This window comes from Borostomias antarcticus (genome assembly GCF_949987555.1).
Source record: "Borostomias antarcticus genome assembly, chromosome: 25".
NCBI lineage: Eukaryota > Metazoa > Chordata > Actinopteri > Stomiiformes > Stomiidae > Borostomias > Borostomias antarcticus.
The window spans coordinates 12963312-13107490 of NC_140258.1; the positions used below are offsets into that span (position 1 = coordinate 12963312).

At 44.6% G+C, this 144179-nt stretch overlaps 3 protein-coding genes across 3 annotated transcripts; 1 reads left to right on the forward strand and 2 right to left on the reverse strand.

Annotated features, from left to right (window-relative positions):
• Positions 1-17639: 17639 nt before the first annotated feature.
• phf3 (PHD finger protein 3) lies at positions 17640-38074 on the reverse strand. Its single transcript, XM_084458921.1, has 17 exons — positions 37948-38074; positions 36596-36666; positions 34267-34529; positions 33932-34048; positions 32395-33766; positions 31474-31771; positions 26933-26987; positions 26725-26845; positions 26297-26453; positions 25636-25752; positions 25268-25402; positions 24904-25051; positions 24514-24703; positions 24235-24382; positions 23963-24052; positions 20118-20313; positions 17640-19894 (listed from the first exon to the last, which is right to left on the reverse strand). The coding sequence occupies exons 3-17, from the start codon at positions 34502-34504 to the stop codon at positions 18132-18134; spliced, it is 5145 nt and encodes a 1714-aa protein (XP_084315047.1). The 5' UTR covers positions 34505-34529; positions 36596-36666; positions 37948-38074; the 3' UTR covers positions 17640-18131.
• A 3343-nt stretch (positions 38075-41417) lies between these two features.
• LOC311326087 (isoaspartyl peptidase/L-asparaginase) lies at positions 41418-53283 on the reverse strand (the record flags this gene model as incomplete). Its single annotated transcript, XM_084458927.1, has 6 exons — positions 41418-41626; positions 43846-43956; positions 44235-44353; positions 48052-48215; positions 51993-52135; positions 53097-53283. The coding sequence occupies 6 exons, from the start codon at positions 53281-53283 to the stop codon at positions 41418-41420; spliced, it is 933 nt and encodes a 310-aa protein (XP_084315053.1).
• A 3771-nt stretch (positions 53284-57054) lies between these two features.
• On the forward strand, positions 57055-106585 carry khdrbs2 (KH domain containing, RNA binding, signal transduction associated 2; the record flags this gene model as incomplete). The annotated part of the gene is made up of 9 exons (XM_084458931.1): positions 57055-57145; positions 66668-66795; positions 81018-81134; positions 85948-86094; positions 91163-91293; positions 93455-93647; positions 102432-102517; positions 103017-103075; positions 106491-106585. The coding sequence occupies 9 exons, from the start codon at positions 57055-57057 to the stop codon at positions 106583-106585; spliced, it is 1047 nt and encodes a 348-aa protein (XP_084315057.1).
• Positions 106586-144179: the final 37594 nt, after the last annotated feature.

Here is a 144179-nt window from a genome sequence, read left to right on the forward strand (position 1 = left end):
GTGTTATTGCGCCTGCTAATGTGCAGTGAGAAGATATTGCCTTAATGGTAATGATGATAACAATAATGAATATTGTCATAAATCGTTGTAGCCAGCAAACCATGCATTTATTGCTGCAACGCTTGTTATTGTAAAATGCCATTTTACTTTAAATGAAGGTGAACAAGTCTCTTTCAATTTGGTGCCTGGAGCCAATCTTCTCAGTTTGATTCTGTTTAGCATACTGTGATTAATCTCTATACTGTACGTGCACAAAAATACATTGAAAAATAGGTTCTGTCGCAATGAGAGGCATATATTTGATGAAGCTATTTGTGACTGTTCAGTGTGAATGTTTCAATGAATGTTTCAGTGTGAATGATACAGTATAGTAGGCTATATGACAGTGAAGTGGGGGTTAGAGAATGATCTACTATCTGTGAGTGAGTGTTGTCTGTGACTGCTGTGTGACTACCATGTCGTGACTGCTGTGTGTGACTACCATGTGTGTGACTGCTGTGTGTGACTACCATGTCGTGACTGCTGTGTGTGACTACCATGTCTGTGACTGCTGTGTGTGACTACCATGTCGTGACTGCTGTGTGTGACTACCATGTCTGTGACTGCTGTGTGTGACTACCATGTCTGTGACTGCTGTGTGTGACTACCATGTGTGTGACTGCTGTGTGTGACTACCATGTGTGTGACTGCTGTGTGTGACTACCATGTCTGTGACTGCTGTGTGTGACTACCATGTCCTGACTGCTGTGTGTGACTACCATGTCTGTGACTGCTGTGTGTGACTACCATGTCGTGACTGCTGTGTGTGACTGCCATGTCTGTGACTGCTGTGTGTGACTACCATGTCTGTGACTGCTGTGTGTGACTACCATGTCGTGACTGCTGTGTGTGACTACCATGTTGTGACTGCTGTGTGTGACTACCATGTCCGTGACTGCTGTGTGTGACTACCATGCCGTGACTGCTGTGTGTGACTACCATGTCTGTGACTGCTGTGTGTGACTACCATGTCTGTGACTGCTGTGTGTGACTACCATGTCTGTGACTGCTGTGTGTGACTACCATGTCTGTGACTGCTGTGTGTGACTACCATGTTGTGTCTGCTGTCTGTGACTACCATTTCGTGACTGCTGTGTGTGACTATCATGTCGTGGCCTGTAGTCCCAGCTTAGTTGGTATCTGAACCAGTTGTTATCTATAAAAAACAAACGTGACGTGAGAATGTGCGCACACGTAGCCTACGGCAGCGCTGACCCATGCGTACACACGTTTCTGGAGAAATGTCAAACTGCGACTCCCTTGGCAGGTGGATGAAACGCGAGAAACACATTGAAATTCATTCCAACCTTGTGTAAAATCAGCATTACCTGTCCGGCGTTGTAGAGCTCCCATAATAAGAGGAGATTGTGTAGAATGGGTTCATGTCAGCAATCCTGATGCAGAAGCTCGCAGACAGACGGCTTATTCTTTTGAGAGGTTTGACTGCGTGTGAATGAATATAAGGGTGTGTGAATGAATATAAGGGTGTGTGAATGAATATAAGGGTGTGTGAATGAATATAAGGGTGTGTGAATGTTTTTACGAATATGACAACTGTCACTATGTTGTCACTGTGTGGATTTTGCTAACGTCACCATCAATAAATCAATGTAGTTGTAGATCTACTATTTTGAACCTGCTCACAGAAGATAATGGGCAAACTTACAGGTACGTAGGATAATCAAACAAACCACTGGGTTTAATTAGGAATCCAAAACCCAAAGCCACCAACACACGGAACCAAATGATCTAGCCTACATTCTACCCAATACTTTGTCAGTTGTGACATTCTCAGAAATGAGGTAAACAGTTGGACAAATTGGGTTTAAACTGATGCCGCTTTCAACACCTCAGTCTCACACCTGCCACCGTTTCATAATATAATATTCTAATGACAGTGGCGCTGTTGGGGATTGAACCTATTTGAACTTATGATTTTCACTTCACGAGACCAACGCCTTTCAATTCGGCTACCACGCCAGTCTTCCTTCAACCTCTGCCACAAGGACTTTTATTTAACCTCTGCCACAAGGACTTTTATTTAACCTCTGCCACAAGGACTTTTATTTCACAATAGGAATCAGCGTCATTGTCGTAAGGCAGTCATAATTTATGATGGGATGAATGAGGGCTCACTGACCATTTATCGGCAATTATGTGTGTGTAGAGGATAGGATACGAGGCTGATCAGCGTGGGCACATTTCCAGGTGGACATAAAGGGGAAATTGTGTGCAGGTGTGCAGGTGTGGGTTATATAAATAAAATAAATCAGTTAATTTTTTGTGCGCACGCCATTTTCAACTTTTGTGCTCACGCACACTTTTAGTATGGATTCTGCGCAATGTTTTCTGAAGGAGGCCCCTGGTGTGCTGGCCCTGCTCTGGGACCTTTCTGCTGCCGATGTAATAAGAACTCCTGACTTCTAATCAGATCTGTGTGACCTTCTTGCCGTCCTAATCATGATGTCTGGGAGGAAACACAGCGATCATGTACTTCTCTGCCAGTTATCAACACTCCCGCCCTCTCCTGTTGATAGGTGCATTAGGGAGCCAATGAACATAACATAAACATGTTCTGCTCTACTTCCTTTAAGCTGTCAATCAAATAAACTGGACATAGCCGGTCCGACACAGAAGCCAACTAAACGCCTGCTTAGCCGCCACACAGAGCCCAAAACTGGGGTCTCCAAAACTGTAGGCTAAACCAGCTCCCTGTGTGGGGCGTTAGAGACGCGGGGTTTGGACTCGGGGGCGCGGGGGGCCATTTTGACTTCGGCTCAGGAATGAAAAATTCCTTCCATTCATTGCCAATGCAGGGGGGCTTTGGCCCCCCATAGCTCGGCCCACAGGGTCTTCGTTCGGGGCCCGTGGGGGAACTCATGGAGGGGGCCCTGCCATGCGTTTTCCTCTCGGATCCTATAACGGCTTGGGCAGGCTCTGAAACTGGAATAAGTCTGTTCGTGTTTTGATTAACTTCATTAGAGTTGACACCTCGGGCTTTCAGAACTGCCTTAATGTTCACAACTATAGATCTCTCTCATTGTCAGACTGCCAAGTAAATCCTATTTATCTTCTGGTAGTTTTATTTTCAAACAAAATGATAAACAGCAAAGTTTGAACTCCCATTCATTGATGTTGAAATGGTCATTAAACCATGACTAGTCTGTGGAGAACGCACCTCATAAACAAAGATGCTCCATTAATCTGGCTTTCAGGAAACTGGCACAGATTACACTGTTTGATAGGGAATAATGCACTTATCTGTCAGAGGCATCCAGTATATTTTGTGAATGATACAGAATCCTGTCATTATTATGCTGAACTATCTGTAACCCTCGGACACAAATCTCACTTTATTTCATTTTCGCCCCGCCGCCATCCATCTCACCGCTAAACACCAAAGATGTCCTCATCATCCTCCTGATCCATCTGCCTTCCCCTCTCTCTCTCTCTTCCCCTCTCTCTCTTCCCCTCTCTCTCTCTCTTCCCCTCTCTCTCTCTCTTCCTCTCTCTCTCTTCCCCTCTCTCTCTCTCTTCCTCTCTCTCTTCCTCTCTCTCTCTCTTCCTCTCTCTCTCTCCCTCTCTCTCTCTCTTCCTCTCTCTCTCTCTTCCCCTCTCTCTCTCTCTTCCTCTCTCTCTCTTCCCCTCTCTCTCTCTCTTCCCCTCTCTATCCCCTCTATCCCCTCTCTCTCTCTCTCTTCCCCTCTCTCTTCCCCTCTCTCTCTCTCTTCCTCTCTCTCTCTTCCCCTCTCTCTCTTTTCCTCTCTCTCTCTCTCTTCCCCTCTCTCTTCCCCTCTCTCTCTCTTCCCCTCTCTCTCTCTTCCCCTCTCTCTCTTCCTCTCTCTATCTCTCTCTCTCTCTATCTCTCTCTCTCCTCCCTCTGTCCTCAGCCTACTGTATCTGCAGTTCCCCTAGAGTTGCTTATGTCTGCCAGGTGGAGGCATCATGACATGAATATTCATGAATGAGTGTATCCCCCGCATCCTGTTAATCCCAGAGACTAATGCAGCAGAGACGGGGTCTGGGTGAGGGGGAGGGGTCTGGGTGAGGGTGACGGGGTCTGGTGAGGGTGACGGGTCTGGGTGAGGGTGACGGGGTCTGGGTGACGGGGTCTGGGTGAGGGTGAAATGAAATATTTCCCTCCCTCCGACAGAGAGTTTTATTAGGCTGTGTTTGTCTGATTTGTGTCTTCCCAGGGTGCATTTTTGATCTGCGGTTCCGGAGCAGGAGGGATGGGAGGTTCCGAGCGTTGGGCCGTCCGGCGTTTGGGCGCAGCGTGGGTCAGTGTGGCGTCACGCCCTGCTCCCTGATTCGCTGCCAGAATGGCGGGACATGCGTGGACTCCGGCTCGTCCGTCTAGTACGTACAGAGATCACCACTCCTAGGTTGGCCTGCACCAACACAGATTAACTCTTAAACTAGGTTTAAACAAGGTTTGTCTTTTAATCCTGTTGCACCAACTTTACACCTAGTTTAAACTCTGTTTACAATTAATCCTGGTTAAATCTAACCCTTTGGCAATCTCAGTTTAATTTCCATTTAAATCTAGATTACTGTAAATTCAAGTGTGTTACACCAGTAATTCTAAACCTGGTCTAAACCTGGATATTTAAACCACCCTGGAGCAGGTTTAGCTCAGTGGTATTGACCATGGCTAGCCTTGAACGTGTTCTGTATATTTGTTGTTCAACATATCAACTGTCCAGTTGTCAAAATTATTTGCCAATAAACTGGCTGTTATGCTAGCCGGCTGTATTTTTCCCAAATAAATGTGACAGTATTATGGTCAGAAACTGAGACAGGAGTGACGGTCTCAGATAGCTTGGCGTTATTGTAGGTTAATTACAGTAGCTACCTACAGTAGTTTACAGAGCTCGAGGTAAAGATGTTGTGATAGGCTGTTGAGATATTCTCCCCAAATTAATTTGACAGTTTATTACGCTAGTGTTTCATTAAGCATCCACAAACATGTGAGTGAAAATAAACGTTCAGAAGTATTATTTAACCTGCTCCAACAGTTAATTATGCTGTTTAGACTATTTCTCAAGACTGTGGACAATGGGCATGGCAGTATTAGAAGAATGGATGATCCATTTAACATGCTTTTAATCTCCAGATTTAATCTCCAGATTTACATACTTTTAATCTCCAGATTTAATCACCAGATTAAAAGCATGTTAAATGGAGCTACCGTGTGCGGATCATCCATTCTTCTTATAGTGTACTTGTTTTTGATGCTGAACTCAACTGATGATAACTGTTATTATACTGATTGAGGCTGATTGATTGATTGATTGATATTATACTGATATGTATTCTTTATTAGGCAACATGCAGCACCAAATCATTTGAGGAGCGACTGCTGAGTTTAGACTCGAGGTTGATGTGCCCTCCTCAGAATGGCGGGGGGGGGGGGGGGGGGCATCTGTCTGACACCAAGGAAGCAGGAGAGGTATCGATGCTGTGTGTCAGACAGGGGCTTAGTCACCTTCCCTGCTCCTCCAGCTGGGGTGATCAATGTTATCACCCACCAAGGAGGGCGACTGCAGATGAAACACGGCGCTCGACATGTCGTCAGATTGACGGGTTCATGTATGGATGTTCAACACATGACTCCCTAGATGGATGATCGTCAGACTGCTGTAAACATGCCTCCACTACTATGCATAATAATAATGTCAATGAGTGTGTGTATGAATGATGAATACATTAATGAACGGATGGATAAATGAATGGATGAGTATAAATGAATGAATGTGTTTAAATGAATAAATGAGTTTGTCTTGCAGGGTTATTTCAGGCTGTAGAGATACTGATGCTGCAGCCACCCATCACTGGTGATGATCTATTGTTGAACCACATTCACTGTGTCCATCCCTCCTCTCTCTCTCTCTCTCTAGCTGCCAGTGCCTATTTGGATGGAAGGGAGCACTCTGCACTGAGACTGTGTCTGTGTGCGACGCTGAACACAGTCCCCCTCCCCTGTGTGCCCATGGTTCCACCTGCATCCCCCTGCCCAGCGGGTATACATGTCAGTGCCCCCTGGGGGCGGCCGGCTTGTACTGCCAGCAAGGTCAGAACCACCAGCCCTGTGTCGATCGAGGCTATTATTTTGTGTTTATTATTGAAGTAGGCTAAGGGATAACATATGGCCAGCCGGTGATTATCGAAAAATAAGAGCCTGTGCGTTCAGAACGCCGAGGCGAAGCCGACAGAGTCCCAGCAACGTGATGCCGTTTTCCAAAAGCCAACCGTTATGTTTAGAATGTTCGGCAACTTTCAAACAACCTCCAACTGTCACCCGTAGACATATAATGTGTTGCCCTTGGCAGCACTGATGATGGCTCCGAGATGGTAATTCGCCTTATTCACCTCAGCTGCAGTATTGGTCAGTCTGATGTAATTGGTGGTGCGGATGCGGAAGTGCCCATTGACTTCAATGTTAAAAGTTTACTGTAAAAACACCACTTCAAGAACCGAAATAGTCAAAATAACAGGCTGAATACACTATTGGGGTTACAAACTCATCATTACCAGATTGTTTTTCACTGCCGTTGTTTTCGCGTTTGGAAATACATGGAGGTGAATGAGCCATAGTTAGCCGTCAGCTGCACTCCCATGTTAAATTTAAGATGTAAGATTGAATCGCTCCATAGAGCAGCGTGGCAGGATCAGTCTGCCTGACCAGTGTGTCATGAAGAGGGTGAGAGACGGTGTCCATGATGGCCTCAGTTTGGCCAGGATTCTTCTCTCTGCCAGTCAGTCACTCACGGTAGTCCAGGCAGACCCCCAGGACAGAGCTCGCCCTCCTGGTCAGCTTGGCATGTCACTCACGCTGGTAGAATATGTTGAGCATTGTCCTACACACATCAAAGGAGCTAAGTAGGGAGGAGTTTGGTCCATGTCAGACCTGTTTAAGAACACGCTGGCCCAGGCTTGCCTGCTTGTTCTGTTTGGACTAACCAGCCATCACTTTCATGCCTTGCCAGAGCTCCTTCACAGTATTCTGCTGCAGTTTGTCCCCTAACCTCTTCTTGTATTTGTTCTTTCCCTCCTTAAGCCTCCCTTTACTTTCCCTTTGAACACTCATTCCCTCCGTGTCCTCATCCTGAAAGGCTCTCCTTTTCTTGTTCAGTAGGAGAGAGAACAAAAGCACCAAAGGGTTTAGGAGTATAACTGCCACATTAGTCATAGAAGGGTGTTTGTACCTTAAGAGAGGCTGCTTGTGTCCCCAAATTCAAATCTCAACTGATACTCTAAACATCCCATCATTCACTTCAATGGGAAGGCACGGCCTGCTTCTGACAGCTCTATCTCAAAAAGTATAAATGTTACAGCTTAGACATTGACACTGTAGGAATCCTGGGAACAAGCTGAACATGACACATAACACTTTATGTTATGATGTTTTAATATGTCTGTGTAGCTTAAAAACTGTAAGTGTGGCAACAAGCTAGAAAATGGGTATGAATTCAACGTTAGCAACTCAAACGCTAGAGTGGAGCGCCATTCATTTGAATGGGGGGCATGGTTGTCAAGCAGATGGTACAAATGCTTCAAAAACCATAAATCACACAGTTAATATGAATCAGCACAAAACTGTAAGAGTGATGGTAGTTTACAAAATGTGTGAATGTTTTCAAATCACCAACTGCCACCAGTGTTAATTTTGACAGCAAATTATGATTTTGTTTTAGTCATAGTCTTTTCACTAAAATGGCATTTAGTTTTAGTCATATTTTAGTCATCTGACTTGTTTTAGTTTTAGTCTAGTTTTAGTTGACTAAATATCATTACGATTTTAGTCGACAAAATCTACCATAGATATGCTATGGACATGTGTCGCATACTTAGAAGCAGCTGCACAGCTTAAAAAAGTAATCATCCATAACGAGGAACAGCGAAAGAGGGATAATAATAGATGTGTGGACTGTGGTGTGGAAGAAAATGTTGAACACTTTCTGTTTCACAGTTTAAGGGAGAAAGGCGGAGACTACGAGATGAAATCAGAGGCAGGATGAGATTGGATTCTAAGGGGATTATTGAGCACTGAGGTTGAGGGGTAGGACTCAGCAGGAAGGCACTTTTCACATCCTTGGGTGACAAGGGGCTCTTAAAAAGGATTGTGCCAGCGTCGTGCCAGCATTGTGCCAGCGTCGTGCCAGCATTGTGCCAACATTGCGCCAGCATCAGGCCAGCATTAATTAGTCCGTTACTAGGCCGAGCAGTGAACAATTTAATTATGTCCACCTGAAAAAAAATGTAAGGGGTATGTATGGCTTTTTTATTTTCAGACCAAATTTATTTTTATCTACAATGTTTATGAACATTCACATGTATGTAGTACAAGCAATTCTGATCATAGATCTGCCACCCAGGGGTCTCTAGTCCATTCCTAGGCCGAGCAGTGAACAATTTTATTATTTCCACCTGAAAAAAAACATTAGGGGTATGTATGGCTTTTTTTTTTTTCAGACAAAATGTATTTTATCTACAATCTTCATGAACATTCACAGGTATATAGGCCAAGCAATTCTGATCATAGATCTGCCACCCAGGTGTGTCTAGTCCATTCCTAGGCCGAGCAGTGAACAATTTTATTATGTCCACCTGAAAAAAAACATAAGGTGTATGTATGGCTCTTTTTTTTTCAGACCAAATTTATTTTTATCTACAATCTTCATGAACCTTCACAGGTATGTAGGCCAAGCAATTCTGATCATAGATCTGCCACCTAGGTGTGTCTAGTCCATTACTAGGCCGAGCAGTGAACAATTTAATTATGTCCACCTGAAAAAAAACATAAGGGGAGTATGGCTTTTTTTTTTTCAGACCAAATTTATTTTTATCTACAATCTTCATGAACATTCACAGGTATGTAGTACAAGCAATTCTGATCATAGATCTGCCACCCAGGTGTGGCTAGTCCATTACTAGGCCGAGCAGTGAACAATTTAATTATGTCCACCTGAAAAAAAACGTAAGGGGTACGTATGGCTTTTTTATTATCAGACCAAATTTTTTTTTATCTACAATCTTCATGAACATTCACAGGTATGTAGTACAAGCAATTCTGATCATAGATCTGCCACCCAGGTGTGTCTAGTCCATTACTAGGCCGAGCAGTGAACAATTTAATTATGTCCACCTGAAAAAAACGTAAGGGGTATGTATGGCTTTTTTTTTTTCAGACCAAATTTATTTTTATCTACAATCTTTATGAACATTCACAGGTATGTAGTACAAGCAATTCTGATCATAGATCTGCCACCCAGGTGTGTCTAGTCCAATACTAGGCCGAACAGTGACAAATTTAATCATTTCCACCTGAAAAAAAACATAAGGGGTATGTATGGCTTTTTTTTTTTCAGACCAAATTTATTTTTATCTACAATCTTCATGAACATTCACAGGTATGTAGTACAAGCAATTCTGATCATAGATCTGGCACCCAGGTGTGTCTAGTCCATTACTAGACCGAGCAGTGAACAATTTAATTATGTCCACCTGAAAAAAAACGTAAGGGGTATGTATGGCTTTTTTTTTTTCAGACCAAAATTATTTTTATCTACAATCTTCATGAACATTCACAGGTATGTAGTACAAGCAATTCTGATCATAGATCTGCCACCCAGGTGTGTCTAGTCCATTACTAGGCCGAGCAGTGAACAATTTAATTATGTCCACCTGAAAAAAAACGTAAGGGGTATGTATGGCTTTTTTATTTTCATACCAAATTTATTTTTATCTACAATCTTCATGAACATTCACAGGTATGTAGTCCAAGCAATTCTGATCATAGATCTTCCACCCAGGTTTGTCTAGTCCATTACTAGGCCGAGCAGTGAACAATTTAATTATGTCCACCTGAAAAAAAACGTAAGGGGAGTATGGCTTTTTTATTATCAGACCAAATTTTTTTTTATCTACAATCTTCATGAACATTCACAGGTATGTAGTACAAGCAATTCTGATCATAGATCTGCCACCCAGGTGTGTCTAGTCCATTACTAGGCCGAGCAGTGAACAATTTAATTATGTCCACCTGAAAAAAAACGTAAGGGGTATGTATGGCTTTTTTTTTTTCAGACCAAATTTATTTTTATCTACAATCTTTATGAACATTCACAGGTATGTAGTACAAGCAATTCTGATCATAGATCTGCCACCCAGGTGTGTCTAGTCCAATACTAGGCCGAACAGTGACAAATTTAATCATTTCCACCTGAAAAAAAACATAAGGGGTATGTATGGCATTTTTTTTTTCAGACCAAAATTATTTTTATCTACAATCTTCATGAACATTCACAGGTATGTAGTACAAGCAATTCTGATCATAGATCTGCCACCCAGGTGTGTCTAGTCCATTACTAGGCCGAGCAGTGGACAATTTAATTATGTCCACCTGAAAAAAAACGTAAGGGATACGTATGGCTTTTTTATTTTCAGACCAAATTTATTTTTATCTACAATCTTCATGAACATTCACAGGTATGTAGTACAAGCAATTCTGATCATAGATCTGCCACCCAGGTGTGTCTAGTCCATTACTAGGCCGAGCAGTGAACAATTGAATTATGTCCACCTGAAAAAAAACGTAAGGGGTATGTATGGCTTTTTTATTATCAGACCAAATTTATTTTTATCTACAATCTTTATGAACATTCACAGGTATGTAGTACAAGCAATTCTGATCATAGATCTGCCACCAAGGTGTGTCTAGTCCATTACTAGGCCGAGCAGTGAACAATTTAATTATGTCCACCTGAAAAAAAACGTAAGGGGTATGTATGGCTTTTTTTTTTTCAGACCAAAATTATTTTTATCTACAATCTTCATGAACATTCACAGGTATGTAGTACAAGCAATTCTGATCATAGATCTGCCACCCAGGTGTGTCTAGTCCATTACTAGGCCGAGCAGTGAACAATTTAATTATGTCCACCTGAAAAAAAACGTAAGGGGTATGTATGGCTTTTTTTTTTTCAGACCAAATTTATTTTTATCTACAATCTTTATGAACATTCACAGGTATGTAGTACAAGCAATTCTGATCATAGATCTGCCACCCAGGTGTGTCTAGTCCATTACTAGGCCGAGCAGTGGACAATTTAATTATGTCCACCTGAAAAAAAACGTAAGGGATACGTATGGCTTTTTTATTTTCAGACCAAATTTATTTTTATCTACAATCTTTATGAACATTCACAGGTATGTAGTACAAGCAATTCTGATCATATATCTGCCACCCAGGTGTGTCTAGTCCATTACTAGGACGAGCAGTGAACAATTTAATTATGTCCACCTGAAAAAAAACGTAAGGGGTATGTATGGCTTTTTTTTTTCAGACCAAAATTATTTTTATGTACAATCTTCATGAACATTCACAGGTATGTAGTACAAGCAATTCTGATCATAGATCTGCCACCCAGGTGTGTCTAGTCCATTACTAGGCCGAGCAGTGAACAATTTAATTATGTCCACCTGAAAAAAAACGTAAGGGGTATGTATGGCTTTTTTATTATCAGACCAAATTTATTTTTATCTACAATCTTTATGAACATTCACAGGTATGTAGTACAAGCAATTCTGATCATAGATCTGCCACCAAGGTGTGTCTAGTCCATTACTAGGCCGAGCAGTGAACAATTTAATTATGTCCTCCTGAAAAAAAACGTAAGGGGTATGTATGGCTTTTTTTTTTTCAGACCAAATTTATTTTTATCTACAATCTTTATGAACATTCACAGGTATGTAGTACAAGCAATTCTGATCATAGATCTGCCACCCAGATGTGTCTAGTCCATTACTAGGCCGAGCAGTGAACAATTTAATTATGTCCACCTGAAAAAAAACGTAAGGGGTATGTATGGCTTTTTTATTATCAGACCAAATGTATTTTTATCTACAATCTTCATGAACATTCACAGGTATGTAGTACAAGCAATTCTGATCATAGATCTGCCACCCAGGTGTGTCTAGTCCATTACTAGGCCGAGCAGTGAACAATTTAATTATGTCGACCTGAAAAAAAACGTAAGGGGTATGTATGGCTTTTTTATTTTCAGACCAAATTTATTTTTATCTACAATCTTCATGAACATTCACAGGTATGTAGTACAAGCAATTCTGATCATAGATCTGCCACCCAGGTGTGTCTAGTCCATTACTAGGCCGAGCAGTGAACAATTTAATTATGTCCACCTGAAAAAAAACGTAAGGGGTATGTATGGCTTTTTTATTATCAGACCAAATGTATTTTTATCTACAATCTTCATGAACATTCACAGGTATGTAGTACAAGCAATTCTGATCATAGATCTGCCACCCAGGTGTGTCTAGTCCATTACTAGGCCGAGCAGTGAACAATTTAATTATGTCCACCTGAAAAAAACCGTAAGGGGTATGTATGGCTTTTTTATTATCAGACCAAATTTATTTTTATCTACAATCTTCATGAACATTCACAGGTATGTAGTACAAGCAATTCTGATCATAGATCTGCCACCCAGGTGTGTCTAGTCCATTACTAGGTCGAGCAGTGAACAATTTAATTATGTCCACCTGAAAAAAAACGTAAGGGGTATGTATGGCTTTTTTATTATCAGACCAAATTTATTTTTATCTACAATCTTCATGAACATTCACAGGTATGTAGTACAAGCAATTCTGATCATAGATCTGCCACCCAGGTGTGTCTAGTCCATTACTAGGCCGAGCAGTGAACAATTTAATTATGTCCACCTGAAAAAAAATGTAAGGGGTATGTATGGCTTTTTTATTTTCAGACCAAATTTATTTTTATCTACAATCTTTATGAACATTCACAGGTATGTAGTACAAGCAATTCTGATCATAGATCTGCCACCAAGGTGTGTCTAGTCCATTACTAGGCCGAGCAGTGAACAATTTAATTATGTCCACCTGAAAAAAAATGTAAGGGGTATGTATGGCTTTTTTATTTTCAGACCAAATTTATTTTTATCTACAATCTTTATGAACATTCACAGGTATGTAGTACAAGCAATTCTGATCATATATCTGCCACCCAGGTGTGTCTAGTCCATTACTAGGCCGAGCAGTGAACAATTAAATTATGTCGACCTGAAAAAAAACGTAAGGGGTATGTATGGCATTTTTATTTTCAGACCAAATTTATTTTTATCTACAATCTTTATGAACATTCACAGGTATGTAGTACAAGCAATTCTGATCATAGATCTGCCACCCAGGTGTGTCTAGTCCATTACTAGGCCGAGCAGTGAACAATTTAATTATGTCCACCTGAAAAAAAACGTAAGGGGTATGTATGGCTTTTTTATTTTCAGACCAAATTTATTTTTATCTACAATCTTTATTAACATTCACAGGTATGTAGTACAAGCAATTCTGATCATAGATCTGCCACCCAGGTGTGTCTAGTCCATTACTAGGCCGAGCAGTGAACAATTTAATTATGTCCACCTGAAAAAAAACGTAAGGGGTATGTATGGCTTTTTTATTTTCAGACATAATTTATTTTTATCTACAATCTTTATGAACATTCACAGGTATGTAGTACAAGCAATTCTGATCATATATCTGCCACCCAGGTGTGTCTAGTCCATTACTAGGACGAGCAGTGAACAATTTAATTATGTCCACCTGAAAAAAAACGTAAGGGGTATGTATGGCTTTTTTTTTTCAGACCAAAATTATTTTTATGTACAATCTTCATGAACATTCACAGGTATGTAGTACAAGCAATTCTGATCATAGATCTGCCACCCAGGTGTGTCTAGTCCATTACTAGGCCGAGCAGTGAACAATTTAATTATGTCCACCTGAAAAAAAACGTAAGGGGTATGTATGGCTTTTTTATTATCAGACCAAATTTATTTTTATCTACAATCTTTATTAACATTCACAGGTATGTAGTACAAGCAATTCTGATCATAGATCTGCCACCAAGGTGTGTCTAGTCCATTACTAGGCCGAGCAGTGAACAATTTAATTATGTCCACCTGAAAAAAAACGTAAGGGGTATGTATGGCTTTTTTTTTTTCAGACCAAAATTATTTTTATCTACAATCTTTATGAACATTCACAGGTATGTAGTACAAGCAATTCTGATCATATATCTGCCACCCAGGTGTGTCTAGTCCATTACTAGGACGAGCAGTGAACAATTTAATTATGTCCACCTGAAAAAAAACGTAAGGGGTATGTATGGCTTTTTTTTTTCAGACCAAAATTATTTTTATGTACAATCTTCATGAACATTCACAGGTATGTAGTACAAGCAATTCTGATCATAGATCTGCCACCCAGGTGTGTCTAGTCCATTACTAGGCCGAGCAGTGAACAATTTAATTATGTCCACCTGAAAAAAAACGTAAGGGGTATGTATGGCTTTTTTATTATCAGACCAAATTTACTGCCACTAGCAGTTAAGAGTGCTAGAGAACATTCTCTGTTTATATGAATTGCAGCTTTGACTAACCTCTTTCTCATTGTCCATGTTTCAGCGGTGGCCATCAGTGACCCCTACTTTAGCGGCAACCAGTCCTCCTGGATGTCCTTCCCTCCTGTCAGAATCAGGCACAGGACCGACCTGCAGCTGCAGTTCCAGACTCTGTCACCAGAGGGCATCCTCTTCTACACGGCACAGCACCTCAGTGCCAGAGCTGGTAGGACTTCAGGCGACTGTATGACATAGTCTAAAGGCAATTTGCACATCCCAAAGCGAGTAATTTATCTTTTGACCTTTTGTGGTGTATTATCAGGTGATTTCAGTTTGACATTTGCAGCACAACCAAGTCATCCATTAACAATGAGTATAGCTTACTACAACAGAACTGCAACCTTTAGCAACAGAAAAAGAAACATACAAAATTAAAACGGCAGACTAATTTCCATTCATTACTTCCCTTCCCCCGGCCTGCGTCGCCCTCCTCTCCTCCCTCCCCAGGAGACTTCCTGTGTGTGTGTCTGACATCAGGCTTCCTTCAGCTGCGCTACAACCTGGGAGATGGCACCAGGGTCCTACAGTCCGCCCGCCGCGCCGACACCAGTGGCTACACCTGGCACGCCGTGCATGCGGGCAGAGATGGCCACCGGGGCTTCCTGGTTCTGGACGGCGTGGAGGTGAGACGGAACGCCACCGAGGACGGGACGATGACCACGTTGGACGTGGCTACGGAGATGTTTATCGGGGGCGTGTCCACTCTGAGCGCGGTAGCCAACGAGGCGGTGGAGAACGAGCCGGCGGGGTTCACTGGTGGGATCCGGGAGGCGGTTGTTAACGGGGTGGAGCTAGAGCTGACGGAGACGGGGGCGCTGGGCGGAGCCAATGTGGGGGACTGGGACGGTACAGCTTGTGGGTACAAGGTGTGTCAGAACGGAGGTCGCTGCAGTCCTATTGGCTCAAACTCCTTCCTGTGTACCTGCCCCCCTCCCTGGACAGGCCCCGTGTGTAACCAGACGGTCAACTGCGTCAATCACCTCTGCCAGCCCGGCTCTCTGTGCGCCCCCGGGGTCGTGCCCGCCTCCTACTACTGCATCTGCCCCCTGGGCAGGCGGGGCAGGTACTGCGGGGATGAGGCCTACGTTACCAGCAGCCTGAAGTTTATAGGGAACTCCTACTTGAAACACAGAGACGCTAAGTTCGGTACGCGGAACCTGAGGTACACAGAGCTGTCGTTCAACTTTTCCGCGGGCGCCACGGACGGTTTGATCATGTGGATGGGGAGGGCGGAACACGAGGACGACGACTACCTCGCCGTCGGGCTCCACGAGGGACACCTCAAATACGCAGTGAACCTCGGGGAGAGACTGGCCCTCCCCTTCACATTCAGAAACGTCTCGTTGTGCTGCGACAACTGGCACCACGTCGCCATCTCCCTCAATAGCACCGTGACTCAGGTGTTCCTGGACCAGGACAGAGTCCTCCACGAGGACGTGGATCCCTTTGAACGCTACGTCGCTATGAATTATGGGGGAGTGTTTTACTTTGGAGGGTTTGAGTTACACCGAAATATATCCACAGTGACCTCTGGACTTTTTAACAACAGATTTGTAGGAATCGTCAAAGATGTGCACTTGTATCAGGACCCTAGGCATCTACAATTTCTCCAAAACAGTGAAGGGTTTAATGTTTACAAAGGCAATGAGTAGTTGGGCATGGTTGTCAAGTAGGCCTGATGGTGTTAGTAAAAGTGAGATATGTTTGCAGCTACAGACATAGAAACGGCACATCCAGAACAGGACTGAAACAGAGGCGTATAGAGACATGCTAGATTGCTTAATCTGAGGCATTTTCTTCAACAAAAATATTCAGACATGTTTTAGGTTCCACAGAGATCTGGATTAACTAGTTGAAAATGAGCATAATATGGAACCTTTAAAGGGGCATATCTTCAACATGATGTAAATAATGATCTTGTTAAAGGAAAATGCTCGTTTTTGACAACCTGGACCTTATTTACGACATATTATAAGAAGTTTGACTCACCGAGATCACTTTGGTGTAGTTCGGAGGCCTGTAGAAGAAATTTAAAATCCAGCGCGAGCCAGTATATCCATGTAATAACGTCGGACGGGGCAACGGGAATGCAGTTTCTCAAAATCCATTTTCGGCCGCTAAACGGTTGTTTTCATCAATCAGATTGGATGAATCTACAGTTGAGATTCCTCAACGCCAGCCATTGTTGTTTTGGTTTTCAAACACGGGGTCTTTAGCCTCTGTAATATGATCTTTACATGCCTCTCCCCCACTTGCTCCAGCACGCAGACTGGCTATTCTCCCTCACATTGTTGGTGCCGAGAATATTGTCGTCGTCATTCGTCAGCAACAATCTGATCGTAGTGCAGAGAATGTGAGGGGGAATAGCCAGTCTGCGCGCTGGCCTGTGCGCATGCGTGCTGGAGCAAGTGGGGGAGAGGCGTGTAAAGATCATATTACAGAGGCTAAAGACCCCGTGTTTGAAAACCAAAACAACAATGGCTGGCGTTGAGGAATCTCAACTGTAGATTCATCCAATCTGATTGATGAAAACAACCGTTTAGCGGCCGAAAATGGATTTTGAGAAACTGCATTCCCGTTGCCCCGTCCGACGTTATTACATGGATATACTGGCTCGCGCTGGATTTTAAATTTCTTCTACAGGCCTCCGAACTACACCAAAGTGATCTCGGTGTCAAACTTATAATATGTCGTAAATAAGGTCCAGGTTGTCAATAATATGTCGTAAATAAGGTCCAGGTTGTCAAAAACAAGCATTTTCCTTTAAGAAAATATAGCGGTTTCTGCAACCACAAAAGTGTCATGTGCATGCAAATCAGTTTTTGAGCATACAAAAACCACTATACACATCCCACACAAAATGTTTCCATCATATATGCATGGTGAATGGATTCCCCTTAAAAATATACATTTAACCCACTGAAGAACATTTAACCCACTGAAGAACATTTTCTCATCAACAATAAAAAGAACTTTATTAGGAACTGTACATACACTGTGCAGAAGGCACACTTGATCTCTAATGTACATGACAAGCCAAAATGTACAGACCACGGCTGCTGATAAAAATGAACAGCTTAAAAAAATCAGAGCAGGTCGAAATAAAGAAATGAATTACAACGAAAGAAGCTGCTTTCATGGCAAATGGGTTGTTTTTTTTCCTACTCCGGGGTTACGTCATAGCCGTGATTGAGAAGAACTCGATCCCATCCAGGAACATCCATGTCTGTGTTGTTTCATGCATTTGAACAGCATGTGCGCGGCCTCAGAGCATTATGTTGAGCTGTGGGTCACTAGGTGACATAATAAACCATATACATAATATACAACAAAAGGAAGATTTTTTTGTGTGTGATTCAATTGTTTTTAAAAGAAATAATATTTTGAATGTGTTAATTATCCCAACTGAAATGTTTCTACTGTACTGTATTGTAAATATGACTGTGGGGAAAAAAGGAACATTTATGAGATGGCACAAAAACAGTTGTAGACCAGGGCGTATAAAAATCAGGAGTCGCTGTCATTTAAAAACCCTTTCAATCCGTCAAACCTGTCCAATCATGAATTAAAGTCTTTCAAAATCCTCCAATCAGGAGTGGCCGTCTTTGGAACTCCTCCTCCTCTCTTTGTCGTGGTCAGAGTCCCTCCTGTGTCGGTGTCTGTCCTTGTGCCGACCGCTGTGGTCGTCGCTATGGTGCCTGTCTTTCCTCCGGTCTCCATGGCGATCCTCTTTGGAGTGTCCATGGTGCCTGCTCCTGTCTCTGTGCTTGTCCTCGTGGCTCCTGTCCTGCTTCTTCTCGTGGTCGTGGTGTCGGCTCTTCTTCCCGTGGGGAGATGACTCGCTGTGGGTCCGGCGTCGGCTGTACTGGTCCCTGTCCTCTGCCTGCTGGGTCTGGGGCTGCCGGTCCCAGGGGTCCGTGTACAGCATGCTCTCCGGTCCCAGATCCTCCTTGGGAGCGGCCTGGGGAGGTGGAGGGTCAGAAGGGTCGGGGTAGCCCAGTCCAGGAGGCACGTTGAGGGCCGCTGGGCCGAGTGGCACCCACGGCGCGGTGTGGTTCAGCGTCTGAGGGTCTGGGTGGGGGAATATGGGCGGGGGGCCGCCGGGGTAAACATAGTTACCAGGTACCTGGGGGGGCAGGTGTGGTGGGTAGGGGTGATAGGGGGGCATCGCCGCCGGAGGGTAGGGGTACTCGGGGACTCTGCTGTGGATAGGCGTGTAGGCGGGGGTCTGAGGACCATGGTTGTTGGGAGGGTATGTGCCTGGACAGCCCGGCGCGCTGGGCTGGGGCAGGCTGGGGTCTGGTCCTCCACCGTACTGCAGGTTGGTGCTGCTTTCCTCCAGGGGTATGTAGTCAGCCTGGAGGAGGTGCAGGGCCCCGTGCTGGGCTGCTGGGGCTTTGTAACTCCTGGTGTTCAGCACCGGGACCGGCTGGGGGGCCAACGGAGCCGGGTGACCGGCAGAGTTAACCACAGTCTTTGGCCTCTTCTCTTCCGTCGTGCTGGGGTAGGCCGTGCATTTCTTCAAGATGCCACTGGGAGGGGGCTTAGGGAGGGTGGAGATGCCGTCTTCAGTAGTCCCACCGGATGGGGTGGTACATTTCTCCTCCTTGGGTTTTCCGTTTTCGGAGGACGCCTCTCCTCTGTCTGGAGCAGCAGAGTTGCCGGTCACCTTTCCATCTGCGGGAGGCAGGCCGGCCAGGAAGGCTTCGGTAGAGACGTCCGGAGGCTTGTCTTTCAGAGAGACGGACGTCACAGCGTGGTTCACCACAACGTCTTTAGAGTTGTTAGTGAGGGACTTCTCTGCGGGGTCGGGCACCGGTTCTGCTTTGACCGGTTTGGGCTCTCTCTTCTTAATGACGAAGCGGTCGAGCCTAAACGGGACAGAGGGGCTCTTCGTGGGGGTGGTGGGGTAGTTCCCCAATCCTGGGATGACTACATCTGTGCTGTCGCTGCCCGGTACAGGTTTACCCCACATGTCCGGCAGGGGCGGCAGCTCCCCTCCCCAGCTCCGCAGCACCCCCGGGAGGAAGCGTAGTGGTTTAAAAGACTCCTGGAGGTTCCCCTCCTCCGACTCCGACAACTTCTCAGGCGAGTCAATGTTAGACTCCGTGACGTCCTCCGGCTCTTTGTGTTTCTCTGTTGCTTCTTTAGTGCGGTGCGAGACGGTGAGGGAGGTGAGGTAGCTGGTCTCCTCGTCCTTGGTAGCGTTGACCTCTGTGTTGGGGACGGGCAGGGGCTTGCTCTCTGGGATGAACCTGGCCGTCTCGTTGATGTCCACCGGGAGGAAGTCTCTCTTGGGCCTCTGGCGGATGATCAGGCCCATGAGGAGGTTGGGACGGTTGGCCTCCAAGCCTAGGGAAACACACAAAATGGCCGAACATTTGCAATGCTATGAAATCAATACACGAACGAATCACATTTAAGTACATTTCGCCAGACACAGTCTAATCCTAGTCCAAGCATGAACATAACCTTTACAGATATTCTCAGAGATCTTAGTCCTATATGCTATTGCTATCTCTGTGCTAGCAATCCAACTTCAGAAGAAACCGTGTGTGTGTGTCAGCCCTGTTACCTGGGCCGTCGAACGGCACCAGTTGGTGGGGGACTTTCTCAGCGGCTCCCAGGGGGATGAGGTACATGTCTTTGACCCGTTTCAGGTTGTTGGCCACCACCCCGAAGCGCTTCCTGCTGCTGAAGTAGGCGTACAGCAGCGTGTAGGAGATCTCATCCTCCTCCGTCTCCGGGGAGAAGCGAATCAAACACACCTCCTGGAAAAGATGACGGATATGAAGAGATGGTCTCACGCACGGTCACATCACGTGCAGACAAGATCAATTCCGCTGATTTAATATTCCTGCTTACTAATCGGATGCAATTCACACCACATGAAGGATAGCATGAATGCATGTTGGGCACATCTCCTAGAAAAGTTCATATAGAATAAGGTAAACATCCAAATTGTCTGTAGTGCAAAGAATACAATAACACAAAATACAGCATACTCGTGTCACTGCTCTTTTTCTGTCAGCACAGAATAGCAGAAAAGTTTCGGCCAGATTGCTTCGAACCTCTGGAAGGAACTTGGAGCTCCAAGACTGAAATAGAAACCTAAGTCTAATGTTCTTCCTCTAATAGCTAGTGCTAATTGCTAAGTTGTCAGTGTCGTGACACAGCTTTGTTATTCAATGCTATTGTGGGAGTTAGTTTTGCCCTGTTGAGTGGGCTGAGGGAGTGGCCTACTCTCCTGGTGGACGATTAGCAATCAGCAGTAACAGGCCTTAAGCAATGACAGCTGGCTGGCGACAGCTCCCTCTGGCGTGCGACCAAAGGCACCGGGCGACTTGGTCAAGGAAGACGGTCAGGACGGTAGGATGTGTGGGGTCTGCATCCTCCCTAGACCCTGTTCCCTCGACTCTCCTTCAGTCTGTTGCAGCTTAAAGTCCAGGTTAACCCAGTTCAATTTTTTGTTATGAGCTTCACACACCACAGGAAAACATGTCATTAACCACCCAGCCAAATCTGAGTGATTAAAAATGTCGCTAAGTATATAAAATAAGGCTTCAAAATCGGTTAAAAATCAGCAGCATTCTCTGGTCTGAGACTGTGGGGGCGTGTCTGCTGAAGGCACCGAAGCCACACCCAATTGCGTGTAGAGGGGGTGTGGAGGGAAGAACCTGTCAAATAGTACCGTTCTCTGGTCTGCATAGTCACACTGGCACGCCGTCTCTTTTGTGGTAGGAAGGCACAGCTTTGTGAAAACAGAGAGGAGTTGAAATTACACTTGTCTAATGAGTCAAACGCACAGATGCTTCCTCCTAACCTACCTCCTGACAAACAACACAGGTAAAACTGTAGCTACTCTATACCAACGCGCCAGTGTTACTGCCCTTAGATGCAAAATACAAAAACAGGCAACGAGGAATGTATGAGTCTGTCCCTATTTTCTCCCTGCCACCTCCGGACCCATTCCTATCCCTCCCAGGCGATCCTGTCGTCCCTTGGGATCAATGGAAAAAGTTGTTTAAAATGTACCTTTTAGTCACTGGCTTGAACAGCGCTGATAGCGCGAAGAAGCGTACACTACCGGAGTTGATAATCGGGACAGACTCATCCACTCTCGTTGGCAATGTTATGTGTGAGAATAATTATTCTCACACATAACATTGCCAACGAGAGTGGATGAGTCTGTCCCGACGAGCACTCGGCTTCAACTTTCCCTCTCATATCCAACAGAACTGGAATGTTCAGCCAGTAGCCGCCGAGCACCGCTTCACTGGGAGAGGGTGCGTCATTCTCCAGCTGCAGCTGGTCTACCTGGTCTACCTAACCATCCCCCTCGCTCCCGCCTCCCGGTCTCCCGCTGGACAAATATACTGTAACCATTACCGGTGAACCCATACGCACATCAGGTGCCACAAATATGGCAGGCAGTTTCAGTATAGTTAACGCTTATAGTCATAATATATCATCCGTAACGTTATTTGGTGGGTGGTCGCCTGGTCGGTGCTGCTAGCTGTTAGCTAGACTAAGGTTATATACACACTCCCATCTGCAACAAGCTACATAGCTAATGTTAGCTATAATTCCTCCTAAGATTACATAATTCATCATAGCTGACATTACCACATACATGTCAAGACATATTTTGTATATTAACGTAGCAGTGTATTTTCCTATTGCTTACGTTACCTAGCTAACGTTATAACGTTAATTAGCTATAAGCACACAAGGCAGCGGTGTCGGCACCAAAGGTTGATGCGACAGGAGGAGAATGGAGGCCGGGGAGGGAGATGGTTGACAGGAGGAGAATGAAGGCCGGGGAGGGAGATGGTTGGCTCCGCCGAATTCACCAGGACCAGTCGTGAGTCCGTGAAACCCAAAAGCCTCATATTATAAATGCAGAAGCTTTCGGGAGTGAAATGTTTGCTGCAGAGGCGGGCGCTAGCGGTGACAGACTCTGTAACACCATGGCTCTTCAAAAATGCTAACCATTTGCTTCTCATTTCAGCTTTACTCGGGAGTGAAAGAAGGAGACCTTATCATCCCATTCCTGCTGGCATCCAGGAAGGATGCATTTTCGTTTAGATTTATGCATAGGCATTGCTAACTAAGAAAAACTAGCTAATTCTAGACTGTTGGATAAAACTAGCTAATTCTAGACTCAAGATTGAGCAGGAGAACCGAAGATTCAAATCCGTTCTAGCTTTATATAGTGTTAGGGCGGGGATATGCTAAGAACACCGCTCTACGTCATCCGGTACCGTTTTAAGCCCACCCAGAAAATCCAGAAATCAAAACTGGTCAAAAACACAAAACTGGTCTAACTTCACAATTCAGTACTACACATGGTTCATCCCATTTTTACATGTTATCAGCAATGCATCACTAACACATAGAATGTGTTTTCAAGCAAATCTCGGATTTTGGTTAACTGGGACTTTAACTCCTTCCCTTCCTAATCCACCACATCAATGCATCTCTTGTATCAGGATGCTTTCCCTCCGCTTTCAAGACTGCCAGAGTCACCCCCCTCCTGAAGAAACCCTCTCTCGACCCCTCTGATGTCAAAAACTACAGACCGGTTTCCTTTCTATCCTAAACACTTGAATGTGCCATCTTTAACCAACTGTCTTCATACCTCCCAGATCAGACTACTGCAACTCCCTTCTCGCTGGGACGCCGGCATCAGCCATTAAACCTCTGGAACTTGCCCAGAAAGCCGCTGCTCACCTGGTATTCAACCACCCCAAGTTCTCCCACACAACTTCCCTCCTCCGTTCTCTACACTGGCTCCCTGTAGCAGCTCGCATCCAGTTTCAAACTCTGGCGCCAACCTACAGGGCAATGAAAGGAACAGCCCCCTCCTACCTCCAGGCCATGGTCAAACCCTACACCCCCTCCCGACCGCTACGCTCTGCTACCTCGGGACGACCAGTTGCCCGGTCGATCGACACGGTCACGGCTCTTCTCTGTCCTGGCCCCGCAGTGGTGGAATGAACTGCCCACTGATGTCAGGACAGCAGAGTCGCTGCCCATCTTTCGTCGCAGGCTCAAAACTCATCTCTTCAAGAAGTACTACAACAATCCTCCCGCCTAAGCACTTATTATATTACATTATATTGCACTGTACTTTAGATTGCCATTCTTGCACTTTGCCTTCAGCACTAAATTATGCTCTTAGTCACTTGTTTTAGAAAGAAGATGCACTTGTGAGTTCTGGCAAGTAGTTGTACATTGGCTCTTCCTACGTTAAATGCAATTATTGTTAGTCGCTTTGGATAAAAGCGTCTGCTAAATGACTTATGTAATGTAAAAGCACATCAAATTAAACCCCACAGGTCATGGAGAGGTTATCCAAATTGAGGTGATTAAGTCTTAAAATGTTAGTAAATGACAATTTAAAGTTCAAACTCAGACCTTAGTGCCGGTGGCGCGGATCTTTTCCAGATAGTCCCAGACGGTCTGGGGGCTGATCCTGCCCCCCACCTGGATGCTGTCCGGCAGGTCCTGGTAGGAGACGACCTCATGAGTACACTTGTGACATATACAGTTTCCCCATACACATCCTATTTTCTACAATGTAACCTTTACACCTCAGGTGATTTGGTCGAAATTACTTTTATATTCCGACAAAATAAGATAGCCTGAGCAATTACTTCATTCCAGCTGTTCTGTTGAGTTGTGTTTACCTCAGTCAGGCTGTCCAGGACCCCAGAGACGGGGTAGACCTTGGTGACCATCTTGGCCACGGCGGCCATGTTGAGGAAGCCTCTCCACAGGGGCCTCAGACCGGCCAGGAAGGCTGCCTCATCGTCCCTGCCACTGATGTAGTCAGACCTAGGGGATCACACAGACAGACAGCTATAGAAGTGCTGTGTGTACATCCGTATGAGTGAGCCTGTAAGTGTGTGCGCTTGAGTGACAGTGTGTGTGTGTGTGAGAGAGGACTGTTTTGAGTGTAAACACACCTGGCCTTGTAGTTGGAGAAGACTTTAGAGTTGAGGAGGCTCTCCTCTAAGACGCTGATGGGGTCGTCCTCCTGGGCAGAGGAGGAAGCTGCGCTCTTCGTCTCCACGTCGGTCGACTGCCTCTTCACCACCGTCGTGGCAACCTTCACCGCCTTGGTGGACGCCTCCTCTACAGGCTGGGCCATTCGACCTTAGAGAAGAAAAACGATTGGTTAAATAAAAGTTTTATCTTTAACTATGGAGCTGCTGCCTCCGCTACCCGACCCCGGATAAGCGGATGAAGATGGATGGATGGATGGATATGTAAAGATATAATAATAAAATAAAGTAAATAAAATATGCAGTTTCTGAAATAGCTACTTGTTGGTGTTTCAAGATGTTCTGTCGTACCTGTGCAGATCTTGCAGTGCAGGTCAAACAGGTGGGACTTGTGAAGGCTGGTGGTGTCCTTGGTGATCTTGGAGGCGTTGCCCCCCTCAATGATCAGCTGCAGGGGCAGCTCCGCTGGGTCCTCCGGCACCTTGGGATCCGACTCCGGCTGGAAATACACAGACAAACAAACAAATGCACACAAAATCAATAAATATAGATTATAAATGTCAAACTAGAACAATAAGTTTACTTTTTCTTTTGTATATAAAACCCCAGAAGGTGAAGAGCGCATATAAAACAACACGGAGGAAGAAGAAGATGGGTATAGATCTGTGAATTCATTCCAGATGTGTAGCATTGGTAGAGCAAGCTGTGGGCTTACCTCGTCGTCCTCTTCATCTTCCTCGGGGGCTTTTGCAGGCTCTTGGCTCTCAATCTCTATTTCTCCTTTGTGAGTGATCTTGGTGATGGGTCTCCTCTCTACCTCTCTCTGCTCCTTCTCTATCATCTCAATAGTCTGCAAACACGCACGCACACACACACACACACACACACAGCTATTACCTTTTATCACAGTCAGTGGTCTTTAAAGTGTAACTATATCAGGTCTACAAACTGATAGTCATGTTCCACAGTTGGTTCTGATAGTCATGTTCCACAGTTGGTTCTGATAGTCATGTACCACAGTTGGTTCTGATAGTCATGTACCACAGTTGGTTCTGATAGTCATGTTCCACAGTTGGTTCTTACATGTCGGTTCTCTCTCTGTCTCCAGGCAGCCAGTTCCTTGGAGGCCAGTTCCTCGGGACTCATCCGGATTAAATGTTCCGGGGAGATCTCCCCTTTGAGAACCCGCTTAAATAACACCTGCAAAACAACATATGACATCAGACAACAGGAGACACTCCATGATATATTCTTAAGTCAGACTCCCAGTCATTGTCCAAGTCATGTTTAATGTAATTCCCCCAAATCAGACTCCATACTACAAAGCTCAACTGACTGCATCAAATATCAGCAGAGATGACAGAGCAGTTAGTTCGACTGAGCAATATCAGTTTGCAATCAATCAATCAAAGCTTTATTTGTATAGCGCATTTCATACCCAGAGGCAACACAATGCGCTTTACAGAGAACAAGGGAGGAGGGCATACGACCCACTCTCTACATATTCCAGAGGGAAGCAAAAAAACAGTAATCACCCGGGGGCCAGATAAGTGAGCTGTAAAGATTCTTCCCTGACCCCTCTCAACAAGGCGATCGAGCAAGCTCCAGGAGTATGTTTGTCTACCGGCTAAGAACATTTATAAAGCAATACATTACAATAAATTACATTTCAGAGTAAGAGAGGCTAAAAAAGCATCATAGGAGAGACATGGCAAATACTGGTGTGTGTTTGTTTTGTACTTACATTGTTCTTGGTATCTTTGAGGTTAAACGTGAGGCTCCGGTACTTGCTCTTGTATTTGCTGTCCGTGTCCTTATAGAAGTGGAACAGCTCTCGCTCCGTCTTCTTGGCCAACTCAGCTGCCTTTTCTGCCGCCACCACAAAGTCAGCCTCCTTCAACCTGAACACATTTTACATCGTCATTTAGCAGACGCTCTCACCCAGAGCAAGTTACAGGAGCAAGGAGGGTTGAGTGCCTTGCTCATTTTATCTCTGCCTTCAGTTGTCTTTACATACCATTAATATACTGGTGCAGTGGAGTACATGTATAATTTCTGCTTGGAGTCGGGAATTCCCGTTTTTGGAGTCTTCACAACTCATCTTTATACAAGGTCGTGGACGTGTGGTGGTGGTGGTACGACAGTTAAACACAGATCATACAGAATGTTTACCGCTTCAGTAGGATCTCCTTCAGGGAATCTCGTACGCTCCGCCTGATCTCATCCACGGACGGAGGTTTCTTGGAAGACGCGGGGGAGACCTTACTCTTGCTCTCCTGCTTCACTTGTAGTCCTGGAAAATCGGAACAACTTTGGTTATTCCCCATTCACGTCACAGGGAACAGATGGAATTCTTTGGAGTAGTAGAGGGCTGAACTACCTGTTCTCTGTGCTGACTCTTTGACTTCCGTTGACTGTCTTCGGTCCACAGAGTCCTATGGGAGAGGGAAACATGCAATCCATCAGCCATTTCTAATCAGTCAAATCAGATGACAACTGCAATTATCAAAGTTGTAGCCATCAAATGAATATAAGCCTATTTTGGCATGAATTAACATAGTCCATAGTGTAGGGGAATGTATAGTCGAGATAAGAGTGCCTGTGTGCGTGATGGTGATGACTCAAGACAATTATTCTGCCAGTGAATGAGTGCTGTGTAAACCCTGGCGATCCAACACCCGTGTGCAAGGTGCTGTGGAACAGATGAGATTTAAAGACGTTAACGAACCCTTGGGTGGTAGGAACACTGGCCATGATAAATATCAGAGGCCAAATTAGCTGAGGACGACAAAATCTGCATGATAAACAATGTTCAGCTAAAACAAAAAAGTTGCACAAAAACGTGCAAACATCTTCTTGATTCTCATATTTTGATGTCAATGTTGTTTTATTTATAGCACCATTCATACAAATCAATGTAGTGCTTTACATAAAAAGAGATGGTGTTACATATGTGTGTTGTTCTGTTTTGTTAGGCCTACCTGTTTGGTTTTGTTGTGTGGTTGTTTTGTCTCCCTCTACTGTTCTCATCTCCAAACTCTCAGGGCGCGCGCCTGGTTCATGTCATCAGTTCTCACCTGCTTTCAATTAACGACTTCAATCAACCTGGTCCCTCCCTTCCTATAAATAGTCCTCAGTTCTCTCTGACCTGCCTGAGCTGTGGCAGGGCTCTGGTTGGTAGAGCTTGGTTTGGTTTGTTTGGTTGTTTATTGGTTTAATGTGAAGTTTCTCTTGTGTTACTCTTTTGTTTGTAGTTATGTTAATTGGTTAAACAGCTTTTAGTTATTGTCTGTGATTTAACCTTTGTATGTTTTGTGCACACAGGGGCAGATGACTAGTTGAGATACCCTGGGTCTACATCTTCACACACACGTAGGATTACCTGCTGTCTAACACCCCAGTTTAGAGTGCGCACCACCCACTGTACTTTGAGGTGCCCAGCACCTGTAAAGGGGGGGTGGGGTTTTATTTCGGATTATGCTTTTGTTTGGTGCCACTGTTAGTCCTCTCTGTTCCCTGTGTTGCTATTAAATTCATCATTGCCTATTTTGGTTGTCCTGGGTTTTGTGTGACTGCACCCTCATCTGTCCAACCCATTGTTTTATGTTGCGCTCTGCTTCCTCGGGCCACCAGGGGGCATAACATAAATGGGGGCTCGTCCGGGATCTTTGATCCTTTAATGCAACGGGTTGGTGGATGTTGGTGTGCAGTGTGCACGTCGTGTAGGCTGTTAGGTTAGCAGTGTTGTGGTTTGGGTGTCGTGTGAACACGTTTGACATTGCTTTTGAGCTTGAGGAGTTTCTCAGTGATCCTTCTGTGGAGCGGGTTGTTTTATGTTGCGCTCTGCTTCCTCGGGCCACCAGGGGGCGTAACAGATGGATAAAAACATGAATCATTTAAATCTGTTCTCACTGTGTTTACAAGAAATAATAAAAGTAAAATAATTAAAAATTTAAAGAAAGTAGAATAGAATAAAAACAGAATACAAATTAAAACACTTAAAGATATTAAAACAAGTAAAGCTACGTGGTAAAAGCAATATTAAAATGTATATTTTAAGAGCTTGCTCTGGCAGGGTGTTTGAAAGGCTGGGGGCATAAGAACTGAAGGCTGCCTCCCCATGCCTCTTAGTCCTGGCTCTAGGACCTCCCCATGCCTCTTAGTCCTGACTCTAGGACCTCCCCATGCCTCTTAGTCCTGGCTCTAGGACCTCCCCGTGCCTCTTAGTCCTGACTCTAGGACCTCCCCAGGCCTCTTAGTCCTGACTCTAGGACCTCCCCAGGCCTCTTAGTCCTGACTCTAGGACCTCCCCATGCCTCTTAGTCCTGGCTCTAGGACCTCCCCATGACTCTTAGTCCTGGCTCTAGGACCTCCCCATGCCTCTTAGTCCTGGCTCTAGGACCTCCCCATGCCTCTTAGTCCTGGCTCTAGGACCTCCCCGTGCCTCTTAGTCCTGACTCTAGGACCTCCCCATGCCTCTTAGTCCTGGCTCTAGGACCTCCCCATGCCTCTTAGTCCTGGCTCTAGGACCTCCCCAGGCCTCTTAGTCCTGACTCTAGGACCTCCCCATGCCTCTTAGTCCTGACTCTAGGACCTCCCCATGCCTCTTAGTCCTGACTCTAGGACCTCCCCATTCCTCTTAGTCCTGGCTCTAGGACCTCCCCACGCCTCTTAGTCCTGGCTCTAGGACCTCCCCATGTCTCTTAGTCCTGGCTCTAGGACCTCCCCATGCCTCTTAGTCCTGACTCTAGGACCTCCCCAGGCCTCTTAGTCCTGACTCTAGGACCTCCCCATGCCTCTTAGTCCTGACTCTAGGACCTCCCCAGGCCTCTTAGTCCTGGCTCTAGGACCTCCCCAGGCCTCTTAGTCCTGGCTCTAGGACCTCCCCAGGCCTCTTAGTCCTGGCTCTAGGACCTCCCCATGCCTCTTAGTCCTGACTCTAGGACCTCCCCATGCCTCTTAGTCCTGCTCTAGGACCTCCCCATGCCTCTTAGTCCTGACTCTAGGACCTCCCCAGGCCTCTAAGTCCTGGCTCTAGGACCTCCCCATGCCTCTTAGTCCTGGCTCTAGGACCTCCCCATGCCTCTTAGTCCTGGCTCTAGAACCTCCCCAGGCCTCTAAGTCCTGGCTCTAGGACCTCCCCATGCCTCTTAGTCCTGGCTCTAGGACCTCCCCATGCCTCTTAGTCCTGGCTCTAGGACCTCCCCATGCCTCTTAGTCCTGGCTCTAGGACCTCCCCATGCCTCTTAGTCCTGACTCTAGGACCTCCCCAGGCCTTAGTCCTGACTCTAGGACCTCCCCATGCCTCTTAGTCCTGGCTCTAGGACCTCCCCAGGCCTCTTAGTCCTGACTCTAGGACCTCCCCATGCCTCTTAGTCCTGGCTCTAGGACCTCCCCAGGCCTCTTAGTCCTGGCTCTAGGACCTCCCCATGCCTCTTAGTCCTGGCTCTAGGACCTCCCCATGCCTCTTAGTCCTGGCTCTAGGACCTCCCCAGGCCTCTTAGTCCTGGCTCTAGGACCTCCCCATGCCTCTTAGTCCTGGCTCTAGGACCTCCCCAGGCCTCTTAGTCCTGGCTCTAGGACCTCCCCAGGCCTCTTAGTCCTGACTCTAGGACCTCCCCATGCCTCTTAGTCCTGGCTCTAGGACCTCCCCATGCCTCTTAGTCCTGGCTCTAGGACCTCCCCATGCCTCTTAGTCCTGGCTCTAGGAACCATTAAAAGCTCTTAGTTCTGGCTCTAGGAACCATTAAAAGCTCCGTGCCAGAGGACCTGAGGGACCTACTAGGTATATCTTTTAAAAACATGTGATATGTATATAGGTGCTTGATTAGGTATGGATTTATAGACTAATAAAAGAATCTTAAAATGTATTCTAAAACTGACAGGTAGCCAGTGAAGTGATTTTAAAACCCTCCTTCTGGTCTTTGAGAACACGTGCTGCTGTATTTTGAATCACTTGAGTTGACAAATCTCTTTTCTTTTCTTTTTTTGATGATGGTATTCAGTGCGTTGGGAATTAATGTCTCACAAAAAGCACATCTGGCACATTATCTTAAAGGAACTCACCAACTTTTGGGGAAATTAGCTTATTTGCCATCTTCCAGAGTCAGACAAGATACACACGCTTCTCTTCTCTGCAGTAGTCAGCATTGAGACTCGCGCCGTTAGCCTAGCTTAGCTGCAATCACTGGAAGTGGCACAACTCCTAGTTTTATTAATAGTGCCCAGCAAGATGCTGATGACTTAAGGCCGAAACACTTCAATTTGCCTAAATAAAACTTGAAAATTATACTGTCTATTCCATGAGTGCCGGTTCTGTGCTTCTTCACACCAGTTATCCCAACGCCCTCAAAAGTGGCTAAAAACACTTTACAACAACTCCAAAACTAAACCATATTTACGTGTTGTGACTTGTGTATTTACCACATGTAGAAATAACAATGTTAAACGAGACATTTTTGAAGCGGATACATACTTGGAACCATATTATTCTTGCCGAATCACCACTGCCTGGGTGGAGTGATTGCACGCAGCACCACAAAAGCCCCATTGCAACTTCCATCAACAAGGCAGCAGTGGTTCGGCACAAAGAAAATAGTTCCAAGTAAGTCGAAAATTACAATGTCTCATTTAACACTGTTATTGTTAGTTCTGCTGGGGGAGGGCAACTAGACAAAGACAAAGGGACCACCTGAACAATACAAAAAAGGTGCTAGCACCTATATCATATTAAATAATAGTAGTGACCAGGTAGAGAGAGGGCCGTCAGAGGTTTCTGTGAATGTTTTTGCTGTGTGTGTATGATCAATTCTTGCGAAGACATAAGTGAAAATATAATCAGCTCATGGGTGATCCCGCAGACCTCAGAGGTTAGAAGATCTGCGCAGTGGCAGTGGAAGTGACACACTACTGGAGTCTTACCTTTCTGACTGGCCTAACTCCCCCTGAGGTCAGTGGGTGTGGGGAGCCAGGTTTCTGCTTGGGAGCCTGCTTGTTATTGGGGGTTTCTGGCTGAGCTACAGCCTCAGTCTTGGTCTGGCCTTCTGGCTTGGCTTCTCCCTGCGCCGCCGGCTCCTCCACCTTGGTGGTCTCCTCAGCGCAGCACTTCAGGCAAACGTACATCTGATCCTCCTTCTCCATCTCCTGCACCTTCTGCAGGTCCAGGCCCACACAGTCGCCATGGAACCAGTCGTCACAGCGACCGCAGCCCACCATGAACCTGAACAAAGACAAAGGGATTAGAGCTAATGATCACCATGTAGGTACTGAGAGAATAGCAGCAGATTAAAACTAGCACCTGCTAGCATCCTCGTTCAGCTAAAACTATAAACATTGCCCTGCATGGGTAAAAAGTAAAAAATCCTTGCCTCATATTGAGCTACTACAACTCTAGAAACAGTGTTGGATGCAGAGCATAGGGATGTAATAGAACACCAGGGCCAGTATTCACAAAACATTTTATATTATCGCTAGGATTACTCCTACCTAAATTGCACTTTAAGTTCCTAGCTAAGAGTTCCCTCTTAAAACCTATTCACAAAGCTGCTATGGCCAACTTTTACTAAAGTAATAGGGGTATTCCCAAGCTAAGAGTAAGGGCAGGGTTGATGTCGTTGCAATGGATGACGCTGTGTCTCATGAATGATCTTACTCAGTATGCCCACAGCGATTGGCTGATAGGGGACGAAGGGAAAATAGATCGGATCGGGACAGCCTCGGCCGATACTCAAAATTAAATGACTTGATCGAATCGGGGCCAAAAAAAACTAATCGTGACATCCTTAAGTTACACCTCTATAAACACTGCTCTGCGATGTAAAATGGAGAAGGAATAACACTCACGTGTTGTTGTGATGCTTCTTGCATAACCCACAGCTCTTGCTCCCGTCCCAGACTGTCTCAGTGTGGGCCTGTGACTCTTCAGTTGCTTCAGTTGCTTCCTTTGCTGTCGGAGTTACGGGAGCTACCGGAGCTGCGGGAGCATTGTCCGGGACGAAGAGCTGGGGCTCCTCCACGGAGATGCTCCTGGAATTCCTGCTCTTCTGCCTCTGGATGATTGTCTTCTTCACTTTAGACTTCTCCTGACTCTCGTCTTCAGAGGACGTTGTCTTCTTCTGGGCGGGACTGGGCTGACTCGGTTGGCTGGGTTTCCCTGGCGAGGGGTGGTGTGGCTTGGATCCGGTATGAGAGTGAGGTTTGGGAACCCCTGGGTTACCGACAGGACCGCGGTCAGAAGACAATGTTCTCTTAAGCAGAGGACGGGATGGATCCAGCGGTTTTGTCTTTAGCGTAACAGGTCGCCCGTCTTGCATCCTCTGTATTTTGCTGGCTGGGTGAGACGAGAGGTTTTCTACTCGTCTCTTCAAGGACACAAGGCCTTGTTTTTGCTTCATGGCTTTGATGGCCTGGATGTCACCCCTCAGGAGGTTTTTCGTGGGGATGTGTTGGGGTCCTTTGAGTCCCTTCACCATACCACTCGGTCGGCCAGACAAGAGCTTATTCTTGACTGAAGACAGTCCCCGTTTGAGGTGTATCTGCTTTTTGGCTGGTACCCTTTGCTCTTTATCTCCTGTGTTGTTATTGACAGCAACGTTGTTGTTGCGCACCATCTGCGGTTTCTTGTTGCAACCTTTTGTCATGCTGGCTGGACCGGGTTTCCGGACATCACTTTGGTCATTGAGTTTAGTCTCTGCCAGACACGGGGTGCCTAGAAGTGCGCCATTGGCTGCCTGTACGTCATTAGGATTCACGTAAGGGCCCAAGCTGAGCGGTAGGTCATCCGCACAGCTGTTCGCCAACGCCTGAACAGCGTCTAAACCACCCAGTGTCTCAGCCGTGGCGTTCTGCGAGTTGACAGCCACATCCTGTAACATGGTGTACTCCATGCTTCCATCGTACGAGAAGCCATCCTCGAAGCACATGCCCTGACCTGCATTCGTGCTCTCAGTGTAGGAAGGACCAGGAAGCAGCTCGATCCTGAACCCCCCGACGGTGACCGTCAACCGCCTCAGCACGACCACGGGACTCAGCCACAGACCAACGTCGAGGTCGGAGATGTCGACCCTGCCCCCGAGGTGCAGATCTCTTCTGATCTGAGCAGTAGTCGCTCCCTTCTGGATCAGAAACGTCTTCTGTTGTTTGCTTCCTGGTTTTCTCCCTGGTCTCCCAGGAGACTTAGGGTTGAGGGACTTTATTGCGGATCCTCGGCCGGCACCTCGTTATGAAATGGAGAATTGTCACGAAGCAATAAAAATAAAATGATAGTTGAGTCCTATCGAACCAAATAACACTGAGAGCAGTAGCTATTGAATCAATAATATATAATAATAATCGTTTCTAGACAGGACAAGTGAATGACATCATAGAGCTCTGTTCCTACCTCCATGCAAGTATCTCCTGGGTCGGCCTACAGATCGTTTCTCTTGTGGTGTCTCTGCCTGAGGCAACTCGCTACCAGCAGCAGCGAGGCCGCTCTCCTGGGAACTGACCTCCAGCTCTGCAATGTAAGAAGTCACAGTTGACAAGGATTCACAATCCACCGTACCCAGTTAGCTCTTTTTTTAGGTAAAATAAAGCTGTGCTGATGCTCTCAAATGGGTACAACATATACAGTACACTTCTCTGTATAACTTTCCTATTAAAGAGACGCTGGTTCAAAGACAGTTACATTTTATTCAGTAGGCTACAACTTTAATCTGATATCCAGACACGTACCTGCAGCACCTGCGATCTGGAAGTTGGGGTCATCGTTATCTAAGAGGTTGAACTGAGAACTTGCAGATCCAAACATGGGATCTTTGTCACTCAGCATGTTCCTTAACGAGTCTTCCAGTTGGTCGAGCCCTGTTCCAAACTCATTACTCGCCTCACATTCCAGATTCTGGCCAATCAACAAGGAATCGTCTAACTGATCACTGGGAATTAAGTGGTTAAAAGTGTCAACTATATCCATGAATGCTGTTGCCCACTGGTCAGCCCTGGAGGGATGAGAAGATCACACATGGGTCAACTAGGGAACAGTGGAGCAGATAAGCATACAGACGTGGACAAAATTGTTGATACCCTTCCGTTAAAGAAAGAAAAACCCACAATGGTCACTGAAAACTTGAAACTGACAAAAGTAATAATAAATACAAATTCACTGAAAATAAACTAATGAAAATCAGACATTGCTTTTGAATTGTGGTTCAACAGAATCATTTTAAAAAACAAACTAATGAAACTGGCCTGGACAAAAATGATTGTACCCTTAACTTAAGCAATAAAGTAAGAGGCCGTGTGTTATAGTGATTTTATAACAGCTACGGGGCGTTGTTAGGCACGACGCGAAGCGGCGAATGGTTTATTGCTTTTATACAACGGTTACTACAGGTATTAGTGTAAAATAAACACACAGCAAGGAATCGAGCAAAATAGTTCCCCCAACAAAAGGGTTGCCAAGACCACAATGCAACAACAACTACAATGCATTGGATCAAATGGGAGGCGCATTAATACTGAAAATGGAATGATATGCGGTCCCAGGTGTGTGTTACAAAGTATTTTAACATGGCTTCCAGCCAATCAGAATCAAGAACCAGAACTAACCGTTGTATATTTAATATTTTGTCACACAACCTTTTGAGGCAATCACTGCAATCAAGCAATTTCACTCTCAATGAGACTTCTGCACCCGTCAACAAGTATTTTGGCCACTCCTAACTGCTCCAGCGGCCATGACTAGTAGGAATATTGTAATTGCAATAAAGTTCTGTAGATTAGGCTAAGGCCTAAGAAGGCACATGCACTTCCAGTGTCCCATGCATTGACAGGCTGTGACACTATGAAGCTTTGCTGGTCACGGGAAGACGACTGTGTGGTCTGTATGGACTGTCTTTCCTGAGCTTACACATGCCCTGTTGAAACAATATCCTGCCCCAGATGACATGCCACAGGAGGTAATGGCCACGATCCAGAGGTTATCCTAGGTCTATATATTATCCTGGTCTGTGACCGAACCAGCACATGCACAGAAATAGACAACTCAAGGAGGAAGATAATTGCAAAGAGGCACAATGTGAAGTCAATACCTCCAACCAAAGCTGCCTTAGAGGATCATGTTAAGAGAGCAGTGGACCAAATAGGTCATGTGTGGGGTAAGATGCTGGTGTCCACACCAGAACTACCTTCACTGTGTAGATGGGACTAGTCAAAGACACTATGAATCCTTCTGAACATGCCTACCAGATGCAAGCCAGTCCAGCTATGAACCCGTGTCCTGCAATTGTAAGAAAAGTTGTGTTCAGCAGTGCAAGTGCAAAAAAGCTGCAAGACTGCACAACCCTCTGTTACTGTGAACCCCTGTTACTGTGAGTGCTGAATATAATCTCCCATGATAGACCTTAGGTTTGAGCAGTATCACTTGTTGTGTCTTGAATTGTAGCTTCTGAACTGTTCTGCATTTCCTAATCCAAAATCTGAATCATAAAAAAAAATGACTGATGATGACACCAAGATCATCCCATATCAGACTAATCCACGGTGCTTTATTGCAATTACAATTTTCATACCAGTCATGGCGGCCATCTTGAAAAATGTACTATTATCCTAGAACCCTTCTAGTTCTTACACCTTAACTGGGACTAGCTTGTTCTTACACCTTAACTGGGACTAGCTTGTTCTTACACCTTAACTGGGACTAGCTTGTTCTTACACCTTAACTGGGACTAGCTTGTTCTTACACCTTAACTGGGACTAGCTTGTTCTTACACCTTAACTGGGACTAGCTTGCCCCCTGGCCATTTCTTCTACTTCTACTTCCAGTTCTCAGAAATGAGTGTAGCTTTAGCAAGTTCTTACAACAAACACAACTGTCTAAAACCCATCAAATCAATGTTAGAAGGCATGACAAACATCCCATCACTACAATCTAGGGCAAACACAGGGGTACATACATCAATGATTAGTGTTTCATTCAACCCAAAAGTTTGATTTAGCCTACAGCTAACGTTAGCTCACCCTACCAGATAGATATATATGTATATATATATATATAGCTTCTCACCGTGATGACTGACACCTCCAGATATCTTCATTACAGACTTGCAAACACCATCAGCGTGTTGAACTCGTGATCTAAACACAAACAGATTGATCAGTAGCAGTTACATGCTAACATGCTAATGAATACTACATGAGTAAGGCAAGGCAAGTTTATTTATAGAGCACATTTCAGCCACAGGGCAATTCAAGGTGCTTTACATGAGACATTAAAAGCATTAAAACAAAAAGCAAGACATTATAGACATTTAAAACAAAAGGCAGGACAAATTAAAAGCATAAAACAAAAAGCAAGTCATTATAGACATTTAAACAAAAAGCAAGTCATTATAGACATTTAAACAAAAAGCAAGTCATTATAGACATTTAAACAAAAAGCAGGACAAATAGAATACAGGAATAAAAGTTACAGTGCAGTATACTGATAAACATAGCTCCTCTTAGAAAGCAGTGGGAAAAAGAAAAGTCTTCAGGCTTGAGTAACGTTAGCTATCTACATCTCCCAAGACACCCAACTATCAGAAAGCTGGTCAGTACTGATGATGAGTACTTGTAGTAATCACTAGTAATAGTGTAGTGTGAGCTAATAACTTGTAGTTAACATTAGTAACGTTACCAACAAGGACCTGGCTACTTCCTGGGAACCAAACCTCAAAAACAACTCGATTTGGACTAATTAGAATATTGCAATATTACATTGACTTATCACCCATCAAATGAAGTAGGTTATAATTGTATAGTTAATAATAAACTACATTAAACCCAACGGGTTTGAGTTTAATAACGTTACCCGTTCAACAACACCATGTTCTCCAGCAAGTAGACGGAGCCCCTGCTAGCTAGTACAACTTATACTTATTAAACAGCCAGTATCTTCCAATAAGCAGTATGTTTCATTACCGACTGAATGTAGCTTATCAAAAACTACAAAAACCTTAAAACAGTAAAGATAAATAGCTAGATAAAAGCTTATTTGTAACGAAGCTCGACGGTTGGTCTTAAGTTCGTGGTAGCTAATATAGTTAGCTTAGCTTTCCGGTTACTACTAGCAACACCTGGTCAGACTAGCTAGATTAATATACTATAATATATAATATATGCTAATATATATCACTGCCTAAATGAGGCAAGCTTCAACTGTTAGTGAGTTGCTTAGTTGGCGAGATGGTTGCTGGCACGGCGAGACGACAGCTGTGTAGTTAGTTAGGCCATGTTTGCTAGCTTAGCTTAGCTTAGCATAGCTTAGCATAGCTTAGCATAGCTAGCACTGTGATCACGCCCCCTTACGTCTCCTAATGCGCCTCCACCTGGGAAGTTTCGATGTTAACATGGCGTTAAAAGTATAACGACACTTACCTGTGGTTTCTGTGTCAAGGTGCTTTGCATATCCGAGTGATTTTATTGGAGCTGAACCGAGCAGTCCTCAATCCCCTGTGCTTCCTCAGCTCCGCCGCCATTCGACCCTGCTGCTGCTAAGCCTCTCGGTCAGGGGAGTCACGTGGTTAGTGTTTACGGTCACCACGATTTGTTGATCGGGGTAGCCCGGCGGGTTCTTTGTCCGGGTGGGTTAGTTTTGGAACAGGGTCAAGAATCCAATACTGACTCCAATATGATATGTGCAGCAATGTGTTTATGTTAAACTTGATTCAAGATTTCGACTATTACCACGCCCCCCCAAAAAACGAGGATCACAGGGGTTAATGACTGTAGACCCGTCGCTCTGACCTCTGTGGTAATGGAGAGTTTTATGCTCCTTGTACTGTCGCGCCTCAAAATCATCAGGATTGACCCCTGGACCCCTGCAGTTCGCCTACAGAGACAAATTCCAAATGGTTTACCAGGCTACCATACTGTGACTTAAGCTCCTCTTTCAACACCATCCAGGAGAAGCTCTCCCAGGTGCACCTGCAGGTGGACCACCAACTTCCTGTCTGGCAGAAAGCAGCACGTGAACTGACGTGAAGAAGATAGGGGCCTCTGACTCCTGGACCATCAACATCGGTTCCCATCAAAGCTGTGTTCTTCTTTACTCTTCTCCATTTACACCAACAGCTGCACCCCCAGTCACCTATGGAGGTTGATTCGTGCCAAAATGAAATACAATAAAACTGGATTTTGAGGCCTGATAGCCTACATCCCTTGTCCTGTTTTGTTTCCTGTCCTTTTATTGTTCTGTGATTATGTGCACTTTATTCTGTTTTTGTTTTAGTTTAGTTTATATATTGTACAGCACTTTGGTGCAACTTCGGTTGGTTTTAAACGTGCTTTATAAATAAAGTTGACCTTGACCTTGACCAATAGGCCTACACACATTGAAATACAATACACAATATTGAAATACAATAGAATGACATTTAACTGCCATTGTACAATGTTACTTTGGCATGTGACCAATAAAGAAATCTTGAATCTTGAAACCTATGAGAGAACGGCGTGGCTGGCAGGTCTGCAGTACGTGTCCTAATTTTAGCCTTTGATCAACATTGATAGAAAGAAGTGTGGAGTCAAATCGTTTCGTTGACTCCCACCATCACGTGGTTACCAGCGTATTGTATTTCAACTCCATAGGTTTTGGCACACCTCTCAAAATACAATACACAGCATATTGCTACTGTATTGCTATTTCGACATGAGGTTTTGGCACACCTCTCAAAATACAAAATACAGTTGTGTATTGTTTTTATTTTGGCACAAATATTCCTGACCGATATTGAAATACAAAGCATTTTTGTATTGTATTTATTATGACGTGTATTGTATTTCAATATCAAGTATTGTATTTCAATGTGTGTATTGTATTTCATTAATTGGCACATATATATGGGGGTGATTCGTGCCAAAATGAAATACAATACACACCTCGAAATACAATACAACACCTGTAACATCACATTTTCACCACTAGAGGGGCATCATTAGGAAACCTTCCAACATTCTTACGCATGTAGGGATAGGCCTACTCTTTATAGCACTGCATCCCATATTCTCTACTGAAAAAGGTCACCTTTTGGGACACTGTCATGTGGTGGCAGGATAGAGGGCACTTTATCATGGCACCGTTTACCTTTGGAATTGCACCCATAGGTAATGTCAAGTTTAGACCATTGGAAGGGCATCAATAGGGCACTGCATCACATTTTATCCACTAACAGAACACTCATTAAACACATTATTGCATTTTCTTGCTATATTTTCCCATGTGAAGGGCAGCCAATAGGGCACATCCTCTCACTTTCGCCACTCAAGAGGGCACTTCAGCGTGACATTTTTAAACTGTGGGGGCACAGCCTCCAGGAACTACATGCCTCCAGAGCCCCAAAGTGGGTAATATTATGACCCCTATTTGCTCCCACCCTGGACACAAAACTCTTTAAGCCACACCCCGCTGGCAGGAGGCTGCGATCCATCTGGACCAAAACCCCTCAGCACAAAAACAGTTTCTTCCCGACTGCAGTCGGCCTCATTAACAAGGCCGAGGATCCCCACTTGGATTATACACACTATTATTTTGTACATTAGTAGAATGATTGAATTGTATTTACCTCTTGTTTTCCACTGCCCTGTCTTGTCCTTGCACTTTATTTATTGTTATGCGTCAACAACAGACCTAAGCTAATTCCTAGTATGTGAAATTATTATTCTAAGTCACTTAAGATAAAAGTGTCTGCTACTGATTCTGAGGGTTAACACTCCCATAGCCTTCTGATAAAAAGAAAATGGATGAAGCTGATCAATGGCCCTACTACATTTGGATGAATTGGTGACTTTGTGTTTTGATTAGTGGCTCAATTCTCAATCCTTTGCCTTAAAAAGTATGACCTTGAAACCCCATAATGAACCCTAATTTTCTTGAGTGAAGCCAGATAAACGTGTGGACCTCGAACTTCACAATGACAGGATTGAACCACTGGAGGGCGCCATAGGCAAGAGAATAGTTTCAGGAGGATAAAGTCATCACCACTATATAATAAAACAAAAGAGAGAAAAATGTCCCAGTCATTCATATGACTACAGATGCTTAGAAGAATCCAATTTGCAGACCATATTTAAATGAAATGAAATTTCCTATTACAGCTGGTGGGTATTTCTGGATGTTCAGTTTCCTGACTGTCTGAGCAATATGACTTGCACAGTTGAATGACAGCTGATATATTCATCTGCATATGCAATTTACATTTTACGTGATTCAGTTACAATAAATGGAATAATGTTGCAATATCGGGAAATTGACTAAAAGCTTTATGAACCATTTAACTTTTTGTATTTCATATTCATGATTATTAAGCTTGTAGAATTGTTCTCAGGCTTAATCACTAAACTGATTAAAAGTTTCAGTCTCAGTTGGATAGTGTTTTGACACATATGAAGCTCACATAACTTTCAAAAGTTTGTATTCTGTTTATCTCTGACTTTGTTAAATTGTATTTGTAATTACAATAGAAGAGAAGGTGGGATAAAAATTGTTTTGTTTACTGAACTGTACTTTCCTCGTCTCCGATCGGTGTCTGAGCTTTGCTTACAGTAGCCTATGTGCTTTTTTTTCTTTTTTAAAGCAACACATTAACTTTGACGCACAACATACAGTGAAAGTGAATACAGCGAGAGTGAATACTAGAACTATAATACATCTATCAAAATTCATATTAGGTAGTTTGAAGCTGTATAAAACTAATATAAAATAATATCTTCCAACAGCAGTGTGGTCCTCTAAAATAAGAGAATTCCCCAACTGAGAAAGAGGCAGTTGACCTGCTGACACGACCTTTGCTTCAGTTGCTAATAGTCTAGTATCTATTCCTATAGAAAAACAAAGCAAAAAAAAGCCATTACTGTTCTAAAGACTCTTTAAAGTCTTCCCCTGGGTTTAAACCATAGCTCAAAGTATCTTGTTTTACTGCTGCCCAAGCCATCCTCGCTGTGGTGAACCTGGCGGCCCACGCCCCGGCTGGAGAGATGGCGATGGCCCCTCCTGCCCCCTGGACACGATCGCCCATGTAGCTGAGAGACACATCCACCGCCTCCTGGACCCCTTTACCTGTCAGGACAACGTCACATAGAAATGTTGAGCAAGTCTGGTCTCACCCAATAGGTGCACTATGGCATTGATAATGTAGTTGTGTTACAAAAACACACTGTACAGTTTCAATTCAAATACTACATGTAGGCGCCGAGGTCCGAGGCCCCTGCGGTCGATCGCCACGGTTACGGTTCTTCTCTGACCTGGTCCCGCAGAGGTGGAATGAACTTCACACTGACATCAAGACAGCAGAGTCGCTGCCGTAGCACCTATTGCATTTTTAGTTTAGTATTCTTGCACTTTGCCTTCAGCACTATATTATGCTCTTAGTCACTTGCTTTAGAAATGAGATGCACTCGAGTTCTGGCAAGTAGTAGTGCATTGGCTTTTCCTATGTTAAATGCAATTAGTGTAAGTCACTTTGGATAAAAGTGTAAGCTAAATGACTAATATAATGTAAATGGGTTTCCATCCTTATCTGTCCAAATCAACGTGGTGTAACTTGATACATTTTCCTGGCCATTTTGCCCTTAGTTTGCTCTTGACTTTTTCCACAATGAGCCAGTCTGATACCCCATAGTCAAACCCTATTTTAATAATAAGACAGACTAAGTGCAAAGCAACAAAGAGACACAAGCTACAAAAGAGTCAGGTTCATACGCTGAGGGAATACCAGCGTAGCCGAGGGCTGAACATTCAACACAGAAAACATCAAGCAGAGAGAGAGATGGAGAGAAGGACAGAGTGTAGCCATTCTCCACATTTTCTTCCTGTGATTACCAGAGGACAATCCAACAGAAAATAGCCCCACTGACCCCTCCACACACTCTACCTCATTATCAGTCAAATGCAGCCGCTGCAAGCTCAATCAGCACCTCCTCCTGCCCACCAATTAAAAATGATTGGCAACGTCTGTATTGAAACCACACAGAAGCTGTTCAACATGATCAGGCATAAAAGCCTGATGGCTGTGTGGATGTTATTACTCCAAGGATAGGCCTGGGCTACTAGAAACTGGTGGGAAGAAAGAGCCCTTCAAAAACACAGATACTCAGATAGGAAAGGTATTTCAGCATCAGAATCCGTTTGTTTGATTCTGGTTATGATGCATGTGGCCCATATTCCTATGTGAGTGTCGTTGGTCCCCTGCTACACACAGTTTGAGTTAGGATGTAGCGATTGGAATGATAAGGGACCAGGTTTACACAGTTTAGCATGGTGCTTTTGAATGGGACAAAGCTTGTTGCATTGTTTAGAGTTGCCACTGTAATTAACAATTTAAATAATAAAAATGGCTTAAATTAAGGAAGGCACTTAAAGACGGAGTAACACAGCCTCATTAAGTATTCGATTTCTTGCAGTACCATGACATAATAATTGACAGAGCATTAGTAACCAACACCTTTTAGTATCAAATCTGATACTACGCTAGGTTTGCATACTGTAGGAGTTTTGGTTAAATAATGACTAGATACGATAATAACACAACAACATGGCATCATGTTATCGTGGGGGGACAAAACCAAGAGCTACACTTCCATTTGAACCTGATCATGACCTAGTGCCGAAACATTCATGAAAATTGCTGTAAGTGAAGTGGACAATGTGCGAGAGATTTTTTCTTTATTCAGTCCTTGTGAGTTTGTCCTACACACCTGCCCGTGCAGATGTGCTAAAAAGTTTTTCTTCTTCTCTCTACTAATTTCTAGGAGCGACGTAAGCCAATTACATGGCTGTATAATAATTCGGATCATGAACCACTCCTAAACCCTAAAAATTAATTTGGTGTTGGTTTGGTGTTTCAACCTCAAGATTCCTTCACAGTAATAATTAATTATTGAATAACTACTTATTGAAAATTATTTAAAGGGATATTCTGGAACTATAATATAAGTTATATAATACTAAAATATAAGTTCCACAAACCAGAACAGATTACACGATAGTTTGAATTCAAAACAGATGGTAAATAGACACAGAAGAATCCCAGAGAGACTTTACTCATATTTAATTTGTCTTTGGGTGCGCTTTGGGTGTTTTTTGAACAGGCTAACGTGACTTCATTGTGTTGCATTAGCATTAGCCACCAGTGGAAATTGGAACGACCCAAGGCTATCTACAGCATGGAATTAACTGAAAATGATCTCCATCAGTCAAAAACATCATAGGTAAGACAAAAATGAGGCCTTGATTAAAAAATTCCAGAATATTCCTGGAATAATGATTTGATATCTCACCTTGCTCCATGTGGAAGAGGATGAGCCTTGCGAGGGTGACCTTCAGAATAGACTCTCCATGACCTGTGCAGGAAACCGCTCCGCTCAGGTTGTCTGCATAACCACCGGAGCCTAATTAAAACATCACAAAGGAGGGGAAACTTTAAACAACTGGTTCATTAAAGAAATAAGTAACAGGAGTGTTTCAGGTATTCCCAACAACTTGTAGCTAAGAAGTACACTACTGAGGTTCTTTCTCTTCATAGATTCATTAAGATTCATTCAAATAAAGTATGATCTGAAAGCAGATAGGTAGACAGGATCTTTCTTGAATTGTTAGTTACATTGATAAAGGACAGGAAGTTATTGGGTTATGTTTTGGACTCCTAACAAAAAGCTACTGTACCTACCGATGACTGGAGAGTCTCCTACTCTGCCCACCATCTTGTTTCGTATCCCTCCAGTTGATGTTGCACAGGCCACGTTACCAGAACAGTCGACAGCAACGGCTCCCACTGTGTCATGACCCCTACAGACAGATAGAGACACAGAGGTACTTTATTTATCCCTGAGTGGAAATTGTTGAAAGATACAGTATTTAAGAGACATGGTTCACAGCACTACAGTAAACAAAGAAGGTCACATGTGACAGATTCACAGTAGTCCAAGATCAGAACACTTTATTTATTTCCATCCCTCTGTTCAAAAGCCCTTTATAGTTAAAACACTTGAGACAGTACTGGAAAATAACATTATTTGTGTGGAAAGGTAGGCCAATGGCAAACTCACACAAACGGATCTGTGTGAAGTGAGTTAGCTAAACCACTGGCTCCTAAAAAAAAAAAATATTTGTCTGGACTCTGGAGCAATTGGTGGAGGATCACATGTCAGCCTCCTGAACGGAGACATCAATCACCACTGACAGGCATCTGATTGGTCTATTAAATCACCACCGATGCCTGGATCCGGCTCATTGGCTCAGGTGAAAACCAAAAATCTTAAGACACGTTCTATGGTTCTATTAAATCCTTCACTCTAAACACCATGAAGACCTCTGATATCTATTAACTATCTAATGGAGCATGCAGACGAGCTGGAACCCGACGGGCGATGGATCCCTTTACCGAGCCTGCTATGGTGAGATCAATTTTACAGACATCATTCTGCCATTATGTATATCAACACAAAACCGGTGGCACCATCTTATTACCATGTTTTGCTGCTGATTGTTAAATAAGAATGCCAATAAATATATTGTAAAAAAAAAAAAAAAAAAAAGTATATATATATATATATATATATATATACATATATATACACACACATTTTAAAAGAGTATAAAATCTGAAGGGCTGGTTCCTGGGATACATATGAAGTCTATCCCTGGACTAAGAAAACAGGGAAGTTGAGAACAGTAGTTTTAAACTAGTCTTATTCATGTTTGTGTTTGTCTGAATCATCGATGCCCAGTTCAAGGCTCCAACATGTTGATGGAATTGGAAGTGAGGCACTGAGCGAGGAAACCAAAGAGAGTTCAGTCTACAGCGTCATAACAAAGCAGGTTGCCATGGCATCACTATGCAGGAGGGGGCAAGTATCATTGAACTGACTCCAGTAAGAGAACGAATGAGCAGGTGTAAGAGGGCTTGGTGTCTGAAAGTGCCCATGCGGACACAGAGATTTACAGCAACCGTGTACAGTATGTGAAGTCGAACTGTATTGATCAAATCCCCCAAAAGGTGGAAACTTTAATAATGACGGCCTTAGCTAATTGGCTCTACATTCTAATGCATTCTAATGGTTTTTGCCCACTTCCGTGAGCACATATAACCATGCGCTGTCATCCCCATTGATGTTTAAAGGTCTAGCTAGGATGAACTCCTCTGGGCTCTGGGTTTCTGCATAATAACCCTACATGAGGATGGGGACTAATTGGCTTCCAGGGGGGTGTGTATGTGTTAGGAGGCCAGTGACCTGCGTCTTGGACGGAGCACCAGGCCACCATCAGCAGTGACGCAGAGCCAGAGGGGGGGTAGGTGGCTGCAGCTCAACCAGCTGTCGTTCAGCACATCCAGGGCTCTGTTTCTACTGCTTGCCCCTGTTCCAGCTCCCACTGTCTCAATTCTGGTTCCCTTCATTGTGTGCACTGTGTGTGGTATGTTTATTTATTCATTTAGGAGCTCTATCTATCCATCTGTCTACTGTATCTATGAGCTGGATGTGTACCACTATTCAGGACTCCAATAGACCTGCTGCTAGGAGAGAAATGCAACCTCTCTGGAAGAAAGATAAAAAAATAAAAAATAATATCAATTTATATAGATTGCATAATACTGTTTACCCTAGTTAGACTATCTATGAGTGCAGGTTTGGGTGGACTTCAGCCTCCATCCCTTCAAGAGGTTTTTTAAAAGTGCTAAAAGCACTTTTAGGACATTCCCTAACAGAACAGGGTAGAGTATTCCAGACAGACAGAACCGTCTAACCAACAGTGGTGCGTTTGTGATGGATGAGTCGCCTCCGTCGGATGCTCTGCTGGTTCTAGCCTGCTGCAGGTCTTTGTTTGATCAATTCATTTAGCGTGGATGGGGGGTGGTGCTACACCATTTAGAGCTTTTAAAGCACACAGGCCTCTTTAAAACTGATAAAATTGTCAAAGCTCAAGAACATATGTTTTGCCAGGATGTTACAGTGCTCTGATGTATAGCAATTCTATGGGTTTGGGTGTAGCTATGTTATATATGATGTCATGAAACATGTATAGAATTCTGTTTTTGAGGAGTTGTTATTTCTGTCCAGAAATAACTATGCCCACAACCAAGAAATATTGTTTGTTGACAACCTCAAGTCTGTGGAATCTCTCATAAGGGTGATAATATTTCCAATTCCGTCCAGTGGTTTCAGCAGCCTCCATCACGCTGTTCCAAAATCGCTGGGCTGCCACACTTACTTCAGAGATAAGTACAGACTCAGAGAAAAAGATGAAATGTGGAAATTGCAAGGTGATGGTATCTGGACAGACAATTCTAACATCCAACTTTACTGCCAGCTTCTCTGCTCCAGACCCTCTTACGAGCTGAAGGCTGCTATCAAATCCACACAGGCTTCCATAACAGCAGTGCCACCACATTTTGGGTTTTCATGAGCTGCAAGCCGTAATCATCAAGATTAAAACAAAAAAGCTTGAAATATTTCACTGTATGTGTACTGAAAGTAGAATATATGAAGGTTTCACTTATTGAATGAAATGACGGAAAATAATGAACTTATTTTTTGAGATGCACCTCTTTCTATCTCTCTCAATTAAATTACAATGTTTTATTGGCATGGCAAGAAAATACTAAAATTACCCGGTAAAGCAAACATAAAATAAACAGTATACATTGAATGACAATGTCATGTTAACAATAAAATATACATATATACAAATATACATACCTGTAGTATATTTGGTAACAATGAATCTGGACCACATACTGTACTGTACATTGTTCCACTAGCCTCGCTGCTAGTGCTAAGCAGTGGGGCTTTTCTCCTAATAGAAATTATAAATTTGCTCCGTCAGTGAGGGTTTAAATAATTTTTATTAGTCTGTGATTTGGGTGAAAAATGTCGTTCATATTTCTGTGTATAGGTCACAATGTGAAAGGAAATGAAAGTGGTTTCCATCTCTCCCTGTGACTGTGGGCAGAGTGAGCACAGCCTGTCCTCCCTAGATATCCTGATCTGCCTCTGTCTCCATAACCAGGCTGTTCTAACAGAGTCTGTACACAGCAGTCTTCCTCAGTTTCTGATCAGTCTCAGATATTAAACAATGACTCCATGTTTCTGTGCAATGTGAGTTTCCTCAGCTCAGTCGTGTCACTCACTGGGAAGGATGTAAAGTCTTCCTCTAGAATTACCAAGCTGCAACTGTCAGATCATCCATCAAGCAGCCCGCCGCTGTTGCACTCACCCCCCCCCATTGCTTCCCCTATTGAGTCAACCTGTTTCCTTCCTCTACACAAAGTTCATTACAAGTGATTTTCAGGTCGGTGATGCATCATTTGTCAGTGATTGCTTGAATATAACACTTTTCCTTTTTCATTACATTTCCATTTTTAATTACTGTGACTGCATCTGCGCTGAAGGCCCATTATATTTTAGGGATGAAATTAACTTATCACCTAAGACAAGACCTGAATGAACACATTTACATTTGACAAACTGCTTATTGTAGTTTCTCACCACTGAGAGTTGAAGAGCTCCTTGACTCCAGTAGCGTACTTCTTGTGATTCTCCCACTCCCTCCTCTCCTGCGCAGTCACCAGCGTTTCCGTGGTGACTGTGTGGATGCCGATGCTCTCTGCGAACCGATTGGCCCCTCGGCCTGTCAGCATGACGTGGTCCGTCTGAGCTCACGCCATGGCAGCAAACAGAAAAGCAAAAAGCATTGATAAGAGAAAAACAGAATAAAAGCTTTACAAAAAGATTCATATATTACCATTTTAAACACAGTGCATGACCAATTTAATGAGAAACCCACTGATATCTCTAATCATATAATGAATCTTCAGTCCCAGTAGTTAAGTGTAGACAAAACTAAAAACCTTCCACTGGAGGGATATCTTCCAGTGCTCTACTCTGGACACAGGATAAAGAACCAGATAGAAGATTATATGGCCTTGAGGACTGCCATATCACCTTGACCTTTCCATTATGGCTGCAACTCTATCCCTGACGGCTAAGCTAAGCTTCTCCCATCTGAGCGTTAATCCATACCTGCCGTGTAAAAGCCCCCAGTCTGACACCTTCCCCTGAAGCTCAAAGAACAGAAGAAGGAAGGAGGTATAGAGACGGCCTCAAAAGACTTCCTCTCACCAAAGATGAATTCAATTTGTATCAGTCAGATAGAGCGAGCATTAGTCTGTCTGTAACATGACTTCTGAGGGAGGGTAGTCTACATTATACAGATTTTGATCACAACAAAGCCCATGCCTGCGTGAGAACAGATATGGTGGAAGAACTGAGTACTGAGTTATTGCCTCTGCGCTGGCAACTGCCAGGGATATCTTTTCAGTTGGGTGTGTGATTTCGTTTGTTCGTTATACAGCAGGATTACACAAAAACTCCCAGAGCGATTTTCACGAAACTCGGTGGAGAGGTGTAGCAAGGGCCAACTTGGAACCCATTAAATTTTGGAGCAGATCAGAATCACTGGGCGAATACACAGATTAAAAGAAAACTAAATGTGGCCATATCTGGACGATATCACTTCATCCTTACTTCTGCCAAGTATTGCCCGTACTGCCCGGTGGCCAAGCGGTTAAAGCATTGCTCTAGTGATCTGTAGACCCAGGTTTGCGTCCTGATGAAGATTTTGTTTTTCTTAAGAGAACGTTGGCACTTTGTTACAATGAGGAGTCAAATCAGCTTTAGATATCAACTTTATTTACTTGCTGTTTAAGCAACCTATATTATGTTATGTTTTCATGCATGCAAAACAAAATCATCTGATTCATGAGAAACAAATCAGATAAACACTGAGGTGTCAGGTTGTGAGTGTGAGTGTCAGGTTTCACTAACTGTGTGTTCTTTTAAATTTTAGTGTGAAAGCAACGGAAAAAAAAGTATTATCCTTTGTGTTTTAGTACAATAATGGGTGGCTGAAAATACAAGTTTGGTCACATAAAAATGTATGATTTCTCCTTTTGTTTTTTGCGTTGTGGATAAACGTGCCAAAATGTATGTTCACTGAAGGATTATTAATACATCACTAATATAATGTTCATTAATCAGTCATGTATAAACACATTTCTGGCAAGGATGAGACTCAAACCGAGAACCTTGGATTCAATTTTACTCTCAAATAAATGTGACAAGTAGGGCACTAGTCTCCTAACCATCGCTCCCTACTGGGTCCTAGTGCCCTATCACATAAATACTTCATATATAGAAGTAGTGGTAAAAGGTTTTGAAAATAATTTATGATATACATCAACATTGAAAAGCTTTGGTAATGGAGGATGAGACCATAAAAAACCCTTTTCCCTTTTTTCTCTCCTTTTCCCTCTCTTTTCTTCTCCTCTCTTCTCCCTTTTTTTCCTTTCTCCCCCCCTTAACAGACTATGATTCTTTGGTGTGGTGGCAAGTGCTTAAGATGTTGCCGTAGTGATCTGTAGACCCGGGTTCAAATCCAGACCAAGATTTTTTTTCCCTCTTCATTAGAATGAGTCAAATGAGCTTTAGATAGATAGATATGAACTTAATTTGATGTTTAAGCAAACATCTTTCTATGCATGTAATGTGTCTCATTCCCTATTAGAAAAAAAATACATTTTCTTAGCCTGGATCCTGTGGTAATCTATTACATATAAACTGAGGTGTGATTTTAACCATTTCAACTGAGTTACACCAACAAAATGCATGAATGCACAGAGGCCTGTGCTCTCTGGGCACCCTTTCCACAGTAGTTGTGAATAATTCACCTTTAAACAGGGGCTCACGTTAAGACTTTTGGATTACAATCTGTCAACAATATTGATGATTGGACCTCCCTTGTTGTCTAATTATTGTTGTCCTTGGAAAGTAATAGAAACAAAATTGATCACAAAAATTACAAAGCATTGATGAGAAAATTACTAGTATTAGACTTTACCTGAAGATACAACTGTATTGTACTGTAACCGTATTGCCCATTTTTTGTCTGATTTATCCTGTGTGTAATAGCAGACAGTCTAAAACCATTTGTTCTATTGAGAAACTTTAAAATATTAAAGTGGTTATGAAAGTGATTTTTCTCTGTCAGACTGAAAGCGCCCCAGATAACACAAGAGCTCACGGGGTCAGTGAAGCTTGATCGCTGCATTGATCACTCACTCCGCTAATGAATATTTAATACCGAGCTGTTCCCAGATCTGCCTGTACACAGCAAGGTCTTCCAGAGAGGTGACAGACAACCCAGAACATCCATCCTCACAACATTTATCCTCCGTGTCTTTACTTGCTCCGGAGCGACAGGGTGAATCTAGTTTTGCAGACAGGCTACAATATTGCATCATTAACGTGGGGTAAAGCGCGTTGCCTTGCCTTTGTGTATGAAATGTTCTATATTAATACATTTTGATTTGATTTGATAAGGCTCATGGAGAAAGACACCCACCTTTGAGATGACATGCATGTTGAGAAGAGAATAAGAATGCAGGGCTATCAGAATGGCATTGTGTAAATGTATCATCCTGGCACACTGGATAGGATAATGATCCAGCCAACGGTTTCATACACTAATTGAAAAGGCAACAACCATCTGGTCCATGGATACCGTGATACTCTGATATTTACCAAATGCTTTATCTGGGCAGATTTTGTGTGGGGGGGAGGGGGGAGGGCATATCCCTAACAACAACAACCTAATAAGTAACAGTGAGTCCCAGTAAATGAATAAATGGTGGGATGTGCTATGTGGTGAGCTGTCAGTCTTTTTGTAGCAGGTCTTGGTCTGAGTCATGTTCCTCATCCATTTCCCAGATACATTTTGAGAGGTATTAGTTGTCAGCAACACAAGACAAGGGCCCAGTTTGGGGATATAGATGCCTCTCTAATCTCCACACATTCTCTTTTAATGACATTTTTCTGTATAGTGGACTGTGTGTGTGTGTGTACCTAAAATATGGATTTTCAATTATTTCTCAACTGTCACTTGGCGGCTTTGTGATGCTGAAGCAAATCACATTGTCTCGCTCTGATCAATCAGTGTGATTTATCTCCACACTTTTGCAGAGTGTCTAACATCATTATAAAAACGCATTACTTTTCTTTGAGACAATGTTCTGTCACGTTTAGCAGTTAAGGGGCAAGGTGTTATATTGGGCTAACGACACAGGAGCTCTCTGTGAAAGGCTAAAGAATACAAAGTTTGTTGAAAAGGTGACGAGCTGGCTAAAAGGATAGTGGAACGTTTCTAAAGAGGTGTAATTAATCTGGCAAAGAGACAAGACAGGAACAAAATCCACTACCTCATAGTTTCCCACGTAAACAAAAGCGGGAATGATTGGACAAGATCTTTAGCAAGGCTCCAGGTCGATAGCTCGTCTTCTATGCCTCTCTGTAAGAACTTCTGACAGGCATTGTTTATGTGAAATGAGAGAGAAGAAAGAGCAGAAAGAAGGAGAAGCTAAAACAATAGTTACCTTTTCCATCACAGCGCGTGCTAGTGACACAGGGTTGGCAATGTTCCTCACGGAGGACACAGAACCAGCAGCCAGGGTCCTGCCATCCATGATGATAGCATCCAGCTCCACCTCTCCATCGGTATTCAGCACCGCCCCATAACCTAAAACAAAACAAAACTAGAAATACTGCTTCGCGGATATATGCCTCCACCAAAAATCAGGTTGCTCTAAACATGTTTTGTGAACTTGACCTTAAGTCAAGTGATATTGACTTATGATATCAAACGCCAACAAGAGCTGTCGATGATCTGTCCTTTATGGTGATATTAATTTATAATGACAGTATAACTCATCATTCATCACATATAACATATCATAACAATCACTGGACGCTTTCCAACTCAGCAATTAGGTGTCACTCAAACATCTGATCCCTCCTCACAGAGTGATTGCATTAGACCTCTATTGATTGGATGTCTCCTTCCTGACTGCCTTTGTTTATAAAATGACCCCCTGATTAAGTGCTGATTTTGCTCTTTCTCTTTCAAGAGGCTCTGGCGTTTCCCTTAATGTGGCAGTTGGCCATCACAAATGAGATGGCTCCCGACAGGCCTGGTGTGTTAATGAAGTGGCTTGTTTTGCTCCCATAGGTTCAGAGGTGTAATCTTATCTGATGATCGCCTGTGTCCAAGGCCTTCCATTAACAACGTCCTGGTCATAGAACAACCCTTCATTTCAAGGCGACCCTCAGGGCAGGGGTTAACTATCAACTGCGACAATGTTGATATGTAAAAACACTAGTTACTTCTAAGTAAGAACCAACTGGTGTTGGGGTTAACAGAACAATGTTTGTTAATTGAGCATTGGTGATCCATCTAACCTTTCCTCCAGGGCCAGGGGTATAGGTGTAGCTCAGTTGGACCCATGTTAAGGGCTTGCCCAGGATGGAATTTGAACCCACACACTTACACTTGCGAGGCGGACGTCCTGACTGTTGTGCCAATAGGTAGTTGCGAGTTTACCAGCTACTCGCAACTACCTCGGACTCACTCCACAAGGGTTTATGAGGACTCAAAATTCACTCTGTTACACTCACCCCTTTAAACTCCACTCCACACTTACCTGCATCAAACACTGGGTTATCTTCCATGGCCCTCACCGCCACCTCAACAGCCTCCAGTGCGCTGCCTCCCATCTTCATGACCAGGGAACTCTGAAGGGCTGCGGCCTTCACCCCCTCCAGAGACACCCGGGACAGGTCATCTGGGATGGCCCACGCGCCACCGTGCACTACTATTACTGCCTCCATCTTGTCAAACCTAGAGACAAAATAAATAAATAAATAAAAAATAAACCACAGATCTGGACCTGGCAGGTAGTAGCCGGTACCAACAGCGGACCTAGCTGACACCTAGCTGACACCTAGCTGACACCTAGCTGACACCTAGCTGACACCTAGCTGACACGTGCATATACAGTCGCAAAATAACCCAAATAACCGACCTCAAGGCTTTCTGAGTGGCCTGCCTATCATCGGTCATTAGCGAGGTATCCTTTATCAAAACACACACATCGAGAGAGCAACAAACTGACAGTAGACAGTAAAATGTGCACTGCAGGTGCGAAATTAAACGAATGTGCTTTCTCTCCTTTCAGTGACGCGTAATTGTATTTCTGGGCCAGACAGTACATACAGTAACACGTGGTCACCGCACTGTCAATGCGTCGCGGAACCTATTTAGCTTTCATATTATTAAAGTTTCCAAATTAAATTCAAGTCGAAACGAGCGTGAATATCTACAATGATAAGAAAAAGCTATGCGTCTATAGTCCTAACTACAACACTGCGGATGCAACTACTCACGCTGCAACTTCAAGCTCCTAGGAGAGGAATCTTCACCACGTGACAGCTCTGTCTGACAGCAGTCTTTACGTAATCTCATTCCTAATTGGTTGGATGGATTGCCTGCAAATAAATAAACGGCACAGTGGGGGTTTAATCACAATTTATCATCTGCCTCCAATGAAAAAAACAGACATGAAGGTAAAATCATTGCAGTTAATTGTGTTAGTAGGAAAGGCGTAGCCTACCCGGAGCTGAGGACAATGAGAAGAAAGAGATGTTAGTATAATGTCCAGGGTGGGGGGGGGGGCAGCAACCACAGCTTGAGGCTGATGAATTAAGGCTTCATATTTCCCCTGGAAATCCTGATTTATTGATCCAAAGAGTTCTCGTGCATCTAAGAAGACTTGAGGGAGACCAAACACTTAGACTATGCATTCTTTATTTAGATGTGGTTTTCACTAATGAGTTTGGAAACTCAATCTTGTGTTTTATTCAATAGCCTTCTCCACAGCACTCTCGTTTCAGTGTCAAAAACCAAACGCAGGTTAATTATCGTAGATTCTGTAGATATGATTTGCACAAGTGACAGTAATTACCTACACATTCTTACAAACAAAACACTAGCAGTACTACAGTACCAACATGAACACTCGCTGGTGGGTCCTAGAAGGTATTGATTCAACATTAAACTGATCCAAGGAGTGCGTATGCTGTAAAACTGATTGTTGATGATAAACGCCGAGGAGAAATGTGTCAGAAGCATTTGCTCTAGCTATTTATTGATCTTATCTCTCTGGTAGAGTCTACACACTGATCTACACCCTAAAAACAGAGTGCTAGAACTACAGTATATAGAGACCATTTACAGTAGTGAAACTCTGAGAAGGGTTCCTGATAGAACTATTTTCAGGTCTGAGAATTGCTGTTTGGAACCTAATATGTCTCTGTCTGTGCTGAAAAAGGTTCTACACTATATGGAACCTTTTAATAGAGGGCTATATACTGTATAGGCCTATATATATATACACTCCAGAGTCAACCTTATAGCATGGTAGGCCAAAAGTAGAATAGTTCATAAGTATAGGACCATAACTGGCTGTTGTTGTTGTTGTTCAGGAAAAATCTAATTTCCAGCAGCTTCACTGCACTTCCAGAAAACTGCAGGTCTGCTGCAACTCTTGGTTCTTTTAAAACAACCCTGAAGACACCTCGGTGAGCTTCTTGTCTTTGAAATCGAGAGTTTAACATGTTTTTGAATGATTTTTCACGGTGCCCACCCACATCAATTGTATGACCTAAACGGTGGTAGAGCAATTATCAGACTTTCTCAAAAGTGCTAGTTTTGTCAACGTTTTGATCTGAACCATTGTATATGATCATAAGTAACCATAAAACAGGGCTAATGCATTTTCCCTTTACTACTCCTTTAAGCATGTATACAGCTGCTGGGTTGCACAGGGGCCACAGGCTGGGCTGTATCCTGCTAGCACACTCTGACACAGAGCTGGTTGCTGAGGAACATTTAGCCAGGAGCCATGCCTGTGATGGTTAGCCCAAGCCCGTAGTTCACAGCTGGTCTTACTCAGAGCTATGGTCCCTAGAGACACTGCTAGTTATTCTCTGCATGGGACAGACCATGCATTATCCTCCCTTCCAAAATACTATAGCAGCTGTAGGGTGTTTGTTCATCTTCCTGAAGTCTGTAAACACCCCAGTTGGTTATTACTATTACAGCCCAGCATGTGTGTGTGTGTGAGAGAGAGAGAGAGAAAGAGAGAGAGAGAGAGAGAGGGAGGGGGGGAGGGGGGGCTCCCTAGAGAGGTGGGAGGGAGGGAGGGAGAGATGGAAAGCGAGAGGTTACAAGAGAAAGCAAGAAGCCAAGGAGAGCCATTAGTTTGTTAGTTTGACCATACCTGTATATCCCCTTTCCTTCACATAGAAACACTGCTTAATAATTCACACAGTGGGATATTGCATTTCCACATTCTGGTTCTCTGCTAAAAACACTGATGCATCACTTCCTTTCCTGTTACCTTCACACGTGCTTTTGAGCATACTGTCTGTTTCATCTGCCTGGAGACCACTGGGTTGCTAGGTTGCTAGCTGTTATATTTGGTCAGGTGAAGTTGTAGATTTTTGACCAATTTTACCCTGTTTCATCTGGCGAAAACAAGAATAATATATGGTTTATCTAATCTTATGATTGTGAGGAACGTTGTTAAAATGAGCCTCAATAAGAGTGTCATGTCTGTCATCACTGAATTCTGCAATTTTACATTTTGGCCACTAGAGTGCTGCAAGAATCCACTCATTTCACATCTCTGCATGAGTGACAAACAATGTAAAATAAATAAATAAATACAACTTTTAGACATAAGCCTCCAGCAGAAATTTGAGGTCAGGATCACTGGTACAGAAACTGTAAGTCCATTGATTAGAATTCATAGTCATACCAATACCTTGACACAAAAGCCACGTTAATAGGAACATTCAAGCCAACTCATTTCCAGATTTTGTGCGTCAACTGAAGATAAATGATAGTCATTGAGGCTACAAGGTTCATTTACATGATAGGCTACAGGTAGCCTTTATGACAAATAGCCTATACATAGCACTTCCAAACTAACAAAATAGAATCGGGAATCTGCAAGCAGGCATTCTAGGTAACATATGTCTACTAGGCTACTAGCCCCAATTTCATAATTCATAGAACTGTCATACGGTGGCTCTGCTCTCTGCTGTCAAAAGTGGAATAGAATACTATCCAGTCTTCATTCTGGCATCTCAAAACTAGGTGTGTATCCCACGTTCCTCGCCCACTGCCTCCAGCCTCTCCCACGTGTGCGCATCTCCAGCACCACGGACAGCGAGGAGGCGGGAAGTGTTCAGGATGCATTTCATTGTTTGCGCGCCGTCTATGCGCGTCTATGCGAGGGATCCGGCCAATCATGATGGAGGGGGGCGGGGAGCACGCAGCCCCTTCTGTAGCTAAGGTGGGTGATGCTCCTGGAGGGAGAAGCGACTGAGCTGGGTTTGGGAGACATGGGCTCACACCTCTGATTTCCATTCATTTCTCAGTGAAGTAGCGCCTACATTTGGAGGCATTTCTGACGGCTTTTCCTGCTGTAACGCAGTAACGACCATCACCAAGGGAAGAACGGGGACGCGCATCCCAGCTCAGCACCTCTGTCGTCTCACCTGCGTGCTTGAGCGGGGAAGCAAGAGTAACCAAGGATGGATCAGGACAAGTACTTACCGGAGCTCATGGCTGAGAAAGACACGTTGGACTCCACGTTTGTCCATGCCATGCGTCTCCTCGCAGAAGGTACGCTGATAATGTTTGATCATATTTGCCATTCTTGAATTCATTTGGCTTTTTTTGTGGAATGGGAGGTTTTGTTCTGCGGTTCATTGCCTCTCAACCCAGTGGTAGGGGTGGTGGTGGGCTATGGGCTATCTTACCTGGCCCCTGTGAACGGTATGATGTCTGAGGCTGTTATACACGTCAGCGTTGTGCATCTCTGAACAATTATCTCAGGTGCGAAGAAATGCGTTCCAATGTTCAGTGATTTCCTGTCTCGTCAACGTCTTCAATCTGTTGGAAATGCAGTCGGGCTTCACCGAGATTTCACTTTGCCTCCCGGATATGCAAACAACCTGGATGGAAAATGAACTTTAAAAAAATGTAATGAGTAGTCTTTATGCTACTGTTCCACCACTAAATTCAGAACGGATTTGTGTGTGTGTGTGTGGGGGGGGGGGGCGGTATCCTATGCTGGAAGTAGGGTCAGCAATATATTTTAAAAAATGAATTAATTTTTTAAAACAACAACAAAACACATAAAAACAACAACAAAACAAAAAACGTGTTCAGCAAAGTATATATATATATATATATATATATATATATATATATATATATATATATATATACAAAAAGCGCATGGCATGTAGGCTGACTCATTGAACCTAATCACTAACGTGTTTGGTTCCTCCACCACTAGGCTACAGTACAGCCTGTTAGTCAGAGCTGTTAACACTCCTGTAATGATACCAGGTCTTTAACCACGTCCATAGCCTTGCAAGGCATATTAATAGGCACTTCTATTATTGTCTGTCACTGTCATTAAGGGAAGTTATATTTGGTTAGGCTCAGTGCTGTACTGGTGAATGAAGAAGTAGGTATACTACTGTGTAATAGCAAATATTCTGTGGATAAAAAAGTGGGTATATTCTGCATACCTCCGCCCTCAACTACACTACTGGTTGGGCTATACTGTTTGTTGTTCATTTGATAGCAAAATCCTACACATCTCTCTCTGGTCATTTTTCAATCACAATTTAATCAATCTATACCCATGTTTTTATGTGTCTAGCCTACACAATAAAACTAATATGGTCAAATATGGTCCAAATATAAACTAAAACATTAACAAGTTATAGAAGCCAGCAGGCATGTCAAGATCAAATAATGGTTGCCGTCTATTAATAATGTCTAAAAGGGTAAATTGTCCTCATGCATATGAGATTGCACCTTCCTATTAACTCCTATAAATAATTAGCCAGTGCTTATCGAACAGGAAGATCAAGATTCTGTATCTCATTTTCCATTAATGGAAGGAATTCTAGGGGATCCACATAGGGGTCTAATTATTCCCTTGCATGGCGCCAAGCAATGGACATTTGCTTTAAGCCAAAGTATTGAAGTGTGATAAGAACAGTGGTCTGTTTTATCATAGGTTGTCTGAACGAGAAGCACAGATCACCAGCAGAGGGAATCCTATGTGCTTAAGCAATAGAGGGGGTTTGGATGGTGTCTGCTCAGCTTGTTAAAGGATGGGTGTGTATGTTCGTGTTGTTATGCTTGTCAGGTAGTGGTAGAAACTAGTCTCCTGGCTCCTCTACACACACACACACTCATGCACACCCCCTCTCTCTCTCTCACACACGCACGCACACACTCTCATACACACACACACACACACACACATAAACACGCACACACATTCACACACACACTCACACATGCACACACAAACCCTCAAACACACACACACACACACACTCATGCGCACACCCCTTTCTCTCTCTCTCTCTCTCACACACACACACACATGCACGCATGCACGCACACACACACTGTACAAACACACACACACTCACACATGCACACACAAACCCTCACACACACTCTCATGCACACTCTCTCTCTCTCACATACACACACACACACACACATACACCCCCCCCGCCCCCCCCCCCCCACACACACACACACACTGGAGGCAGCAGATGCTGAGGAATACCATAAATGGTAATATCCTGCCAGAGCTGTACATTCATCTAAACGGATCAGCATCAGTGCACATAGTTCTAGTATTATATACTGTATCCCAACTTTGTGATGTAGCCCCTAGCCAGTGCCTTTGTCCAGGCAAGGAGTACAAAAGTACAGGTATAAAACCCAGGAGCATCAACCAAGGACCAGGATGGCATCGTCAAGGTCTGCGTGCGTTGCAAGTCTCGGGAATATCTCATAAAGAGAGGGTTGTTCCTAAACCACATTTGCAGATAGGAATAGAAAGATGATTGAAATGGAATCTGACCTAATAATGTGATAGGATAAAGTGTCTTAATACCACAGCATCTCTGCACGCTCAGATAGGGAATTGCCCCCTCAGATAGGAAGGAAAGATGCTTGGTAATATTGTGTCTAATTTTGGAATCCTCATTTGTCAGGATTAGGGACATTAAACAAAGCCCATTGGCTTCCTGTCACCAGCCTGTAAGTAATCTGCCTTTATGGAAGGCCACTGTATTGTTAGACCCCAAATGGATGAGCTTACTAGTGGCCAGTAATTATAGGACAAGATTTGAATCATTCATTAGCTGAATAACAGACTGTAATATTATCCCTGCTACTAAAATACATGGAGACTAAGAAGGAAACTAATGTTAGAGCATCATCTTAAAGATAATTGTTAATGGATGATTGTGAAAATGACCATGACTTAGAAAAAAATATGTTTTCCCAAACAGAGAAACACTTTAAAAAGACTCCTGTCCTGGTCTAGGTCACAGAGAGAGCTGGGCATTGTCAGAGCTGATGATCTTGCAGAGTTTGCTCTTGACGATCGAGTGCAGGAGTGAGTAATCCTGCTGAAGCAGCAACCCCAGGTCAGCCTCCGTCTAACATCAACTCTAGTTAGTCAGCATTGTGAATATCAAACACATCACAACAAAGATGCTAATATTGGAGTCAACAGAGTTCCTGGATATTATAATAGGCTACATATGTAGAGAGAATCTCATAATACATTATGTCAGCTTCAACTGACTGCAGTACGAGGTTAAGAAGAACTAGCATTAGCACAACTAGCACACATCTGAGCAGGTGAATAATCATTTGAGTCTGGAGAGATGGAGAGAGAGAATTAGAAAGAGAGAGAGAGAGAGAGGTTACACTATTGTGATTTAGCCCTCATACAAATTCAAGATGTGCAATCCTTGATCTGTCTGAATACCACCTTGTCTCACACAGACCGGGAGTTTCAAGAGCTGCTGCTCAGACTGTCTCGATGGATCCTCATTGACAAGGAATATTCAGAAACATGAGGAAAGATGAGACATAATATAACGTTCCTGTAGAGAATTCTGGCTTCCTGAGCTGTGCCTCAAGCATAAAACATGTTTACAGTACATCCCTGGTAAACAGTGGTATCATGGGAGGTATTTAAACCAGGAATGTGTAGGCGTTAAGAGTTTGTATGTGAGCAGCCCCCTTCGCGCCCACTTGTGTGGGTGATCATTTGTTTGAACGTCTGAAGGAAGGCACAACAGTCATAGCGTCTGCGTCTGGTTGGTGGGCGGTCGGCCCCCCGAAACTAGCGTTAACGAGGGGCGGGCAAGTCACGGATACATGGTGTCAACAGTGTTGTTGTGCACAGTAAGGTGCACGGTAAAGTGTTTATTGGTGCATTTCTCTACACCATGGGTTCCCAAACTGTGAGGCGGGCCTCCCCTGGGGGGCCCCAAAGAAATTCAGGGGAGGCGCGGAGGGATGGTTAGAAAAAAAAGAAGGAAAAACATGTTTTTTTTATTTTTTTTAAATGTCTATGGTTTTTATGAATGAAATGTGATTTTAACCCATGCTCTACACAACTGAAATGCATGCATAAAGCCTAAATAAATATTAACAATATTTATTTACAAAAAATAAAAACATATTACTAGAAAAAAAAATCCTGCAGAAAATGTGTGTGAATGCTGAACAGCTGAAAAGAAATTGCAAAAGCATTTCTGGAAATGCATAGTATTGTGCGGTTTGCAAGAGGGGCGCTGTGTGTAATTTAGAATCGTCCCAGTCAACGTGCGCCAGCGCGGCATGCGTGCAGAGATGTTGATGGCGGTGTGTGGTGGCTGAATTGCATGACATGCTTTTGGTTGCTGTTCCAGAGAAGAAACCATGGCTGGTGATAAAAGTTGTAATCTGTGTCCACGGTTGACGATAACATAACGGCAGAAGAGTGTTCCACCTGGGTGGAGGAGGATCTGACGGTGTTGTGTTGGCTCTGCTCTCTGTGCTCCTTTGTCCAGACGTGTTGATGAAACACCTAATTTCTGGCTTAATTATGATGCAGATGAGATCATCTGTCACCATGCTTCCCGTTGCCAACATTTTCTCAGGGCAGATTCATAAACTCAGTCGATGGTCACAGCTGCAGAGCATGTTGTTCTAATGGGGTCTGTATCTGCAAGCAGCTTTAAGCCTTGAAATCTGACTAATATGGTGTAGTGCTTTCTTATCATATCATCGATCAGTTCAGCGGTTCAGAACTGTGGAGAATAACATTATCTGCGGTAAGGGTGGCACTGTACATCTACGGAGCATTTGGGCTTTTCTTTCACATTTGGTCTTCCTCCTCTCTTGTTCTGGGTTCTGTGTGGTTTGGATCAAGGTGTCATATTTCGGTCTTCGGATCTGAAGCTGGACTTGGATTTATCACTTAGCACCTTTTGTCTTGTCGCCCAGTGGAACTGTAAAATCGTGGAATGAAAACTAGAATGGCACAGCAGGAAGTGTGGTGATCAAATCTCAGTGTAGTGTAGCGACTCACAAGATATGACATCCGCACATTCCCCCACATCTGCCACTCTGAGCACAAGGCTCAAGGCTATGGCTCAATTAAATAATTGTATTACTGTAACATTAAGAAAACAATGTTCTCACCAAGAAAGGATAGTGCATTACTGAAAAAGATTTGGCACTTTGGATTATTCTTTGTACTGTTACATGAGTACTACATGTAGCCTACACTGTAGGCTGCAAACAGCTGGTAATATAAAATATTTGTTTCAAAAAGCTTCCTTGTAAGTGACAATTCGCGGTTGATTGCTGTTGTTTTTAGACATGTTGAGCTGCATCACTTTCAGATAAGGAAAGGGTCACATCTTCCGAACACGTTGCTTTATGAGACGCCTTAATGTGATTCTGCTCTCACTTGATTAATGTCCGTCGGTTTCTGCCCAGCTCTGCCCCTCTACCCCACTGTGCGGACATCTGTGCAGCAACGCACCACAAGATTAGATCTAGGAGGGTTCATCGCTAGCTAGCCCTGAAAGGTGCTGGACAACAAATATCAGTGGCTTTTGAGATTGTGTCTGTGTAACCCGAGGTTATTTAGTAGAGTAACTACGCCCATGTAATAAGTCGGCTAGGCTTTAGCTCAAGGAGTTTGCCCGTGCCTTTTGCGTGTGTCTATAATAAGTAACAGCCTTCGGGGGAACTGAACGCACCAGTTTCTGTATTTGTAGCAGTACGTTGCTGTAGATGACCTGTAAACACATTTCATGTTGGTGTTGTGATCCCTTTCCTGCGTCTCAGCAGTGAATCTTCAGCAAATTGGGGTATTGCAGTCGGCTATGACCTGCCCAGCTGCTATTTGATGCATTAGGGCTGATAGAAAGACAATTCCCCCAGGGTCAATTACATCGATTCGGTAATGTGCCCAGAGACTACTGACTATGATAAAACTTAGCTCCTATGGAATGGGAGAGAGCCAAGGAAGACAGATGATACTTTAATATGCAGCTCGACTCCAACAGAGAGAGGTGAACTCGCTAGCAGTCATGTGAAATGGATGTGAAATATACATATTCATGGATTGGAAAGAGGGAGAGGGCTTTGACTCCTTCAGCGCTGTTCCTCTGAGCAGAGTTAGTGAGGATGCGTCTGACAGAGCTGTCTGGTTCTCTGCTGCTGTGCCTTCCTTTGTTCTACAGTTTACAGCTTAGTGTCTCCAAAAGACACGTTCTTAACGGGACATGTCTCTGCTGTATTTTACACAGTGAAGGCTAGGGATGTGACAATAATCGGTATAATGATAAACCGTGATAAAATTTGATTAAATGTATCGCGATAAAATGATCACTCAAACCGTGTTCACTATTACCATGCTTTGAAAAACTCTACTGTAAATACTGTCCAGCATCAACCAAAGCTAGCTGCTCTCCAAGATGCATTATTTTAATGTTTATGCAAACAAAAAGTGCATAGTGCTGCCATTTGAGAACTATTCGTGGTTTTCAATATAAAACGTAGTGAAATGTTTTCAGAGTTTAGTTTTTGAACATTTTCAGCATATTTTAACAGTACCGTGATAATACTGATAACCGTGATAATTTTGGTGACTATAATCGTGATGTGAAATTTGCATACCGTTCCATCTCACCCAAGGTAATCCAAAGCGATTCACAAAGGCCTCTCATTCACCCATTCACACACACATTCACACACCAATGGCGGTAGCTGCCATGCAAGGTGCTAGCCTGCTCATTGGGAGCACTTTGGGGTTCAGTGTCTTGCCTAAGGACACTTCGACATATGGACAGGAGGAGGTGGGATTCGAAGGTGACTAAGGCATCCATTTTGAAAGATTCCTGGAACTCATTCCATGCCCTGGGAGCACTATAACTGAAGGCAGTCTTTCCTAATTCAGTGTTGACTTGAGGGACCTCGAGAACCAACCAGTCCCGAGTCTGGAGAGACCGAGATGAATGTTTGATCACCATGAAATAAGGGAAGTTAGATAATTATGCAGTTTTTGTAGGATTGCTTTGTATTCATACAGGAGCCGATGCTGCGCTCTCCTAGCAGCCAGGGATGGCCAGCCCACCGCCTGATACAAAATACAATAATGTGTTCTGAAATGATCACCAGTAACAAAGCGAAGTGCTGAATGATGGACAGTATCAAGCTCTCTCAAGGTAGTGGGGGCAGCATGCTAAATTATGTCACTATAATAACACTGGCAGGAATGTAGACTTCACTAAGAGCCTTCTATTCTTACTAGAGAAGCAGGCTCTATTACTATAAAAGAACCCAAGCTTTGCTCTCAGCTTTTTTGTTAGCTCCTCCATATTGTTATTAAAAATTTTATTGAGACAAATAAAATATAAGGACTATTCATAATATAAATCCAATCTGTGAACAACATTTTCTTATGTAAGGGAGCAATTTGATGACATGACTTCTGTACCCCACCACTATATATGCTAGGATACAGATATTAGGCGAATTGATTAATCTAATGAGGCCTGCTAGACCCAGGGTGGACACAGGTGGTGTAATTGATTACATTAATTAAGGTCCCCTTCTACCAGGTATTTAGTGTGTCACAGCCAACTCGTGCTTCATGCACACAGTATGGCTGCATTTCAACACATCCTTGTATTGAACGACGATTACGTACAGTATTGTAACTCTAGTTCTATGCGTGGAGTGTAGCCCCACAGGGAAAGCTCCTATTGGCTGGAGAAACCCCAGCCAGCTACATTGACTGAAGAAAAAAAACATACACGCACCTGTCCAACTAGGCTCGGTGCACCACTGTATAAGTGGGCTTCGCCTGCACATCTGCTCCTAGCCGAAACCTTCAGAGAGCAGATTTTGGGTTCAGCAAAGTCTGCTACCCTCCACTCATAGAACTAGGGTTACAAGACTGTACGTAACCATCGTTCTATTTTGTGACGCTAGAGATCCATTGTGTACGTTAGCGGTGACATAGGCTATATCTTGAGAGTGCAAAGTTGATCTAAATTTTGATATGGGCCAGATCGTAAATAACCTCATAACGTGGCTTATAATGCTAAATACCGAACCTGTCCTTTAAAAAAAGCTCCAAGCCTATCCTCGGTGTGACAGACTTCAAATATAAAGGTTTCAAAGAGAAGCTCCACTTGCACTTCCACTTTTCTAATTTCTACCTCAATTGAGACCAGCTGCTTTAGCGAGTGACAGAGAAGGCTAAAAGAAATAGCTGAGGGGTTTATTTCAACTCAGAGAACCTCTGCAGCTCAGATGACACAATCAAACAGATTCTGTCATGTGTGAAAGAGCCATGCAGCTCAATCTGTTGAAAATTCCGCTCCACAGCAAATCGAGCACATTACTGAACATCTATTGTTTGAAGGGAAATCTACTCTGTCTGCAGAGTCTGATACTGTAGAGTCTGATACTGTAGAGTCTGATACTGTAGGCTCAAGTTCTCAACCAAAACACGTTTTTATTAGCGGCAACCAGCATCTATAGCTCGCTCTGTTGGTTGGTCCACAAATATGTCCACAAAAATTTGGTCTGGCTGCACATGTGAAAGTGCGTACGGTCTTGGCTGCACATGTGAAAGTGCGCACGGTCTTAGCACGTACGTCGCAGCTGTTGCGAATTTACACTTTAATTTAATTCTCCTCAGAGTCCTGTTTTTTTTTTTCTCCAAAGGCCATTGCAAGCTATATTAGGAGAGAATTTGAGCAGTTTGAAAGTGAGGGACCATTAAGCTAAATATATCTACAGTAGCAAGCAGAAAGTCACGTCAAGCTAATTCAACTTCCCTGGGACCTGGAACTGGAAACATAAACCACAACATAATAGGTTGATTTCAGCCAGGCTCTAGACGTTTTCTCTGGTCCCTCCATGAATTGATCAAGAGCCAGAATGTCAGACTCCATAGGCTTAGCTTGGGTGTCTCAGAATATACACTGTGCATGTACAACCTGCTTGTCTTGTCCCTCCAAAAAAGACATTTATATTCCTTACTCTTGCTAACGGCCAAATTTGCCAGTGCAAATGGAACAACTTTCTATGCAGACTGCTCTTAGCTGTCTATCTCATTTCCATATAAAAATGGAAGTGAACAGAAGCAGCCAGGTAGCCTAGCGGTAATAGCTGCTGTCTCTGCATCCATACGGTATTATGGGTATCAAGTCCCTTAAGGTCTGCAGCCTGCTTCTGATCTGGTGTCCCCCTGCTGAGGAGCATAAAGATAAGAGGAAGGGAGAGGAGAACAGAAGAGGCTCAGCTTTGCTAGTGAGAGATCTCTCTCTCTCTCTCTCTCTCTCTCTCTCTCTCTCTCTCTCCCTCCCTTCCTTGTTTAGATCTCCCTTGTATTGTTCTACAAGAGTGGTGCAGGTTCATCATTCCCAATTCTGCTGAGTATTAATTTGCCGGTGACAGAGAGGCGTCCCCGAGGAGCCCAGGTGATGGCTTCATCTCCAGCCTCCTTAATGTCTTCTGGCTGCTCGCTTTTAACTCAATTCTCACAAGTGCTATAAAATTCATCATGCAGGAAATGGCTGCTTGAAGCGCTGGCTACGCAACATACTAGCAGACAGGCAGGTGGAGTGTTCTGGACCTGCCAGCTCTTGTCGAACGCAGTGACAGGTTGGGTACTACTCTGACAGCAGCATTGTGTCTGCGTTGTCTTGTAATGTACTCATCCAACTTCAGCACACTAACAGGATGATCACGCTCTATAAGTACTAATCATCTTTGATATACTTTGTCTTCCAGAAATCGAAAAGTATGAGGGGGAGGAATTGAGAAAAGACGGTGATGAGAAGAAATACCTGGATGTGATCAGCAACAAAAACATCAAGCTCTCAGAGAAAGTCCTCATCCCAATTCAGCAGTACCCAAAGGTGAGTCCTCATCCCAATTCAGCAGTACCCAAAGGTGAGTCCTCATCCCAGTTCAGCAGTACCCAAAGGTGAGTCCTCATCCCAGTTCAGCAGTACCCAAAGGTGAGTCCTCATCCCAATTCAGCAGTACCCAAAGGTGAGTCCTCATCCCAGTTAGTCCTCATCCCAATTCAGCAGTACCCAAAGGTGAGTCCTCATCCCAATTCAGCAGTACCCAAAGGTGAGTCCTCATCCCAATTCAGCAGTACCCAAAGGTGAGTCCTCATCCCAATTCAGCAGTACCCAAAGGTGAGTCCTCATCCCAGTTCAGCAGTATGGTACCAAAAACGGTACCAATTCACGGTAAGGTACCAAAATGTACTAATGCTTTAAAAGAGAGGGGGGAAGCCAATGCTATAGAATAATGCATTCCCAACCTTTATTAAACACAATAACAGCATGACATAAAATAAAAATAGACCATTTTTACTCATCTTCGACATATTCCTCACAGCATGCTGATATGTTTTTTCTTTTGTGTCAATGGGTAACTAAATCCTCTCACAGGTGTTGTAGTGTGTGTGTGTGTGTGTGTGTGTGTGTGTGTGTGTGTGTGTGTGAGAGAGAGAGAGAGAGAGTCAAGTTTTTCCAGTCTGTGGCCGTGCCTTCTCAGCCTAGGCCTTCAATTGTATACTGAGGAAAAGCAGCATGTGGATGTTCTCCCCAGTCAGTCAGTGACGTAGAGAACTAGAGATGAGTCCAGATGTGCTGAAGAGCCGCTCTGACGCACCACTGGTTTCTGGAATGCAGAGACGTTGCTTTGCAATGCAGGACTGGCAGATGTGCTGCATGTACCTGTATGCTCCACCAGGCAAGAGGGTCCTCGTTAGAGCTACTGTACTGCCATGCGTTTGCTTGTAGCTGGTTATCTCAGTCGAGCCTCAGGACTGGTGATACATCAGGTGGTTCAGGTGTATCTACTGCTCCTCCCCTCTTCTCTGTAGTGATGTTGCAGAGCAAACTTGCCAGGTCAGTCGTCCTTCTCATCTTAACTTGCTTCTCCTCCATGGTGATGAAAGTGCCCTTAAAACGTGGGTCAACGAAAGACGCCGTGTTGAGGATGATTTTCAGGTGATCGTCTTGATATCGTTTTTCAAAGTCCTGTCTGATGGCGTTTTTCATTTGCCGTGCCGGTACGCTGTCATCATCCCCCTCTTCCAGACAGCAATTTACTTTCCACACCACCACACACACATTCTGTGACAGCCCTATTCAGCGTCTTTGCATCTCTAGTCTCTCCCTCTCATGTACACACATTACATTGTGTTAGTCAAGTTCTTGGCCAGCCAGCCACCAACATGTGAACTAGCATAGTAGCTAGCCTGGGTTTACTGAAGCCTGCTGCCAGCAATATGAGTTACCCGTGAGCCAGCTAGCTCACTGCTATCCAGCCAAGCAAACGTAATGTTATTAGCCTCTCATAAAATTGCTGTTGCAAACATACTAACTAGGCTCAGGCTGTTCGAAATTGCACACGTTTCATTAGGGGATTCACAAGATTAATAAAATCAACCATCACCTGTCATTTTTTAGGTGTTTGGCAAGGTTAGATGTGTTTCCACCTTTGGAGGTGCACGTTTTCAAACACCGTTTGCACAGCGGTGATTCGGCATCTTTAGGTTTGCCCTTTTCGTTGGGCTCAAAGACAAAATATCTCCATATTTCACTTCTGGCTCTAAATGTATTCAGGAGTTCGGGTCTGGGAGGGTTCCCCACTCCTCCTGTAGCCATCATGCTCGTTAGGCGATCCTCTCACTGTCACTGATGATCAAGACACACAACTGACAGCTTCGGAGCAGCAGAGCACGACTCGTAAACAAATAAATGCTAATATTAAGCCACTTCGTGCCGTACAAAGCTTAAAAGTGCCCAGCAATTTTTATTCATTATTTTTTCGTACCGGTATTTTTAAAAGCTGATTTGGAACCGGTGTTAACATTTTAGTACCGCGGTACCTTTATGGTACCGGTATACCGTGCAACCCTACCATGTGGTTCATCTGTGTCCTGCCACCCAGAGTACGAGAGCAGCACCAACTAATGAATCACCTCACATTTCACTGCCCTGCCTGTCAAGAATGTAATTTTAGGAAGAAAAAAAATCTCTTCAGCAATATTTTATATCCAATTTACATTTGATAGCGAAATAACTGTATTATAATTGCAACACGTGCGACGGTGCACGGCTCTAGATTGAATCTGTTTGATCACTTCTGTGCAGCCGACCGTAAGGAGCTGTCACTGCTCAAAAGAGAGAGAGACGGGGGGAGAGAGAGGAGGATGGAGGGAGAAAGACATCCAAAGGGAGAGAGAGAAAGAGAGTCAAGAAGAAGAGGGTGAGGGGTGGTCCTGGCCTGTGTGAGGAGAGGAGAGCTTGCTCACCTGGATGAGGGGTCCTGTTCTTGTCGAGCTAATTGGAGCCAGGAGATGGAGGCAGGCGCGGGGGCTGGGGGTTGAGGGGGGTGAGGAGCAGTGTTAGGGGGTCTTGTGTGGGGGGAGTCTGACACTCAGAAAGAAAGTCCACCATGAAAACACTGAAGAGCTGATTCTGCTGCTTTGGTCTTTTGTGATTAGTAATGTGTCAGGTCTGGATACCCTCGGCTGCTCGGTGCTGGTGCACACTAACTTCTTATGACAGGACAGACTGGAGAGTCCTAGAGAAATGCAAGGGGAAGGTTAGACTGCAAATAGTGCCTTTCATTCATTGCCCTTAGAAACATTTTTAATTGCTACTGTAGTGGTTTAACAAGTAGAAATATGAAACCTTGAATTGAATGGCAAGTTATTTTAGTTATCAGTTACCTCCGCAACATCACAGTGTGAGAGGTAATGTTTTTGGTGGCGTGTGTTGGTTGGTTGGTTGGTTGGTTGGTTGGTTCTTTAGCAGGATTACGTAAAAACCCAGTGAAGGGGTGTAGCACGGGCCAATATAACCCATTGGATTTTGGAGCAGATCCGAATCATGGGGCGGGTCCACAAGACACCCAAACGCGGCCAGCCATTCACCTCCATTCATTTTTTGGAAAAATTCCATTCCATTCCATTGTCAATGGAGGGCATTGAAACGGCCATATCTCAACATGGGAAAGTCACAAAGACACAGGGTTTAGACACATGGTTTAGACCAGCATAAAGGTCTTGGCCTAATGAACGCAGCAATACCAAACATGTCCTGTCGCACGCACATGCACAAAGAGCCCCAAAATGGCGGAGGTCTGTGCTCTCCGAGCACTATTTCTAGTTAGCTATTTGATATTTAAATAGACTGTATGGCAGACAGGGGCAATACCCTCAGCACTTTTCATCAATAGATCGTAGGTAACGACAAAGGAGACAATGGGTTGCTCCACTTTACTTTCCACAGAAATTTCAATTCACTCAATTAGGATGATCTTTTTCAGTTTGGGATTGTTGTTTATCTAATCCCTGGTCTGACGGCAGAGAGAATGTAATTAAATCTTGTTCAGAGAGCCTTGGCTTGCTCTCTTGTATTATAAACTCTCAGTCTCAGACATCTTTAGGAGCCAAAAAGAGTCAGTTATCGTGTCTCTCAAGTAGTTGTTCTCTCTGCAGTGTCACAGGCTAGGCTTCACTTCCTTTGATGTCCTCATTAAAGTGGGTTGTTTTAATTTGTGCATTTGCATGAAGCAGCACAGCTCGTCAGTCCCACATCTCTAATTTGCCAAATTGATCAGTCCTCCTGCTGTATTTCTGCCCTGATTTGTATCCACAGAGGCCTAGTGACTAATTAAGTTATGGTGAGTTCCTTGACATACCTTTCTCAGGTAAATACAGTAGAGATGAACAATGCATCTTGACTATTTTAGTCTTGTTACCCTCTTACAACTCATAGGGTTGATAGTGAAGGCTTGTGTTTTGTCTTGAAGGTTCTGCACTCTATTACAGATCGTAGAACTATCTGAAGTGCTCTGTTGCGATGGTCAATAATATCCCAAGACAACTGAATAATTTGCACCACTGGTTCCGTCAGGCATGACTTGATCAATAGGTTAGACCTCAGCTTCTATCAATCGCTCTGCTGACAATGTGCAGCTTGGGATAATGGACAGATTATATCTGGTCAGCTAATTGTGTCAGTGCTGGGTTATGGGGCTTGGGGGGTTCTTTTTTGTAAAAAAATAAATAAAATAAAGGTGTTTCTTAAATGATCACAGTGCTCTAAACCAAATGGTTAAAATGCCAGTTGTCCCTGTCCAGGAAGAATATACTTTGATCTCAGCTGCCGTATGTTTGAATACTGTATGTAGCATAAAGTACCATTAGGGAACTGGAATGTGGTCTGAAGTGTAAATGGTGAAGATATATTCACCACTTACACTGGTCAGTGTGAACTTATGAGAGTTGAGAATTAGTTTTTGGGACATTGTTGAAGAGCTCCGGTCAGAATTAAAGACATGATCAATTACAATCTGTCTACAGTATGATTGAGGTAGTATGACAGCAGTGATCCTCAGTCATTCCCAATGCTACCTTAGTAAACACAACCACGGCTGGATGGGACTGTTCCATTAACTGTGGATTAGTTATGGATGGCGCTGTACCACTAATTGCAGATTAGGACTTTAATCCTCAACATCTTTGACTGTTCACAGATGAGGACTGTGATGCGAGGTGTCCTGCTCTAGATGAAGGCTACACCCCAGGGAAGGGTTATCATTAGGGGGGGGGAAAGGATGAATGATGCAGAATAAATGATTCCGAAAACCAGACACCAATATATATTATTAGGGGGATTATATTTTTCATGGGGCCCCCCTGAACAGGACACTAGTCTGTGACTGGCTCTGAATCTCACTTTCAACTGGGTACCTAAATCCATCCATCATTCACAGACAGCACCACACACAGCCATTGCCACCCATGTACACTATTTAAGCATTAGCTTGTACACTCTAACTAGTTGCAGAAAATGTGTTAAACAATACAGTATTAATGTTTTCAAGACTAAGCAGAAAAAAAAGTGAAAGTGCACTTGCTGCACATAAGCAAGCTCCAGTAGGGCTCCAAAGGGACCGGTCATTAAAAAGACAAACAGTTACTGTGAGTGTGTTGCACTGTCAGCACCTCCAGACCCAAACTCTTCTGCTGTGTCTTTCACATTCTCAACGTTATCTCATTTGGTTGTTTTAACATCACAGCATGTAACATATCAGTTCTATATCAGTAGCTTTGGACAGAGAGATTATGCCAAGGGACCAAACAAACCAAAACAACACAGCTTAAATGCCCTTCCACACACACACACACACACACAGACACACACACACACACACACACACACACACACACACACACACACACACACACACACACACACACACACACACACACACACACACAATCCATTGAAGGAATCTAAGTCTTAAAGTTTCAGTACTGTAGATAACTTCTGCACTATAGATAACGTATGCACAGCAGATAAGCCTGCTAGGAGCGAGTTACGGGGTGTGGGTTTAGACCATAGAAGAACGCTGCGTGTTGCTTATTAAATATCAACACACTCAGCTGCCGGGCTGGAGGGATGGATGGAGGGAGGGAGGGAGGGAGGGAGGGAGGGAGGGAGGGAGGGAGGGAGGGAGGGATGGATGGATGGATGGGTGGGTGGATGGATGGATGGATGGATGGATGGATGGATGGATGGATGGATGGATGGATGGATGGGTGGATGGATGGATGGATGGATGGGTGGGTGGGTGGAGGGAGGGAGGGAGGGAGGGAGGGAGGGAGTGAGGGATGGAGGGAGGGAGGGAGGGAGGGAGGGAGGGAGGGAGGGAGGGAGGGAGGGAGGGAGGGAGGGAGGGAGGGAGGGAGGGGTGGGTGGATGGATGGATGGATGGATGGATGGATGGATGGATGGATGGGTGGGTGGATGGGTGGATGGATGGATGGATGGATGGATGGATGGATGGATGGATGGATGGGTGGGTGGGTGGATGGATTGGTGGGTGGGTGGGTGGATGGATGGATGGATGGATGGATGGATGGAGGGATGGAGGGATGGATGGATGGATGGATGGATGGATGGATGGACGCTCAGCTGACGGGCCCTCTTGTAATTGCCAATATTCTTCTTCTTTCTAGGAAGTCCGACTTCTCATGCATGAAAAATCACCAAACTTTGCACAAATTCATAGGTCCAGTCCCATAGGTCCAGTCCCATAGGTCCAGTCCTATGCCAAAGGTCCTCAACTGGCATTATGGGCCAATAGTCCTGAGGGTGGTGGTCCTGCTGATCTTTATAGTGCTCTTCACAGCACAGGTGCACAGTATGCTTCACAAGTAGAGATAACAATACATAAGCGTTCGTTATTTAGCAGGATTACACAAAAACTACCAGAGCGATTTTTACAAAACTTGGTGGAGGGGTGTAGCTTGGGCCAATTTAGAACCCATTCCATTTCTTCCTCCTCCTCTGCAAAACGCCCGGCCCCAACCCAGTTCTGTGCAGCGTCTGTAATTATAATTGCTGTAGCAGAGCCAAACAGCACTCTACAAACACAGTTTTCACAGAGGAGCCCAATCACTTAATATCACGCAATATTTACATGTTTTAAAATCTACCAAAGGAAAGGAACCAATGGTGACGTCTGCGTAACCATTAGGTTCATTTTAATAATTTAGTCAGGACCAACTTCAGTCCTCTGGATGTCGGACAGCGCCATGCTCTCTAAAGACGTTCTGAAAAGTTGGCCTACCTCCTCAGGATGACCTACCACCTATTATATTGTGCTTAATTCATAGCGCATCCTGTCAGGTAGGAAATGTCTATCAGAATGCTGTGACACAATAAATAGAAGGGAATATTAATCAATGTAATCAATTACACCTGTTGCGCTGTCCGCTCTTGATTTAATCAGGGCCGTTCTGTTGCCTAGAAACCTTCCGTCAGGGCGTGCAAAACATTCACATGCGAGGTAGAAGCCGCTCCGCTGGCTCGGTCATACCGGGACCCACCAGACGCCACTGGACCCCCCATTCCTTTAGATCCAGACCCCTAAACATACCGGGACCCACCAGACGCCACTGGACCCCCCATTCCTTTAGATCCAGACCCCTAAACATACCAGGACCCACCAGACGCCACTGGACCCTCCATCCCTTAGATCCAGACCCCTAAACATACCAGGACCCACCAGACGCCACTGGACCCTCCATTCCTTAGATCCAGACCCCTAAACATACCAGGACCCACCAGACGCCACTGGACCCTCCATTCCTTTAGATCCAGACCCCTAAACCTGGAAACCCATGCTTGATGCCGAGAATACGCATAGACATTAATAGGCAACGCTCAATAGATACCGCAGTACTATAATACGGTATGCTATTTTACATTACATTAGTCATTTAGCAGACGCTTTTATCCAAAGCGACTAACAATAATTGCATTTAACGTAGGAAAAGCCAATGTACTACTACTTGCCAGAACTCATAAGTGAATCTTCTTTCTAAAACAAGTGACTAAGAGCATAATCTAGTGCTGAAGGCAAAGTGCAAGAATAGCAATCGAAAATACAGTGCAATACAATACAATGAAATACAATAAGTGTCACATCCCAGTTGAATGCGTTCCAGAAACAAAATGCAAAACCCTCACTTTCGCCCAATCTTTGTAGTTGTAGCCATTGTTAGCAATACTGTTATTTTGCATATTTGACTTAACAGACACCACGTCTTGACACGATGTCAGTTAATGGGATAGATACTAGATATGTTCATAATAATGAAATTACATCCAGATGGAGAAAAATGTGTTTGAGAACAAGGTAATAATAACAGTAAAACTGTATTTGTAGAGCACCTTTCATACAGATAAATTCAGCTCAAAGTGCTTTAAAACAGAGCATTTAAATTAAAAAAAAAATTTTTTAATGAGGCAATGATCAGGCTTGTCTTCATTCGTAGACTATAGGAGAAATACACTGTGAGCCCAGCCTGCTAAATCTGCTCAAAGACGCCACCTGGTGGTGGTGCATCACTAAAACGAAATAATCCCACGAGATTTCCAACGGGATTTCCCTGCCAAATACCGCAATGAAATGCTGCAGGATGGAAAATTTCTAACTTTCCTCTACTGTACATACAAGCTTTGAAGTTGTTTGAGACCTTCAGTTATGGACATAATTGTCAATCTACTGTATGACATTTCCATAACTGCTTAAAAAAAAAGAAGCCTTTTACATTATAAGATGAGCCAGACTCAACAGCTTCAGTCATAACAGGCTAATTTGACGTACTTGTTGAGGACGCTTGTTCCACTTATGAGAGTCCCAACATTGCTAACTTTCTCATGACATTGTTGGTCAGAGTGAGCTGTGTTTTTCCAGCTCCCCAAGAGGCCATCAGTCCCATTTGAAAGTTCCCTTCATTTGTGTAGTTCTTCTAAAAAGTAGTTCTTTGATTCCTGCCTTCTGGCGGCAGGTTTTACAGCAGGGACCATATGGAGATTAACCCACTGAAAGAAACAGTCACTCCCTGGTGAGACTGGTTCCTACCCTGACCAATCTGTGAATTAATAGTCAAAATGTGTTTTTTAAATTACATATAAAGACTAAAATAATATTAAAATTTTCCGAACGTGGCTGGATCCTGTTCAGATCTATTCAGACTCATAACTACGGGATAATAATCAACCAGCTATGCAGCCCGAGCCATGATTGAGAGGTGATCATATTTATGGGTTTGGTTGCTTGGCTTGATTTGTTTATATTTCCCAGTGCTGTCTTAATGAGATAATTGATTCACCTCAAGCACCCCCTAGGCTTGGTTTTCAAGGGCTCTGCTTTCCAAGAGAAAGTTTTTAATGATGTTTTTTTTGTTATTTGGAGCACACACACACACACACACACACACACACACACGCGCACACACTTAGTAGTCTTCAAAGATCTCCTGTATTTTCACAGCACCCAGTCAACAGCCAAGGTACCGTAGTGCATGTAGAGCCGGATGCTCCATGATTACATTCGTCTGGCGTTTCCTGTGCCCTCTAATAAACACCGCCCAGCTCTCTGCCCTTGAATTACAGCACGCCCAGAGTCTGTTCTCTAAACACACCTTCAAAGTGTTTGTCTGGCATTGCTTCCTCCAGGTACACAGAGGACCCCCCCTCCACACACACACACACACACACACACACACACAATGACATGTGCTCTCCTGCCTTGCACACCCAGTCTTATCTGTGATTGTGACCTTTAGTGCAGTGCCGCTGTGCACAGAGAATAATCTCATTGTTGTTTCTGGCCAAATAAATTCGATGTCCCTCAGCAGGGTCCGTGGGTCTGTGGGGGCGAGGCGGCGCTACCTTGGAAAGGTGTTTTACATAGATAAGAGACATGAAAAGAACTTCACAGCTTACAGTGAATAAAAGTACTGATGAAGTATAGATGTTAGATGCTATCGGTGTTCCAGTTTGGGAACGCCGACTGTTGAGAGACATTTGTTTGCAACTTTGTTTACATTAAGTCTTTAGTGAGCTAGTGCTGTGTACAAAAACACTGATAAAAATGTTTTTCCTACTCTTTCTCTACTCAGAGACATACAGTATATCGTTTTCCACCGAAGATCTTAGGGACATTCTTTCAGATTACAGTATTTTACAGAGACCATAATGAATATGGTGTCCGTTCACATAGGGTAGAAAGCTTGTATGCCCCGAAAACATTAAGGTTTGTGGAGACGGGATGGATAATCTTTTTGTCACTGAATTGGACACAAGTATGTGTACATATCACCTCACCATTATAATGGATTATCCTGATTTCAGTCCTTGTCTGTCAATGTCACAAGGTCAGCAACTCGCATTGCTAATTTGATGGTAATCATTGCTAACGGGTCAATCAGTCTTAATTACAGTGTCTGCGGTCTAGTTTAGAGGGTAAGTGGGTTTGTTGATGCCTTTCTCCTGGTGTCGTTTCAAGAAGCACATCACAATGATAGTATTCTACCTGTTCTTTTTGAGATTATGCATATATTATTCATAGTTCATGATGAGATCAAGCCTTTACACTGTCGAGTGTCCTCAACCACTGACACGTGAAGTCCTGCTGTCCTCATGGCACTCACTGGCAGCCCGCAATTCATTATTTATTCTCCACTCAACAATTACTCGCTGTTTAGTTTATCTGTACATTATATCCCTAGTTATGTATGCATGTTATCTCTACTTTGCTATCCACAGAATTGTTCAGGTAGTCATTATCTCATTCTCTGTGATGCTATGCTATGCAATGCTATGTTGGCTGATGGACCACCCTTGGACGAATAATGTCGAGTGAAAATAACATTCAGATAATTTCTTGGCGTGAACAGAGAGGTAGGTGAAGTGCTGCACTAGAGGACTGGGACAGATTGTCAAAACATGAAACACTGATGTCCACAGACGAACGATGCTCAGTTAGCCAGGCGGAGCAGCTCACAGCCCTGTAAATGTTGTGTGTGAGCTGGCTGACATGGCTAGCGGCAGCTACTATCTCCCACCAGTGTCCTCGGTGTGTCTGCTTCCTGGTTATGATCGACGCAGCCATACTGTTAGGATCTTAGTCTTTACATTTTAACTGTCTGGGGGATACAGTGTCTAAAAGCCAATATGATGTAAAGAGCAGCTGCTGATACTGGAACAATCAATCTCAATCCATAATTGAATAGACAGTGTCAACTTTTTCCTCCTAGATATTCGTAGATTAAAATACAGGCTTTAAGACAAAGATTTCTAAGTTGGATTTATATAGCGCCCTTCATGATACCCAGAGCGCTTTACAGAGACCAGTATTCATTCAGACACAGACATACCGGTGGTGGTAAGATACATCTGTAGCCACAGCTGCCCTGGGGCAGACTGACAGAAGCGTGGCTGCCAATCAGCGCCTACGGCCCCTCCGACCACCACCAACATTCATTCACATTCATACGTTTTACCCAATGTTGTGGCTCTGCCTACTGTATGTGAATGGAGCCCCCACCTCTCTCTCTGATTATGCTGTAACTGTGTCAGTCACAACCAGGAAGCACACACTTAAAGGTCCTGACATTTCAATTAAACTGAGGGATCTTCAACAAGCAACACAGAAATGACATCCAGACTATTGTCCCACCGGTGGTGTTAATAATAGACGTTTGTGTTTCCTCCCAAGTTGGGTTTTAAACAGATGAGCCTGTGATTGACTTCCTGTTGCTTCTCTGCTTGTGTACACGGGGAGAGAACATCTCCATCTCTCTCCTTGGGTGAACCGAGGAGCAGCCGTGGATCCTGAGGTCTCTTGATGGACAGGAGGCTTGTTAAGACCAGGATACATCCAGTCAAACAGCCTCACCACTTGTAAAAGGAAAGTACAATTGATGTGTAAGAGAATCAGCTTGATTGTGCTGAAAGTAAGCGTCACTATTAGGATTGAGTGGTCAAAGTGGAGAAGCCGCATGGACCCCTGTGAAATCATTTAGAAGAATCAATGCCACCTAACTGCCCCCCCGTCTGCCCTCACCCTCGACTGCCCGCGTAGCAGGACTCAGTCACAGAGACTCGTGTGTGAAAAGTAATTTGCTTCACATTCTCCCTTTGGCAGATCAACCGCAGCACGCACGCACGCACGCACGCACACACACGCACCCACGCACACACACACACACACACACACACACACACACACACACACACACACGCACACACACACACACACACACACAGACAAACACACAATATGGGTGGGTACAGTAGCTTAGGCCAGCCACTGCTCTGTCTTTTGGCAAAGAGGGTGTTTATCCGGGAATATCCATTTTGGATTTGTCATATCCGGAGCAGCGTGTTAGGAATATTTGTATATTTTGTATATCATCAATATACAGAGTCCTAACATGCTGCATACTGTACCAATATGTTCCCATTGATCATGATATTCTCTGGATATGACATCCAAAATGGACATTCCTAGATACAGAACCTTTTCGGATATTTCTAATGTCAAATGACTTGTATTCAGGCAGTATGTCAGAATTACATTATATTGTTTATAAAATATTTAACTCTTATGATGTTTCTGAGGCTGTAAATTAAGTTATTGTCCTCAGTATGTGGGAATGAAGACAGATACAGTCTAACAAAAGCCAGATGTATACAGGACATGCTTTTCCCTGACAATTAATCATATTTAAATACTAGTATTCATTGTGTGATAATACAAAATGCACTTGGTCCATTTCCATCAGCAGATTGAAGTCTTTGTACAAGCCTAAAAATGTCCCTGTGCATAATTGCAGCATTAGCAACACCCCAGTTCTAATATCCGCAGGCCTATCGCTGTGGAGGCGACGGGGGGCAACTTGCCTCATTTCAAACCTCATTTAACTGTGAACCATGCCCTCTTCTACAGCCCAAATTGCCCACTGCGGAGAGGCAGAGGCTCCAGACATTCATTAGCTTAATGAAAACGGGCCACTCGCCTGACGCCGTGCGGCGTGCGCTCTCGCTTGCTGTAGCCGTGGTGACCATCTGCTGCAGGGCTCCTGGCCAGCTGTAGGATATTCCTGTCAGAGCCTCGGCTAGCAACTGAACGAGAGGCAACCTAACTAATAAAGGTGATTTACTCAAAAGATAGAGAGGGAGAGAAGGAAGGAAGGAAGGAAGGAAGGAAGGAAGGAAGGGAGGGAGGAAGGAAGGAAGGAAGGAAGGAAGGAAGGAAGGAAGGAAGGAAGGAAGGGAGGGAGGGAGGGAGGGAGGGGAGGGGAGGGGAGGGAGGGAGGGAGGGAGGAAGGAAGGAAGGAAGGAAGGAAGGAAGGAAGGAAGGAAGGAAGGAAGGAAGGAAGGAAGGAAGGAAGGAAGGAAGGAAGGAAGGAAGGAAGGAAGGAAGGAAGGAAGGAAGGAAGGAAGGATCTCTTGCTGATGTCGTCCATCTCCTTCAGGTCCCCTGCTAGCTACCATCCAGGTCTGTGTTGATGGAGTGTTGGTTCAAGCTGAGCTGAGTGTTCAGCCAGTCACCAGCGATGTGGACGTCTGCACACAGCTGGTCAGGGGGACGCTAGGCTACACAGCCACAGTGGGAGAGCCTGCGTTGAGGAAAGGTTATCATAATTTGGAGGCAAAGCTCTGTTAGAACTGGCTACTGTATTTGACCAGCCGTTCGGCGGTGGACGTGGCCCATTGTCAGATGGTACCCTGCCAAACCACTGAAGGTCAAGTAATTAATTTCAAAAACATTAGCGCCATGGTCCATAAATTAGAAGCAGCAGACCAACCTTTTGTCGATTTTCTGGCCACTAGTGGAATTATCAATTGCTTCAGGTCATCTACACCTACAGTACTGAGTACTGTACTGAGGTTGTTGAGGTTGCTGTTTGTGTATTTTTTTTTTTAACTTCCCCCAAAGAAATGAGCAATCTGAAAATCAGTCAGCCTGATGGCGGTGATTATGGGACTGAGGAGTCAGAATGTATGATGGTAATGTCCCCGGCTCTGATAATGAACCCCCAGCAGCAGCAGGGTACGAGGCCGTGCCGCCCGGGGGGCTCGTCTGTATGAGCACCAGCAGGGCCACAGTCGGAGGGAAATGTTAGCCCGTGGCCCAAGGTACAGTAGACGTTTTATAGTTAGTCATCTGGGTAGTATTACTTGATTTCCCATTGGGGGTGTGTGTGTGGCGGTAGGGTCGTTATTTCTCACTTTATCCTGTCGCTGACCTCCAGAATGTTCCCCGGAAGGTTATTGGCTTGTGCCCACGTTGTGTCTCGTCCCCTAGCATCAGTGATGACCCTGGACACCAATAAGACACATGAGTGGCCAGGCAGGATGGCAGCAGGGGGCTAGGGGAGGACAAGTGAAGACCCTGTTAGGTTGTACCTCAGCTCTGAGGATCGTTCACTGCTGTAATGTGCAGCACACTGGGCTCAATTATATCGATTTCCTGCTGAGGGACTCTCCCTAGTAATGCTTTTTTTTTCTGCAATCTGGCATCTACTGTATTGTGAATGGGATGCTAGGAGTTGAAATGAATTGATTGAAATGGGTGACATATTTGAGGGTGACGATGATCCATATTAGACACTAATAATCTTTTTTTCTCCTTCCTTGCAGTTTCTGCTTCCTCTCTTTCTGTGAACACTGCTTGATTGGGAGATGTTGACAGAGGGCTGTTTGTGAAACATTGTTTTTTCTCCTCTCTTGTGTTGCAGTTTAATTTTGTGGGGAAGCTGCTGGGGCCGAGGGGAAACTCCATGAAGAGATTACAGGAGGAGACGGGAGCCAAGATGTCCATCCTGGGGAAGGGCTCTATGAGGGACAAAGGGAAGGTAAATGTGTGTCCTCATCAGAAGCTCTCTGCATTGGATTGACATTGTTGTTGCCTTCAAAGGGACTTCATAGTAAGTCAAAATCACCATGGCAATTTACACCTGAGGTAATTCGCTTGTGTTCAGAAAAAGTAGGTGTAATGCTGTGTTCACACCGGGCGTGAATTTTTCCTGCGGCGCGGCGAGTTTACATAGAAAGTCAATACAATTCGGGCGGCGCGCGGAGCGGGTGGCGCGAATCGCAGAACTCGGCGGCGCGGCGGCCAGGATGCGGCGACATTCGCAAAAGTTACATTTTTGTAACTTTCTGCGGCGGTTTCGCACGGCGACCCATTGATCCCGTGGCGAGATTTGGCGAACTGGGCGGCGCAAATTTTCTCGCCGCGCCCGGTGTGAACACAGCATTATGCTCAGAATTTCAATTCAAGTCAAAGTACAGTACTTTCAGTGAGGAGCGTCTTTTGCTCCACTTTAAGTTTTTAAAGTGACAGTTTGACAGTCAAATTGTGAGTGGATGCCATATTTAAAAAGTTAAACTCAAGAATGATGCAGAAAGATGGTACATTTTGGCATGAAATGTCTGCCTTAAAAGGACCAGGATGCATGACAGTACCCTCCCCCAGAAGAAGAGACTTCGGTTTGTGCCACAGTACATACTGTATGTCAATATGTCATCTATATCATGGTGGCTAGTGTACGCACACATCCAACCAAGCCTGTCATGATGCATGGTACAAGAGCGGAGCGTGAAATAGGAAATGAATACCTGCACACTGAGATATGCTCCCTTGTGGATTCACATGCACTGTTTCAACCGGATGAAGAGCTGCTTGGCTGAAATATACGAGAACAAAACCACAAGGTAGCATATTCCTGTACAGTAAATAATCTCTATCATGGCCAGTTGGTCTGTAATAAAGCTGTTTACAAGCTCTCTCAGATCCACCACACTCTAGAACATCACTTCTCTGACAATTGTTCATGGATGAAGCTTTTACATATTGCATTAATTATCCAATAATAAAATCAATTAGGCCTACTGTGAGCTATGGCTCTGGAACAGTTCACGTTGAGAATTTTGAGATCGGAGCATGATATATTGTGGGAGTTGTAGACAATCCTACTGCTTCATGCTGAATGCCTTCTCTAAACCTATATTGATTCCTTCAAAGACTACTGCTCTATTCTAATGCATGTCTGTGTCTGTTCAGTTTGAGCGAGCGATTCCTTTACAATGGAGATTCCAGCTTCCTCAAGAACTATTTTCATGCTAAAACTTTTTTGGGGAAAATTTTTCAGCAGAAACTCCTGAAGGCATGTACTTGGAACTCGCCTGATAAAGCCAGTGTTATTCTGTCAATATCCTTCCGAATGTTATTAGTACAGTACACAATGTTGGTTTCTCTCTCTCTCCTGTTTTGTTCTCTGAGGTTAGTGCTACGGTACTTACAAGCGCGTAATCACTCCCTCTCGCCTAGCCGTACTGTAGCAATCCGCCGAGAACAGAAGCCAAGAATTTGTTTATTCCACAGGGGGAAAAGAGAGCAGAGTGAAAACAACATTTCATGGCCCTTTCTGCAGTGTCTTTGAAACCTACAGGCAGATGCACAAAAACATCTATTTATGCTTTGTTCAGCTCGTAATGACTACAACGAAGGGGATTTTCTGCTCTTTTGTTTGGTTTTGAGGAATATTCTGCAATGAAAGCAACTTTCCACTCCAAACAAGCCGCATAATATGCTTAAAGACTTAGAGAAGCATTTTCAAACATGTTTCAGAGAGACAGATTAAAGACAGATTAATTTGACATGCTTGTCATCTCATGTCATGAAGGTATTCGAGAGATTGTTTCTGCGCTTGAGGCCCATGGTGAGTGACTTACTGGACCCACTGCAGTTTGCGTACCAGGTCTGAATCAGCGTGGACGACGCCATCATCTACCTGCTCCACAGAGCTTACTCACACCTGGAGGGGCCAGGAAGCTCAGTGAGAGTCATGTTCTTTGACTTCTCCAGTGCTTTCAACACCATCCTCCCCCTCCAGCTCGCAGAGAAGCTATCCAGGTTGACCACGACTCTGTGGTCTGGATCACAGACTACCTCACTGGCAGTCCACAGTATGTCCAACTCATACTCTTTTCACAGTCATTAGTTGACAATCTATATCCTCCCCAAGTGGATCCTGAAGAAATAAACATCTTTGAAAAGTGTAGTCATTTTGTCATTTCTAAATTATTCTGCTGTACTGAGATTGAACCACATCTCTTTTTTTTGTGTGAAAAATACATTTACCCTGAAAGACGGGCTTGGCTTTCAGAACAAGTGTTTTATTAGTGGACGGGCAGAGAAGGCAAGGTGAAGCTCTCAGAGTCATGATGATTACAGAACAAAATGTCACAAAGGTTCGCCCCAAACAGAGGAAAGAGGGAACATTTTTTATGGTCTGTCCTCTTTGATCTCAACCAGCAAGGTGCAATATCTCAAATGTCATCAATTTGTCTGACTATATTTTGTCACAGTCACAGAAAGGCAGTTGTCATGTCACTACACTACATTACATTACAGTCATTTAGCACACTTTTATCCAAAGTAACTAACAATAATTGCATTTAACATAGGAAAAGCCAAAGTATTACTCTACCAGAAATCACAAGTACTTCTCCTTTATAAAACAAGTGACTAAGAGCATAATCTAGTGCTGAAGGCAAAGTGCAAGAATAGCCATCTCAAATACAATAGGTGCTTAAGAGGGAGGGATCGTTGTAGTACTTCTTGAAGAGATGAGTTTTGAGCCTGCGATGAAAGATGTGCAGCGACTCTGCTGTCCTGACGTCAGCGGGCAGTTCGTTCCACCACTGCAGAGCACTAATGATTTTTTTTGTGTGAACGAACACAAAAGACCTTTGAAAGACCTCACAGTATGAATAGACCATACCTCCTCATTAGCCCATTCTCTTAGTAACCACCTTTCAAGGGAGGTTATGGGCTGTATGAATGTTAGGATTTATTCATGTCCTTCCTCAGCTTCAAACCAAATCAGACTGTGGTCTGTGGATCAAGAGGTCATTAAGAAGTGACGAGTCCATGGAGGAGGGAGTGGGAATCATTGATCAAGCGTCCCCCCCCCCCCACATCAAAGCCACTTCACCCCCTGAATGTGTGCCAGAGAACGTGTGCCTCAGTGACCTTCTTCATCAACATAAGAAGGTTAATCAGGCCGGCGTAATTACTGGCTTTTTGAAGCACAGTGAGTGGTGACTTCAGCAATCAGAGGCCTCTGTGAAAAGTGACTGGTGCTTTACAGCCGACAAGGCCGGTCGAGGGGCTGTCTGAAAGGTGATTGGTTTAGAAGAGTGGGTTGGACCAAGATCCTACCCTACCCCCGACCCCTGCCTCTACCTAGACCCAGGCACGCACACACAGACATACACCAGTCCTGGGCTCAGATCCCCTTCCCCTCACCCTAACCCGGGTCCGTATCCTTTTCCTACCCCCACCCTACCCCAACCCCTGCCTCTACCTGGGCCCAGGCACACTCACGCACACACATACATACACCAGTGTTTGCCATGTCTCTCCTATGATGTTTTTAGCCTCTCTTACTCTGAAAATGTAATTTAATGTAATGTATTGCTTTATAAATGTTCTTAGCCGGTAGACAAAAGGGCAAAAGAGCTGTGCGTACATCCAACCTTAGTAGGCCAGGTGCTGGATCTCAGAGTACATACGTGAGAAGAGAGGAAAGATCCCCACTCTGATTTCTCCCGGTCCACTTTATTGAGAATATCACAACGTTTCGACCCTTAGGTCTTCATCAGAAAATCAGTGTGCGGATCTTTCCTCTTCTCACTTAGCCGGTAGACAAACATACTCCTGGAGCTTGCTCCATCGCCTTGTTGAGAGGGGTCAGGGAAGAGTTTTTACAGCTCACTTTTCTGGCCTATTTTTTGCTTCCCTCTGGAATATGTAGAGAGTGGGTCGTATGCCCACCTCCCTTGTTCTCTGTAAAGCGCATTGTGTTGCCTCTGGGTATGAAATGCTCTATACGAATAAAGCTTTGATTGATTGATTGATTGATTGTCTCTGTAGGGGAGCACCACTCAGTTAATGATCGATTCAATTGTTGTCCAATGAATGAAGGGGAAATTATTGGTCTGTGCCGTACAATACGCTTATTTCCCGTGGCTGCCATATTGGTCGAGTCTGACGTAATCAGCTGGGAGAATGAGGAAATGCCCGTTGACTCCAATGTTAAAAGTTCATTATAAAAACACCGCTTCAAGAACCAAAATAGTCAAAACAACAGGCTGAATACACTAACGGAATTACAAACTCATCATTACTAAACTCCGATTGTTAATTAGTTTTTCTTTTTATAAAATAATGTAAGATCTTACTTGGAGGCTGTATAGATCAGTACCACAGTATCATAGCAACGATTTTATGTGTAGTTAAAAATCATCAGTGAAAGGATTCAGCTTCAGCAGTGTGATTTGAATATCAGTGGATTACAGTCTGATGGGCTGGCACCACAGAAGACTCTCGCTTAGATGCCTTAGGCTTCAAATCAATGACAACATGTTGATGAGATTGAGTCTATTACCATTCAGCTGTGAGGCGCAAAACACTCCAGTAAATACCACAAGCCTCAGTTGATGTCTGCATCACACAGAAATAGAGAATAATGCTGTTAGTATGTTTGGTTATGTTAATCTTTTTTCTCTCCTCTGCAATCGCTCTTGGTCTGGTTTCACTGTTGGCCTTTTGTTCATAGTTGTTTTTTTTAAACTATTTTTCCCGCTGTTTTTTCACAGGAAGAAGAATTACGGAAAAGCGGAGAGGCCAAATACGCCCATCTGAGTAACGATCTGCATGTGTTAATTGAAGTCTTCGCTCCACCAGGAGAGGCCTATTCCCGAATGAGCCATGCCTTGGAGGAGATCAAAAAATTTCTAGTGCCGGTAAGTTCTTCTAAACCCATTACATTTCCTGTAATTCCTGCAGGCTAATCCAGAGTTTAGAAATTATTCTTCCCCTCTGCTCCTCAGGATCCCTCTGGACGGGTTTATTCTCACTCTCCCAGGTGTGATTGAAGGTTTTAAAGGATATGGACACTGAATTTCATGTTTAGCCGTATCCCTGGCTTCCCTGGCATGTATCTGACTAGAACAGGTTAAAATATTTTGTGCAGTACAGAGTTCTGTGTCAATAACGTCAGCGCGCACACCCTGGCTCGTTGCTAGCTATGGTCACACTCGAAAAACTCTAAAAGTATGATATACGTGGATTTCAAGTTGAGGAATTACATGGTTTATGCTTACCAAGCTCTGAAGTCGTCCTGTAAACACCATAGGTCCTTTCGCCTCTGCATTTCAAAACAACAGTAACTTGTAAACAGTACTAATTTCACCGAACATACAACAGCCATCCCTTCACGCTGTAAACCTCCACGAAATTCATCCGAATCCGAAAACACTATGTATTGCATGATCTTTAATGTATTCTGTAAGATAAAACTGACGCTCTTACTGAAGCTCTGATTAATGTGCACTGTCCCTGTAAATGTAAGCAAGATATAACACAGTATTACAGATTATGAAGATCATGCTTTCTGCAAGCCTACCCCATCTCCTCCCACTGCTAACAAGAACTTTAATGTATTCAGCAATTAACACACTGCAGTGTGGAGCAACTAGCCAGACTCCGCCAACATTGGGCCTAGAGCATTAAGATGTGATTAATGTGCATACTGTTTAGATTTTAAATTAATAACATCTCAACAAGTGTGCAAGGCCCACAGGTAGAGAAGGCATATTACAGTCTACAGGTTCTTGAGATGTTTATTTCTTGGTGACTAGCCCTGCTTTGGAGAGCATTTGATTTTCCTCAGAGTTCCTACTTTTTGGCGGCAGTGTTCCATTGGTGTCCATGCGCTACATCAGTTTAATCAAGCGTTATTATTTGCTAATAGTGTTTTGTGAACCATGTCTGGCAGAGATGAGATACAAGAGTCTACTAGTGGAGCTTCTGAGTGCCTTCCTTCACGAGCCTCCGGCCCGTTGCCTTGGTAGTCCTACACCTCGGTAGCCCTACACCTCGGTAGTCCTACGCCTTGGTAGTCCTACGCCTTAGTAGCCCTACACCTTGGTAGTCCTACGCCTCGGTAGCCCTACACCTTGGTAGTCCTACACCTTGGTAGTCCTACGCCTCGGTAGCCCTACACCTTGGTAGTCCTACGCCTCGGTAGTCCTACGCCTTGGTAGTCCTACACCTTGGTAGTCCTACGCCTTGGTAGTCCTACGCCTTGGTAGTCCTACGCCTTGGTAGTCCTACACCTTGGTAGTCCTACACCTTGGTAGTCCTACACCTTGGTAGTCCTACACCTTGGTAGTCCTACACCTCGGTAGCCCTACGCCTTGGTAGTTCTACGCCTTGGTAGTCCTACACCTTGGTAGTCCTACACCTTGGTAGTCCTACACCTTGGTAGTCCTACACCTCGGTAGCCCTACGCCTTGGTAGTTCTACGCCTTGGTAGTCCTACACCTTGGTAGTCCTACACCTTGGTAGTCCTACACCTTGGTAGTTCTACGCCTTGGTAGTCCTACGTCTTGGTAGCCTCACGCCATGCAGGGGCTCTGAGATAAAGGCGAGAGGAAGGCCTCCTCCTCAGCTGTCATATCCTCCCCAGTACAGACTAGCGGGAGTTATACCTCCACTTTGTTCACCTGATAATCCGCCAGGCAGGAGAAGGAGGAATAGGGTACCGGCACCTGCGTGTTTCACCATGTATTTCTTATTACCTCCGCCCAGGACAAAGTCCGGAAGAGGAGGTTATGTTTTTGGTGCTGTGTGTTCGTTCATTCATTACACAGCAGGATTACACACAAAACGACCAGATGGATTTTCATGAGACTCGGTGGAGGGGCGTAAGATTTTCATGAGACTCGGTGGAGGGGTATAAGATTTTCATGAGACTCGGTGGAGGGGCGTAAGATTTTCATGAGACTCGGTGGAGGGGTATAAGATTTTCATGAGACTCGGTGGAGGGGCGTAAGATTTTCATGAGACTCGGTGGAGGGGTATAAGATTTTCATGAGACTCGGTGGAGGGGTATAAGATTTTCATGAGACTCGGTGGAGGGGTATAAGATTTTCATGAGACTCGGTGGAGGGGTGTAAGTAAGTAAAGTAAGGAAGAACCCATTACATTTTGGAGCAGATCCAAATGATGGATCGACAAATTATTTTTCACTTTCGTTAACATTGCAAATGTAGTGATAAGCACCACACTAAGCTGGATGCACATCCGAGTTGCAAGTAAATATAGTCATACTTGATTGGATTTAATACTTGTCATACTTGATTGACTTGTCATACTTGATGGATTGGACACATCAGCAAGATAGGGCATTTGGCCTTGTTATCTTATGCACCAAAGTGCCATCTGGTGTTTATTGATATGGCGAGATCCACAAATTAGTTTTCACGTTCGGTAACATTGAGATTGAGAGACGTCCTTCTTGAAACTAGAAAATGCCACTCCACTTCCACATTCAACTCCACTTCCACATTCAACTCCACTTCCACATTCAACTCCACTTCCACATTCAACTCCACTTCCACATTCAACTCCACTTCCACATTCAACTCCACTTCCACATTCAACTCCACTTCCACATTGAACAACAGTGCATGCTGATGGCAAGCATCAAGGGCAGAGCATGCGCTCTCCAGGCGCACTTTTCTAATACTAAACAAAGCATCCTTCCAACACAAAGTTTGGATGTACTACAATGCTATGGGCTGCTTGTCTTTTTATTATCCTAGATGGAGATCCCAAAAGACCCTTACCAAGGCTCTTATTGTCCCCAAGTATTGAGCTCTATCTACCGTATATTTTGAATGGAAGACATCCAAAGTTCTCTGGGTGCCTGGGGCTTTGTCTTTGCATCCACAGCTGCGTGCGTGTTGTGTGGCACACAGCACACATTTAAACTCACAGTATGCTCTAAAAGGAGAACCATGTGATGTTTTTGTTTTATTTTATAATGGAATGTGACAAATGTGACAGTATCAGCAGGGGTTAAATTGAGATTTGTTGTGTGTGTGTGTGTGTTGGGGGGGGGGGGGCTGTGTTAGAAGGGTTGGCGTGGGTGTGCATGGGTGTGCATGGGTGTGCATGGGTGTGCATGGGTGTAGGCAGTGGCAGCAGTGATGGTGGTGTTTGATACTGCTTCATAAATAGCACATTAAAGTAGGCCTATTATTGATTAAATACAATTCTAACACTTTGCTTCTCTATCCTATGCTGTGTGGTTCCACCCTGTGCTTCATCACTCACTGCTGGGTTTGGTGACTCAATCCTAGAATATATAAAAACACTCTAAAGTTGATCAAACTCAGCCTATGATAGATTCAGCAGTATTGTTCAGGAGAGTTGAATGCCAAGATTGAGTAGGGGTGGGACGTCTGCCCACCTCCCTTGTTCTCTGTAAAGCGCATTGTGCTGCCTCTGGGTATGAAATGCACTATACAAATAAAGCTTTGATTGATTGATTGATTGATTGAAGATTAACAAAGTTTTCTATGCAAGGAATGAGAGGCCAGTTCTAACTGTCCAAAACAACACAGTCTGTTAAATGACTTCAATTAAGGTCTAATATGTTAAGGGGTTCAACTAAGATCTAATAATACAGAATTTCCAATTACAACAAGTAGACTTGTTGTTCAAATGGAATACATGAAATGTGTTGTTGTTGTTTTTTGCTGTTGCCACAACCAATCAGCATTTAGCAATTATTGCAGCTCAGAGGCGATAGTATTGGCCAAGGCGAGGCTGGTGTCCAGGATGGTGGAGTGTCCAGACTGTTGCCTCTCTCTCTCTCTCTCCCTCTCTCTCTCTCTCTCTCTCTCTTTCCCTCTTTTCCATCCCTCCCACTTTTCCATCCCTCTCTCTCGCTCCTTCTCTCTCTTTCCCTCTCTTTTTATTGCTCCCTCTCTCTGTGTTTCTCTTTCCCCTCCTCCCCTCTATCACCCTCGTCTTTTTATCTATCTTTCTCTCTTTCTCTCTATTTGCTTTCACCGTCACTCAAACAGGAAGTGGATAAGCGGCTAGAGGAAATGAGTCCTGTTTATCTGTCTCAGGCGTTGACAAGATAATGAAATGTGTCTTCTCCATTCTTCTGTCTGCTCTGATGCAAATCCGTGTCATGTTCAATGACCAAGGGAGAGAGAAATGTTCTAGAATCAGCAAACAGCAATATTTCACTCTTGACAGCAATATAGTAGCCACTTCCAGGCTTCCCGTTACACAAGCACCTGACCATCCGATCCTGTAGCGATAACTGATAACAGATAACTGCTGTACGTAAGACACTTGACCTGTCACCATTGAGACTCTGAAAAAAGTATGGATAAAGCTGTCGAAACACAATTGTTTCAAACATCAGCATTCAGGTTTATTGCAATACTAGTAATCCCCCCTCCCCCTGTGAGCAGTGACCCAGGAAGGATAGGGTCTTTGTAGCCCAAAGGTGCACCATCCCGTAAGCCGCACCAGGCTATTGTCACAACCAGTTATTCCTGTGATAACAAATGCCGTGCATGGATAGGGGTGCGGTCAATTCCATTCGATTACTTGGCACATTGGATACATTGGGTAGCTTATAATCGGTCATATTGTCCTGTAAATGCTACTTTACATATTCACTAGCGTGAATGAATGCCATTGAAATAGCCGAATGCCTTTAACAGTTTATAGGGATGTGTGAATGAATGCCATTAAAATAGCTGAATGCCTTTCATAGTTTATAGGGATGCCTTAATCCGGCCATTCGAATGTTGGGTTCATATCAAATTGAAATGAATTAATTGTGAACGTTTGATATCTTATAATCGGTACTAAGTATTCAAGTGCACAAGTTGACATCAAGTCCCCAGGGTATCTTATTGTCTCTAAAGACGGGTTCAAATACAACAGACGATGGTTTTGAGAACAGTCTTAACAGAGTTTGATATCCTGTTTCCTCAGGACTATAATGACGAGATCCGTCAGGAGCAGTTGAGAGAACTCTCCTACCTCAACGGGTCTGAGGACAGCGCCACCCGGGGGCGGACCGTCCGGGGGCGGGGCCTGAGGCGCGCTACCACGGCAACCAGCAGGTACCTTTATGCAGTAGTCGGTGGTATTCAGAGGTAGACGGAGTATACCCTCTTCTTTTTAGAGACATACAGCTTACCCACTTCTTAACGGCCACTGAGGTAAAATCTGCTCAATTTCGGCCAATTCACTATTATAGTACTGTATATCCACTTTTCAGCCACCAGTCACACTGTTACCGGCTGCATTCGGTTAATGTCATTGGGAAACATATGCCATGGATTTACTGCGCGCACAAAAAAAATCCTACTGGTCCTCTATGGTAAATTATAAATAAAACATTACAAATTGCTTGAAATTCAAGTCGTGTTGGGTTCCTGTAGATACATGGGGGCTGGCATACATAGATGTGACTGGTTCTGAAGGTGTCGGCCCAGACAGAGCACCACTGCACAGTTTGATGAAGCATCATTGTGATTTACAGTAATGATATTGAAACGTGGGCGTGATTTATTTGCTTCTCATTGCTGCTTTTTTGTTTTGAGCACATACACATACAGGTACTTTTTTTTATAGCCATGCTGTATATTATGATTACTAAGTTTCATAATTCATGTTTTTCATTCCATTCCTCCAGATATGTGAGAGTGTTGGGTGACAGCTTGCTTCTAGCCTACCTCAGGTGGAATTGGAGCTAAATTTAGCCCCAGTATGTATCACTGCCAAGTTTAAAATCACCACCTCACCCATCCAAACCCATCCTTCCCCTGATTCGTTCCATATGTTGCGCCGATAAGCGATTACTGTAAATCTCCATGAAAAATACCCCTGGTAATGTGGCAATAACTCCCTGCTTGAAGTCTTTGTATTTTGGGATAATAATGGGCCAACACCTCTCCTGGAAAACCTGCCAGATGAGACAGTGTATCTATCTTCTCTGTCCTCCATCTTGCCAGTTTTAAAACCGTCTGGATGGCCTCCAGTCTCAGACAGTTTTATAACCTCAGACCCCCCCAACCTCCCTCCCCCACGACAGCCCTCCTGGCTCCAGACCTCACTGGCAGACAGCAGCAGTCCTGCTCTGGTCCACATCGTTGCTCACCACACTATTTCCCTTTGATCCGTGGATTTTGGGGCAAGTTGTAAAATAACTTCATGTGGGCAAGGTATTACAGCCAGAGACCCATCATACTGGCTAGCATACCTGGGAGAAACACAAAGAGCACACCTACTTGACTTGGATTTACCTCAGAATTTACAGTTTTGGGACTGTTCCATTTGTTTTATGGCACTGGGTGACTGAAATAAAGCCGAAATGTAGTTTAAATAAATGTGCAAACAGTACAGTATTTGACCCTGGATGTCAGAGGGAGCCTGAGTACTTTCTACAAGATTCAGTATTCTGATTCAGTATTCTGATTCAGTATTCAGATTCAGTATTCTGATTCAGTATTCTGATTCAGTATTCTGATTCAGTCTTCTGCTATGATGCTGGACAGTTAGAGATCATGATTCTCTCCACAAACACACCTAGCTACAAGGTCTCATGTTTGTGAATACCCGGTCTGGGGAGATATGATGACATTATTTTGCTTCTACATCATGAATACATCTGTGTGAGCACTCTGTTTATCTTCCATTTGAGAACACACACACACACACACACACACACTGAAAAAGACTCATACATACATACAGTACACACAGACGCGCGCTCACGCACACGCACGCGCACGCACACACACACACACACACACACACACACACACACACACACACACACACATATGTCCACTGTCAGCGGAAGTTAGTATTTGTGTGTTATCTGGAGACATAAAAGGAGATGCAGTCAGTCAGCAAATACTGGACGCCACATTATTATAAAACCACGTGAGGCCTTGAGGATGATGGGAGTGGTATTATATACTGTACTTACCGTCTCTGTGAAGGACCATTTTAGTTACTGTACCAGTCATCATGCTACAGTATGATCAAATTATCAAAAAGTATAATTGTACATTTCATCAAAACAAAATCATCACAAGGTATAATTGTAAATTGATTCAATCAAGTGTATTTGTTGTAGGCACTGGGTTACAGAAGTGTGGGATTGTCAAAAATGACTGGACACCCCCTACGTACTCATGTAAGCCACGGTATAAAACGCCATTATGAAACACAGAAGCTCACCATCGTTGTGTTGTGTTTATCCAGGCTCTCTAGGGGCCGGGGCAGAGCGGCCCCTCCCCCTCCCCCAGGCCGGGGGGCCGTGGCCCCCAGGGGGAGCAGCGTGACGCGGAGCGCCTTGTCAGCGGCTTCTCTCTCCAGAGGGGCCCCGCGCTCCCGCTCCACGCCAGCCACCCCCGGATACAGACCCCCGCTGCTGCCGCTCGCGCACGAGGCCTACGAAGACTACGTAAGTCGCGCCATTTTCACGTTTAAAGTGCTAGATGCGCACCCAGTGGATAGTGCACTGTAGCATTTAGATTATTTAGAACATCTTAAGGCAATTTCTTAAACACCAAGCGGTTGGGTGTGCACTCAGAGTGCAGTTTGGCTTTCTACACTGTGCTGTCTTATTGAGTAGATGTGCTACAGTGTAGATAGCTTTATACAGTATGTTGATGGAATGGTGTGCCGGTCCAGGCAGCTCCGTCTGAGTGAGGTGGTCCGGAGAGTGCTAACCATTACCCAGGCCAAGACCACCGCTGCAGTGATCAAAACTAAAAAAGCTTTACTGTATCAGCAGGTGAATGTCAGCGAGTCTCTGGGAACTATAACAGATTAAAAGTCTCACTTCAGTTGAGCGTATGAACAAAACTCTGCTCAAGAAAATAACAAAAATGCACATCGAATACTTTTCTATTTACCAAAGGTTAATAGAATGAAACTAGAGTGGAGTGGGAGAAAGGGCAGATCACAAAGTGTAAAACCTGCTCTACTCAATCGTTGGACTCTGAGCTCGGTCCCCTATTAATCTAAGCCTACCAAAATATAGAGATGCTTTCCAAGACAAATCAATACATATCTACACTGATAGAAAGATGTTTTTTAAGATCTGCTATAACAATGTCTCTGTCACATCTGTCCCGGGGGCGGGGCTTATCCCTCAAGGTCAAAGGTCAGGGAGCTGAATATTAAAGTGAACGTAAGAGTTTGTTCCAAACCAAATGAAAAAAGCTACATTTTCTCCAGTCAATTTCCACAAAACTATCCCACTACACCAAAGCTCCCCCCTTGTGTGCAGCGGGCAGCTGCAGATTGGCCTGCCTGCATGGGGACATGCACAAGCACACAGTCTCATTAGCAGACAGAATTGGGTTCTGATGGTGAGCGCGACAAATTGTGGAGAGAGTGAGAAAACTGGACATTTTCCCTGCCAGTAATTGGGGGGCGGGGTTGGGGGGTAGGGGGAGGAGAGTTCGGAGCAAGGAGACAGATACTGTACCAGGGAATGAAGGGAATGAATTTGTCCTGAACATTTTCTTCACACAATTTTTACCCCCCCCTCCCCCCCTTGTAAATCTCACCTTGCTATATCCTCTAGTCCAGCACTCAATTTTCTTTCGAATGCGTTGCTTGCAGAGTGCAGTCAGCCCCCTCTCAGCAGGTCAGGGTAATTTCTTTCCCTCTCCACAAGCGTTGGCTCCAGGACGCAGCGACGCCTCACTGCTTCCTCCTCATCTGCTGAGGATGCTGGGTAAGCGTACTAGACACTGGAGCGAGATGAATCAGAGGTATTGAGCGTTGTTCAGTTTCTGCCTCCCTCTATTTGTCTTGGTGAAGACATACTGTACCGTGGATGCTGATACATGGACTACAGTACGTGGAGGGCCCGGGGCCACAGTGGGGACAGGAAATGGGGGATTTCTCCAGAGGCCGCTCTGATTGATAGAGTCTGTCGAGATGTCTGCCTGTCGCATTAAACTGATACTGTGACAATTACCATAATTGCACCTGTTAGAGGAGAGTATTGATCAGCAGCTGCAATGCATACGAGAGAGAGAGAGAAGGAAAGAGAGAGAGCGAGAGAAAGAGAGAAATAGAGACAGAAAGAGGGAGATAGAAGGGAAGTAAAAGAGAGAGGAGGGGACAGGTTTGTATTAAGGTACGCTTAATAAACGTAAACGATGATGAAGTTGACAGCAGTTGATAGCTGGAGATGTCTCATTGTTGATCTCTGTGGACGAATTTAAAGGTGCTTAATTTGTTTTACTCAGTTTTTCGGATCTATGAATGGATGCCTCTATATTCCTCAGAGTGACAGTGTGTATCTAGAGTGTGACAGAGGATGAATAAACCAGTACTTTCCTCATTTGTTTGAGGGAATCCACTTCCACAAATCACTGCTTGGCCTCAGTTGAGCTTGAGTGTCCTTATTGGCATAGCTACAATTTGGCTAAACAGAGAAAGAAGAAAAGAAAGAGAGAACAAGACCACAAATCTGACGCAGCTGTGTACATACAGGATGTGTCGTTGGTAGCTAAGTCCTCAGATCGGGACTGCTGTCGAGATTCCTGGGCCCCGTACTACGAAGCTCGTTCAACATATCCAGGAGAACTTTTCGCTAGCTCGCTTGAGTAAACCGGACAACCGCAATCACGGATAAACGGTACTACGACGGTGGCTATCAACTCGTTAAGTCGACCCAGCTGGTCCAATCTAGCTATGAGCGCGTTCACGGTAAAAGGGGAGGTATTTGCTCGAAATGAACAATCGCATACCTTAGTATGGGTATTCGGACACGGCCATGGACAAGGCAAACAATACGCATGACCAAGTTCCGTCCACCATATTTTGCACAAGAGGAGCAATAATATAGAAATATGAACTATAGGCGCAACACAGTCGCTACTGCCAAAGGCAGGAAGGAAAGCTAGAAAAATACTGCCTACGTTTTATCATTATCCTCCACATGAACACGAGTAGGCCAGATTCATACGTTTTGATCCATAATCTGGAACTTAACCTGCCCCGGAGCAGGTTAGCTCGGCAGCATAAGTTACCGTGGCGATATAGCACGGTGAAAAGTGAACCACCTTCATGGTACGGATAAACCAGGCTTGAACCTGAAGTTATCACGCTAACCCTGTAATCCTGTTTCATAGTACAGGGCCCAGGCCTGCCAGTCACCCCAGGCCTACGCTGCAATGAGGTGACACCCCCTCACCCTTTACACACACAGAGACCCCCTCACCCTTTACACACACAGAGACCCCCTCACCCTTTACACACACAGAGACACCCCCTCACCCTTTACACACACAGAGACCCCCTCACCCTTTACACACACAGAGACCCCCTCACCCTTTACACACACAGAGACCCCCCCTCACCCTTTACACACACAGAGAGACCCCCCCTCACCCTTTACACACACAGAGAGACCCCCCCTCACCCTTTACACACACAGAGAGACCCCCTCACCCTTTACACACACAGAGACCCCCCCTCACCCTTTACACACACAGAGACCCCCTCACCCTTTACACACACAGAGACCCCCTCACCCTTTACACACACAGAGACCCCCCCTCACCCTTTACACACACAGAGAGACCCCCTCACCCTTTACACACACAGAGACCCCCCCTCACCCTTTACACACACAGAGACACCCTCACCCTTTACACACACAGAGAGACACCTCCTCACCCTTTACACACACAGACCCCCCCTCACCCTTTACACACACAGAGACCCCCTCACCCTTTACACACACAGAGACCCCCTCACCCTTTACACACACAGAGAGACCCCCTCACCCTTTACACACACAGAGAGATACCCTCACCCTTTACACACACAGAGAGACCCCCTCACCCTTTACACACACAGAGAGACCCCCTCACCCTTTACACACACACAGAGACCCCCTCACCCTTTACACACACAGAGACCCCCCCTCACCCTTTACACACACAGAGACCCCCCCTCACCCTTTACACACACAGAGACACCCTCACCCTTTACACACACAGAGACCCCCTCACCCTTTACACACACAGAGAGACCCCCCCTCACCCTTTACACACACAGAGACCCCCTCACCCTTTACACACACAGAGACACCCCCTCACCCTTTACACACACAGAGAGACACCCTCACCCTCTACACACACAGAGAGACCCCCGCTCACCCTTTACACACACAGAGACCCCCTCACCCTTTACACACACAGAGACCCCCTCACCCTTTACACACACAGACCCCCCCTCACCCTTTACACACACAGAGAGACACCCTCACCCTTTACACACACAGAGAGACACCCTCACCCTTTACACACACAGAGAGACCCCCCCTCACCCTTTACACACACAGAGACCCCCTCACCCTTTACACACACAGAGACCCCCTCACCCTTTACACACACAGAGAGACCCCCTCACCCTTTACACACACAGAGAGACCCCCCCTCACCCTTTACACACACAGAGACCCCCTCACCCTTTACACACACAGAGACCCCCTCACCCTTTACACACACAGAGAGACCCCCCCTCACCCTTTACACACACAGAGACCCCCTCACCCTTTACACACACAGAGACCCCCTCACCCTTTACACACACAGAGACCCCCTCACCCTTTACACACACAGAGACCCCCCCTCACCCTTTACACACACAGAGACACCCCCTCACCCTTTACACACACAGAGAGACCCCCCCTCACCCTTTACACACACAGAGACCCCCTCACCCTTTACACACACAGAGAGACCCCCCCTCACCCTTTACACACACACACAGAGACCCCCCCTCACCCTTTACACACACAGAGAGACCCCCCCTCACCCTTTACACACACAGCTCTGACAACAGGCCTTAGATCACTTTGTATCACACTGCTGTAGTATGAGAATGACTAAATGCGTATTGAATCGCCGGGTCTTAAACCTGAGCAGCTAGTCTCACTGAGGCCACACAGAGAATGCTAGTATGGGATTAAACACAGAGAATGCTAGTATGGGATTAAACGCAGATAATGCTAATATGGGATTAAACGCAGATAATGCTAGTATGGGATTAAACACAGAGAATGCTAGTATGGGATTAAACACAGAGAATGCTAGTATGGGATTAAACACAGAGAATGCTAGTATGGGATTAAACGCAGAGAATGCTAGTATGGGATTAAACGCAGAGAATGCTAGTATGGGATTAAACGCAGAGAATGCTAGTATGGGATTAAACGCAGAGAATGCTAGTATGGGATTAAACGCAGAGAATGCTAGTATGGGATTAAACGCAGAGAATGCTAGTATGGGATCAAACACAGAGGATTGGCAGGATTCGAAGATAGAAATAGAACAAAATATTCTCCCGTACCAGATTATCTATTTAATGTATGTAAAAGATATGTAGAATTCTAAAAGTTCAGTTGATATCCGTCCATGTATTTCACAAATGTGATGTCACATAGCTGTAGCAAATCTTGTACTCTAGGAATGGTGAAAGACCAAAATTGCTTTTCTCTGCCTACAGTACCTTTCAGGATGGCATGCACATCAGTCGTAATTGCTTTTTAACAATAGGCTTGGTTACACTGCCGAGTTCACATTTGTAGGGTGAACTAATTATGGAAATGGAATTCTCCAAGCAGAACTCTTCTGTTTAATAAAACAGATGCACGGTGTGACACACACCTCAAGTAGATAGTTGAATAGAGGTAGTGGAATACCCAGAAGCCCCGGCATCAGTTGTACTCCCTCAGATCCCAGACTGCCTGTGTTGAGTTGCCTCAGGACAATTAAGTAAATGAATTATGTGAGAAGAATTGTTTTACAGGAAAACAGATATGTAAGTTCAGTAAACAAATTTGAAATGCGTTTAAGAACAAAACGTACAACAAACTCAGTCAAAAATTAAGTGAGATGAATATATGTTTCTAAGTTAACAGGGCATCATATCTTACTGTGTACGAAATGTGCATCAGGCTTATTCTGAATTCACTGTGAGATCTGTGATGATTGTAACCTACAGCAATTTGGTTTGGATAATGAAGCTCTCCAACTTGAGGAATGTAGTGTTTTAGACAGTGTGGATTGTGGATTTCCGTGGAAATAGGCACACATTTGTTTTCAGTCTTTCCATTAAAGAGTTTAACAAAGCAGAGCATCTTATAGCATGAGAGTAGAACGCATTTCTCCCAGTCGTCTTTCCATTATGATTAAATTACAGTGAAGGAATTAGCTTTCCATACCCGTATTTCATTAGAGCCACGAGCAATACCACCATTTTGGGTTGTTATGAATATGCATGCGTTTCGACTACACTACAGCAGTGTGAACCTTGGGGATTTACAATAAGAGCAGTTTCACAGTATCAAAACATAAGATATGAACTGAACTCATCTACATTAAAACTTTATGCGAACTTTTGATTTGTGGGCCTCATTAGTTTCACTCACTGTCACGGGGCATTCAAGCTTTATTGATAACGAGTGTCCGCTCTGAGCGCCTCCAGCTCCACATCGTCCTAATTACGCATGTGAGCCGGGACTCCTCAGCCATGAGTTAACTCTTGATTTATTTCCTCCCGGGCATGTTCAATAGGAGAGACATTAATTGGTTTTTCCAAACAAGAGTTGAAATATAAGGACCAGGCTTCATTAAGAGGAGCTGGTCCAGTCATGGCCGCTGTGCTTGTAAGTCCATGTAAAAGGTTGTTGAGGTGAGAGGCGAGGACTCTGTAAACAAACTTGCGTGGTAAACTTAAGTGGTGTTGACACAGCGGTCACTGGACAGTACCAGAGAAGTGGTTCATCTACTGTTCTGTAATTGCCATCTGTTTTGTCGCATCTAATGATGCCACATTGAGAGATAAATCACTGTATATCATAATCTCAGTGGAAACTTGAAAGTACAGTACTACAACACATTCTGCTGTTTCACAGTGTTGGGTGTACGGCATTAAAATGCATGAGGATCATTTCTTTCCACTGTCTGACATAACTATTGACATATTGATAACTAGAAAAGACTTCTGCCCATGAATGCATTTCGTGGCTCTGTGGGCACGCACCCACGACCCACGCACTGGGTTGTTGTTGCGGGCGTCTGTAGCTCAGTTGGTAGAGAGGGTCTTTCAATGATCGAAGGGTCAGTGGTTCGAATCCCAGCTCTGGCTATCCACATGTTGAAGTGTCCTACAATATCGCCTATGGTTTTAGCGTTAACCTGGTCTAAAAAAATGAATTTAGGTGAATGGCTGGTCGTGTTTGGGCGGCTCATAGACCCGCCCAATGACTCGGTTTTGTAAAAATCAGTCTAGTAGTTTTTGTGTAATCCTGCTAATAGACGGACAGACAAACAAACAAACGCACACATGCCACCGAAAACATTACCTCTCTCCCTGCGCTGTCGTTGGGGCGGAGGTAATGACACTGAACAAACACATGTATTTGATTTCAGTGCGTTGGTTCGCCGAGCACATATCGACACTCTCCTCGTGTCGTCTGGTTGTTTCATGTCAGCCGGGATCAGAGGGAGCCATTTTGTCAGACTAGAACATGGTTAACAAAACAGCCAATTAGTGCGATGGACGGCCTTCTGACCCCGTCTTCATGGAGAGAGGACTGGGGGAGAAAGTAAGTGGCATTATATCCCCTGAACAACTTAATCCCTAGCATAATCTGAATTAATTCAGTGAAATCCAGGTTCATATTTAGTCACACAAGAGCCCAAAGCAGAATTTCAGTTTTCTACAGCCAACAAAAGGTAATAGAGTTTCTCAGACTGGCGGGGGTTTTTCAACCACAAAAAAACGTCACTTTTTTTCCCCTGTTCTGTTTTGATTGATGGCGTTCTGTAAATTAAGAGGCGAGTATGATTATTAAACCAGTTTGATCACAAGGCCTATAAAAAACTAATTACAAATTGATTACACTTTAATTAGAAGTAACCACAGGCATAAACCACACACAGACGTAAGTTTAAGTTGTATTGAGTTCATGTCAGCCATAAAATGTCTGCATTTTGGGGGGAGATAGATTACTGCAAGATCATTGTATGAGGGTTATTCTGCTTGTATAGAATTTTTATTCTATTTTTCAAGTTTTTTGCTGGTATACGTTTTGACAACAGAGTACTGTACTGTATATTTATTTAGATTGGTCTGCTCTGCAGACAGACAACAACTCAGCAGGTCCTCACTCCAGAGAGGAAGGTTTGCTATGTATGCAAATTATTATTTTGAACTGTTCTGTTTATAATTCTGCACAAAAAAAGATCCCCTATCTCTGTCGTGTGCTCTATTAATCAACTAAAAGTAAGGAAAAAACTATTTCAATAAGATCTCAGACTTTGATTTGCGGTGGCAGGCTTTAGTGTTAGCTAAAGGATTAGACCAGAAGGAGATTATGTTGATGATTGACAGAACACATTGAACCAAATGCTTTAAATAAGCAAGATGTAATGATTAGAAAGAGCTTTCACCTTCGGAGATTGTGACTGAGGAGATGGAGCTCAAAATAAACACAAGGAGTCAGAGCGAAGGATTACCCACTCAGAGAGATGACAGAGAGCTTCGGTCTGGGTCAGTATTTCATTACAGACACACACCAATATTTAGTCACTTTAGTAAGGAAGTAATTTCCTCCATAATGTCTGCAGAGACACTGATTTATACACTATCATTACTACAGTTATACTAGTAAAACAACATATACTTTGATTCTACTGCAGTTAATAGGGCATACACTGCGGTATTTTATATGTCAGATGATTCCATTATGACTTACCAAAGCAAATTCTCATGGGATGTCATTTTACATACTGTAATGACATCCCATGAGATGGGATGTCATACTTATTTCTCAAATTGTATGTGTATAGGGGTCTACATGAAGTAATTTTGTTAACGTTAATTATGACTCCAGTCACTGATCAATAAAAGCACCCCTCACAGCAGATGTTGGACCAAGGTCGGAGGTTGGGGAAGTGTCTGTTACACACAGCTCGTAAGACAAGTGGCCCATAAAACCAGATCAATACACACTGTAGAAAGTGATTTAGTTGTGTGGCCTATCCCATTCAGGGGGTATGTGTATGTGTAACAGAGATCCTTTGTCCATGGAATTAAGCATTGATTTTTTAATGTCCCAACCTTAAACAATTAGAGTCCCAGCAGACGAGGATGAGCAGAGCTGCAGGTCAGAATTGAGCAGGGCTCTGCGGTGTTCCTCTCTCTTCAGGCCTACGATGACGGCTATGACGGAGAGTACGACGATGACCAGAGCTACGACACCTACGAGGACAACTACAACAACCAGTCCAAGAGGTGAGGTTTAGCTGACCGGCTGAAGACTGATTCCCTCTCTTGAAGGAACAAAAACAATGTTCTCTTCTCCTCTCTGTTCTGCTGCTCTCTTCTCTTGTCTCTGTTCTGTTTCATTAAATCAGAGAGTTAATTTCATGCTTAGATCCAAAACCCTTGTAAATATTTTGCCAAATATAATCATCTATTCATCAGCCCTACAGTGTGGCTTTAAAAGATGATGGTGATCCTCTTAGAGATGCTCAGAATGCAATACAGCCATCAAATCCACATCTATCTGACTGAGCTCACTAACTCACCTCAACCAAAATCTGTTATATCATTTAGTTGTTTAAAGTTACATTTCTATGTTATATAACTTATACATATACAATGTGTTTTAAGAGAATAATTATTAGAACAGGCTCACTTGTTCAAGTTGAGATCTTTGACATACTTTAAATGAAAGAACTGTGTAATCAGCACTTTGTGCTGTAGTTTGATGTTTTTGTCTGTTTTGTAGCATTTCAGAATATTACGAATATGGCCATGGAAACAACGATGAAACCTACAACAATTATGGTGAGCACATTGACAATCATTTCAAATAAATGTCATTTAATCAGGCAAATAGAAGTTCAACAAAGACTGTGGCTGCATAAAACTCTTCTCCTTGTATCTTATCTATTTTGAAGGTTTTGAAGGTTTGCATTTATCAAAAAGCAAAAAGAAAACATGTTCCTCCAATAAGAAATCCAGTATTCATATAGTCTTTTTAGGGTGATCAAGTCTTAGATGTTTAAAGGTTGCAGGTGAAAATGCACTCCGGAAGAAAACCCACCATTGGGTCAGAGGTCAAAGACAGAATTCTAGAACCATCCCTGAACACTCTGATCCAAGGATTTGGATTCTGAATTGTGGTAGAATTTCATTAAAGCATTATGGAACAAGAAGCAGTGGGATGTCACGGATATCGCCACGCCTAGCGGGAGGGGTTAGTCACGACGCGCAGCGGAGTTACACCGTTACACCCCGCTAGCCGTAGCGATATCCGTGACATCCCACGGCTTCGAGTTCCATAATGCTATTATACAACGGTTGCCACATTTATCCCCCAATATTTCAAAAAAAAAAAAAAAAAAAAGTATTTAATTTAAATAAATGTATTTTTTAATGGAACTATTTGTTAATCATTTGCAGATACTTCCGCTGAAAAAGGGAACGTTGCCAGGCAACGACAATGCTACAGCCCATCTTTGTAAACATTGATCTGGAAAATTAATAAGAGGTGGATTGATATTAAAAGATGTGCGAACATTGCATTTTAGCGTGGGGATATCGTGGTTATCGCCACGGCTGGAAAGCAAACTGATCAATAGAGAGAATGGACCGGATCTATACCGTTGTTTAATTAGACTTATTCCATCCTTTTAGCACTTAAAAGGAAACGCAGATAATTCGATATTTGAGCTTACTGTCCCTAGCTGATATTTTTTTAACTCCAATTCTGTCCTAACCATTTTTTTTTTTAAATGCTCATACTGAATGTACCATTTAAAATCATCTACAGTATCCTGCCGGTTCTCTGAGCTGAGGAAAAGTCCATGCAACTTAACTCTGAGCCAGTCTCGTCCATAACAGTCTTGTCTGATATGCGCCAGATGGTTTGTCTGGTTTGTTTCCCACCATCTGGGAAAGTTTTTGGAAAAGGACAGACACTTTCAAAACTAATTGGCAGGTGATTGGATGAACCATCTGCCTATCACTTTTTATCACAGGTAAATCAGATTCTTGCCAGTTGGAAGAAGAGCAAAAACATATTTTCTGCAGAGAAAAGCCGTCATTCTTTGCTTTTCTTTCAAAGAAGAAATACTCTCCAGTTCAGATTTAACTGATGCTATAACATCATCTACGCTAACCGCCGCCATGTTGTTTTAGGATGAACAGTTGGACTGCATTCCAAATCGCTTACTTCCGTATTATATAGTATGCCAAAAAAGGATGTAGTATGTCCCAATACATACTGTAGTATGCCATATGCAGTATAGCAAAAATTACAGAATGTTCTACTACATCCGGTCATATTTTGCAGTATGCAAGCCAGATGAGTTTTCTGGCTATTCTGACCCACAATCCTGTGCACAGCGGAAATGAGGACACATGTGCGAGTCGCGCCAGCTGTGGGCGAATGCTGCTTTATGGACTGAGACGGATGTGGGAAAATTTCAAGGCGCAATATTATGACCGTGGTATATTCCAATTGTATGTGTACTGTGTTCAAAGTACATACTTTCTAGGCGCAGCTGTAGTACGTACTGGTAGTAAAAAGTAGAAGTATGCGATTGGGAACACAGCCTTGCTTCTCACTGTTGTCACACCTAAACCACGCTGGTGTAGCTGTTAGTATTTCCTCAAAGAACGCTGATTGGCTGATTATTTTGTGATCGGTCGGTCTGTGGGTCTGCCAGTCGGTCCACAAAAATGTACAAGTGCAATGCGGCTATTGTCCACAGCAACCTACACAACATACAGTCTCACTAAGCTGTGTTGAGCATTATATCCTTGTGTATTTTCGGCTACTCTCAGTTATTGCTGTATTCAATAGGGCGAGGGAAGGGGGGGTGACAGGCACATTACTACACCAATTACAGGCTCTCTTACAGGAGCAAGAAGCACCTTATTTCTCTGACCATGATGTACTATTTTTAGTTTCAAAATTAGTGTGAATGCATCAAAATGCATTATATCAAAATTAGTGTGAATGCATGTACGCGTGGATGCATGCACGTGTGTGTGGTCCAAGCTATTGCGATTTTGCACGTTTCTTTTGAAGAAATTCTTCTGGAGAAAACGTCATACCCCTCACAGTATGCAGTGACCCCCCCAGACTGGGTATCGCTACAGGCTTCAATCAGGGTTGCTCTGCAGCAGCTGTGCCAATTGAGGCTCATAGGCTTAACTTATGCCCTTTGTAGAGGTAAAGGTGCCTGTCGAGCCTGCCAGTGAGCCCTCCTAGGCATGTAGGGTAACACACATGTAGGGTAACAGGCAGGGATGCTGAGATTGGCGGTGTGCCCTCCCTGCTGCTGTGAAGCGCCTGTTTTAACACAGTTGGTCTGCAAGCTCATTCATTTCCAGCACAATGAATTGTGCACAGGGGTGCCAGAGTGTGGACAAAACAAAAACCAAGAGGCCAATGATTTGATTTTCTGCCCCATAAACACTTACAGTAGTGACATAGAACGGGCGCCAGGCGCTGCGAGGGCCTGTCGTCTTTATAGAATTTGACTTGAAAAAAAGAGTGTGAACAGTCCTCTGCCAGACCTCAGCCTTCAGATCTGGCAGAGGACAGGAAGAGCATGTAATTCATTTACCATGGTGCATGATGGGAGCAGGCCCTGGGGTACCCGGACTGGAGAACAGGGACTTGAAAGCACTCGATGGGACCACTTGCATGTCCTTGTTTAGAGGGGTTAGGCTACAACACAATGATAACAACACAATATATATAATGACAGATAGCGAGGGGGAGGGGGGGGGGGGGTTAACTCGGTCGGTGTGTGTGTGTGTGTGTGTGTGTGTTAGAATCACCAATCACTGGAAGCTTATTTCCATTTTTCCATTTTACATCTGGCAAAATCCTAAAAATAGAGAGCCTCTTTCTCAAAGAGAACCATCTTTCCTAAATCGCTGGTATTTCCTCGCTAGTACTGCACGCACTAGACAATTTACATACACACATCACACAAGCCATGCCTCAGACTGCCAATAATATCAAACTGGAGTCCCAGACGAGTGTAAGGTTGGATCTGGAGAGCTCAGATGTGTCGGTGACCGTCTCATATTAGAAGAGTGTGATCGTAGAGGACTGAGGATTCCCTTCTGATCCTAAAGGAATCTTGGACGTCAAAATCCAGGCTGAAATTGTGTACCGTATGCACGGCATAAGTAGTGCGTCTTCTTAGCGTGTTGTCTCTCTGACGTGCATCTCTTGCAGAGGAGGAGTGGACCTCGTCCAGGCCCAGCCTCAAAGCCCCGGCGACCCGGCTGGCCAGAGGGGCATTCAGAGAACACCCCTATGGTAGATATTGAAGGTGCCTCTCATCGGTGAAACTCCAACATAAGACAACCTTACGATTGTTTTCCTGACCCTTAAAGTTGTACTGGCCCTCTTTCCTCTCTCTCTGACCCTCTCCTCCTTCAGGATGCGTCTATCAAGGAACCACACAAAGCACATAAACCTTAGCACATTCACACTGACGCACATTCGGCTTTTTCTTTGTTTTCTTTTTGTATAACTTGGACACTTTTTCTAGAACAATGAGCAAAGAATATGTATATATAAAGAAGCTCTCTTGTAATTAGCATTAACCCATACGTTGGAATGCTGCTCTTGGTTGTCCATAACTGTATGTCCCTGAAACACAAAAGCATGAGGTTGTCAAAGAACTTGATGCTTTTTGATATGCCCCCTTAGTGAGCTGTGCTTTCATCAGGGTAGTACTGGGCTGCTACCACTGAATGAAGTGAACGGTCTTTTGTTTTAAATATTTGTTATGATGTTAAATATTGATCTTGTAAAACTCTAATTTAAATTTTGATGTTGAGAGCAATCAGCAATGTACTGGACAGTATGTACTGTAACGTATTACAAGTGCTTTGTTCTGTGTTTAATCTGTATTTGTACATAAAAGACATAATACAAACTAAAAAAAGCGCATAAAGCACCATGTGTAAGCTTCTCTAAATAGGTGGCCATAAATTGGTAAATTTCTTTTGCCATAACTTGTTAATAAAGCTGAAACGTTTTGTTAAAAATGAAAGAAACATTTGAATTACTTGTTTCTATCACTTAATCCCTGCTTGGTTTCAGGTAATGGCTAAAGTGTTTTGAAACAGGAAATACACCAAAAGTGAAATTTCAAGTCTGTCTTTCGTAGTTTTTTGTGCATTAGTAGATAACATGCATTAACCCGACTAAAGAAGCATTTGTTAAATAATATCAAAGTTAGTGCTAAATTGTTCCATGATAGTCATACTAGATGTGTAATTTGTTAATGGGAAGCAACTGTTTAGACTAATAAATTGATTTTTAACCTATTCTCTAAGTTTTACCTTATTCAAGACAAATTCTGATTGACCTGTTTGTACTAGCATGTCTCTGAGAATAAGATGGAGTTGAGAGAGGTAAGAAAAGTACCCCTATTCTACCATTAATGTCTAAATGCCTTCAACCTCTGACGCTGGCTACATACTACAGTACCTCTATACCGTGCTCAATGTACATTCTGTGAATATTGCACATATTCACACTCTTATTACAATCTGTCATGGCTGAGTGAATACTGTAGGATGCTTTGAGTTTGCAGTGCCTCTTATCTGAAACCCATCAGTGTCAGAACCATCTCTCTTTCCTTCATCCCTGTTATTCAACCTTATAAAGCTGTATTTCTGCAATTTTCAATGCTTTAAATATCATCACAAGAAGCCAATTAGCAATCTCTCTTTTGTGACTAGTTCACCCGAAGGCTGACTCTCTTTATGAGAATAGATCGCGGGATTCAAAGGATGACTAAACATTAAGCAGGTAACCCCAATAATAACTCTAATGTTGCGTTTGACAAGTTATATAAAGTTCTAAAGTTACTTACATTTAAAAAAGTAAACCTGACCCTTCCTAACCCCCAATAAGAGCCCCAACACGCTAAAACCACTAATTCATGTTAACTAGAAACATCAAAAATGACTCAGAAATATTATGAAAAGAGGATTAACAGCAATTAATAAAAGGCACTAAATCTTAATATACATTAATGTCTTACCAGCTAAACATTAGCTATATAACCAGAAAACCAAAAGTTGAACTAGCTTTTTTGTAATTAAATACTTTGATCCCCTTCGCTTGTACCCCTCCCTGAATTGGTTTACTTTTTTGACAGTAACAAACTCTAGGCTTTAACCTCCTGTTTGCTGCCCGTAATGTAACGTTGCATGCTGCCATTAAGGAGTTGTTGTTTTATTACCACAGTTTTTTAACGTGTATATCATTTCTTTTTCTTGGAGATGAGTCCGATGTTAATCACGTTGTTTCTCTCCCACAGGTGTAACTCATACAGAATGAACAGGTGAATACCAGGAATGGGAGGTGAGTTGATACACTTTCTATCCTTGCTATATTGGACATACAATACAAATACAATACATTTAAATTTTACACAATACAATACAAGCAATACAAGAAAATGCAATACCATATAAATACAATACACCAAAGATTTCAATTTTGTAACATAATTTAATAATGTTGCAGTCTAGGACCCAAATCCAGAAAGAATGGATTGCTCCTGCTTATATCTCGATATTTTGCACAGCAATTGGCAATCTGCTCCAGTTTAGCACGACATCCACAAAAGATTTTGCTCTAGTGATATGTCCGGGCAAACACACCCACAAATTTGCCAACTGTGTGCAGTTAGCGCCCATGATTGCAATTAGCCATGTACGCGTTGTTGCACTCGCCTGGCATGAGGGTGCTGCCATGATCCCTGGAGAGCATGTCAGCCCCTTAGATGTGCTGCACTCACCACCAGCTGAATGCAATTTGCTCTTGTATATAGATAGATACAAGATGTTGAATATAGTCGGATCTTTCCCCAGTGTGTCAAGCTTTTCTCCATATTTCAGGACACAGATTAGATCATAATGAAAATGTCAATCAGTTCTATTTGTTTCTGTGCATCGCAGCTGGCTGAACTTATTTTTAAATCCCTCTATATGTATATTTTGCCATTAATATCATCCAATATCTATTCAGTATCATTCAAACTTCACAAGTTCCGAGGAGAGACAGAAGGAGAGAGTGCGCGCTGACTGCTGTAGTTAATACCAGCTTTTCAAAAGCGGTATTTGCACCTCCCTAACCGTGTGTGGCAGTTAGCTCATGGTGTTAATGGGTCAGACGCAAGGCTTATTTGGAACCATTTTGCACGGAAGCACCTACATACATTCAAATGAGCCTGGCGCAGCCATGGAGCTATTTGCTCATCGGTGCAGTTTGCAATACTTTTCCCCCCTTTGCGTGTGCTTTGTGGATTGGATGCTATTTTTTGTCTCATTTGCACGGGTTTTGCCACTGCAAACGCAGCACAATCCTTTCGTGGATTTGGCCCTAAGTGTACATGCAAAACGTCAAACCGTTGTTTGATGATGTTTACAGAATCTGCATCCGTGGCTGTCAAATATAGATGTTTTTCAAAACAGAATGAAATGAATTCCCTCTTATTTTTACATTATTTTTATTTTGTTTACCAATGTCCCTATTTCTAGTCCCCAAGATGGCACGTTTACTGTGTGACGTCACGTGAGACAAGATAAGAAGAGGCCAGAGATAACTTGTTGATTTGATTCAGTTTCAAAATGACGACTGGGGATGTATTGTAGGTCTATCCTATTTATGTTGTTCCAATATGGTTTGGGTTTGATAAAAGATGTTAATTTGATCCATGTAGTTACAAGTGTAGAGGTTGTTTGGCAAACATCATATTTCAGTTCCCTCTCTGCCTGGGGGGAGAAGGAGACACTGCTGTCAAGATTGAATATATCAGGAACACAGAGAACAACCTTGAGAGAGTTGTTGCCGCTGTGATAAAAGCATTTATTCCAACATGATATTGAATTTTAGGGCAATGCTGACACAACAGAGAAAGAAAGGAATGGATTTGTAGGTTTACCACAGTGGGATGTGCACAGCACTGAATATTAAACCAACTTGTTGCTCGTTTCTTTGTAAGGGGAGAATGGTCCATGTGTGCAGAGGGAGAGGGAGGAGCAGATACCGCGCTAGACCGTCATGTTTTCCTTTGCAGGGGATTCTGATCTGCATGTATTTTTTAATGTTCACACTTTTAGAATGCGAATGTGTAATGCAGAATACAGGATGTGCCACATTCCTAGCTGAATTCCGTAATATCCTAAAGCTCAACATTAACACAGAACTAACAGTAACTAAAAGCAGGAGAGAATTGTTCAATACTGTACTGCACAGACGAGAGGATGCATGAAGAGGAAGTGTTCAACAGAGCTACGCGTTTCACACGTTGCTTCGTCAGGCTCATGACAGTAACTCAAAGCATTCTGGATTCTAGCCTCCTGGTGACAATCTCAGCTCACACCATTGACAGCACTGCCTCACAGCTTCACCGTGTGAATGCCTGCACAAGGCAGAGCAGATACATGTACAGAGAATGCAAGTCACCCCCCCCCCCCCCCCACACACACACACACACACACACACACACACACACACACACACACACACAACTAGCTGCTCCCTCATAGCACTATACTTCTGACAACAGGCTGTATACACACAGAAATAGTTTAGTTGAGTTCTATTGGTATTCTTGGCTCACTAGTAATGCAAATGCTGGGTTGTATTAATCATCCACTTAGTACAAAGCAGCACAGAAGACATGGGAGGTTTGCTTGAAGGTAAACTCTGTTCATAAGGAGACGGTCCTGGTGGAGCTCTATGCACATTAATTATACACATGAACGCTGGCCCAGGGGGAGTAGCTATTCTAGTGGCAATGTACTGCCTCTACTGCAATGCTAATAACATTTAGGTAATTAGCAGTTCAATTAAAACTCTGTCTCCAATGTATCTGCACAATACATCTGTGTCAGTGCACCAGCCAGTAAAGCATGCTCATATTTAAAATGTGAATATTGTTTATGAAAGGGATAAGCTACTCAAAATGTGGTGTATATCTAAGGAGAGGTGATTCAATAACAGGGTGAGTCTGTTTACTAGTGATGCACTTGGCATTTATCGCAAACAGATTTGAACGCTGTTTATCTATGAAAAGGTGATGACTGTTGAGATTCATGTCTGACATTCATCCCTTGCTTATCCCATTCAGTTGATGGATCTTTTCTGTGGTATTCAGACACTGGGGGCCCGCTAGCTTGGTGTTAGTTCCCTGCTCCCGCTAGCTTGGTGTTAGTTCCCTGCTCCCGCTAGCTTGGTGTTAGTTCCCTGCTCCCGCTAGCTTGGTGTTAGTTCCCTGCTCCCGCTAGCTTGGTGTTAGTTCCCTGCTCCCGCTAGCTTGGTGTTAGTTCCCTGCTCTCGCTAGCTTGGTGTTAGTTCCCTGCTCTCGCTAGCTTGGTGTTAGTTCCTGCTCTTTATCCCTAGTAGACTTACATGTAGGAGCAGGTGGATCCTACATCACCTCCCCCCCTATTGGATACTGATAAATGAATCCCAGATGCCCCTGCAAGGGTATATATAGCCACTTTAACACACACTACTGAGGTGTTAGAATAGTTAAGCGATATTAATAACGATGAGGCCGTCGATAGGTGTACACTTTTGCCTTGACATTTCACTTGATTATCGAGTCAAACCACTCGCAATGCATTCAATCATTCAACAATGATGACCTGCTTCTGCTGGCTCTGTGAGTAATCGACACCGAAGGAGAAACAAATCATTAAACACGTCACCCAGCCAACCTCACTAGTTCAAATGCTTTCCAGTAAAGATCATCCTTACGCTGCTGAGGTAGTACTAGTGGCCTCTGGGTAATTACCTCTAAAATAATCTGATTCGTTCAACTGCTTTCATATTGGTCCTCCATCATAATGAGATGAATAATATATATGAGCGTTTATTTCCGTTAGCCCGGTGTGACTCTCTCTCTCCTTATCCTGTTATGGCATTAAGGGTTTTTAATTTAGTTTCCATCCCTAACAATATTTGAATCAGCAACAACATAGGGATCATGATCAAGAACCGAGTGTGTAGCCAGGTTACTATAGATTTATACAGCACTTTACTAATGACTTCAGAATAACCTCTCTTCAGTGTATATAGTCCAAAGCACATGGCAGGTTCTACAGCCTTACCTGGAACAATTGGATTCTTTTTTTTCTTACTGTCGTAGAAAGTTAATTTGACTTTTATTATTTATTTGGGATTATGTTTTCCATCGTAGTCATTACTGTAGGAGCTCACCGAGGCGTGGAGAGTGATAGTTAGATAGACATTTCCAGTCAGACTACAGTACAGTATATGGTTAGTCATATGCAAGGTCCTGATCATTAGAACTGCCAGTCTTCTTTAATCAGTGCCAAGCAGGTCATGCTCTGACATTTTAACATTCTAACCCCGGGTCGCCGATAAATCTCATTTGTCAGCAATGCAGAGAACCACTTACAGTAGTCCATCAAATTAACCTTGGGACTTGGCACAGAGGCTACTTTTTCAGGCATGGTTGCCAAGCAATGTTGGCGGTCTGTTCTTGAATGCACTTTGCTTCTGCATGTGACTACCCCCCCACCCCCATACCTGCTACAGATTACCCCCCCCCACCCCCATACCTGCTACAGGCCGCAAAAAACATCTGTTCTCAGAGAATTCCGCCACCATCTTTGGCCATGATATAACAAGGTGTGAAAAATGGCACAGACACCAACATACTCAATCCAGCTCATATAGAAAGACCTATTGCCCGGTAGAGAAGTGGGTTGTAAACCTGAACACAGCCACTGTGAGCCAAGTCTTAAGCTGTAACATCCCATTCCTCAAAGGAACAGACCGCCCAGCATCACATTCAACAGAATAGCGATGCATGATATCAAACTGTCGCTTCCAGAATAATATCACACATCTTTGGTAATGGTCTCATCGAGCACTAAGTGGGGAAGAAGCCTGGTGACTTGCTGGTACTGTAATTGAATGCTGGAGAGATGGAACTCTGTGGGATGAAAAAGGCACAAAATTACAGATTGAGGTGCGGAGGCTCTCAAAGGAATGGAAAGATGTCATCCATACAAGTATGTATTGAGTTAATATAACACTCTGTCTGTGGCCAGTTGTTACAGTGTGTTATTTCAAAAAGGGCCTTGTACGACGATTACCCCTGATCAATACAGACACACATTCTCTGGCTGAATTTAAACCGTGATGGAATTAGGGTCAGAGCCCCTACTTAAACCTCTCTAGGCATCCTGGACTCACATACTGTAGTACACACACAGCGGTTTTTAGAAGCAGCATTGTATTGACAATGTCAAAGGGGGGAAAAGGCAGTTACGGCTGTAGGAGTGGTGTCTTGACTACTCTGGAGCCACAGCAAGCAGCCTGTATAGAAGAGTTTCCTCAAGAACAGCACATCGCCCACAGCCTCTCTCCACAGAACAGCACGTTAGGCCGGATTCATAGTCGACGCAAACTACATAAGCGCAAGCAACGCAAGCTTCACAAGGCCACGCAAGATCTCGTTGCGTCCTTGCGTGTGTCATGCCGAAATTTGTCACTTGACGCAAGCAATAGTGCAATCCCTTGTGTTTCTCACAAAACAAAAGACAGAACACAAGCTCTCGAGTCATGTTGGAGCTTGCGTTCACAACGTAGCTTGCGTTGTTTACGTCGACTATGAATCAGGCCTTACAAGCAGAGCTGCACATTTCCTGAACTCCGTCTGTTTTCCCTTCCCTTGCTCCTGTTTGTTCTGCCTCATCTACATGCTGTAGCCACGTGCTCTGTTCCCGACCCTGAGTTTGTTCTCTCTCTCTCTCTCTCTCTCTCTCCCCTAGGCTTCCTATGGTCTCAGAGCCTCTAGGCCCCATCATCAGTCAGCCCGTGGGGCAGATGAACCAGGTAAGGGTCCTCAGTCCTGCTGCACGCTACACCTGCTGGGAAATGATGGGGGGGGGGTGTGTCCTCGGTGTCTCGGTTACAAAGGAAAGACGCTTTGACTAAACTGTTGTTGTTGTTCTTGTTATGGACATAGCGAAGAAGCTTCTCGTCTCTCAGCTACACAGGGCAACTGATATCGACTTGACATTGTGATAGTTCCAGTTATCTAACACAGCGTACCATCGTTCGGTATCGTATTTCAATAAGTGATACTATACATACAGTAGGGGCCTGTCCATCGCCACAGGTAAAGACAGCTTGGTTACTAGCTTATTACACTTTTACAAAATAGCAACAAAATAGAATAGCTAGTAACTAGTTATCTGCGTTACTCCAACACATAAGATCATCTGTCCTGGTTGTCCTTGAGTCTGAGAGCCAGATATCCAGTCTACATGTCTGAAGCACCTCGCTCTCAGCAGGGCCCGCTGCCTCTCCTCCTCCTCTCCTCCTCCTCCTCCTCCTCCTCCTCTCCTCCTCCTCCTCCTCCTCCTCCTCCTCAGATCTGCAAGGCTATGTCTGTTTGTTTGCTCTTCTGACTGGCATTGAAGTGTGTGTGTGTGTGTGTGTGTGTGTGTATCCATTGCTAGAATCCCCTTCTCACATCCAGATTAGCTGTGAGTCATCATGAAGCTGGTTCTCTCAGAGACAGAATAGCATTAGTCAATGTTCTGTTAGATACAAGGCCTGAGATGGAGGTGCTAAAAGGCTTCTTAGATGATGAGTCCTGAGGAGATTGAAAGAGAGGAGACGCCGCACACTCTGGCAGGTCCGATGCAAGCTATTTAATTAGAGACTTATAATATCAACGTTTCGGCTGTGAGCCTTCATCAGGATATAGTCCTGAGAAGAATCATCCCTCACATATATGGACCCAGAGCCATATTGAATACATTTAAATGGCACTGTATGGACCCATATGCATATATATATATATATCAATGAATCATTGTTCTATATCGCCCATTGACTTCCTCTATGTAGAAAATGTAAGATATAAAAGAGTCTAGATTTCTCCCCCATACAAAGGAGAGAGTGCAGCATGATGGAGGAGTGCAGTAATCCAAGCGGACTGAGAAGGAAAATATTTGACAGTGATGCAAGGATGCCATCTGTTAGTGGAGAAGCACTGGCACACTCCTGGAACTCTCACACCAAGGTCCCACAATGCACTGGGCTCAGCCAGCCTGGTGATTTAAGCAGAAATCAGAAAGATGGTTGCAAAGCTGTGATCTGGGCCGCTGCCAAACCAGGCGTGTGCTACGGCATCGCTGGACTTAATCACGGCATAACCGGCACGAGAAGCAAGCCAGCACACTCTGTGGTAATAGGCGGTGCATAGTAATAGGATGATAATTATTAAGTACTTATTAAAAACCATCCAAGGTGTAAATGCTCACTATTCCTCAGAGCTCTAATGATATTCAAAGAGACATGTTGGAGCAGATTAAGTATTAGTGGGAAACAGATTCCATTATAATATGATCCACCACCACCTCCAGTAGTGACAGTAGCTATCGCTACTGGAGTTTCCAGCTGGCTGACTCAACCCCCCGCCCACCCACACACACACACACACACACACACACACACACACACACACACACACACACACACACACACACACACACACACACACACACACACACACACACACACACACACACACACACACACACACACACACACACTTCTCATTCTCCTCCACTGCTTGTTCTCGCTGCCGATCTCCCAGATAGAGAGTGTCAGAGCTGCTGTAGTGTGTTGGTGTCCCAGCCTGCGTGCCCTGGCCAGGCCTGCGTATCCACAACGCCAGGCCACAGATGAGCTGGGTAGAGAGGCAGTGAGCGCAGGCCCCTGACTGATCAGCAGGCAAGGAAGAGCCCTCTGTCATGCCAACCTCTACCAGACTGGCAGGCTGGCAGTGGCGTTTCAAATAAAAGATCGCATCCTCCCGCACACATTTCTCACACTTCTCTCTCTACGCTTTATTCTGTCAAGGTTTCCGAATGTTGACAGAATAAAGCGGGGAAAGGTGTGTGTGGGAGGATTCATTTTTTGTGAGTGTGCATGTTGATCTCACTTGGCTACCTGTGACAGCCAGGAAGGAAGGCGGGCTGACTGCCTGACGATGGGTTCAGATTGAGCAGTCAACGCCATCGCCATCAACCACAACCAACTTTATTATTAAGGGGGAATCCGGATGCTTGGGCTTCAGTCACTCCAGATTTAACTAGCCGACTTTTCAAATTCAGATAGCAGAGAAGGGCTGACAGCCGATGTGTTCCTGATGTGTGCTGTATGAAACCAGCATAATGAGATGAAGATGATTGATTGTCACATGTTCTCCCCTGTGTACTGTGTTTCAGATACGCTGGACATAGGGATGATCTGAATGAGAAGCACAACACAGTACCTATTCACGTTAATGACTCCTCCCAGGACGGTGCGTTATCGTTTAACTACATGTTGATACATTGTTGGGATTACACAGTAGTTACTGTGTTATAACACAATTATTACACATTTAGTACACATCATGGAAAGTGATACTGAATCTGAAATGTTATAGTCAGAATATGACCCATTGGGACCCACAAGTGCTTAAAAAAAAGTTGCATATCTTTTTCAGAGAATGAAAAGTAAGATGTAAGAACCTTTGCTTGCCTCCAGTGTAGGTCCAGCCAGCTGGTGTCTCTCTCACACCTTCAAGAGAAAGTTTCATCAGCAACATCAGAGGAGGGAGGGAGGGAGGGAGGGAGGGAGGGAGGGAGGGAGGGAGGGAGGGAGGGAGGGAGGGAAGGAAGGAAGGAAGGAAGGAAGGAAGGAAGGAAGGAAGGAAGGAAGGAAGGAAGGAAGGAAGGAAGGAAGGAAGGAAGGAAGGAAGGAAGGAAGACAGGCAGGCAGGCAGACAGACAGACAGACAGACAGACAGACAGACAGACAGACAGACAGACAGACAGACAGACAGACAGTCTGTCGGGCTGCCCTGCTCCTTGATGTCAGAGTCATATTGACAGAGACTGGCCTGGGCTTGGAGGCAGGGACCGTCAAAGGGACGGGCGTAGAGACTGAGGGCTGACTGCTGGTGGGCACCGGAGCTTCCAGGCCGGTCCAGGAGCCTCTCCCTCAGACACACACCAAGGACTAGAGAGTCATCTCCCACAGACGCACACCAAGGACTAGAGAGTCATCTCCCCCAGACGCACACCAAGGACTAGAGAGTCATCTCCCTCAGACCGAACCAAGGACTAGAGAGTCATCTCCCTCAGACGCACACCAAGGACTAGAGAGTCATCTCCCACAGACGCACACCAAGGACCAGAGAGTCATCTCCCACAGACGCACACCAAGGACTAGAGAGTCATCTCCCACAGACGCACACCAAGGACTAGAGAGTCATCTCCCCCAGACGCACACCAAGGACTAGAGAGTCATCTGCCACAAACAATTACAACTGATTCCAAATGATGGGAGGAGGATGAAGGCTATTCTCTCTGTCTGTATTATACTTGTGTATTCAGGCTACAGTATGTTCTTGCTTTGCATTTTTCTCAATTCCCTCTTATAGGTAGTGAAATGTGACTGCAGTTTCTCTGTCCAACAAGATTTGAGGACTTCAACTCCTGTAAGCCCTCTGCAGGGAAACAAAACAAGACGAAAGACACTTCATTTTTTGTGAGATGCCTTCTAATGTACAGTAAGGGGGTGACCCTGATTGATAAGATCCAGGTAAACCATGCAAGATGAATGTTGTTCACCATTCACCTTACAATGCAACAAATTTATTTAACTCAAGTCTCTTTTGTATCATATTAAAAGCACATTTTCAAAAGACATTCGCCTCAGTAGTTGTTTCCCAGTGAAGAACTGTTCATCCATTGTTGCTGTTTAAAGGACAAAGCATTTTGTCCTGCTGTAAACCCTAGCAACCCTCGTCCAGATAATTCATGAGAGAGACCCAGCCCTCCGACACAGGATTCTTCACCCGCCGAGCGCTGGCGTCATCCAGAGCTGCTGCACGCTGTCATTAACAAATGGACCTCACCCCTGGTGAGTGAGCGCGTTCCAGGCAGGATAATAAATGGATGGCCGGGGCACTGCCAACCAGGACGTGTTAGCTCATTAGGAGAGCCGGGCCCACTGCTGGCACGCCGGGCCAGATGTCAGCGCCAGTATACGGAACCGGTTCTGTCAGCAGCAGCGGAACAAACAACGGTGCCAGGGTACGCCTCGTCCCTCGCACACCCCGCTCCGAGGGGGGCCGCTGGGGTAATGGATGAGGTTGTCTAGCGCTCTGCATATGCTAGACTGTGATTAACACGCCAGATGAATGCCAGCTAGAAGCTTTGCAAGGTGATGGTGCAGTTGAGATGTAGGGGGTAGAGTAGATATACCGATACAAGAAAGGATTTGGTGGAGTTTTCTTTTTGAAATACAATAAAATGTATGCTAAGCACATCCACCATGCTGGTGCAGGACAACATGACATCTGATAGAGTAAGGTTGAGGTCCGCACACAGCTACTCCACAGGGCTATTTATTGGGTAAAAGGTGACAACGTTTCGACCCGTGTGGGTCTTCGTCAGGTGGAGTTTTTGACCTGATGAAGATCCTCCTTACCAGCCTCTTATCAGACTGGATACTCTATTCTTTACTTCCTCTCTTTCTTTCGTGTTTTTATAAAAAAAAAGACAAATACACTATTAAAAAAACCACAAGAACAAACAGAAAGAACAAAAGCCAGCAACACATACACAACGTGACCAGGAGAAGAGGAATAACTAATGATCATCATCATCAATATTCAGCTAAACTTGGCCTTAATCGGTTCACTTTTCTATCATAATCTTTCATTGTTCCCTGTCTATTTGCGATAATACCTTATAACAAAGTAATGCTTTAAAAAATAAAGAATACTAGGGAATGTCAATTGTTCAACCGATTCAAAATAGATCTTTATCCAATGATATAAGTGTTTAAAATGCCAGGACATCCATTTCTTAATTCGCCAAGTATTATTGTTTGAGGGCACATAACTAGCCAAACTGAATGTAATGCTAGCCATCTTTTAACAGTCCAGAAAGTCGCCACATGCGGACAAAACCAAAAAATAAATGCAACATGTTTTCAATTTCAGATTAACAGAAGCGACATCTAAGAATTTATCTTTTTCCTTTTAAGTCAATGAATTCTTCAGTGAAGCTTTACCGTACATACAGTTTTATTCCAGCATTTTCAATCTTTTCTTCCAGGGCAAAGGCACCACAGCTGCTACTGTAATTAATAATATCTAAAGTCTGAACAAAATACTCCAAATGTTTCACAAAATAACTCATATGAATGAATAGATATTAACTTTCAAAACAATTATATCATTTCTAAAGATAATGCCCATTTGAACTGTTCTCAAAAGAGAGGTAATCTATTGCTTTTTATTGGAATTAAACCAATTTGTTCCAAAATGTCTTCAACAGTGTCTGGTGGAAAATACTGGAAGTGTAACCATGCCTGTACCATATCTTAAAATAAAATAAAACATGTTAGATTGGTGATGATCTTTTGTACATTGATTTTTTTTTTTTGAGATCTGGACAAATGGAAAATGTTTATAAGTATATGTATTAAATGAAAGTCACAAATGAGGTGTGAGGAGCTCCAATTGGGATTCCAATATTTTCTGTGACAATCGAGTGACTTTATTAACTTGATTGATACTTCAATCCTGCACACGAGGCGCAGGCATGTTTGCATAAGAGAGGCATTCTAAGGAATCTACACCTGTTTATTTTATATTGCACTCGATATTTGGATTTCTTATTATTTTGTATCTATTGTAGACTGTACATTTGTATTCAATCGTGTGCTTCTTTCTCATTTGTACAGTATACTGCTGCTGTAACAGTGCAGATTTCCCCCAGGGATCAATACAAGTACCTACTGTACCTACTGTACCTACTGTACCTATCCACACACACGATGTGTTCTGACATTCACTTTGATGGGGTGCTTTTGATAAAAGACAACAAAAACAGCAAAATAATTAAAGTCTGCATATTCTGTGGTATGCAAACCTCATACCTTTCCCCACATTAAATGATTACAATATAATAGAATATACATTTTATACATTGCCATGTGTAACGAGTACAGGTAATCGCTTGTCCTTACAGTCTCTTATCAGTGCTAATCAGTTCCTCCTTCCAATCCCAGGTTCAGTACTCAGCTACACATTTACAGGTTCCCAAACTGGCAATTTAATATCCTATCGCTTGTCTAAAAGACTGAGCTGCTGTTCCTCCCGGGGAAGGTCTGTCTGGCCTTCACCACTGACGACACGTGGTGACGACAACTCAGACTGCCAGGAATCTGAGTGTGACCCTGGATGATCAACTGTCTTACATATCACATCCGTTACACACTCTTGCAGATTCCTACTCTACAACATCAGGAAGATTCGCCCTTTCCTCACTGAGGAAATGGTACAGGTGCTCATCCAGGCCCTGGTCATCTCCCACCTGACTATCTGCAACTCCCTCCTTGCTGGATCCCCAGTGTCAGCCATTAAACCTCTGGAGCTTGTCCAGAAAGTTCTCCCACACAACTTCCCTCCTCCGTTCCCTACACTGGCTCCCAGTAGCAGCTCACATCCAGTTTAAAACTCTGGCGCTAACCTACAGGGCAATGAAAGGAACAGCCCCCTCCTACCTCCAGGCCATGGTCAAGCTCTACACCCCCGCTGACCGCTACGCTCTGCTACCTCGGGGCGACTGGTTGCCCCGTCACTCCGAGACCCATGCGGTCGATGGACACGGTCACGGCTCTTTTCTGTCCTGGCCCCGCAGTGGTGGAATGAGCTGCTGTCTGATGTGAGGACAGCAGAGTCGCTGCCCATCTTTCGCCGCAGGCTCAAAACTCACCCAAGAAGGATACTCCCTCTTAAGCACCTATCGTACTGTATTTTTAGTTTGCTATTCATGTACTTTGCCTTTAGCACTAGGTTATTATGCTCTTAGTCACTTGTAGGATATGGGTTCTGGTGAGTAGTAGTACAGTGACTTCCTATGTTAAATGTAATTATTACAGTAAGTCGCTTTGGATGAAAGCATCTGCTGAATGAATGTAATGTACATTGGTTGAGTTTTACAGCTGATACAAGCTCAATATGACTCTTTATGTTACATTACCTTGGAAGTCACAAAGTCCCACCTGGCTGAATTAATCATAGTTAAAGTATGATGTGTGTGTGTTGTGACGTGTGTTGACATTCAATAAAGAGACACATTGCCAATTCCTGAAGCAAACCCACGCACTATACGGAGTGAAAAGGAAAATTCACCCTCATTCAATGAGAAAGTGTGTATATTTACATTAACGACATTTATCAATACACCTCCAGTTGTTCCTTCAATAGAAATGCTATTCACTCCACTGCCTCCGATAACCTGGTGTAGCGTTTATCTCTGCGCACACAACTTGATCACAATATTGGAAATCCAAAGCCAGAGAGAAAGTGGGTCAGGGAGCAGGCAGATATCCAGTAGAGAGAAGTGCTCAGCCAAGCAGCGCGGACGAGGCACAGTTCAAACACACAGCGCTTCCTCTCTGCCAGGGATGTTGGCAAGCTAGTCACCTGAGCAAACCCTGCTCTGTTTAAACAGACGCTCGCCCGTTTTGAGCCAGAATAACAGCCAGAGGTTATGATGAATTTGTCGCATCCTCAGTCCTTGACATTTTCTGATTTTTACACTTTTTCATTTACACCTCCCCTCAACTGGAAGACTGGGATGGGATCCAGACTTGGTTGACTGTGTGTGTGTGTGTGTGTGTTTGAGTGCAGCATCACAATAGTTGAGTACTGTAGCAAACTTATAGGCCTACATTTATTTGAACTACTTCCAAAGCAGTTTGAGTGCAGCATCACAATAGTTGAGTACAGTGTGTGTACAGTATCTTGTATACTATTTGCCCCACTATTTTAAGACTGTATATTTATTTGCCCAGGGACTGCGGGTGTAAAATAGCTGTTTCAGCTATAACCTTGTACAGTGCATCTCTCCCTATTCTATAGGGTAAATGTCGACTGTACCTTGTCCCTGTCTTAAAAAATAAATAAAAATCAATTAATCAATCTAGGTGGAGGGTATTGCTTTAGTTCATCTCTCTATCCAGTGAACTCGGTGGTTTTATTCCCTCCATCCCACCTCAGCTCAGCAACCAACCACCAAGATGGCCTCCACCTTGACCACCTCACCTCAGCTCAGCAACCAACCACCAAGATGGCCTCCACCTTGACCACCTCACCTCAGCTCAGCAACCAACCAACCAAGATGGCCTCCACCTTGACCACCTCAGTTCAGCTCAGGCGCTCTCTCCTCTCATCCCAGCGAGCAGCCCTGTTCCACCCCAGTTCACAACATAAATAATGAACCTTAAAATACCCCCTCACAGGGAGGCGGGTCTGGAGCGATGCTGAGGCGAAGGGAACTTAGAGGAAAACCAACTCCTCTTGTTGACAGGAGCTTGTATTGCCTAAACAACGCTCATGCTGTTGTTTTTTCACTCCGCTCATGCAAGGATCATTTCTATCGATTTTTTCCCCCCTCGGTGAATGTTGGGTAATGCATTCTTGAACGTGAGCGGACTTTTGTTTTTGTGATTAAAGATAGCAGGGATAAAAATGGAATTGCCTACTGCATTGCCATGGGGTTCATTGGGTAGTATTCAACAGTACAATGATATTGTGTAGGGTGTAGGTTACAAACAAAACAACGCCTACTGTACTATGAGTTTTCTGCCTCCTCCAGTACATAAACATTCCTGGCTTATACTGAACAGCAAGTTCCATGCTGAGACAGGATTTTAGACAGATTTAAACACCCTGCAGAGAAGAGAAAACCCCGTGTTTCCATCTCAGACAGTCTGCTATGAACATGTTACGGTTGGACTCCAATCCTCAGTGTTCAGGTCATGGAAGCATGCAGAACGCTCTCAAACACAATAACGTATCAATTTAAATATGTGTAATCCTAAAAATGTGTGTGGTTCTGTATGTTCCTCTACCATGACATGACGCACACATGAAAACGAGTGCCATAAATAATCATTTTGACAGTTGTGGAACCCTCTGAAAAAAACGGTTCTCCTCAGTGTGGTTCTCTCTCACCCTCCCCCCTGCTCCTCCTCCAACACCTCCCTCCCCCCTGCTCCTCCCCCCTGCTCCTCCATAGATCAAAGCAGGGCTTCAATTAAACCCTCCAACAATGTGGGGAGACAAACAGCGATCCTCCATACCAACCACCTCCATACCAACCACCTCCATACCAACCACCTCCATACCAACCACCTCCATACCAACCACCTCCATACCAACCACCTCCATACCAACCACCTCCATACCAACCACCTCCATACCAACCACCTCCATACCAACCACCTCCATACCAACCACCTCCATACCAACCACCTCCATACCAACCACCTCCATACCAACCACCTCCATACCAACCACCTCCATACCAACCACCTCCATACCAACCACCTCCATACCAACCACCTCCATACCAACCACCTCCATACCAACCACCTCCATACCAACCACCTCCATACCAACCACCTCCATACCAACCACCTCCATACCAACCACCTCCATACCAACCACCTCCATACCAACCACCTCCATACCAACCACCTCCATACCAACCACCTCCATACCAACCACCTCCATACCAACCACCTCCATACCAACCACCTCCATACCAACCACCTCCATACCAACCACCTCCATACCAACCACCTCCATACCAACCACCTCCCAGGCAGGGGCTGGGTCAGTCTGCGTGGACCACAGAGGGGTCAGTCTGCCTGGACCACAGGGGGGGGGTGGGAGATGGGCGTGCAGCACAGGGGGGGGGGGATGGGCGTGCAGCACAGGGGGGGGGGGGATGGGCGTGCAGCACAGCGGAGAATGAAGAGACGCTAAGCAGTTCTCCAGCACGGCAACATGTGGGCGCACAAAAGAGATAGCTTACAGCACCAACCCACACATCAGATAGATACAAACATCAGATCATCTCTCTCTCTCTCTCTCTCTCTCTCTCTCTCTCTCTCCGTCTCTTTCTAAGCATTGATGTCCTGGAATTGATGACATTGTCTTGAACAAATAATAAAGATCCTTGAATACTTTCTCTAGCACAGCAGATCCAGAGACAAAGACATCTGTGATAGAAAAATTAGATTTAATCTCAGCCTCCTCAAGATGTACTGTAGCCCTGATGACTGGGGAACGGCTGTTGCCAAGCGTGAGCGATGAATCACCAGTCTCAGAGATGATTGGAAACTGTCATACTGTGGTAATCAAGGTCATGGCTCTCTCTCTCTCTCACTCTCTCTCATTCCCTCTCTCGATCTCTCTAGTATAATAATGTTCTATCTACCGTACGTTCCCTCAGATAACATCAGGCATGAAACAACGGTTTCGATGGTGTGCACTGTACCATCCCACGCTCATTTTTGAGCTATCAGAACTGTAGATTGTTGTTTGCTTTGAAAATATGCAGAAAAGTTGTTTTGGCTTGTTATCTACCAACAGTAAATCTAGCCTATCAGTAGTGTAAGCACAGCATCAGAAGCTGTCAAATTAGCAGTCAGTCTGCTAGACGGTCGGCCATAGATCATTCCTTCCCTAACATCATTGACACTTAGGCAGTACCTGAACAGGGAGAGCAATAAGCAGGCTGCAGTGAAAGCATCAGTCCGCACACACACACCACCATGGCTACAGGCTGATCAAACCATCAGTCCGCACACACACACACCAACATGGCTACAGGCTGATCAAACCATCAGTCCCCTCACACACACCACCATGGCTACAGGCTGATCAAACCATCAGTCCGCACACACACACCAACATGGCTACAGGCTGATCAAACCATCCGTCCCCACACACACACACACCACCATGGCTACAGGCTGATCAAACCATCAGTCCGCACACACACACACACCAACATGGCTACAGGCTGATCAAACCATCAGTCCACACACACACACCAACATGGCTACAGGCTGATCAAACCATCAGTCCCCTCACACACACACACACACACACACACACACACCAACATGGCTACAGGCTGATCAAACCATCAGTCCCCACACAAACACCAACATGGCTACAGGCTGATCAAACCATCAGTCCCCTCACACACACACACACACCAACATGGCTACAGGCTGATCAAACCATCAGTCCCCTCACACACACCAACATGGCTACAGGCTGATCAAACCATCAGTCCCCTCACACACACACACACACCAACATGGCTACAGGCTGATCAAACCATCAGTCCCCCCACACACACACCAACATGGCTACAGGCTGATCAAACCATCCGTCCCCACACACACACCAACATGGCTACAGGCTGATCAAACCATCAGTCCGCACACACACCCCAACATGGCTACAGGCTGATCAAACCATCAGTCCGCACACACACACCAACATGGCTACAGGCTGATCAAACCATCAGTCCCCCCACACACACCCCAACATGGCTACAGGCTGATCAAACCATCAGTCCCCCCACACACACCCCAACATGGCTACAGGCTGATCAAACCATCAGTCCACACACACACACACACCACCATGGCTACAGGCTGATCAAACCATCAGTACCCACACACACCAGCATGGCTACAGGCTGATCAAACCATCAGTCCGCACACACACACACACACCACCATGGCTACAGGCTGATCATTAGTTAGGTGATTAACCCGTTTCCAGATGGGTTCATCAGCGTCTTGGCGGCTCATCTAACTACGCTGCCGCTGCTGCTGCTGGCTGTGATGTATGGGAGGATGGATTCAGACAGGCTGATTATAGAACCATTTACAAAGAAAGATTCCAGATAAAAACCATTTCAGGTCTGTAGGATGCTGTTTTAAACTCTAAATTCTTCTTGACCTGAAAAGAGTTGTATTAGGAACCTATAAGAACTATAAGGGGGTTCCAATACTGTTATAAATGTCTCTATATAGCAGACAGAACGTAATTATATGCTAGCCACACATCACTGACTGCTTGAATGATGTTTGGGGAAATTGCTGTGTACTTACAGCACATGGTGTTTTACGTGAGTGAAGCTTTGGTACGATTCATCTCACACACACCCTCCATCTTTAATATTCCTCGTTTGTCTCTGAATCATTTCCACCATTATCAGTAGTCCTATGGCTAGTCTAGTCCACTCCCCTGCCACAAAATGATATTACTGGATTATGACTTCAAGCGCAGTGCTTTGTTTTCTGTGTCAAAATGCCCAGAGGGTCTCTGCCAGAGCTATAAGCTGTTGCAGTCGATTATGAGCTTAGATTGACCTCACCTTATCAACATGGCAGCCCCTGAAGCCATGTTTGCTCGCCTTCGTCGCCGGTGGAAACGGAGGCACCTCATTTTGCGGCGGGAGAAAGAAAGCCGGCGGAGTCTGTGGGAACTGCAAACAGAAGCACTTTGACATTTTTCTAATGAACCTTTTTGTCAGACCGGGCCTCCTGACATCATTTTCCTGTCATAATGTGTGAATGGTAATGGAGAGAGAACATGTCAGGTTATTGACGTTGGCTGATAATTACAGAGCTGGTACAGTATCATGACTGAGAGCCAGGGAAGGAATGGCAGGTTATTTCACGATTCAGCTGTGCCTTTATGCTACTGATGCTTTCAACCACCGGCCCTCGCTGGATGATTGTATATATAGAGTATAAATAGAGTATATATAGAGTATATACCTAGAGGATATTCTATATTCTTTACTAATAGATGTCTAGAGAATGCAGAAATCACAAGGCAATTGTGTAACTTTTCACTTTGAGTGGCTTCTACTAGATGCTGTGTAGATGCTAAACTATCAATAAACAGTCAACAAACTATCCTGTCTATCCATTAACCCTGACTGTAACCATTAGTTGCATATCAGCAGCTGATAGTTTGTTGATAGTATTGTTGAGAATCTGTAGGCTGTTGATTGGACCCCTCAAAATAAAGTGTGTGAGGGAATATGGTCTCAGTTAGCTTGGACTGTCTCTGGATATCCTGGATATCCTGAATCTCTCTCTCTCTCTCTCTTTCTTTCTTTCCTCTTGGAGTGCTTCTGTATCACAGAGAAATGATTTGCAGACTTCTGTGAAATTCAGCCATGAGAGAATTATCAAATTAGACTCAACAGCTCAATTCACTGGTAATACTGAGCAGGCTTTTTCTTTTTCCGGTCTGAGTTGATCCTTCTGACGTTGTGGAATGAATGTTCTTTCCCTCAATGTCAAGATGACAACTGTAGTGATGAGGGAAGTTGAGCTCACTGCAAAGTTAAATATAAAGAACTAGTACTTTCTTCAGGAATATGACTGGTCCCGTAACACTTCAACAACTCTGGATTGAGACCAAGCCGAATGGAACTAATTGTATACCCATGACACACTACAAACGAACAAGCCTGACATATTGTGTTTTCCTTGAAATTAGTCCAGTATACTATACAAGCATAGCATATCATCCTCTCTAGTCAAAACAATTGATTTTTTCTCTTCCATGCTGCCTTTTTTTTTTTTAGGTTGAACATTTAAATCTTTTTCTCCGTGTTTCTCCTCAGTCACCATCTGTGGTCTGGTGTTTTTCACTGTCCTGACCCACAACACTTATCCAGTCAACCAAGACTGAGAATATGTTCCAAGCCCCCTCCAAAGAGAGTCCAGGAGCAACAGCGGTCGCTAGTTAGTATTCTGCTGTCATCCGTTCGCTTCATACTTCTCCGTAGATGTTCACATCAAATCTGTACCCGTGTGGGCGGCCCACAAGCCTGGCTTTGCCAAACCAATCCTCAGATGCTAATTCGTCTAGAATCTCTTAGTTAATTTTCAATTTCCAAGGGGCGTTATCAACAGGCACAGACCAAAATGCCTCTGGACGCAATTGGATAGACCAGTACGACCAATGAGAGTAAAGAAACATTGATTTCCACTGAGCTGGTGGGAGGGGGCGGTGGGTAGAGTGAACACATCATCTTCCTGTGCTCATCTGGGACTTATCCAGTTCAAAGTCCTCCATAGGATACACTCCAGTTGTCAGTCACTCCAGATTGGTGCAGATCTACCCAGAGTTCGAGGATAGGTGTGATTGCTGTGGCCAATCTCACTCACATGTTTTGGTCATGCACAAAATGATTTAACTTCCTCTGACCTCTGTCTTTGAAATCATATCAAGGATTGCAGTATGTCTGTCCATCTTGAACACTCACCTTATTTAGCTACAGTATCGGCATCGGAGTGAATGCAGCTGACGGCTAACTATGGCTCATTCACCTCCATGTATTTCCAAACGCAAAAACAACGGCAGTGAAAAACAATCAGTCTGGTAAAGATGAGTTTGTAACCCCGATAGTGTATTCAGACTGTTATTTTGACTATTTCGGTTCTTGAAGTGGTGTTTTTACAGCAAACTTTTAACATTGAAGTCAACGGGCACTTCCGCATCCGCACCCCAGACTGACCAATATGGCTGCCAGGTGAATAAGGCGAATGACGAGCATGGTCGTGAAAGGCAGCATGTGGTGATTGGTTGCGGCCATTCGTGTAGTGTTGCCAGGCTCTCGGCCAGGACAAAGCAAGAATTTATGGAACTTTAATGCCTAATCTGTCATGGTGACCATCATGAAAGACAGAAATATTGTGTATTCTGAACCTGGCATAAGACGGGGATGCAGGACAAGGGAAAGCTGTGAGGGGAAGGCTTCTCCTCGTCCACGGAAATGTCTCATTTGGATTCTGTGGTAAGTGTAGCCAGGGTGGGGCTCCCAAGCAGAGAAAAGATGGCCGTCAGAAGATGATGATACCATGCAGCCAGCTAGGAGAGAGGTGAGGGTACAGTCAGTCACACATGCATGCATACACACTCTCTCTCTCTCTCTCTCTCCCCTCCTCCCATGTCCCTTAACAGATATGTCAGACCTGTATGTAGGAAAACATGTTTTCAATATCTGACAGAGGTATTGAAACACACAACAGGGACCTGTCGGGAGCCAGTCTAATCAAGGGAAACTGGATGAGTATGGATGGATGGAGGATGGAAGAGCTGTCTGTCAACCTTGCTGGATCAACCTGCTCAATAAGTTCCCTGGTAACCATGGTAATCCCTGGTAACCATCACCTCCGCATGGATAACCCCCACGTCTGTTACCCCCACGTCTGTTACCCCCACACACTCACTGGCCTGTCCCTCACAGCTGGCTGCTCCTCTGGGATTTTGGACAGACTACCTGAGGCAGGGCGCCATGATAACTAATGTTTTGACTACACACATTACGCACACACGTGGAAACATGCAGACCGTGCAGGGCGGCTGTAGCTCAGTTCGTAGAGCGGGTCGTTCAGTGATCGAAAGGTCAGTGGTTCGAATCCCAGCTCCGACTGTCCACATGTCGAAGTGTCCTTGAGCAAGACACCTAACCCCAAATTGCTCCCAATGAGCAGGTTAGCACCTTGCATGGCAGCTACCGCCATTGGTGTGTGAATGTGTTTGTGAATGAGAGGCCATTGTAAAGCGCTTTGAGTGCCGCTAAGGTGGAAAAGCGCTATATAAGTGCAGTCCATTCACCATTTACCATTCAATTACTCTCTGAAACGAATAATGCTCAACAAGAGCTCTTCAACACATCCGGTGCCATAGCGAAACAGCGGGACAACAATTTGCTTCTCTTCACCCTGAGGCACGTATGCCTAAGTGTAGAAAACCACCGTTCTATGAAGATGTTAGGCTACTCTTCACGTCTCATTTCTCACATCCGGCGCATCGGCGCGGCGAAGCCCGTTTTCCAATGAGATTGGTTTCACAAAGCCGCTCATCCTCCCTGCGCTTATCGTGATGTGTTCATTTGGAGCCGAGTCTCTGTCAACAGCGCGGCCGGAAGTGTGTGTTTAATCTGGCGGTGTCAGAAGGCCATCCCAGGGATTTTCTCCCCACAGTCACTTCTCTGCTCTTATCTCCTGCCTTCGCTCGGGACGTCAGCGCTCTGGCTGAGAGAGGCGCATCGGGAAAGCTCTGGCGCTCATCTAACCCCTCCCCCCACACACGCACGCACACATACATGCATACACACACACGCACACATGCATACACACACGCACACACATGCATACACACACACGCACACACATGCATACACGCACACACATGCATACACACACACACACGCACACACATGCATACACACACACACACATACATGCATACACACACGCACACACATGCATACACACACACGCACATGCATACACACACACACACGCACACACATGCATACACACACGCACGCACACATGCGTGCACACAGACACACACACACACAAACAAGCACATACTGTACACACACACACACACACACACACACACACACACACACACATGCGTGCAAACAGACACACGCACACACACACACACACACACACCAGGGTGGGGTTATAGGCTCTTAGCTGGTTGATTGCCATTATGTCCATGAAACATCCTCTGTGAACTCCCTCCACACTCACAATTCAGTCTATTAACAAGAGGATTGTTGTCTCTCCATTTCCCCTTTGAAGTATTGCGCTCCAATGTGGACTCGTCTTTAATACGTATGACGGGATCCGCTTAGTCATCAGCCCAAAGAAGAGGCTGGGCTTATTCCTCAGAGCAGTCCCACAATGCCGTGCTCAAACATCCGGCTCCTCAGCACACACTCCAGGGCGTTCCCGGTCTCAACGACAGAAGAAGATTTGAGATGGATTATCATCATCATCATGGTAATGAGTCCATGCTGGTGTCAGGGAGAGGGTGAGGAACCCGAGCAGACGGGGCTAGTTTGACCCGTCGCCTACTCTCCCAATGCTGTTCCCAGGGCTGTTTTTGTCACTTAATATTCCAATTAAAATTAATTACACGCCTGACAGTGGTTGGAATGGGAGTGCTCAGTGAATATGCAGGATGGAAATTCCTTCTGGCTGCCCTTGGTAACTACGTAACTCCTCCATTTTGATGCGGAGCGTAAGAGTATGGTTGTCCTCAGGGGGAGCAAGCGCACTTGAACCTTTCGGGCCGACTAGATCTGACAGAGACAAGGTCACTGTGTCCTTCTGAAACTGGAGTCCATCTACCGCAGGACGAAGACACCTGGAACTTTCTGGAACTTTCTCTGAGCCCCGAAAAAAAAACATGTTAAGATAGTGTGTGTTTTGGTGCAAATTGACAATTGTTTACCACACCACAACACTGCCTCCCAGACATAGAGGAATTAGCGTTAAAATTAGAGCTAGCAGCATTCATACGCTGTAAATAAATACAAAATAAATATATAAAAGACAGTGTTCGGAGGTCACAGCCAAAGTTGATATGTAATAGGATGTGACAGCATAGCTGCAGGTAGGACTCAGAGAGAAAATTAGACAAAGAGGGAGAGAGGGAAGAGGAGAAAGAGAGAGGAGAAAGAGAGATGGAGGATAGAATGGAGAGAGAGGGAAGAGAGAGAAAGACAGAGGAGAAAGAGAGATGGAGGATAGAATGGAGAGAGAGGGAAGAGAGAGAAAAGAGGAGAGAAAGAGAGATGGAGGATAGAATGAGAGAGAGGGAAGAGAGAGAAAGACAGAGGAGAAAGAGAGATGGAGGATAGAATGGAGAGAGAGGGAAGAGAGAAAAGAGGAGAGAAAGAGAGATGGAGGACAGAATGGAGAGAGAGGGAAGAGAGAGAAAAGAGGAGAGAAAGAGAGATGGAGGATAGAATGGAGAGAGAGGGAAGAGAGAGAAAGACAGAGGAGAAAGAGAGATGGAGGATAGAATGGAGAGAGAGGGAAGAGAGAGAAAGACAGAGGAGAAAGAGAGATGGAGGATAGAATGGAGAGAGAGGGAAGAGAGAGAAAAGAGGAGAGAAAGAGTTTTAGGGACGAGAGTTAATCCAACGTGCAGCAGTTCCCATGGCAGGCAGGTTAATGAAGCAAATAGAACAGAACAATGACAGGTTTACCCAGGATGCACGCCTCCAATTCTATTAGCAGCAGGGTTCTCAGGGCCCCTCCCCTCCCCGTCCCGGCTGATTATGTCTCAGGAGAGATGAATTTGATGATAAATGCATCTGTTTTTTCTCTCAAGACAACATGGGGGAAAGTTCCCCCAGAGATTCAACTCATCAGCTCATCAATATGGAATCTAATAGATTTTGCGCCTCTTGAACGTACGTGTGAGAGAATTGATGTTGGGGTTTCAGGTGAACTAGGTTCAATATGCCAATGGGAGCATCGCAACGCTGTTCCAATCAATACGAAGCTGTACGGTGTGAAGACAATAATGGGTGTTCATCTGCGAGATTTTCCCCATTTCAGACGTATTGAATGATGCTCATGAATGCAATTATGGTGGTGAGTCTTCTTATTAGATCCACTTCAGAATCTGCCACCAAGTATTTCAGCCTCAGAGAAGAGACTGCTGTTCTCTGATGCTTCTGTTTCATGTTAGAAGTGTCACTCTTACTCCAGTGGATTTTTTTTTTCAGACAAAATTCTTCAAGTGTCAAATCAATTTCAACAATGACATCCAAAAGTCCACAGTTCTCCTCTAGATAGATGTTCACCAAGACAGACTCTTGTTTGTGCCAATCAAACCGAGTAAATTGGCTGTGAGGAGTTGAGCATGCAGGGCTGCACTGTGGCAAAAGTCCCTAACTGAATCCTTAGAGTTTAGGGCATTCAATCGATTCGATGAAGATTTCACTGCAGGATTTTTATCTTACTGATCCGTCACAAACCACCTCAGCAGGCGAGACGTGCCATGGTTCCGGTGCGGCAGAGGCCAGCGGCCTGGACACCTGCAAGGATAGGAAGGGTGTCCACAGGAGTGGGATGCTGGCATCCTGTCACGATGCGCAAGGCTTCATTGATAGGCTGATCGATGAGCTGGGTGTGAGCGCTGCAGCACCACACCGGTGAGCAGTATTCACTGGTGGAGGAGACCAGGGCTACTGTAGGGCTGCCGTACGCATTGTTTTTGCACCGGCGCCCCAGATTGATCGGACGCCTCATCAATGCCACACGCGACGAAAGATGGGCAGCGACCAGAGTTTTAAATTGGATGCGAGCCGCTACAGGGAGCCAGTGTAGGGAACGGAGGAGGGAAGTTGTGTGGGAGAACATGGGGTGGTTGAACACCAGGCGAGCAGAAGCTGTCTGGACAAGTTCCAGGGGTTTAATGGCTGACGCCGGCGCCCCAGCGAAGGCCGATCTTCTTCCGACTATTTCTGGGAACTTCTAGTAAACCAGCAGTGGATGATCACAGTGTTCTTGAAGACACGTAGTTGACAAGGGAGTTATCAATATAGCTTGGTCCTCATCCATTAAGGGATTTGTATATACTGTAAGGAGGAGGACCTTAAAATTAACTCTAAATGTTACTGGAAGAGATTGCAGAGCAGCTCAGACTGGACTAATGAGCTCTCTCCTCTTGGTTTTTGTTAATAGTCGGGCTGAGAGTGAAGGCCAGTGAAGAGTGCATTACAGTAATCAAGTCGGCTTGAAATAAAAGCATGAATCATTTTTTCTGCATCCGCTTGATTTATAAATGGCTGTACTTTAGCTGTTTCTAAGGTGGAAAAATTAGGTTTTCGTTACCTTGTTAATATGGGATCTGAATCAAGGATATCACCAAGACTTGTAACCTCAGGTTTAATCCAGGATGTCAGTTTCCCCAGATTTGCTTTCCAGAAATGCTTCCCTCAGGTGTGGCCAAGTCTTTTCACACGGCAGACAGACCACGTGCTCCAGACGAGCGCTATCTATTCTACAACGTGATGAGCTGCTAGGACAGATCTCACCATGGCCTTCCATTTCAACACAGAGGGAGTAGAGACGGTATAAAAGACACAATCACGAACAAATCACCACTGAGGCAAACATTTTCAAACATCAAATTGAGGGCAGAGATAATTAACCTTGCGCACAGAGAGCGAGGCGAGCTCAGTAATGTGATGTTTGTTGAGATGAGCTGATTCAGAGAGACAGTATCAGCTTATTCATCCTGTAGTTTAACGTCCTTTTGAAATATTCGAAATGCTCTCTGTGCCCACCCACGTACCATAGAAAGATTTCCTGTGAAAACCGCTAAGCATCACAATATACCATCCACATTTCTTCTTAGGGGAGGGGGGGGGGGAGGAAGAGAGAGAGAGAGAGAGAGAGAGAGAGAGAGAGAGAGAGAGAGAGAGGACAGGAGCATTGTGATTTGCCAGAAATCTGTGAGGCTGTGGCCCAATGGGAGAAGAAAAAGACGGATGGAGAGAGAGAACAGAAAGAAAAGAGAAATACAAGAGAACTAGAACAGGAGATTCAGGAAGGAGAGACAGAGAGAAAAGAGAGAGAGGGAACAAGAGAGAGAAAACTGCAATATAAGACAGAGATAGAGAAAGAGAAAAGAAATCGAGAACGGAGAGAAAAGAGAGAGAGAGAGAGAGAGAGAGAGAGAGAGAGAGAGAGAGAGAGAGAAAGGGAGCCACTCTGCTCTGCCTCCTGATGGATGAGCCGAGGGGGAGCAGCCCATCCATCCTCCCTCTCCACCTCACCAGCTGTGAGCCACAGACCCACACCCCACTGCCAGAACACACACACACACACACACGCACACGCACACTCACACTCACACACACACACTACACACACACACACACTACACACCACTGCCAGAACACACACACACACACACGCACACACACACACACACTACACACCACTGCCAGAACACACACACACACACACACACACTACACACCACTGCCAGAACACACACACACACACACACACACACACACACACACACACACACACACACACACACACACACCCCACTGACAGCCCATTATCCTGGTGACATCTCACCACCTGCTGACATCCTCACACTACAACACACACCTACATTATTTTTATAGTGAACATAGACAGGTATGGATGTTATTAAACGGTACGCTGTCTTTCTTTATGTTGTGGACCCCGAGGAAGAGGAAGAGCTAATGGGGATCTTAACAACAACAACAATAACAATGACAGGGAACTTTTGAGAGACCTGGTTCTCTTTCTGACATCGGTATTTATGTACTGACATGAAAGAAATACCGATGTGCAACAAACTTGAAAAAAAAAACTAGAAATGGCACAGACCTCCACCCATGAATGCATTGTGTGGCTCTGTGGCGCCCCGTTTGGGCCGGGGGGGGGGTGGGGGGGGCGGTGCACTCCGGGCTCTCTCCCGCACACACCAGTCCAAACCCTGTGTCTCTAGCACCCCCACACAGGGAGCTGTCTTCGTTCAAAGTTTTCATTCATCCGCCCTGTGATTCGGGGTCTGCTCTGAAATTGAATGGGTTCTAAATTGGCCCATTTGACGCTGCTAGGGAAAGGGATGTCTGGGGCTCCCTGCTGGAACTGCTGCCTCCGCAACCCCACCCCGGATAAGCGGATGACGATGGATGGATGGATAAATTGGGCCATGCAACACTCCTCCGCCGAGTTTCATGAAAATAGTAGTAGTAGTTTTTGCGTAATCCTGCTAGAGAACAAAACAACCAACCAACCAATCAATACACACCACCAAAAAATACACAAAAAAGAAAATAACTTAAAACAAACAATGAAAGCAACATGGAAACGAGGGAAGTAAACAGCGATAGAATATCAGTCCATCAGTCCATGACTCTGGAGGCTACTGACATGTAGCTCAGCGTGGGAAGGCGAGTCAACCAAAGGCATGTACAGGAGTACACAGTATTAAACCCTTTTGATACGACCACGTCACCGGCAACATTTAAAAAAATATCTAACAAATATTTAATTATATTAAAAAAATATCTAACAAATCGAAAAAATTCCTCACTCCAACACTTGCTGAAAGCTGAGAAACTGCGCTTTCTAGTATTATAGGGAAAATCCAACTAATATTCAAAATGTTGTCACTGTACTTTCAGGGTTAAAAGGTTAATGTAGTGGTGGTGGTGTACAGTCGTAGCCATTAGATGATGGCAGAGAGAATACCTTGAATAGAAGAAATAAACCACACACTCTGGCTCTCAAGGCAAGGTGGTACTGAACAGACGTTTCGGGGATGCGGCCTTAAACGTTTTGTCCCTTAATTAAATCACCTTGCATCATGAGCCAGAGTGCCGTGTCTTTCTTCTATTTAGTAGATCACCCGTTACCACTTAGCACCACCTCTGAAAGACAGAAAGGTGTGCATTTTCTCAACAAGAGAATATCCTGCACATGATATAAAGAAAGTAGATGAGCATCTTTTACATGTAGTGTATCGCTTCAAACATGGTAGTCATGCATGAAACCTCAGAGTCGGAGCTACAATCTGACCACAACTCAACAACACCTCCCGACTGACCTGATGTGAGCCCTCACCTCACCCCCCGCTGTGAGTGATATTCCGCAAGCTCCCTGATGAAATTACCCCTACAAGAAACTTTTGATTACCTTGGAAATGTCTCCCCTTTCAGCTGGGTGGTAATTTCAGCTGCTTCCAGGGTAGTAGGGTTGGCCCCAGAACACATCCAAATATATTTTCTCTCCATGTGTAATCTCTAGTTTTCACTGAGTCTCAATGGCTCATCTTCTCACACATAGACACACTACCTGTGATTCCTTGGTGCAACAAAGACGAGGCATTTCGCATGTCTGCCAAAGAGATACTTTTATGTGGGTTTGAGACAAGTAAACTGTGATCATTTCCCAGAGGAAACAGCATGGGGTGTGAGAGGGACAGGCTATGTATCTTCAAACTGACAAAACAGACCCACATTTAGGGACTAATCCACTCGATGATTGAGGTGGCCCATCTTTGGGAAGACTTAGCCTAAAATTAACTTCCATCCAGACAGTGAAGCCTCTCGAAATTGTCCCACTTTTCCAACCAACCCTGCAGCTAATCTATATAGTTCCATCTGTCAAAGCGATCCATAGCCAGTGTAATCAACTGTTGGCAGCCAAACTGTATGAATGGTGATGAAAAGTGTTTTTCTATGGTAAGAGCAATAATGCCTTGACATGTGTGGGTAGGCTATAGCATACAGATAAAAGCATCTAGAGAATGTGACTCACTCAGGAGAAAAACTTTCTTGAGCAGCTGAGCACACTCACAGCATATCAACTAGCAATTAATTGAATTTACTTCTTTAATTTATGCCAAAACATTCATTTTCTAGAAGGTGAAAATAAATCAAGGTGCCTCTCCAGCGTCTCCACAGTTGGGGGGTAAAATGTCAGCAGCACTAATAAGTTCCTCTCGACCTCCGCCTGTAATTTGCATTTCAAGGCTCGGTATGAAAGTTTGAGGTGCCGCTGCTCTAAAGAGTTATCAAAGCTCCTGATTCCCCCTGGTGTCCCACTGTGACAGAAACACGCTGCTACCAGGACCGCCTCCTCCCCGGGCCTGCTGTGTGACGACTCCTCGCACGTCGAACAGATGGGGCTTCAAATTCACACACCTTTCCCGCCCAAAAGGAATTGCATTTGGTGGGGATTTGAAGAAAAGGAGGAGAAAGAAGAACCAGAGTGTGATTTTTCTCTTTCTGCTCATCTGTGGAAGCCTATAGTTTTTGGGGTCCCTTAGAGGAACTTGAATATGCCAAAAGATAATTAATTCACATGCGTGAATCAACACAACACTATCAGAGTTGGTTCCTTTATGGACAGCTGGAGAGAGTTTAGAACAGCTGGTAGAAAGGGCATCTTTTCTTACAGGTTTTAAAGGTATAAATCAGCCCACCTCAATACCCCATTCTTTACAGTACTGTATGTAAGCCATGGAAGAAATAGGTCCACTTCCACAGATGGTGTTGGACATGGACTGGACATGTTTGTCCAGTGGTGAAAGAAAAATGGCTTGACTGTGAATAAATTGGGGCAGCAGAATATCTGGACCCTCTCCACATGGACCCGGGCCAGCCGGTCCCCTGGGACCTCAGCCTCTACATGGACCTGGGCCAGCCGGTCCCCTGGGACCTCAGCCTCTAAAGGCCTCGGCAGCGTGATTTATGACAATGGACTTTGCTTCACAGGAAGAAGTTTGGAGAATAAGAAACGTAATATGTTGATACACTGCTCTCTTTCCTTTCACAATTCCAATGATTCATTTCTTGCTGGGTATTCATTTCTTCCAAGATAGCCTATAATCTCGGACACCCAGACCGTCCGCGGCTGCAGTATTGCTTTGCTCTGACACAGGCCTATTATGTATGGGTGTGTTTCAAACAGTGTTTGCTAAAAGTGGTTATGTAGACGGCCACACTCCTTATCTGTTCTCATGTTGTCCTAGATTCCATATCAGTAGTTCCAGGAGACCTACAGTATACATTTTCAGGGATACTATGAGGAACTATATACACAACCCACATCCGATCCCATCACATAGCCCGATCTCTATATTGAACGCAGACTACAAAATATATACAACAATTATTTCAAAACGATTGAACACCTTTATAACAGCACCCTGGCTCGTTGCTAGCTATGGGCGCACTCGGAAAACTCGAAAAAGTACGATATAAGTGGATTTCAAGTTCAGGAATTACATGGTTTATGCTTACCAAGCTCTGAAGGCGTCCTGTAAACACCATAGGTCCTTTCGCCTCTGCATTTCAAAACAGTAACTTGTAAACAGTACTAATTTCACCGAACATACAACAGCCATCCCTTCACGCTGTAAACCTCCGCGAAATTCATTCGAATCTGAATTTCGCGGAGGTTTACAGCTTGAAGGGATGGCTGTTGTATGTCGGATAACAAGCTCGACTGGTCTGCGAACACAGACGCGCTCTACAAGGGCCAGAGCAGGGCCAGAGCAGGGCCAGAGCAGGGCCAGAGCAGGGCCAGAGCAGGGCCAGAGCAGGCTCTTCTTCCTGAGGAGACTCAGGTCCTTCGAGGAGATGCTGCACATGTTCAGTCAGTGGTGGCGAGCGTAACCTTTTCTGCTGCCGTCTGCTGGGAGGCAGTGTGACAGAGAGGGACACCAGAAGGATGGACAAGCTGGTGGAGAAAGCTGGCTCAGTGCCGGGGAGGAGCCTGGACACAGTGGGGGCCGTGGTGGAGAGGAGGATGTGGACCAAGCTGATGGACATCATGGACGATGCCAACCACCCTCTCCTCCACACCCTGGTGAGGCAGAGCAGCACCACCCTCTCCTCCACACCCTGCTGGGGCAGAGCACCCTCTCCTCCACACCCTGGTGGGGCAGAGCAGCACCACCCTCTCCTCCACACCCTGCTGGGGCAGAACCACCCTCTCCTCCACACCCTGCTGGGGCAGAGCACCCTCTCCTCCACACCCTGCTGGGGCAGAGCACCCTCTCCTCCACACCCTGCTGGGGCAGAGCACCCTCTCCTCCACACCCTGCTGGGGCAGAACCACCCTCTCCACCACACCCTGCTGGGGCAGAACCACCCTCTCCACCACACCCTGCTGGGGCAGAACCACCCTCTCCTCCACACCCTGGTGGGGCAGAACCACCCTCTCCTCCACACCCTGGTGGGGCAGAACCACCCTCTCCCCCTCTCCTCCACACCCTGCTGGGGCAGAACCACCCTCTCCTCCACACCCTGGTGGGGCAGAGCAGCAGTCGCAGTGGGCGTCTCATCGCACTGCGTTCAAGGACCGAGCACCACAGGAGGACCTTTGACCTTTGTTTAACAGCTCAGTTGAGGGCAGGGACCTCTGAGCTGAGCTCACCTGCCCCCCCCCCCCACCCCACCCCTTTCGTGTGCAATTTACTACTGAGCCTTTTATTAGTTTATTGCTCACTTTATGCACTTTACTAAATTTTGTATTATCATTTTTATCATCACATTTTATTACGTCGTTTGATTGAATTTGCCGTCTGTCTCTTGTTGTGTTGTGTATTGCTGTGTTGTAATGTTGTGCTGTGCGTGAGCTATTAGATAGAGATATTAGATATTACATAGAATTTCCCCAAGGGGATTAATAAAGCATCCATCCATCCAATCTGCTATCTAGCTTGTCCAGTCAAAATACACAGAATGCCTATTGGTTCTTTAGTGCCCATGGAAATCCAGACGACGTGTTTCATCGGACGGCTATTTCTTGCACCGCTATTAATTAGTCTCCCATCATGCACTTGACAGGATCAGTCTCTCAACATCTGAAGGGTCGTGAGGACTAAATGTAGGGCGAGTCCCTCTGCCTCAGTCTTAGCGTGACTCAGAATCGTCAGCCCTCGTCCAGTCATGCAGCAAAAAGTGATAATTGGAAGAGGGAACGTTTATCTCCCAGAAATGAAACCCCCGACAGTAACTTGTGCAGTTGTGAAGTTAAGAGGGTTGAGATTTCCAGACAGACCAGCAGGCATGCTACGAGCTACTGAGGTAACATCCTGCTTGCACACAGCTCTGCGCCCAGGGCTGCCGGCGCCAGTTTTATGAATAATGTTTGGGAGTGTTGTAGCAGCACCTCACACAAGTACAGTACCTGGTCTGTTCTCCTCCTCCAGTGTTATGCGATTAGGCGTGTGTAATCCCCATCTGCTTGTAAACACCCCGCGTGTGCTTTTGTTATTATTTTTGCTCAGGACGCTGGGTAACGAGAGCACACCCCGGTGTGAGGGAAACAATTAATGTTCTATGGGTAAGCTGTGCGTGAGCAGCGTGCGCCGTACCTCTGAGACTCCACATAAACACCCTTCGAGGCCCAGAAAAAAGAGCAGTTAAATACAAATACAATTACAGCTGCTGAGCAACACTGGATCGGGGCCAGGCGTTCTGAGGAGGAAGAGGAACTATTTAAAACATCTTTAAAATTGTGTCTGAAACCCAAACAGTGCAATGCCTGAGTAGGAATTAGCATGTTTAATCTGCATCACTTGGGGCTCGAACTCACAACCACACACCAAGGAATGGTCATGCTCTTGTTCGAGCCAAGTGAAGTGACAAGCTGATACAGATGATTCACAAATTATGGTCGAAAATGTCTGTCATCAACAAAAACAACAAGAAGAACATCATCAACCTCAGCCCCCTAAGTGAAGACCCAGGGCCAGGCTCATCTCTCCTCCCAGGCTCTCTCCTCCCAGGCTCTCTCTCCTCCCAGTCTGATCTCTCCTCCCAGGCTCATCTCTCCTCCCAGGTTCATCTCTCCTCCCAGGTTCATCTCTCCTCCCAGGCTCTCTCCTCCCAGGCTCATCTCTCCTCCCAGGCTCTCTCTCCTCCCAGTCTCATCTCTCCTCCCAGTCTCATCTCTCCTCCCAGTCTCATCTCTCCTCCCAGGCTCTCTCCTCCCAGGCTCATCTCTCCTCCCAGGCTCTCTCTCCTCCCAGTCTCATCTCTCCTCCCAGTCTCATCTCTCCTCCCAGTCTCATCTCTCCTCCCAGGCTCTCTCTCCTCCCAGGCTCTCTCTCCTCCCAGGCTGATCTCTCCTCCCAGGCTCTCTCTCCTCCCAGGCTCATCTCTCCTCCCAGGCTCATCTCTCCTCCCAGGCTGATCTCTCCTCCCAGGCTCTCTCTCCTCCCAGGCTGATCTCTCCTCCCAGGCTGATCTCTCCTCCCAGGCTCTCTCTCCTCCCAGGCTCATCTCTCCTCCCAGGCTCTCTCTCCTCCCAGGCTGATCTCTCCTCCCAGGCTGATCTCTCCTCCCAGGCTCTCTCTCCTCCCAGGCTCTCTCTCCTCCCAGGCTGATCTCTCCTCCCAGGCTCTCTCTCCTCCCAGGCTCTCTCTCCTCCCAGGCTCATCTCTCCTCCCAGGCTCTCTCTCCTCCCAGGCTCATCTCTCTCCTGTCTCTCTCTCCATCTCCTCTGCAACCTCAGCCAGCCCTGCGTCTGATGAAGACGCCTCTGCTACGGCATGATCTAATCTGCACAGACTCCTCCTCTCCCTCCTCTCCCTTCTCCCCCATCCCTCCCTCATCCTGCTTCTCCCCCTCGTCCTTCTCTTTCATCACATACTCCCACCTCCTCCCTCCCTCCTCCTCTTTCTCCTCTCTGGCCTGCACCTTTTCCTCTCTCTCTCTCTCCCTCCTCCATTTCCATAGCCCACTTTCTTTTTCTCCCCCTCTTCCTCTTGGTCTCCTCTCCCTCCATCTATTTCACCTCTTCATCTCCTCCTCCTCCTCCTCTAGCCTGTCCTCTGTTCTCCTAGCTTCTCTAGACCTCCATACATCTCCAGGAACAAACCTCTCTGAGAGCCACACATTAGTCAACCCCCTCCCTCTCCCAGCTCACATCTCATTTCTATGCATGAGGTTCCAGGATTTGGAGAGGGAGGCGGTGGTGTGAGATGAATGTAATTCTCAGCATGGTGCACCGGAAGCCCCTATTAATTAGTCAACGGAGGTGGGGGGAGGGTGCTTACAAGCTCTCGCTAACGTTTGGTATCAGGTGAACGGAGCCAGGTTTCAAAGCCAATTCCAATCGCTATGCTACACCGTCTCTTAGATCTCTCTTAGATTCAAACTTCTAATGCATGCCGTTTCTTCAGTACGATTTCCCTTTTATGGGTGCTCTGAAGATATGTAGATCAACTGGTTCTGGAGAACTGGCTGTCGACAGGAACTAGGAGTGGGACTTGTCTTAAAATGGTCATGGCGCTGTGTGGCCATGGAAAGTAAGCCAATACGCACTCAACTCAGTAGATTAAACCGTAGAAAGGATGAGAGTATAGCCATGGCACAGTTCTGTCCTGGCCCCGCAGCGGTGGAATGAACTGCCCACTGACGTCAGGACAGCAGATACTGCCCATACAGACAGGCCCATACAGACAGGCCTTTACAGTCATTATTTCTCTCCTCAGTTCGAGGCGGGCGCAGATATTATTCCCCCGTGGGACGAGAGCATCTGCAAAAAAGTTATGAGATTTCCTTCTTTTCAGGAAGATAAGAGGAACAGTCATCCCTGGAGGCTGGAGTCCATGAAGGCTCACATGGCACAGCTACACCGAGGTGAGCGAGGCAGCTGCTGATGGAGGCGCGTGGGTTTCAACTGGATCTGAGAATTAATCTAAGAAAACCTGTATTTAACATGTTCAGAAGCCCACTCCGCTGCATGGCTGCAGTTCACTCTAGGTTTTCCATCTCAGCCAGTTCGTTGGAACATGGTAAAGTAAAATGGCGGGCAAAATGTTGACAAGTCATAGCATAAAATGGATGTGTATTCATGCAAGGGAATTCACAGTATGTACATTTTAAAATGTGATTCCCACCCTATGTTGTAAAATACCACTTACCGAGCACAAGCATGCATAAAAGAGCCAAATCAAATGCATTTTGGATCAGTACGCCAAGACACACCATAGATCTATGTAGGCCAAGAAGCACCCCCTCATCCATCTCACTTCCCGGAGATGAATGGGATGAAATTACCTCCCCTGTAAGTGGGGGGAGGGACACGGCCCTGGCTTTAAGAGTGTGTACGGCCTCACACTGAAACATTAAATTGCATAATCCATACAAAGCCGCAAGAGAACGGGTCTTATACATGGCTGGTTCTTCTGAGAAGTGGAAGAGACCAAGGTGGCAGTGGGGGGAGGTGTGTACAGTGGTCTCAATGACTGTACATCAATCTGTAAAGGTGAAGAGGCAACTGGCGATGACAACATGCGACAAGCTTGAGAAGGAAAAGGGACAGTGTTATGAAATGATGAAACAGGCAGATCTATGTCTGACAGAAGGCCTAGCTGTGCACTGTTTAAAACCCAGCTGCCTTATTATGTCGTGTAAATCCTCTCACTGTCGAGCTCAGATTCCAAAAGCCAATTTAATTCCAGCTACAGTATCTGGCAGCCAGCGTGCTGGATGCCTCTAGAAAACCAAGTGTTTATGCTGCAGTGTTGGTATGAGTCAGAGATGAACTGTGTGACCTGTGGTGAATGTTGCCAGGTTTTGTTGTGAAGTAGAAACATGTGAGGATTAC

Excerpts from the sequence above, each read along its gene's own strand:
- phf3 (XM_084458921.1), bottom strand. The coding sequence starts at position 34,504 with ATGGATATAGTTGACACTTTTAACCACTTAATTCCCAGTGATCAGTTA. Across the intron at positions 31,772-32,394 it reads AAGAAGCATCACAACAACAC|GTTCATGGTGGGCTGCGGTC; the intron begins GTGAGTGTTATT and ends GTCTTTGTTCAG. Across the intron at positions 25,753-26,296 it reads TCAAAGATACCAAGAACAAT|GTGTTATTTAAGCGGGTTCT; the intron begins GTAAGTACAAAA and ends GTTGTTTTGCAG.